The following is a 142,736-nucleotide window of genomic DNA, read 5'->3' as shown; positions in this document are numbered from 1 at the left end:
GAGATGCTCCTGAATCACCTCCTTGCTGGCTGCTTCAGAGCACAGTGCATCCAGATCCTAGGATGGCAGTGTCCCTGTCAGCCACTGTGGGATACATCCAGTGTGGCTTGCTGTTTTGTGATAGCCAGCTCTATTTAAGCCAATTTGTGATTTGCATACTGGACATAGTGCTAGTTCCTGAAACGTCTCATGTCAAGTAATCTGGTGTTTGTTCCCCTGTACATGAGTGCGTTTCCTTTCTACACAGATTTATTTCCTGTCCTTCAAGAACTGCCAGCTCTGTCCAGCTCCTTTGTCCCTGAGGGCTATTTCCCATCCATTAATTCCTTAAACAAATGGAAGTTTGCTCTCCTAAAATTCAAAGTCCTGACTCTACTCTTCATTTGGCCCATAACCATCAAGATTGTGAATTTTACCATGGTGTGAACACCTCAGCCAGGCTGCCACCCATCTTGTAATCTTTAATCAGTTAATCTGTGTTGGTAAGAAGTAGGTCTAGTAGTGTTTCTGATGTTCCTCCTCTGGTCAGGCTGTCTATTACCTGGGCCTGGTTTTATCCATGTCCGCTTGAGAAGGGATTTTGTGTCAAAGTAGTTGTGCAGTTTATTGGTGAATGGAGTTCAGCCACCAGCTGCTGGCAAAAAGAAAAAGGTGGTGGTGGATTTCTCATCCCCTGACATTGCAAAGGAGATGCACATTGGCCACCTGAAGTCCACTATCATTGGAGAAAGCATGTGCTGGATGTTCGAATTTGCAGGATATGGTGTTTTGTGGTTAAACCATTTAGGAGACTGGGGCACACAGTTTGGAATGTTCATTGCTCACCTCCAAGACAAATTTCCGGATTGCTTAACAAATTCTGGATTAATTACTTCTCCTCAACATACTACAAGAGTCTCCTGGGTCACTTGCAGCTTGCTGTGCTGCTCTTCCAGGAGACACCAGGGTGACTGGAGTGCCCCAGCAGGATCAGAGCATGTGAGTGCAATGTTTCCGGTAGTTGAAGTAGGAATGCTTTGTCAGCAGGCTCCCCTGCTCAGGGGCTCACAGTGAACACCAACCACAAGGTTTCCTCTGTCATCTTGGCCCCTAGGTTTTACTCATAAGCTCTCAACCTATGTTTCAAAGACAGTTCTGTGCAATCAAGCCATTTTTTTACATGGAGGGCAACCCCCTTGCCCCTTCGTCCTTGCCTGTCCTTTCTGAACAGCTTATAGCCATTGACTGCAGAGCTCTAGTTGTGTGACTGGTCCCACCACGTTCCATGGCAGCAGTTGACAGCAATTAGATCATAGCTTTCTAGCTGCACAGTGGGTTCCAACTCCTCCTGTTTGTTGCCCAACAAAATGTTTTATATCTTTGCACTGCCCCTTTAAAGCTATTGCATGTAGCATGTAACAAGTTAAAAAGGGTTGAGAAGGGTTCAACAGAAGCTCTTAAATAAAGTTAAAAATACAGAACAGCCTACCTCAAATAAAAATTCTGATATGGTTACAGTTTCTATTACTCATTCAGATGCCCCATTTCCCAGGTTAGAAACCCACCAAAAAGAGCTTTGTTTTATCTAGTGATCAATTCATGTGTGATTAGTGATATACTTCTGTACAACCAGGAGGTGATTATAGCTGGAGAGTTACAACATGCACAAAAAAAAAAAAAAAAAAGTGGTGAAGGCTAGTCCTGGGAAACATCAAGGGATTATTTGTAGGGAAAGAACATGACACAATTAAATAGTTAGATTACAAAACAGCATATAGGTAGGGCAAATGCTTTAATGTTGATTTTCATCTAGTTGAGCATCTGGCAGAAAAACTATACTCATGATAGAATCATAGAATGTTTTGGGTTGGAAAGGACCTTAAGATCATCTAGTTCCACCCCCCCGCCATGGGCAGGGACACCTCACACTAGACCACATCACCCAAGGCTCTTTGAGGAAAAAGAGGGAGAGGATCCTAGCCCAGCCCAACACTAAGTGCCAGTTGCTGGTGGATAATACCAACTTTTGGTAGCATTTCAGGTTTTGGTGGGCTTACACCCATCATGAATACATGGTGTCACACGGGATGAGGGCCAGCCAGAAGCTGGGAGGGGAGCAAGGAAGTGGCCTGGAAAAGGTTCATGGTGGTCATTAGATGCATAGTAACCTGATGTTGTTCGTCTTAGGTTTTCAAAGGTGACTGGTGGGTTTCAGTGGATGGTCTAGCCACCTGAAGTACCTATTTTTTATAGAGCATTTTCAGAAGTTCTGCTTTGTTATACAGTATTTTCCAGTGGCCCTCTAAAAATTGCAGTATCCAAACTCAGTTGTGACTTCAAAGCCTTGCCTGTGGGCAACAGGTATTTTCTGAACTACCCTAAAATCACTCTGAGTCACTAATGAGTTCTGATAAATTTTTTTACCGCAATGTTTATTTAAAGCCAATCACTGTTACATTTCCCAAAGGAAAACACTGCCAGCACTGTCAGCAAACGATGCATTGATTTTAAATCAGCAAGACTGCCATTGATCTTAGCAGCTATTTATTGCACTTGTTCCCAGCAGCCACTTTCTAATGGAATTTTAACAGTTCAGTAGGGCCGCTTGAAGGTCTCAAAGAAGCAAGGGAAAAATGCATCTCTTTCAGGGGAAAAAAAAAAAAGACAGTAAGAGTGGTGCACTTCTTGAGGTTTTTTTAATCCTAACAATTCATTTTCAAGACATACATAGTTCTTACCTTATTCAGCTTGTCCTGGCAATATATACATAGTTTCCCCTCTGTCTCATTAAATCCCTGCATTGCTGTTTGCTGGAGCCTGGGAATATACAAAGCAAGTATATGTAGCCTCTTGTCCTCTTCTGGGTTCCACAGGAGTTAGCTGCTGTTGGCTTCAGCATAGCCAAACCCTTAGACTGGCACAGTACATCTGCCCTTGCATTAGAAATAATGTTGTTGTAAGAACTGGTCTGAATATGGCTCTCTGTTTCTTTCCTGTAGAACATGGCCTTTTTCATCTGAGTTAAAATCTTGCACCAGAAGGACAACTTTTTGTTTGGGTATTCCATTTCCAGTGGCTTAACAAGAAACAACATGACAAGCATTCTTCTATGACAAATACTATGACTGTTACCAATCTGACCCTGTTTTCTTGTGTGTGAACTCAGCTCTGAAACTGTTGCACAGGTATGCAGGCAATAAAGAAAAGAAGTGGAAAGGGAATAATGAATGTAAAATATTTAGAAAAATGTAGTTTATGGTAAAACTTACAGGGATAACGCTTGGGCTGGGCTGGAGGAGGTGGCCAGTGTACACTCTGAGTTGGGCTGGTGGCCTGCCTTCGGTGTCAGAAGAGCAATGGCCAGCTTCATGCCATGGCTCCTTTCTGTTTTGAAACCACTACATGCACAGCAGTAGCACTGGGGCCATTAACATCCCTGTGCCCCTCAGGCACTTGTCCTTACTCCCATCTGGTTGGCCGGGTCTGCTGAAAAGCAGTATGCACACCAAACAGCACCACAGGACACAGAGACCCTCCTTGATGCACATGGCCTCAGGTATTCCTGAGGAACAATGTGATTGCCAAACTTATGGAAGGGGTTCATGAGGTCTGTACAAATAGCACAACCACACTTCCCTTCTTACACATGCATAATGTACATTACATGCAAACTACAAGTAACATAAACACTTGACGAGTACCTGTAATTTTAGCTGAGATGGCTTGTAAGTGTGCTGTATTGTATTTCTTTGCATACTATAGACTGTAACATAATCTAAAAGATCATGAAGGATGAGGGCAAACTCACACTTTGACTAAGTGGTGGTGTCCATCACTTGCAAACCTCCACCACCTGGTATTGAGCAGAACCCAGTCGATGTTCTGAGCCACTCTGGCACTCTTCTTGTGAGTTATGGCAAGGATCAGAAAAATAATATGATTTTGTGAGATTTCCAAGCTCCTTTTGGGAGGTCTGGTTTATACGCACGGGTGGAAGTATGCCATATGACAGATAGCAAGAGGGAAGGTGGGAGGCAGCATGTTCTGGTAAATAAGAATTAAACGGAACCTGAGTTTTCAGTCAGGCTCCTTTACTGACTCGCCAGATGATCATGAGCACACTTTATATTTTTCACACCAGTCTACATCATGAAACAATGGTTGAAAGCTGTCTTCAAATCTGTCTTTTCCCTTTATAGCAAACTAAGCTTTAATACAGCTAAACCCAGATAAAGCATATTCCTTTTTTTGGAACTACTTGTTTCACCTGTGATTAAGCAAAGCTGTAGTGCTCAGGGGTACAGCCCACAGGCAGCTAAAAGCGTGGATGGTGTGCAGGGGAGGTGTTTGAAGCAGAGGCCTGCAGTGAACACAGCGGGGGCTGCGGGCAGCTGCTCTGGAGCTGGCCGCACTGCTCAGTTTCTGGCTAATACCCGGCCGTGGCTTTTTGGACCTTCACAATGGTGCCACAGTTCCCTGTCACTATGGAAACTGTTTCTTGAAAAGGGACTAGTTTTAAAAAAGTGAATTGAAACCAAAATTTGTCCTTTGGCTCTGTCTTTGGCTCTGGGGTTCCCCTAGGAACAGGAGAAGGCTCCTGGAGGCTGGCCTGCCTTCTCAAAACCCAGACACAGGTTCCCCTTCGTGAGAGAGCCACAGATGAATCAGCAGCTCATTTTTCCACAGATATGGGCAAAAACCATGAGAGCTGTTAAGTCAGCAGGAAAGAAAGACCCCCAAAATAGCTTGAAAGAAACCAACGCCACTGTCAAAGCAACATAGTGCCTGTCCCTCCTGCCATGACACAGCCCACCAGGGACAGCCCCAGGACATGAAATAAAATAGCATACAGCTCACACAGGTTCACCTGAGAGTGTTAAACAACTTCAGATGTTTCTTTAAATTCCTCTGTTCTCTACGGTCTTTGCAAAGCTGAGATATGAGAGCAAGCAGTACTGTGCAGTTATTGAAGGAACAGGATAACAGCAGGGGGGGCTTTCCCCTGGGTATGTGCTCAGCATACCTGACTGCCTGGCCTTTTACAGTCTAATTCAAGCCCATCAGAAATGCAAGGTAACCAAAAGGGTTTTCCTTTCCATGTGTGGGCTATAAAAAGGTCCTTATTGAAAATGACTTTGTCTCGGAGCCTACAGTTCAGACTTAGCTGCGTGCATAACGCTCTGGGTAGGTCATGCTTGGCTCCAGTGAGCCAGCCATGAGAAAAGAAACCCAGCATTTTTGGCCTCACTGCAAAAATCACACAAGCAACCTGCATGTGGATGCTGGTCCCACATGGTGGCACAGCCCTCGTTTTTGTGGTCAGTACGGTCACTGCCTAGCATTAGAGAATCACACCTGAATCTTAACTCTAACACTGTCTCCTGGGAATCATAAAGCACTTGCAGCCTGTATTTTCAGCCCTTGAAGTATTGCTGGAACATAGAAGCCCTTTGCAGAGGCTCAGTGACAACAGACAAGCACATCAGTCCATGCCATTCCTGCTCCTTTCCTTCATTTTGTAACTGTGCATGTAGCTCTCTGTGGGGCTCTGCTGAATTCAAAACTAAAACCTTAGGCCTGGAGAAGCCCAGGAGAGGGCAATGAGCAGCCTGAGGTGGAGAAAGGAGAGAGAGGTTTTCGAGTGAACTTTGGCACTAGAGGAAATCCTCACATAACTGTCTTTCTGGGATGAGTTCAGGAAGCCCTTCACAGGGCCATACCCCACTTGCAACCCTTACAGACACCTAATCAGCAGGTGCCAGGGGCCAGGATGTGAATCAGAGTGATTCATTTCCATATACAATTGTGAGACAGAAGTGAAGACTCCCCTAGGGAAGACCCAGAAAACAAGCCAAGTAATTACAAAGAGCTGGAAGGACAAGGGACAGTATTTCCTTCTCCCTCTGAAATTTCAGCACCCAAACCCCGCTCCCTTATCACGTCCTGAAACAATAAATTCATGTTTAGGACAAAGAAGTGAGGGAATAGAAATGTCACAGCCCCATACAGTACTGGCCCAGTAAAACCAGTAGAAGTAGAAGCCAGTCTTGTTTTTTCCAACAAACTTAATGCTGCTCAACTCTCATGTGGCCATGCTGGATTGCTTGGACTTCTCAAGCCTTTCCACCATCCCTTCCCACTTGCTGTGTCAGCATCTTGCCATGGAGCCCACAGCTCTGCAAAGAACCTGCAAGAAGCCTGGAGAGAATCATGAGTACATGTGGGAAGATGCCATTGCAATGAGGCTCCTGCTCCTACAGAACTATGGTGCAGAGCTTGCTCCAGAGCACAGAGTTGATTCCCAGCCCAAATGTTGGAGGCTGACCCTTGTCGAAGGCCAACGCACCATCTCCAGGGCAGGTGGGAACCTGTGTGATGCAGTCAGGAACTGCTGGAAAGGACAAAGTCAGTGGTGGAAAGGGCTTTCTGAGCCCCAGGTACCCCCAGGAACCCATGGACCTAAGGCATGAGCCAGCAGCTGCCAACCTATGTAAGGGAGCCTTTGCAGGCCCCTTCTGCTCATATTTATTTTTGGTCTGTTTTGCTTTCTGTCCCTTAGGGCTTTGTCTGTTCCTGGGCATGTGGTCAGGCCCTGGGCACTTTGCCAGCAGTGCAGTTCAGCCTTGCTGGTCACACCATGCTCCAGCCTGGGAACTTCTGCTCCCAGCATGGTTGCTCCAGTCTCTTCCAGCCAGAAATACATGGTGGCAGTTTTCAACAAGCAAATGCAGATTGACATGCACCCATGCAGCCTTTGTGGTGATGCTCATTGCTCATCCTATTCAGAAGCATGTTTGGAAAAGAGAAGCAAGGCAGGATCCACAGCTCTTCTCAGAAACTACCAGTCTGCCAACATATCAGGAAAGGAGAGACTAGAGAATAGCTTAGGATAGCTATTAGCATTGCCCTTCTACCTGGGACAGCAATTTTTTGTGTATGAATGTCCTAGATGCAGCAATACACAAACCTGGGAGGAGCTCCTTTTCCATCAACACTGCTCCTGTACTTCACCTGTTTTGAATTGCTAAGCTGGAGGGCATAGCCTTGAATTCAGGCCAGCATTTCTTTACCATAAATATCTGTGATAGCAACCTCAAAGACAATGATTTCCCCTGCCACCCTTAGTGGGGTTTGTTTTAAATGCTTCAGTATGTTACTGAGCCATTAGACTTCAAAGTACTCTAGCACGTGTGGTTCCCATATCTGCACAGGAAGGACAAATGCTGCAAATAGAGGGCATGAATCTCCTGATGGGAAGGAGAGACACTGACTCTGGTATCAGTCCTTTCCACCTGGTGCACCAAGGCTTTACCATAGCTGTCAAGAGCAGAGTGAAGCCAGTCAGAGATTTTAGGTTAAGCAGCAATGCAGTAGCACCAGGCTGGCACAACAAGGCTGCTAGGCTGCCTCACCACCCCACCGCCTGGGGCATCAGCTAGAGGAAGGAGAGCAAGCTCATGTTTGCGCCATATAGGCTCTATCCCAGGACATCAGAATGCGAGGTAATTCAATCTTTATTTTTTGTTTATGCAAGTATGGAAGTATTTTAAGCTCATTTGGGACTTTTTCAGCTCCTTCAGGGTATGCCTTAAAAATGTCCAAGCTTCAGACATTTGCAGGGCAAAATGCAGAGGAACATTAGAAATAAGATCAGAAGTAGGCAAAGCTGACATACCTGATGTATTTGGAAAACAGTTTCAGGCCCTGAAAAAGATAAAAATGTGGTTTTCAGTGGCTGCCTCTGACTGTCTTACCAGAAGACTGCTTTTTAACAAGCACTTTTCATTTTAGGAAAGAGTAAAACAGTTGCACCTTGCTTACTGGACCATCGGCAATCTGTGTGATCATTGCCCTTTTGCTTGTCCTGTGCCTCCCTTTTGCAAGACTGAAGTGGTTAAATGAGAATTTTTATTTAGACTATTGAAGATTTTTAGCTAAAGAATAAAAAGTATTTTACAGAGGAGGATCTGGATGGTGCCTACAAATTCCTGTCCCTATTACTAACCAGCTACATGAGGCAAGTAATTTAGAAATCCTTATTTTGGCAGTTGAAAATTAGTCAGCTTTTAGGAACTGAAGTCTAAGACAATTATTCAGAAAGCACGAAGTCACTGTTATTGATCAGGTAAATAACATGTCTTTGCAATTACCATCTTCTGTATGTCTGCTAAGCACACAGCTTGGTTGGCTTTCTCCTAATCTTTCCTCCTTAGTGCAAAAAGAAATGCAAATAGAAGATAATGAAGATTATCTTCTTTGGGAGAAGTCCAAATGAGACTTTAGAAGTCCAAAGTGCTTCTCTGCACTAGTATCAGTATTTTATATGAGATAAATAGTATTTACAAGTTTTGGAGGGTTAACAGTCATTTGTTTTCCTGAGGTGGAAACAGTCAGAAGACAACAATGTGGTTTTGCTGTGAAGTGAATGTGCTGAGAGCAGCTCATGTGTCTGTCCAGAACTGCTGACTTTAGGGTGCACTGATAAGTGCCTGGTTTTAATCTCATGATAATTCATGTGTGTTCATGCTGCTGCTGTAAAAAAATACAGTTCTTTTAGCAGTTAAGGATAATGTTGTATTTATGTGAGAGCATGGTATACTTTCCAGCAGGTACAGTGCACTAGCACTAATGTTTTAGTTTGAGTAATTAATGGGAATAAGGATTTGCCTCAACTTGAGCTGGGATTTTTATGTTTTTACTACACTCAGTTACAGATGGCTGCTTTCGAGCAGAACTTCTGGGCAGCAGAAGTCCCTTCAGCTCAAGCTTCTCCAAGGCCGGATATTGCAGTGCATGTAATAATGCTGAAAAGTGGAATGGCAAAAAGATTAGGAGACTTTGAGCCCTGTGAGACATAGACGCATGATCTCTTGCAAACTCTTTTTATCAGGGTAACACTGGAAAGACTTGTTCATTGCTGTCAGTTGCTGAGTCCGTAATGGCTGTGGTGCAAGCACGGGATTGACAGAAACACCTAAGAGTGAGCCCTTCCTTTTGGATTAATGTTCTGCCTGCTGTAATCCTTGTATAAGTCAAGAAAATGATTAGAGAATCTTGTAGTGGTACACATGCTGTTGTATCTCAGCAGAACTAGGCATAGGTGGGAGAGGGGAGGGGGGCAAACACTAAACCTGCACTTATGTTATCTGTGTTTACATCTCAGTTCTGCCACAAACCACCCATTTGTCTCTCACTGTCTCTCTCTTGCTGGGTATGTGAGTGAGGCACAGTGCAACCTGTGCTGTGGCTGGAATTTCTAAGTACTCTTGTGATAAATGTAGCATAGACATTTACATTCCAGTGTTGTGCCTATGAGGGTTTGCATTTCTGTATCAGTATCATCAGTTCAATGAAGCCAGCTGAAGTAACAGTAGAAACACACAGTAAAACAGGTGTTCTCCATTTAAACTCCTTGACCCGTGCCTATTAAAGCATTTAGTGGAGGTCTGATCTGTAGCCTACTCAATTTAATGCAAGTCTGTGCATTCACCTCCATGGGCCTCAGATCAAGACCAATGAAATTAATTACAGAAACCATTTTCAGGAAAGAAACAATAAAAAGAAAAGCATTGTATTGGAGGATGCAGAAGAGAATGGCAGCAACAAAGCTTAATCACTCAGAACTGCTTAGTCTTTTTTTCAGTTAACCATCAAAAATGTTAGTGAAAATGTGAATATGATGGCAGGAAAATTAGATTTTTTTGTATAAAGATTATTAGATTAGATTAGACACTACACGCTGACTTCTGAATAACTGCATATAATTGACTTTAAAGCAATAAACTGACCAAGACAATGACCAACCTGTTGTTAAGAATAAGGCTGTAAGCAAAGATATAAAGATGGAACAGCCTTGCTAAGGTACAGGACAAAGGCACTAATTCCACTGCTCTCATCTAAGGCAGTGGCTTCAGAAGATACAGTATTTGGCAGCAGGATCAGTTACTGATATTTTCTTTCTCAGCTCCTGGGGTTCCTTCATTTCACCCCTTGCTCCTGCCTGCCCTTGTGCCAGCACAGACCTCAGTACAGCCTTTGCTTGAATCACATGGAGAAACTGATTCCACTTTCAAACTTGCATACACAGAGACAAGCAAACGTGTTTTGCTGGGTTATTTTTTAAACCAGATTGCACCCCAGTCTAGCTCAGAGCATGGGCTTCCAAGAGCTGGTGTTGACACCAGCACCAGGACAGCACAAGCTGAGGACAGGCAGGGTGGCTGGGATGAGCATGGGGCAGGGGGTGGCAGGGCAACCCTGAGGCATCAGCATTTCAAATCAGCCTCTCCTTCACTAACAGGTCCGAAAAGCTTTCACATGATCCAAAGATCACCAGAAAATTCTTGGTTTTCCATTTGTTTGTTTGTTTTAAGGCAGTCAAATGGTGTTTTTACAGTAACCATTTACTTTAAAAATTGTTTAACCTTGTAGGAAATGATGGAGTGTTGATTACTCATTCACTGAAATTCAGGAGTCTGAATATAAATTCTCCTCACACTCCCATTCCTAGCATGTCATTATTCCAATTAGGAGAGTGTTTAAGGTATTTAAATAATCTCCCATTCAGCTACATTATGAGAAAATGCATTCACTCAGTGCAATAATGGATTTGTGCCTTTACTCTTAGATGGCAAAAGAGGATTCTTGGAGCCATTTTGAGAAGCAGTAACTGAAAAGCAAAGGCAGTTGAACAGATTGGGCATGAGAAAACATAAAATCAAATAGCAAATGTGAAAAAGCCCCTTTGCATGTGCAGACAGCAGAGAACAAAGCAACTGTGTGAGATGAGAAACCACATCACTTCACCAGCTAAGGAAATACGTCAGTTTGAGTTTACTCTTTCAAACTGGCCAAGAGAACAGAGCATGAGTGGACTGATGCACTTCTGACCTTCACTGATCAAAGCAACTATGCTCAAGCCACTCATTTCAGTACAGGTACACTAACATAAAAATTATCTACGTGAAAAAAGGCTCAGGCCCAAAAGAACAGGTGCAAAACCTGGCAGTCAGCCCGTGTACTTTGTAACAGCCATAACACTTTTGTGGTGATGACCTAAAAAATTATGAAGTCCCAGTGACAATTATTCACAGCACAGGCACTGGGACATTTACTGTACAGCCAAAAGAGCAGCAGCAGCATAGGAGGTCTGTATTTTAAGCAAAGGGAACAAAACAACATTTTTGCAGTTGTTTGTGTTTGTTTGCTCTATAAGTACTGAGTCAAGATTCCTTTTGGGCCACTCTGTGGATCCAATTAACTTGCTTTTCAGTTTCATTTTTGTGACTATAAGTTCGGAGGTGACTTAAGGTTGCCATACACAGCAGCCACAGCTGCTAAAAATAGACCGCAATAACGTAATAGATACAACAGTGTTTAACCACCTCATTTCCCTATACCTCAGCTCTCTGAAGTCCCTATACTTAGGAGATCTGTGTATTTGAAGGCATGTAAACCTGCTGTGGCTGTGAATTATCATGTCCAGAGTAACATGGGGAAGGAGATGAAAACATGTCCAAGAGGCATTCTGAACTGCTGAACAGACGCATGGCTGAACATTATCCTGTCCCATAGCAATTGGTGGGGAAAAGTTTTCTTTTGGGAAAGCTGGGATTTCAGCCTTTACAGTGTTCCATGGCATTGATTTCAATTGAAAAGTTATTAAAATAGCAGTCTCTAAAATTAAGACAGAAAAGAAAGAAAAGGTTGTGGTGGGAATCAACACAATGTGATTTTGATGGAACTTTTCTTGCAAAGTCACAAACCTAGAAATAGGTCTTACAAAGCAAACTAAAAATTCTGCCCCTTCCAATAGTGGGCCATGGCCATTTTTATCCTTAAAATTTTCAGGCCATCAGATATAAAACAGCTCTGAAGAAGAGCTAGTAACTCCCTGCTGGGCCAGGGGACTCCAAGCAAGGTCTGGAGTGGGTGCCCTGAGCAGAGAACAGTGCATCAGTGCCCTTGGAGCAGCTCAGTAAGTAGCCTGAGATCTTTCCAGCTGCTTTGCAGTGGCAGAATCAATGTTTTACTCACTCCCTGCTGCTCTTCTCTGGGTAACTGAGATCCAGAAGTGGCCTGGATGGGGCAGAAGACCAGCTACTAAGCCAGGATGTTGGGCCAAGAGGGACAGGACAGCTACAGGAGGTGGGGATAATGCTGGAGGAAGTCAGGAAAGGTCTAAAATAGTGGGAGTAGAGGTGTTTAATTATGCACATGTGTCAAAGTAGATACAGGAGAGGCCAAAGTAGGGCCAGTTAATGGGACCTCCTGCCCCAGAAGCTACTTTCTGATATTGCAACTAGGAGCAGTTCGTGACTGGTTGTCGTGGTTTAAACCCAGCCAGACAGCTTGTTCACTCACTTCCCCCACTTCTTGCCCTCCCCCTACTCCTGGAGGGACGGAGAGGAGAGTCAAAAAGAATGCAACTCCCACAGGTTGAGATAAGAACAGTTTAGTAACTAAGGTATAACACAAATCACTGCTGCTACCACCAATAATAACAATGATAAAGGAAATAACAAGGGAAGAGAATACATCACCTCGCCATCAGCTGACCGATAACTTGTCCCCCCAAGCCCGACCAAGCACTGACCGATGCCTCCTCCAACCCCGCAGTCCCAGCCCTTCCGGCTAACTCCCAGTTAGATCCTGGCCATGACGTGCTGTGGTATGGAATACCTCTTTAGCTAGCTTGGGTCAGGTGTCCTGTCTCTGCTTCCTCCCGGCTTCCCCTCCTCCCTGGCAGAGCATGAGGCTCACAAAGTCCTTGGCCAAACCAAAACATCATTGTTATCAGCTCTGTTCCCGAGCCGAAAGTCAAAACACTGCACTGCACCAGCTACCAAGAAGGAGAAAAATGACTGCTACTGCTGAACCCAGGACACTGGCAAGCAAAGGTCTGGGTGATATTATCCCATCTAATGACATTATTTATACTGTTCTGCTTGGCATGTTCTCCTTCTCAGACCAAGAAAAGAAGATGCTTTCATAGGAAAAGCATACAAGGTTTGGTTTTGTGCAAGAAGAGGCAACATTTATAAGTTGGAAGGATGCCAGTCGGTAGGGTAGGGATGCAGCAGCGATCTCTGCCATTAATGGTCTATCTATTTTTTCAAGTGGTGCCTACCTAAAGTTACTTGTCCAACTTCATCAGTAAAATCAACAGCAGTGCAGGAGGTAGCTTGTGTTTCCTTGCTCTCTGACAGTTGTCATCTTCTTCTTTATGGAGGGAGAGGTAGAAATTTCTTGGTTGATGGAGGGGAGGCAGACAGGGCAACACTGTCTGACAGCCGAAGAGCATGGCAGGACAAATATTACCAGGAAGCCAAGGGTATGCAACTCCAGAAGTGAGCAATGCAGAACCTGTGATGGTCCACCACAGCAGGGCTTTAGGTTTTTAGCTGCCTCTATTTAGGGTTTTAATTTTGTATTTAAGGCCTTTAATTTTGTGGTTATGGCACAAACTTGGCATTCATGCAATACTCCTGGTGACCAGCTGAAGTCCTCTTTTCTGCCCCTCTTTCCTGGCACTTTTCTCATCTCTCTTTCTCCATCCCAGCTCCATCTCTGGCTCTGCCAGCCCTCCCATGATCCCACAGGATCTCAGAGCAGCTGCTGACAGATGGATGGAGATCCCTCACATTTGGTAAAATTGTAGCCTTGCCTAGATGTGACATATCTGACAAAATATCCCATTCCTCCCAGACAGCCCTTTGCTCCTGTCCATGTCTCCAGCCACTGTCACCTAATCCATTCCTGCCAAATCACTTCCTGCATGCAGGGGTATTTGCGTGAGAAGTGTTTGTAAGACCACATTGTGCGATGTGTTTGTGCTCTGGATTAGCTTAATGGAATCTGCAAGACAGTATCCCATCTGGTAGACCATGTTTAAACAGTGAAAAACAAATACACTTTCTTATTGCTCCAGTCTGTTTACATCTGGTTGCTTAGCATTGTTCCTATCTGGTGTCCACTTTGCAGTGCTTCAGCAAGATTGCCAAACAAACTGGCCAAAAATCAATTTAACAGAGACCAGAAAAAAAGAAAAAAAAAAAAGAGATAACAGTGACTGATGGGCTGCACACATGGATCAATTTGGCACCTACTCAAACTTCTCAGAGCCATCGATTGTGCTCATTACATGCCAGAGTTGTGAATTTGCCCCAGAACTCATCAGCAAAGGTTTGAACGTGTCCCAGCTTGGTTGAAAGAGATTTTCTCCCCCAAATTTCAGGTACGCAGATGAATGAGATATCAATAGCAATGCCATACCCCAGTTTTAGCTCCAGAATCAGATTTCTCTGCCACAAAGCCAGGCGGTAAATTTCCCTTTTATTCCAAATAAAGATAAATCTTTTCCCTAAGTATTCACAGGTACTTCTCAAGCAGAGGATCCCAAATCATAGAGATTTGAATTTAATGCCAGTAAAACTTTATTTTATAATGCTCATTTATACAGCAATGTAAGCATTTATATAGACACATTTTCCTCAAATCTTTTACGCTACTTTGCGGAAGTGATAGAGCTTAGAAAGTGGGTTTTGGTTGTTTTGTTTTCTTTTGTTTTTTTTGATGTGGAAGATTCACGAAGCAGCAAACTTTCTGTAAGCACTCAAACTTGGAAAGAAAGATGCTGCCATTACTGGGGTTTGTTTTCTTTACTATCACAGCAGTTCATGTATTACATGACAACTGCTAGGAGGTGACATAAAATTGAAGACAACTAGAGTGAGGTAGAGAAAATTGCATTCTTCTAGAGGTCAGCAAAGAAAGAGAAACAGCTCCCATCCCCACTACCACTGCTGAGCAGTGGGGGAGAGGGCATAGCCAGCACAAGAGAGCTCCCAGGCCCTGTTTAGTTGTTCTACTCTGCACATCAGGAGGTTCTCACTGCTTTAGGTTCAAAAAGCATAAATTAGAAGACCCAGTGGTTTGCTCATTGTATAGGCTTTGGAAAAATCTGAGGAGTTTATACTGAGCAGATATCAGGAAGGTCGTCTTTTTTTGCACCTGACAGGGTCTTGACAATGATAGGATTTAAGCAAGGTATTACTCAGGTTACAGAAATCAGTGACAAACTGGTTACCCAATGTGGCCTAGCTTGCGAAACACACACTTGGCTAAGAGCTTTACCTCACTAAGGACCTTGAGATTTGACCTTTAATTTTGAACGTGTGAGTGTATAAACAAGCCATCACATTTGTCTGCACTGCGCTTGTCACAAAAACTATTTACACAGAAAGGACCTACAGCTAAGTAGCAGACAGAGGCCATTCTTGTAACACCCTACCCTGGTGATTTCTCTGAGGGTAAGATACCTCCTTACCTTACCACACAGGTGGAGAGGTGCCCAGCTTTATAGCTGGGGCCCTAAGCACTCTGCAGGTCCCTCCACCGGACAGCCTTTGACTTGGATCTTCATGTATCTGGGCATCTGGGACAACGCTCAGAAGTCAAGCATTCCCCTGTTTAAGAGGTACTGTTGCTTCTGAAGTGCAGCATTACTGTTGCATTAGGCAAGAGTCACCATCAGTGTCCTGAGTAATGCTGCCTGCTTATATCATGTTTCAAAACATGCAAACAAATCTGTGGCCTTTGCTCCCAGCAGAAGCGTTGTGTGGATTTGAATGGAGGTGGAAAGACTGGCTGGTAGGAGGGGACCTGCAGACCAGCTAAACCATGCACTACTGAGCAAGTAAGCCAGGGAGCTTCTTAAGAATGAAATGCCTGTGTCAGACACTGCATTTCTCTAGCCCTGGACCCAACAGGAATCAGTATCCTTTGTTCCATTGCTCAAATGTGGTAGCACCTTCAGGAGGAAGTGGCATTTATTAAGTGAATGCTGAGTAGCATCTGCAACATACATGATACTGGTGTCTGGGGTATTATTATTAATATAATAAATTTATTATATAAAAATATTAATTATATTATTTACCAGAAAGGAGGGTATCAATTCTCCACCTCTAGTTTGCTAATTATCAGGGAAGAGTTAAAACTGTAACTGCAACCCCAAAATCTGCAGCTACTTGTACCCTGTTGTTGGGTCAGCAGTTTGCCTTATAAGGAGCCCTCACCTCCTCACCTGTAGAGGAAAGTCCAAATGCATATTCAGAAGGTTCTGGGGTAGTTCACCAAAAGGCAGAAGTGCAGAAACCCACGTAGAAGGACAGCCTGGGAATACAGGCCAAAACTGCAACATGCTGGAGATCTCTGACTCCCAAGAAGACAGTACAAGTCTTTACTCGGAACTTTGTAATGCCCCTCAACCATCTGAAACCCCCAACTCGTCCTGTGAGTGATATGAACTGAATCTTGCTGAATCTATGATTCAGTGCCATGACTGTGCTGTTTCCTGCAATCCCTCTGATGCTGAAGAAAATTACTTGCCTATTATCTTTACTGCTAAAGCCTGGATTTCCTATGCAGGGGAAGTCTTCATGTAAAAAAGCAGCAAAAATGCTTTAAAGAAGGAGGAGAATGTGCTCAGTTTGTGAAGCAGCCAATCTAAAGGCAACAAGACCCTTAGGGAACCCTGAGCCACAATAGTTGACATTTGGAGCAGGAAATGATGGTTTATTTAACTGAACTGAAAACTACCAGGGAATTTATACAAGGAAACAGAATTAACAAGAGCATTTAGCTAAGACAGACATGAAGGCTAAAACCCCTGTGATTGTGGGAAAGACTGAGATTTTTGCCATCTGTAAAGTGAAAGTGGCCTCTGCTTTGTGATTAATCTATACGACAGATCAGGTGGGCAAGAGATCCCCCCAGGCGTGTTCCTTTTGCTCATCAACACTGCTTCTTGCAGTGTCTGCTGCTTCTCTGCAGTTTCCCTTCCAGCCACAGACCTGCCTTGAAGCTTCTAATAGCACAATTCTGCTCCTAAATATGCATTTTTTTTTCAAATGCTTCAGTAAAAATACCTTTGAACACACTTGCTAGTTAAAAGGGAGCTTTCTGTTCAAATAATGGTCTTTTTTCAGAGATTTTCTTCACTCTTCTTACCAATATGCAGTAACTGTGATCTTTCACCTTCTGTGGTAGTGAATGATATCTAGGAGTTTAACTTTGCTAGAGGATCTGCCTACAGACAGCAGGGCAAGAGAAGAAAACCTAAGTCAGGTAACTTTAGTAACAGGAAAGGAAATGGAGGGAATGGCACAGCATAAAAGCATTAATTATTCATTACTAAATACCGGGGGGTGAGGGGAGGGGGGAAGAAGAAGTATCTGTGGGCAGCTTTGGGGTTTGCCAGAACGTGGATGTCTCAAGACAGAGGTCCCTTAGATGATGGGCTTTATCTATGATCTCCTCCATCATTGCCCAACAGGGACATTCCCATGGCCTAGCTTTCTTTTCTGTGTGTCTCTTCCCTTCTCCCTCCACCCCTGCTGAGGGCCAAGGAGTCTGTGTTTTGGAACTGGCATCCATTGTCTCAGCTGCACTTGAGCCCATCCAACAGGGAGAATGCAAGTAGCTGGCCTTCTGCAGAGCTGTCCTGGTTTGGGCTGTAACAGCTATTTTTTTCTCCCTCCTAGCAAGTGATCCCAGCTGCTTGGCTTCCTTACCCTCAGATCCCCGTTCTGACTTACTGGCTGGGTTTAAACCACAGCAAGAACAGTGACCTTAACCTCCTTCTCCAGCCCGCTGGGAGAGCAGAGTTCAATGAACAACAGTCTGGCTGTGCTGCTGAAAGCCGTGGCCTTAGGGGAACTAACTTTTTGTTGTTGTTAGGTTTGCTTCCAGCTGAATGGTTCCCAGTCGGCTTCATTGTGCAATCCTACAAATCCTGATGCCAGCACAAATAAGGGGTGATGAAAAAGCTAGCAATGCAGGGAGCAGAGGTTTCTTCTGTTAGCAGCTGCGCTGGCTTAGGCCATCCACAAACACTTATGGGATGTCTGCTCCAAGAAAAGCTTGATGAACCATTTTGAATGTGAAACCCTGTGAGATGATTATTCAGACTTTCCTGCAATTCTCACAGATCCTAGCATGGGCTTGCTTCTCCCTGTACTGCACTCTGTGTGCTGCGTACTTTTTAGGTATTCACACGGCACTACCTGGAGGAGAGTGCTTCAAAAGGGAATGAGTTTGTTACACCAAATCATCTTCTGATGAGCGCCACCAAATCATCGCAACCTTGGACAACCAATCAACTGACTTTGTGTTATCTATGTTGTTCTAAAGGCTACATTTCAAAACCTGAAATGTATGGATTGGAGAAGCTGACAACAATTTGTTCTGCTCAAGCTGTTTAATAACACCACACAGACCTTGTTTGAAAAGCTTGCTTTCAAGGGAGGGAATTTAACCAACTTCCAGATTAACTTCCTCCTCAGTTATAGTGAACAAGAAGTCTTCAAATATTTAGCATCTAATTTACTCTAACAAGTCGAGGAAATAAGTGTTAAAAACTCAAACTCCTGCTTGACAGTCTATTTGTAGCTCCTCCTGTGGTAATGAGCCAGATTCTTGTCTAGTATAAATGGACAAAAATCCACTTAAGACATGCAAAAATGTTGATTTATGCTAGCTACAAATCTGACCTTTATTTTGGTATTTCATGGTAAGCTCCAATCCTCTTTGCACTGTTCATTTATTGAAATTGAATTAGATTTACCAAAGTATGCTCTGACAAAATGGATGGCTTTTCCCTTAACTTTTTGTGCCAGGGATAAAATGGTGATCTATTTCAATGTAGAATTGTTAATAAGACAGTTTTGTTAAAGGAAAGTTGGAAATCATATTAACATTCATTACAATGCCACACATTTTTTATTTCTCAAAGTTACACCACATGTGTACAATTTGATCCACAAGTTACAGCATCCTTCCATGAAATCTGAAATAAACCTGCAGAATAGAGGTTGAAATAAATTTAGCTAACAAGCAATTCCATTAAACTTTAAATATATGAAGCCAAAGGATTTGCTGAGAGTGTATTGGAATGAATATATCCTTATGTTTGCTTAACTGAAACTACATTGCTCCAAATGACCTTATGTTCTTTATTTCTAAGTCCACAATCTCTGCACTGAGGCACAGACTTACCAAAGACAATAATCAAGAATTTATCTTATTAGTTTTAAATATCACACTATTTTTGACTATGCCAACTGCACAGTAAATACAGCTTAGCACTGCAGAGAACCATGCTGAGAAAATTGCATGTGAGATTACACTACTGTGACTTGCTCAATATGGGGGCTACACTCAAAAGACAGAGCTCTTGTAGGAGGCAGCAGCCTGTTTGCTAAATTCTGTTTCACATAGGTAACATCTGACGATGCTGTTTCCAGTCTGCAGTACTGGCTTTTTATTAGCTTCCTGATGAAGTAGTTTGCATTGAATTGTTTACAACCCAGCCACTAGGTAAAGACTTCTCCTCTAACATGACAGTACACCCATAGGGATTTGACAAAGAAACATGAAGTGTGACATGAATGAGGTATGAATGGCAATCTGCTAGTGTGAAATCATCAAGAAACAGTAAGAATGGGCAAAGTAATGGCATGTGCAGCTTCTAAAGACACTGGAGTGTGGAAAACCAAGCGCTGCCTCCTGGATGGACCTCAGACATATGCTGGAGGCAGGTTTTTCTCCAGCCCTGACTCCTAGACATATACCAGAGCTGGCTTGTCTCCAGCCATGTTTCCTAGAAGGACCTTGGACTTATGCTGCAGCTTTGTCTTCAGCTCCATCTCCTGGGTGGACCGTGGGCCTGTGTTGCAGCCTTGTTTCAAGCTGTCTCTTTGTCCTATCTCCTGCTACTCCTGGATAACCCCTGGACCTGATTCATTAACTTCACCTTGTTTGAGTCCATTGATGGACCCTTTAATCAATATCTGGATCTGCATGCCACATTAAGGGAATGCACCCAGTCAATGAAGGCACTGCTTGTACTGGGTTACCCTCGGTTCCTGGCTTGCACCTCAGAGTCCTGTCCAGGCTAAGAGGTCACATGCAACTCCACCCTCATGCACATGAAAGGAGAAAGTCTGTGAGAGAAAGTATGTGTGAAATCAGTTTAAGTATTGTGTCCAGCTCTAGGGCCCCCAAGATAAGGACTTGTACCTATCAAAGGGAGTCCAGGGGAGGGCCACAAAGGTGATCAGGGGCCTGGAGCACCTCTCCTGTGCAGACAGGCTGAGAGAGCTGGGCTTGTTCAGCCTGGAGAAGAGAAGGCTCTGGGGAGACTTCAGAGCCGCTTCCAGTAGCCAAAGAGGGCCTACAGGAAAGCTGGAGAAGCCCTTTTTACAAGGGCAAGTAGTGATAGAACAAGGGGGAATGGCTTTAAGCTGAAATAGGGGGGTTGAAACTAGGCAATCTTTAAGGTCCTTTCCAAAACAAACCATTCCATGATTCTATGAAAATAAAACCATCTTTCCTTCTGTGTGGTTTTGCATTGAACTTTGCTATGTTAGGCAAACATAAGGAAACAAAACACTCAGGACAACACTGATCTAATAGACAGGTGCAGAGTTTTTTGTACCCTTCATTCTGAAACTTGTTCCCTCATTATATAGAAAGGAGACTGATTTATTAATCTTGGAGGGTGAGGGGTACCTAATAATCTGGGCATGATTTTCTTCAAGACAGGGAGCAGATGAGATGAAAAGGTGCAACAGGTAAAGGAGCAGAGTTTCAAAAACAGTTCATCTTCTGTTGCTTCCATTTGCAGCTTATTATATTGTTTTTATTCTCATGTGTAATATAGTAGAGATCTGTAGAAACAGCTAGGAGCCTAAGATGCAGAAATGCCATAGCCCCAGAAAATTACGCAGATCTTCAAATGAGGCTCTCAGCACTGTTTGGGAAATAAATCCAAATATTTCTCTAAGTGTTTGAAGAGAAGATGCTTTGGCTCCAGAGCAATATGAGAAAATGTACAATCCAATTGATCTGCTTCAGATGCCACAACCATCTGCAACTGCATGTGGCATACACATACTTCTCAGCTTTGCAGACATGTATAATTATGAAAAGCCTTGAATACTTTCAGTAAAATAGATAAACCTTTGATGCGTTCTTTTGGTTGTTTACTTATGTCTCAGCAGCACTCTGTGGAAAGATCTCCTCCTGGAAAGCTCAGGGCGAGGGGCTCTGCGAAGACACTGTACAGAAGTGCCTGAGAAGCAGCCAATATGAACAACAACGGCTGGCACCAGCGGGGGTCACAGGTGCTTGTCTGAACACAGTATTGTGCAACATCTCCAGGCAGTGTAGGCGACCGCCGCGGCTCTACCAGAGACACGACCGCCATCTGCTGCCACAAACCCAGCCCGAGCCATGTAACGCAAACGAGGACCAGAAATCCCGCAAGAAGCCCCATGTCCGCGACCCACCAGCGGCTCCCGTGGGCTTGCGCCTTAGCGTCTCATCTTCATTATTTCTAGCGCTGCTGTCACTTCTTACCTCTTATTTATTTCTGTCAGGTAGAAAGAGCAAACTCCTGTTACCGGTCGTATGAGCTGGCGTGCGGATGGGCAGCTGACCGCAACACTGCACTACATCCTCTGGGGATGCCACACACCATGTGCGATGGGGATGGAGAGGCGCACATAGTCAAAGTAACTATACAGCCAGCACACACGCATATACCTGCATATGCACATGTCTGTGCTCACTGCAGCTCAATTGCTTTCTATGCACCTGAAACACTCAAAGTTTATATTCCATACAAACACTTGGTCCCTTAGTTGGAAGCTTGGACGGAATGCAGACAGGGGTTTTGGTTGTGGGTATTTTCTATGGCAGAGAGCTTGCCAGCACTGAATGATTGATCTGATGGAATCAGCTCACTAAACTGGGGCAGTCGGCTCTCAGTCCAGGTTTTCTTATCTGGATGCTCTCCCCAAAGGCTGTTTCCCCTGTGATCTAAATCCACCTAATCACTAAGGAAAACCCTTATTGCTTTGCAGACTGTCTTACATACGTTGTTTGCTTTCCTATTAACTCTATAATATCTGAGCGCTGTGCCCGCTGTTCAATATTTAAATACTGTTTTTTCCACATTTACTATGATGGTGATTTTTTTCATTGCCTAATTTTTAGTAACTTTGGAAGGAAGTTTATTCTTATAAAATAATCCTTTATTTGCCTCATATTTTCAGAATTCTTATGAATATATTGCTTGCTTAAATAGCTCAACCTACTGTCCATGTATCCTGATACCACATATCAGAGAAGGGTTTTTGTCTATTTCCTGCAATAGCAGAAAATGTACACATGCCAGATATCTCTGTTTTAGAAAGACTTCTAACACTGTCTCACATGGCCATGCATCTCACAAGCAAGTCCAGAAAAACACAAATGGATGAACACACAACTGGGTGGAAACTGGACCCACAGAATATTTAGCAAGAGTACACTGTTGACTTGGCTGGATGCATCAAGCAGAATTCTGCAGGAGTATCTCCATTAAACAACTTGGATGGCAGAACAGACAACTTGCTTACCAAATCCACTGTCTTGGAGGGGCAGGAAGTTTTGCAGGATAAAGTTAGGATCACAATGAACCTGGCAAATTACAGTAGCGGGGAAGAAAATACAAAGGAGGTGCTTTCATTATCTGCAGAATCACCAACATCGGGAATGGAGGTTGTGGAATTACTGGTCTGATAGCATCACTGAATAAACAGACTTGGTGGTTAGCACAGATGGCAAACCAAACAGGAGTCAGCCATACCACTACAAGAAATGTAAATAGCACCTGGAGTTATATAAAAAAGAATATTTTTTGCCAGGCAAATGAAGCTATTCTTCTGTTATGCTTGGGGCGATTAAACCTTCAGTTGGAGTACTGTCTTCTGCTTTGGGTAGAATAAGGAATTAGAGGTTTTATGAGGAAACACTGGAAGAATTGGAGTGGTTTGGCCTAGAGAAAAAGGAGACCCAGTAGGGGGGCCCTAAATATGTGCTCTGTATTTCTAAGGGAGAGGCCAATAAATTCACATGCTGAAAAGGCTCAGTGGCCAACAAAGAGCTGGGTTTGATGTTTGAAACAGATTGCTCATGGTGCAGATAAAAAAACAGTAAGAAAGATTATTGCAGGGCACAACAGCATTGGGTTTTGAGTTTTCAGGCACAGGCTGGACAACGTACGTGTCAGAAATTACCTGAATACAATTGATCTTGCTTTTTGGGTGGGAGGAAGTGGGCAATTCCCATCCTTGTTTCTCTGATACTCCTGTTTGGAGGCAAAGGTCATAATTTAGACATCAAGGTTAGATGTCAAAATTACGTATTGTCAGTACCAGCTAATTACCATCCCAAGACTCTTGCTTTCCATTTCTGTTTAATATATCATTAGGGAAAAAAAAAAAATCCTGTAGTTAATAATTCACATGAAAAGCAGTAATAAAGTAGGCTGGCACCACGCCATGAAAGCTTGATTTGTTCAAACCTGTGTTTTCCAAGTTGTAGGCTTCTTTTGAGCACATCCTGCCAATTTTGCTGATGTCTAAATGGCTGATGATCTAGAGACCTGTCTGTTGGCCATTAGGATGATTCAGTTCATTTAATAAAGGCCATATTAGAACACCCATTTAAGTTACTGCAGAAAGGATCCTGGGTGAACAGGGGAAAGGAAAACTAACACAAATATTACTCACCCAGAAAATGCTAAAACTTGGGCTCTGAACAGCCTTTGATATTTGACCTCTGCAGATGGCCTGTAATTAAGATTCTAATCCTTTTAACACTTAAGCACACTTCACTCAAAATTAATAAGATTAGTCACATGCCTGAAGTGTGCATGGCTGGGGTGAAAAACTTGTTGAGTACAGCTGGTTAAAAACTTGCAGTGAAGACACTTTCTGGTGGAATATTGTCTTACATTTTCTAAGTCTTTGATAAAAAGTTCTAGTCTGAAGTAATTTCCTAATGTGAAGATATTTCATAAAAAATAAACTTAACCAGGTTCCTGCTTAAAAAGTTACACACAAGAAGAATAAATCAATCTGAACTTTTTCAAAAGCGGAAATTACCGGTTCTTGGGAGATTTGAGGGGAGTTATTTTGGTTTTATGTAAGATGTAGTTTTAAATTCACTAACTTCCATGAGTCTTTCAAAGTATATTTGGGGTTAAACATGCACAGAATCAGACAAGTCAGAGAGTTATGAAATGAGTAAGAAACATTTTCTATGTTGGTGCTTATTTAACAGGAGTATCAGTTTGGCTTAAGAGCACAGAATTTGTTTCTTCTCCTGCTGCTGAAAAACCAGCTGTACTTGGGAATCCTGACAAGTCTGGTCTGGATCAATTCATCACATTTGAAACATATGCAAAGATTATGAAGAGTGAACACAATTTGGGAAGTGATTTAAGACACAGGGACGATAGATCTGTAGGCATACATGGCATGGAGGTTCCCATTTGTTGTTGCACATCTGCCAGAAAAGAGACTGGACCACATCAAGGCATTGTGCTGGTGTGTAACATGTGCTAGAACTGGATTTAACTGCCACAGGTGCAATCTGAGAATCCTGACACAGCTCAGCGTCTCTTGCTGCTGCCCTATAAAATGCCTGCAGCATACATTTACACAGCACTATTATTTCTCCCATTGGCCCTAACACAGATATAAATCCCGTCTGATGAAGGACATGTGATATCACACTATTGTCATAAACAGGAAAAGGTAAGGACTGTGGTTAAAAGTTTCCCAAAAGTGGCATGCAACAAACAGCTGCCATGCCATCCCCTGATCTCTTTTAGATGCAGGGAGAGATTTTCCTCACTCATCTTCAAGATTGCAGTCAGCAGAATAAAGACTGCATTTAGCCAAGTATTTTTGCCAGCTCTCACAGGGACCAAAGTAAGCAAACATAAAAGCCACAGAGAGCAACAACCATCGCTCTGTCAATACTGCTGTTGTTATACAGGAATCTGAGTCATACTAAAAGCCCTCTCAAGGAAGCAGTGCAGTGGAGATACAAGAAATTCAAGACAGACCAGGGAAATTCTGATTCAAGAAGCACCACAGCAGTGATGGGGTGGCAGATAAGACTCCCAGAAAATGGCATCATATCTTTGACAGCACCACCATGGGTAACAGAATGCCAAAACTGAGAGAAAGTTGGTGAACCACTCACTGCCTGTGAAGACAGACTGGAAAGTCTTACAATTAAAAAAATACTTAAGCTGAAAATTTAAAGAAAGTAAAAATACAAAAAGGGCGGTAACCAGAAGAGATGATCTAGGTCTGAGTCAGAAGTAAAAAGTCAGTGCAGTGTCTTATGGAGGTAAGAATTAAAAGGGGAAGAGAGAGAAAGATTAAGTTCTTAAAGGACAAGGGTTTAAACTGGGACCGTGGCCCAGGTGAAAGCAAAGAGAGATCAGTGGAAGCATCACCCTGCTTGCAATGCAAGCATCACAGAAACAACTTCAGGTCTCCCTTAGCTCAAGAACTACAAAAGCCCTGTGAGTTAACTGGTGTGATGCCTCACTCTAAATATTGTCCTGTTCCTCATCTCAGTTAGGGCCACACTGGACACCTTTATCCCAGGCTGCAACATGGCTTATAGCTACATCCAGGAAAGGCATTTCAGATACAGAAAAAATAAGGTGAAGGCAGTGAAGAGGCAAAGGGAGATTGGAAAAGGCAGGAACCTGGAGGAACAGAAAGTGAAAAGTGGTCAAGGAATAGCAATGTTAAAGAAGAATTTATGTTAAAGAAGAATGAAATAAAGACGGGAGGGAAGGGAGAGTTTCCTTTCAGTGCCTGTGTTTCTCTAGAAGCAGTGTGTAGTAGAGGAATTTTTCAGATGGATCTCAGATAACAGCTCCTGAAAAGAGCTGACAACTGGTACAAGGGAAGAGTCTTTATTCAGCTACATTCTTGCAGTTTTCCGGGTTGTGAGAGACTTGGAAGAGTATTTAAACACACACAGAGGGTTTTGTTTGGCCCCTTCGAAGGTCAGCACTGCTCTGGGGAGCCCTGTTTATCAGGAGGCATTCATGGGACCCAGGGCGTGCTGATAGTGCAACCATGACGTGCCTAGAAGCCAAGAACCGTTTTTCAAGGCCCCCATCAACCAAGGAGGGTCGTTGCGGAAACTTAGTACATACTTTTGGTACAGGGTTTCTGCTCGGCTGTGGTCACCTTAGCAGCTGACCTCCCTCCCCGGGAATGCGAGAGGCACTGGGGCAGGTGTTGGGGAGCACCTCAGCCCTCACCCCAAACAACTTTCCCCCTTCAAGACCCAACAAACCTCACCGCCAGCGGAGGAGCAAGAGCTGTTATTAAATAAACTAGCCATCTGCTTCGTCTGTTGACCTGTCCGCACGCCGAGGCCGCGGAGCTGGCGCTCTGTTAGTCTAGGTGACACCAAGGCGCACGAGGGGCCGCAGAGGCAGAACTCTGCGGAGGGCAGCGAGGGGCGGGGCAGGGGCGGCCCCGGAGGCCGTTATTAGGCCGCGCCCGGTTCGGCTCTGGACCTCGCTGCTCCGCGGGGCTCCTGGAGAGGCGCCGCTGAGAGGAACAGCACGGGAAACCGCTCCCCCCTCTGCAGCGGAGACGTTTCCTGAGGCGTGGCGTCCGTCACAGTGGAAGTGACGTACAGGCAGGGTGACGCCGGCGCGAGGCGAGGTGATATAAAGGGTAGGCGGTGGCGGCCGGAAGCGAGCGGAGCGGAGCTGAGCCGAGCGGCGGTGGCGGAGGGGTGGGCTGCGGGTGGGGGGCGCTTCCGTCGGGCGCGGAGGGGAGCGGGGAGGAGGAGGGCCGGTGCCCCAGCCCCTCTCGAGCTGGCCATGGATTTCCACAATATTCTCTTGAAGGCCTCGGAGCAACAGGGACTGAACTCGGTGCCGGTGAGCTCGGGGGTTGTCAGGGCTGTTGACGGGGAGGGCGGGCTACGTGAGAGCCAGGGCACGGTGACCGCTGCAGCCGCTGGGGCGGCGGAGCCCCCGGCTGCCCGATCTCTCGTGGCCCCGGGGGGAGCGGTTACTGGGGCCGTGCAGGGAGGAGCTGGTGGGCCCGGCAGCCCGGCGCTCCCCTCACCGGGGGCTGAGGGTCCCGCTTGGGCCGCTGCCCCTCTCCTCGGCTCCTGCCCCGGGTGCCGCCCGAGGAGGCCGGTGTACGGGCCTGGCTGGCCTTCGCGGAGCCGGCCTGGGGCCGCGCCTTCCGCCTCGCCAGCTGAGGTACTCGCTTTAGGGGACCGGAGAGGAGCCGGCGTGGGGGAGGCGAAGCGGGGCCCTTCCTGTCAGCAGGTCTCGGCAGTCTTGGGGCTGGGAAGGGGCTGCCGGAGTTTGCGCTTTCTGGTCGCCGAAAACGCCGAGATCCCGAGAGAGAAAACGGTGGTGCAGGGGTTGTTGTTAAAAGTTGGCTAAGCCCTTTTGTTTGCTCTGAAAACAGAAGTCTGCCACGTCTCAAATGCAGGTCGGAGACAAAGCATATCAAGCTTGGGATGAATATGCTGTATTTTCCAATACCTTTGTATCCATTGCTAAGGGATAACAACTACATGGGGATGACTGGTGAAAGGCATTTGATTTGTTATGAATATTGCTCAGAAGTTTGTATTTCAGCAGTTTGTGCTTTAACTCAAGCTAAAAGTTTTATGTTGATTCAGTATGAAATAACCCACTTACTTGGCTGAATGAAGTCTGCTGCTAGGAAGGGCCTGTGGCCTGTCGGTACATTCATATACTGGGTTTCATTCCTTTGACAGGACCCAAATTGTAAGTCGTGTGCTTATTTGGATAAAAGAAAATATTTTCTTTTTTAGTAGCCACGAGCTAGAGAAATGCTTTTCCTGTCCTTTAACTGAGTGCCAGAGTCCCATGTTTCTATGATTAGCTTGCTTGTACCAGTATAAATGGGAGGGGTAGTTGTTTTTCTACAGTTTATCCTAAAAAGCAGAAAAAAGTATACTCTTCAGTTCTGACATTGCTGAAGTGGAGACACTGTGGAATTGAGAGTATCTCGGTTTCTGTATCACTCGTAAAACTTTGGTAATGTTCACCAATACTGTGACTAGTTGACAATATGGACCAGCTGTATGGTAGATAACTTGTCAAATATTACTGTGTTTTAAAAATCTGATAAAATGTATTCAATATCTAGCTTGATTTAGTTTGCCTCTTGACTCTACATAGAGGTCTAATTTGTAACATAAATATGAAAATATCAAATGTATAAATACTTTAAGATAACTAAATATCTATTTATGACTCTTAAAACAACTTGTTCCATTAAATTGTCATTGGGATGTTGTAGTTCTTACTCCAGATGTTTAAAACTTATTTTTATCTATTTAGTTTGCTCTTGCAGCTTTAGTGTAGTGTACTGCTATTTTTTGTCACAGATAGTTACAAGCCATGATGATGAATTGATGAAATCTGCTATGTTCTCTATTGCCGATGTGATGGTAGAGAGAGGCAATCCTACTTGCTGTGCAATGGATGACAGTTTTGTTACTCTTTTTAGTAAAGGCAAGATTAGGATTTGCCTATGTGATTAATTCAATCCATAGCTGGAGCAGTTCAGTTCTAGACAATGTAGCTTTCAACTGTAAAGCTGGCCTTAGTTTTTGAGCAAAAGTGGAGCTGCACTTGGCACTGCCTGAGGTTATCTTCAGCTGTTAAGCTTCAAAAGGGGGTCTGATCAATGGACATCAAAGTAACTCCAGATTAAAGCTTGTACATAAAATGTGCATATAGGAATATAATTAATTTTAAATATTTTTTATTAAAAATGCCATATAGGCTAATAACAACTTACTGGTGTGTCAAGTTAGCAGGTTTCCAGCAATGTCCATTCCTGGGTTAATCACCATATTGCCAGAGTTTTTCTTTGGGAAGTTTAAAGTTTACAGTGCACTAAACTGAATATTCCGTGCCTCTTTTAATGAAAAATAGTAACATGCACTACAGTATATATCTCAAAAGTAGAAACTATAGAAAAACTCTATTTAAGACATAATATAGTCTTGTATTGTGGAAGAGGGACCTGCATAAAACAGGTCCTGTAAAAATGGATCTATTTGTTCATCTCCCTGTGGAAATCCAGATTCAACAGGAATATTGTTGAAATAAGCCTTTCAATACCCTATTAATTGCATCGGGTTTTTTTCCTAAATAAAACAGAAGGTATATGAACTAGTGTAAAGCTATTAATGATGTGTTGCTAATAATCTTCATAGCAGTTGCTGGTAAGAGCCCCAGTTTTTCCTCACATAGTGTTCCATAGGGACTCCTGTATCATGTGTGTATATCTTGTTACATGTGTTCATGTTAGCAGCTTATTAGATTTCCAATATGGTCTTGCTTTGATTAGACATGATGTCAATTAGGAGGTCTAATGTTTATTTTAGTAAAATTTTAATACTGTCTATGTTGCTCTTCTCTGTGAAACTGGTATATTCTATTATGCTGCAGCAAGTTTTATGTGACTTGATAGATGTGGGGAAGCACTTTGAGATGTTTGAATGGAAGATATTCTTAAAGCATAAAATTGTATTGCAGTTCAAAGAAAAAACAAAACACACACACTGAGCATAGTTGGAACTGTCATTCTTTTATTTCACCTTCTTTCTACTGTCATTAATAATTTATTAGAAATGATCTCGCGTACCTCGCTGTTCCTTTTAACTGAGGCTGGATCTTTGGTGCAAAACATCTGGTACAGAATATCATTCAACCAAGAACAGGTGACCCAAAACTGAAACAGCTGGGCAGCCACGAAGTCTCATTTTAAGTTGGACTGATACATAGTGAGTATTCAAAGTTGCAAAATACCCTCTGGTAAAGTTGACGGATACACCTAGTGACAGGGAGTTAAGTATTTGCAAAGTAAAAGAGTAGCAAAGTCCCAGAGTTTGTTGAGAGGACCCTGTGTCTTTCAGAGCCTGCCCATGAAAATTGTGACCTGCAAGCTGTTTTCCCATAGGGAAGAGAAGCCCTGCAAGAGTAGCTGCTGAGAAGCCCTACTGTGAAGTACCGATTGCTATTGTAGAATCAGACTCCTGTTTGATTGGTGTGCATGTGTTTATTTATTGTTAAAACGTGTCCCAAACCAGGGCCTACAAATGCTTTGTGTTCTATCAACTTCCACACCAGGAGAACTGCTAGATACGTAGTATAAGAAGTTGGCAAGGGTTAGAAGGGCATTTACTCTATTTGACAGAACTTGGTAGTTAAGTTACAGGCACTTGCAGACATTTACTAAAATGCATAGAACTTTAAGTTTTTCCTATTCCTAGTGTCTCTGAGTAAGTGGATGAGATGGGGAACACAATACCACTACAGAAAGGGAAGCATGAAGTGTTCTGCTTAATTTTCTTTTTATTATGTGAAGCAACATTTAAGGGAAGAAATTTCTACATTATTTTCAGCTAGTGGTTCAGCTCCTGTGTGGTGACAGCAGTTGCAAAATCTTAAAACTATTTTTGCATGTTTAGGAGTAAGAGGTGTGACCCTTTTGAATTGGTTTTGGGAGGTAACAGTACGAGCTGATAGTTAAAATTCTTGTCAGTAAAGCCTTTCTCTTGGTATGGGTTAGAACCTGCAAGGAATTGAACAATTTTAAGTAAATGCTTGATAACTACCATCTAGATAACTACCATAACTAGATACTGAAAATAATAGTTGAGAGAAGATTATGTGCACATATTCTGAGAAAGCCTAACTGCAGAGCTGTTGATTTAAAAAAAAAAAAAAACAAAACCCAGCAGGGTGTCTGCAGGAACAGACTGTAATAAGGCTGCAGCAGAGGCCCCTGGGCTGTTAACACAAATGACCACTTACAGTTTGGAAAACTGCCTTTTGAGGAACTAGTGTTAGGGCATTGTGAGAGATGAGACACAAACAAGGTTATATGTGTGGCTTAACTGGGTGAATGAACTGTTAGTGATGTTCTTAGCAAGTTATACCCTGAAGAGTATTTCAGGGGAAACGGCAACTTCCCATTGGAGAAGGCTGCATGTGTTGATGGATGGTAAGGCAAAACAGTTAAAGTGTTGTAACATCACACAGGGGCCACAACTGGCCAGTGAAAAACAAGCAAACAGAAACCCCCACCCTCTGGGAGCCTCTGCAACTTGCCCATACTGGCTAGCACAAGTAGAATATTCTTTATGTTGTATATGCAAGCACATGGCAGAAATTATTAGCTGCAGAGGTGCTCTATCTGAGAATCAGGTTTGGAAGAACTGATCACTCATATCTTGTGCTGTTACCTTTGTAAATATTGATTTAATGTGAAAAGCAACACTACTTCACTTGCTTGTGTCTGGGTCTAGGCCTTTTAGGGCTTCATTTGGATACCATGAAGTTTATAGTTATTTTATGGAATCCGTTTTACAGTCCAATATCTGATAATTGAATGCTGACCTCAAAACAGCTGCAACTGTATCAGGATCATGTGCCATCTTTTAAAGAAAGTCAGTGATTTAAGTGCAAAAGCTTGGTTGCAGGTTGCACAGTTAAACTTGGCACCTGGAGCTTACCTGTGGCTGACAGCTAGACGCTGGCATCTGCATTTAAGGGATGGATGTCTTGTGTATATGTACATAAACTATATCTGATATATCTCACAAGACGGTATGCATGTGTGTGAATGTGTAGGCACATACAGTCTCGTGAGATTTTTAACTACTTTACCATATTAATACCAGGGTTTTTTGGTGATTGTTTTTTAATTCATTTCTTTGTTTTGAGGAATACTTTTCTGCTTCTTTGTTACTCATGTAACTTTTTATGCTATGTATCCCATGGAGGACAAAAAATATTCAGGTTTTAGGGGGAAAACAAATAAGATTTTGCACTGTAATGGACTACACCATACTTTTATTATAAAAGTACCATTAGTCGAATTTAGGGAGAGCCAGGTATTGGGTAGATAGTTATGGCAAGATTTGCAGAGGTGAAGGTAAAAAAAAAAAAAAAACCTCAGGAGAAATACTACTCACAGGTAGGAAAAGACTTGTTATTTCAGGAGGGTACACAGTTGAAGAAAAGCACTGCCATGGCCTTTACTTTTTCCTTTGGGTAAAGCAGAACCCACTTTGTGTATCTCAGCAGTATAGAGTTAGAGGTGTCATCAAGTGCTGCCCAGGGAAATAATCAGTGTTCTGGGAACAGTCTGAGCTGCTCTCTCCTACAGGCTAAACTTTTCTGTTTCTCTTTTGATTTAACCAACTTGGCAATAGCTTTAAAAAGCCAGAATAGTGCAGCTGCTGCTTGGATGATAGTGATAAAGGTTTACAAAATCAACTCTCACATTGTGGTGAGCTCACTTGTGCAGAGATGAAACTCAATAAACGAGCTTGACAGTAGTAGCTCTTTAATGTGATGAGGCAACATGTCAGGTTTTATGACTGTAGTGTACACTGCAGTCATATCTCTGTAATTTGGTTTTAGTAGTTCTGGAAATTACTTCAGGTGACTACAACTAGGTGGGATTGCAGCTGCTGTTCCTGGAACTAGTTTTGGCAGCAGCTTAGAAATGAGTCTCCGAACCTTGCTTCTTAGTGCATGTATGTACAAGATAATGTATGGGTTTGCATGTTGGTAATTGAAGTAATCCGAGGATCTCTTCATGTACTGCTGATTCAGTAAATCGAATTAGAATGAAGGCTTCCATTGTGTGATACTGAAATCTAGGAAGTTATGATACTAGCTTGCCTGATTATTATTGCTTCTAAAACATTTGGAGGTAGGTGTTTTAACTACCAGATATTTTAATTTAATTTTTTAGTTACGTTTCATAAGGCTACATGAGGATAGGAAGATATTTATGAAATCCTGACTTGTGTGGCTTTATTAAGGATGTTGGTTTTATTTGGGACCATATTTTACAGCTCTTACTTGGTGAGGCTCCGAACTTGCCATGCAGAAGATCTTGGTTTATGTTGTAATTTGTCTTACTACTGAAATAAAGAAAACAAACAAACCCCTAAGCCCTAGGGTTGTGTTGGTTTTGTTGTGTTTTAACATACTCTTCTGCTTTCCATCTGCTTCAGGGTTTAACTGGCTTCTGTTGTATTTACCTCTGCAAATGTCTCTTTCTCATTGATTTTTCTTCTCCAGTCTGTTTCTTTCCATGTTATTCCAATAATCGGGACATTTAGGAAAGGTAATGTCTGAACAGGTATAGCACACTAGTGCAGGTGTTTGTTACAGATTTCCATAAGAAAGGTGCTTGCACTCTTTAACATTGATTAAAATAATATTTATTGGATATAAGCAGGAGAAGCAAAAAAGGGGGACAGTATAGAGTAACTTTACATCTGCATTGGACAGGCATCTAGGCGTGGCAGGCTGTACAGATCCTGTGTGTGGTGAGGATTGCTAGCATCTTCAGAGCTGTTACAGGATGTTCTTGGAAGTAAGCAGCTCTGTTTCCTCTGCCAAGCAAAAGGGTGTTAGACGAAAACATCCTGCTTCGCTTTAAAATACAGACATAGAAACATACAATAGTTTGGGTTGAAAGAGACCTTTAAAAATAATCTAGTCCAACCTGCCTGCAATGAGCAGGGACATCTTCAACTAGAGCAGGTGGCTCAGAGCCACATCTAGCCTGACCGTAAATGTTTCCAGGGATGGCACATCTGCCGCCTCTCTAGGCAGTCTGTTGTGGTGTTGCTCCAGAGAGCACTCTTATAAAAGGTTTTTCTTATATCTAGTCTGAATCTACCCTTTTTTAGTTTAAAGCCATTAGCCTTGTCCTATTGCTACAGATCCTACTAAAAAGCAAGGTCTTCCACTGGAGCCTTCTCTTTTCCAGGCAAATTGCACCACATGCAGTTGGTACGATTACCAGGTGCCATGTGGGAGCTGCAAATTCTGTTGCCATTCGTCTGCTGAGTTCATCCAGTTGTCTTGAGTGATAAGTATAGTAGTGTGCATGCCTGCACCAGTTCAGGTCAGCTGGTATGTGGATCACTTTACTCCTTAATGTACAATAGTCTAAGATCACTGCAGCAACAACTAAAATCAGTATCACTGGGTTTAGATCCATCTACTAGTTATGTTGGTGAAGTCAGTTCCAATTTACTTTTGGAGTAATTAAATTTTTGGGGTTGATGTATTTATTCATTGAATAAGGCAAGCTGAAACTGAGTGTCCACAAACAAAGCTGAAAAGCCCTAATGGACCTGGAAACCTGTAGCCTGGGATTGCACAGACTCTGGAAGCTTGGGCTTTAGTCTGCTTTTGTTTCCTGCTTGATTTAGAGACTAAGGCTGGACTGAAATATTTGTATTTCATTACTGATACAGTTGTTTCATTCCTTCTCAGTCCAGTGCATTTCATTCATTTCTCTTGGTTTCCCTACCTGTCTTCTGGTTTCCTGTTCATTCCTTCAAAAGCTGAGTGTGCTCTTGTTGCAGATGACTGGAAAGCACCTCACTAGAGAGAAGCAGCAATATATTTTAGTTAGGCAAAGTAATAACTTTACAGAGCTCAATAAGTTCCATGGAATTTAACAGAGTTTAACAGTAGTTTGACAAGGTTCAGTAAGCTTGATGGCAAGGTTCACCTTATTAATTACTGCATGGAAAAAACATTTGAAGGAAAATTGGGTTCAGGTTGGGTTAGAATGTTTCACACAGGGACCAGAGACACACCGAGTAAGGAGGTCTCTCCCATTGAATCATTAGGTTCAGAGTGGATCCTCTTGCTTTCTGAACCACTTCTGGAGCCCAGCTGTGGCTGGTTCCAGTCTTAGTCTCAGATTTGGTCAATGGTTTAGGTGTAACGGAATTATCCATGTAATGCTTATAATAACATTGAATAGCTATGTGGATTAGTAATGTTTCATAATACTAATTCAGCATGCTGTCAGTCACTGAGGATCTGTTGTGGGTAAGGGGTCGCTCCATCTTGGGGTCGCTCCATCCTCTAATGAGAGATGTCCATGCTCAAGGGAGCCACCAGACATGCAGTCCAGCTGCAGTTCAGGGAGAGCTCAGACTGGGCCCATCCTGATAATAACGTTTTTAGGGTGAAGTAAGTAGTTGGCTGCTCGTCAATAGCATAAACAAGATGGGGGGGTTTCTAGGTCGCAAGTTCACCCCAAAGATACGAGGCCTGTTGCTCCTTAGCATGAACCAAAATACAGCTGTGAGTTAAGTGTATCCATCACAGCTCTGCTTCAGTGGGAATTCATGTGTGTTTATCTTGTACCATCCCTGCCTAAAGTCAAGTACATGACTGTTATGCAACTTGTCAGTTTTAAAAACTTCTAAGATTTTTACATTTCTTAATTTTTCTGACATATTTCTTTTTTCTTTACAGAAAAGGTACAGTTTGGCTGTTGGTCCTCCCAAAAAGGTTCCGAAAGTCAAGGGTGTAGAGTCTGCAGCAGTGCAGGCATTCCTCAGACGGCAAGAAGAAGAGAAAAGAAAGAAAGGTAGCAGCTCAAAATATTTCCTGTGGGAGACTTCCATTGACCTTGAGACTCTGTCACCTTACTAAAAGCTCTAGCAAATACAGCTACACATCTGTTTCTGGAATTTATGTACCTAACATGCTGAGGGAAAGCCAGGGCTAAGTAAAGACTAGGGATTTTTTGCATGACTGAAGTATCAGCTATACTAGTATTTGCTGTTGGAGATGAGTAGGTAAGGAGAAAGAGGTATTGCAAGAAATCATCTGGACTTTTGGTAACTTAACTTTGAAAAGCTTTGTGCATGGAAAAATGGTAAAAGTTCTTGTTGTGTCTTAATCTAATGTATTGGTGCAGTCTGAATTTCACTTTTGTAAAGCAGCAGCTTTGTTTGAGCCACAGTTTTTCCACTGTATTGTATTTCCTTTAAATAGTCTGTAAAATAAGCTAATACTGTGTTGCTTCTGATATTAATGCTTTGATAGAGGTAACCAAATCTGATGGACTGGATGACCCAGGTGTTATTCTTCCTCTTCTGGTCCTGTAATGAGCCTGCTCCTTATTCCCTGTATTGTGGTCCAGCCAGAAGCAAGACTGAACATGAATTCCACATAGGCATGCATGCACACACACTCTGTACAGTCATGGCCCTTGACAACACAATAACATAGGTAGCGGGTGTTACCTTTACAGGTAACACCCAAAGCATGAGTAGGTCGATCCATTTTCTAGGAATTGATGCTTTTTCTGAGTGTTTTCTGGTATTTGGCACCTACTCCCTTGGTCTCCCCAGTACCTGACATTCAAACATCTCATCCTATTCACCAGCTAGTTCAGACTGAATTTTACATCAGCAGATCACATGCAGGCTTGAGCTAGAGAGCATAGCTGTGAAGAAATTGGCTAAAAACAGTTTAGTAAAAATATAGGACAGACTGTAGAGATAGGGCACAGTTCTCTGTCAGACAAATGTAGCCACCACCAGTTTGCTTATGTGTGGCTGGCTCCTCTCTCCCCTACACCCTTCTAAACACACTCAGTGTGTTTTCTGGTTCTTATCCCCCCAGTGCTCTCTGATTTCCTCCATTTCCTTATTTCCTGTAAACATCTGACAGTAAATTCTGTACTGTCTCATGGTTCTCTTGCTCAGTCTCAGAACTCCTTCCATTACCCAGAAATTCCCTAAGTCGTGTACCTCCTCACACAGTAGTTCTCCTTAGTTTGCATAGCTTTCTGGAGAGCTGCTTTGGTTGAATAACCTTAATGGATTTTGCAGTAGCAGTATTTGACTTAATTGTTCACCTTTGTTTGTAAGAGTAGCTTGTTCAGGTGGGTTAGCTATAGTCTATTTTGAATAGCTGTTAGCCAGATATCTAAATTACTGTCCTAAATGTCTTATCTCCAAGAAATTTAAATAAAGGAGTGCTTTTGCATACTTTTCTCCTGGTTTTCTTTTACAGCACTGGAAGAAAGAAGAAAGAAAGAACAGCTCTTGGCTAGACGCATTGAACTTAAACATGACAGAAAGGCAAGAGCTATGGCCTCAAGGACAAAGGATAATTTTTATGGTTATAATGGCATTCCTGTTGAAGAGAAGCCTAAAAAGAGGAGGACTTGTGAAAATGTTGCTCAAGCCCCAGAGGCTGAGTATGCAACAGAAGAGGAAACTGAGCAACCTGAATATAGTCACACTGAATCTGAGCATGAGCAAGAATATGAAGAGAAACCATCCAAAGCTGCAATGAAACCAAAGGCACCTCCCAAAAGTGCACCAGCACCTCTGAACTTTGCAGAGCTCTTAAGACTTGCTGAAAAAAAGCAGTATGAACCGGTGGAAATAAAACCAGTGAAAAAAGTAGAAGAGAGACCCAGAACAGCAGAAGAATTGAGAGAGAGGGAGTACTTAGGGCGCAAAAGCAAAAGAGTAGAAATGCACGGGAAAACCGAGAAGGAGGTTAAGAATACAGGGATATCCAGTTCTTCCAAAAAAGTGACCTCTCAGAAAGAATCTGTGAATGCAAAGCTTAACAAAAGCTCAGTAGATAAACATTCCATACCAAAAAGCAGTCTAACATCTTCTATCAGTGGTACTGATAAGAAATCCAAAACACCAGCATTGGCTGAAAAATATTCACGATCATCATCTTCCTCCAGATTTGATCAAATGGGAAAAAACTCACAAAATGGCTCCTTAAAAAGCTCTCCTGGTAGCAGTCATGGTAAATTGCCTGTTAATGGTATTGGAAGGTCTGGCTCAAGTTCTCATGTGCCACCCTCAAAAGCAACAGCCAATGGGGCTCAGAGGCCTCTGTCTGCTAAAGAATCCAGCCTAAAAAAGTCTGCCCATATGAAATCGGGAAATACTGCATTCCTTCAGCATGGAATTAACTCCAGTGCAAAGCGATCAGGCAGCAGCTTAGGGAAAGGAGGACCTGGGCATCCAGGTGGTGGTTCAAGTACAGGACCTGGGCGATCAAGCAGCAATTCTGGTGTGGGACCTGGAAGGCCGGGAAGTGGTTTAAGCCCAGGACCTGGGCGACTGGGCAGTGGTTCAAGCATGAAACCTGGAAAGACAGCAGGCAGCTCAAGCACAGGACCTGGGCGACCAGGCAGCAGCTTGGGCACTGGGCCAGGAAGGCCAGCCATCAGCATGAGTACGGGACCTGGTCGACCAGGCGGCAGCAGTATGAGTACGGGACCTGGTCGACCAGGCGGCAGCAGCACGAGTGCGGGACCTGGTCGACCAGGCGGCAGCAGCACGAGTACGGGACCTGGTCGACCAGGCGGCAGCAGCACGAGTACGGGACCTGGTCGACCAGGCGGCAGCAGCACGAGTACGGGACCAGGAAGGCCAGGCATCAGACCAAGTACTGGACCTGGTCGACCAGGCAGCAGCATGGATACGGGACCAGGAAGGCCAGGAGTCAGTTCAGGCATGGGAGCCAAGCGACCAGGCAGCAGTTTGGGAACAGGACCAGGAAGACCAGGCATCAGCCCAAGTGCAGGACCTGGGCGACCAGGCAGTGGTTTGGGTACTACTGTAAAACCGAAGTGTACTGTTGTATCAGAAACTATTTCTTCTAAAAACTTAGTAACAAGACCCAGCAATGGACAGATAAATGGCATGAGATCTTTTCAAGGTCGTAGACCTGTGTTTCATCCACAAGGTATGAAATTCCAGAGCAAATATTTTTTCAGTTATTTGGTTTATATTTTTAAAGTATGTATGTGTTTATGTCACAGAGGGCCTTTGACAATTATGGGTACAATTAGGAAGTCTTGGACAAAATACCATATTTCACAGTAGAACGTTTGTTTTTTGCTTTGCAATTTCTAGTTTATTTTTTACCTGTGCTCATGTTTCTTGAAATCCAGACTGGGATGTGAAGTATTACAGGAAAGAAAACTAAGCAGCCTATGATAGATGTTGATATATGAATGCTGTTAGAAGGAAAAGAATTAAAGGATTCACTTCCTGTATTGTTTAATTATGCTTAGTCTTTAAAATTCTAATGTCTTAAATAATGGATGTTTAAAGTGGTACATAAAAACTAAAACCACACAGCAAACCTGTGACTGAAATGTACATATTTTGGAAAATTCACTTTAACAGTAAGCAAGCTGTTCTGAAAAGTTGTTTCTGAACAGGAACAAGCAGCATGAACCCTATCTAACAAATAAGTGCCTAGAAAGCCTTGAACAAGAGCATAGACTTCTGCCTGACAGTTTCCTCAGGTTGGCATCATTGGTGATACTAAGATGTAATCTTCTAAAGCACGACTTAGGGAAAGTATTTCCTGTTATTGAGTTTCTGAGAATTGTTAGTTAACTTGAGGCAGATGTTTTCCACCTTGAAGCCTGGAGCTGTAAAACTGCTGTGTCCAAAGCATACCAAGGAGAAGTACTGTCAAATCAATGTTATATTAATGCTATTAATTAATGATTTTTTTTTACTCTCCTGTCAATTAGGGCTTGGGAGACCACCTATTAGTTACAAGAGACAAATAGATGATGGTGATGATGATGATGATGATGAATATGACTCTGAAATGGATGACTTCATTGAAGATGAAGGGGAACCCCAGGAAGAAATATCAAAACATATTCGGGAAATATTTGGCTATGACCGGAAAAGGTAAGCAAATGTTAATTTTAAGGTATTGCAGAGCAATCAACAGAAATCAGTATAGTTCAAATATAAATGTTTTTGAATTAGAGGAAGTGCTGGTATCCAAAACTGGGTTTGCATTGCAGAAATTTAACAATCATTAGAACTGCTTCTGTGCTAAAGGGACCTTGAATTTTCACACTGCTACCACGTTCAATAAAATTTGATGCAGTAGAACATAGCTGGAAAACAATACAGCTTCTTCAATGTCTCACCTGTATAAATCATAGTAACTTCTTTCCATTACTGGATTTTAAATGGTTTCCATAGCAGTCTGCAGTATTTCAGAATTCATCAAATGTTGCTGCCTGAATATGAACTGCTAAATGTAATAGTGCTAGCTACTCTGTAAGAGGATCTAACTTGATATGATTAGGAACTGCTGGGAAGTGAAGGCTGCTCTTTGGCTATTTAAGTACTTCCCTCTTGTCTGACAAAGTATAAGAAAGCAAGCATTTTAAAGGCTTGTAATATAGATTCTTTCAAAACTTTAAAATCTGTGTGGGGCAAGGTAATTATTTCTAAGAAGTGATGTGAATTCATAACTGAATTGTACATGATTGTAGTTTTTAGTGTGCTGAAAACTAATATTTAATTTCCAGATACAAAGATGAAAGTGATTATGCCTTACGCTATATGGAGAGCAGCTGGAGAGAGCAACAGAAAGAAGAAGCTAGGAGGTATGCACGAATTTAAAACTGATAGAAAGAGGGAAGACCCCATTGCCAAGTCATGGGGCTGAATTAGAGTGGATATTTGCCACTTTTTATTGCAGAGATAAATATGCCTTAGTGTTACTTGTAAGAGAGCTTTGGTAAAGATGAAAGCCAGCCTGTGGTGGGTACAGTAAATATATCTTGTATGTTCATTCTCATGCATCACAAACTCTGCTTATTAAAAACAAAAAAAAGCCCCCACACAAAAAGGCAAACTTATGCCCAAAAATCTATTTAAAAATACTTCTGCTGAAATATGAAACCCATCAATTTGTCCCAAACTTTACGATATTCTGCTAGTTTGAGGACTGGAAGGAGGTGGGTTTTTTTTGGGTGGTGGGTGTGTGTGTGTTATTTATAGACATGTGTTTGTGTGCATATTTTGTTGTTTGAAGTACTCTGAACTTTTGCAATCAGTGATTTAGAATACAAATATTGTATTTTCACTGGTTTTGCCCTCTAGACCTATACAGCTCCTGTTACTATAAAACCTGTTGATCATAAACTGATTTACTTTGGATTTTAATGGCTGATGGGACAAGCTTTGTGTAAGTTATAAAAGGTTTTTGTAGATAGTGGAAAATACTGGAATATACTGACCTAACAAATGGTTTTTGTTCAACTGAAACTTTATTATTCAGAAGGTGCCTTGAGCATTGGAAACTTGCATCTTTTTGAAGTTACAGTCAGTGTCCTTATTTGTCCTTGTCCCTGGTGAATAGTTGCAGCTCATGCAGAGCTATAGTCTGTTAAATGGAGTAAGAGGAAATAACTGTAATATTACAATGATATTGCTATTAACTGTAGTCTGTGAAGATCAAGAGTGAGGTTTTGCAGAATTGGAAATCTATGTGTGCAGCATAAAGGAAGGGGAGATAAGGAACTTGAGTAAAATTGGGTTTAATTATTTTTCCATGGTTAGGTTAAAAGTTTGGTTAAAAGCAACCTTGAAAAGAGGAACTACTTCTAAGAAAACAATCCCACCAAAATTGTAATTGTTAAGTTCTAAGTTGAAATGAAAAAATGTCTCAAGCCAGTTTCATCACAAAGATCCCTGATGTGTTTGTTTCTATTCTTAATTGAAAAGATTGCAGTTTTCTGAATTCAGGATGACTTTGCTGTGCTTGTTTAGGCATAAAATCCATTTTATAGCCTGTATTGGAGCAGTTTAGCCCAAAAGAGTTGAATCCTCGTTGTCATGTGGCTCAGCCTTCTGCATTGAGGTGCATGCTATGCTGCCTTATGTTGCTCCATAATGAACTGAGTGTGCAAATGCACTTGGCTGGGCTGCAAAAGAAGCAAAAGCTGATAAGGAAGTTGCCAATAGCTGGTAACTTTGCCGCACCCATTCCTAGTATCAAACCAACAAGACTATCCTGCCCTTATTTGTTGAAAAGGAGAACAGCTGTTGCAGATACTGTTCTCAGTATCACTTTCAACATACTGACCTCTAAGAAGCTGCAGAAATCATGCAGGGATGTAGCTAAACATGATGTATTAGAGTTTCTTCCATGGGCCTGTTCACAAGAGCTAGGTGGGGTGAGGATGGAGCAATGTTGTGCCTGTAGCTACCTCAATGTTGCCTCAAGCCAGGAAGCTGCAACAAGTCGTTTGCTTCATTACTGTTTGACTTTATCTATTGTCTCCCTTGCCAGTGTAAAAGGTCGATTTAGGTGGCTCTCAGAAGCTGATCAGAGTCAGTCCTGCTATGACTTGTATGTAAGAGCTACATTGGCAGGAATTGATGGATGTGTTTCAGCAGCTTCTTTTTGGGAAAAAAATACTTTTCATATTAAAAACACTTTTTTACCATTTTACTTTCTTAAAGTAACTTTTCCTTCCAAAGATTTTATTCTAATTTCATATCTTGATTTCTTAAAGCTGTATTCTTGGTATAATTAAAAAAAAACTTGATTGTTGAACTTCTGTAAAGTTTTTGCTCAAATCATGTAATTTTAGCATTGTTTTTGTTGGGGGATGGATAAAAGTCAAGCTTCATGTTTCTTGAGTAGTTGTGTAAAGAATTTAATCTTATTTGGCAGCTTAAGGCTCGGTGTTCAGGAGGACTTAGAAGAATTGAGACGGGAAGAAGAAGAATTAAAACGCAAGAGACAGTCTAAGAAGATGAGGACACATTAACTGACTGATGGTGTTGACTTTGTCATGTTTCTGTTACCCTCTGCTTCCATACATCTCTTATTCTACTTCAGTTTCTGTTTTCTTCTTAGAGGGCAAATAATATTTAAAGGGATAAAGTACTGAAAAGCAAGGCTTTAGTTTGACTTAAATAAGATATTTATTTTTAATACTTGCCAGGGTTGTTTTTTATTAAGAAATTAATGCACTAATGCATATTAAGTGGAATAAAATAAATAGATGTTTCCATTAATTAAACCTGTTCAAGATGCCAGCAGAAATATTGACTAGCTATGCACTGATTCAGAACTAATCAGCATATAGAGGTAAACCAATTTTATATTCACTTGAAAGACTAGAATATCATTCTTGTTCCTTAATATTTCTTGAGACTTGGAGAAATTGCTTTATATCCTATTCTCCGTCCCAGCTTGAGCCTCGAAGTATTAAGATGTCATCATCTCTTCAGAAGCGGCTTGGGTATAAATTCAGCGCTTGCCACAGATGTTCAAAGCAATAAAGTGCTGCATATTTTCTGATTTGAAGACCCATAAAACCAATTTGAGTCTCTTTTATTTCTAAACAGAAAAGTGCATATCATTTGCAAACTGTTACAGACATGGCCAAAAGATTACATTGGGTTTTGCTGTGTCTGGAATTCCAATACAAATCTAATTCAGGATGATAAATACATGCCCTGAAAACAGGAATTCCTAATGCTTGTATGTAACATGTGCTTTTGGGCTCAAGCATACGCTTGGAAGTTCTTTTCCTGCCCTGTAAATCTTCCCATTTGCTTAATAGCTTCTGCTGCTTTACAGACTGTGTTTGGTGCACGTTTTTTTTCCTTGCATTAAACATCCGATGTGTTAAATGATTTACAATGTGAAGCAGTCATTTATCTAATTAGGTTTTATTTAGAAAGCACATCAGAATTAAGTTTTGTTAGAAAGTATTTGCAGCTCTTCAATATTAACAACTTCTTTTTGACTGGTTAGTACTTGTGATTAATTTCATCAAACCAAGAAGCTAAAATATTATATACAGCAGGAAATCTAGTTCAGTTACTTACTTTAATGCCCATATTTGCACATTATTTCTAACTATGCACTTAAAGACTGTTTGTTTCAGTAACTGAATTTGTTTACAGTCAGCACAGGGCTTATGTAGGTCTACAGGAGTTGTACTGGAAGTCTGAAGCTCAAATCTGATGTTGCACCTGCTTTTGATTTCCCCAGGTCGCCCTTCAAAGTTCACCAGTACCACTACTCAGCTTTGCCTCAAGCTCCAGGACTCCATTGATAGTACCTCTGGCTTCAGCTGCTGAGGCTGTTATGTTTTAATGCTAGGTGTACTTGGAAAAGTACAAAAAGGGAGGAAGTAAAGCAATACAAATGAAAAATTATCCCATAGGAAAGGTTCCCCTGTTGTTTTTCTATCAGGGCTATTCTGAACAATGATGCTTTTAGGAAGCAGTTCAGATAGCAACATATAAGGGGCAATCTTAGAAGCTGCTGAAGTTTAAATGTCTGATTCTTAATGTAAGAAAAAACAGATTGGCCTTTTTAAGATGTTTTCTCTCAATGGTGTAGCATTTCACTGCCTCAGTAAAACACTGACATGAGTAAGCTATTGGCATAGATTCTATAAACTAATTCAGTATTATCTGACAGGGAGCCCAGGTAAAGATACCATCATCCTTGCTCTCTATGTATTTTTTTTCTATGTTAACTAACAAAAACCATTTATCAGTGTATGCACTTGAGACCACGCAAGATAGCATAACCTCTCTGCTTGTCTAAAGTGTGTTGTATTCACCCTGGTACATTGGGACTATCTGAAATTTTCTGTTGTAATTCCTAGAATTATTCATTCAAGACCATGAACGCTGGGACCATGATCAAGTTACTGGGTTTTTGCTTTTTAATTCTTTTTAGCTAGAGAAAGGCTCTAGGTCTGCCAAACCTGATAGCTAGATCAGCTGTGAGCAACTTCCTGCCTGGCTGGGAAAAGTCTCTTATGAAGCAAAAGAAATATATTCAGAATTGGTTCAATTGGAAATTGAATCTGCATTTCAGATAAATACAGGTTAAATAAACCCCAGTTATTTCACCTTCCTGATTTTTTTTTTTTTTTTTACCATGCAAGATCTGTTAACTTTCTTAATCTGTAAAGCACTTTGTCCTTTAGATGGTGACTGGAATGTACTCTGCTAGCCTCCCTAAGATACTGTTACAACTGTTTCTTCACACAATGATCATTGCTTAAATTTTGTTGATTTCATGTGAAAAACTGTTCAAGGACACATTTGTAATTTTACAGTCAATAAGTACTTTCTCATATTTGGCATGGGATGCTAATGGGTTTCAAATTTTGTACAAATGTTTGGGGTTTAATGTTTGCATTTGCTGCATATTTGTAAATTGGCTATGAAGAAACTAAGGTTTTAGGGTTTAATTCCTGACCTTGTATCCAAAAACATGTTTACTGTTTGCCGATTGGTAGTATTAATCTAATGAGAGTACTTCAGTGCTTGTCCAAAGTGCATCTGAATTTGAGGTTAAGAAAAACTGGAAGAATGCTTATATTGGTTTATGAGGATCTGATGTTAAACTAATGGTTTAATTGTATTTAATGAGATTCTGGTTTGGTTTGTAGATTCTTAATTCACTGTTTGACAATGTGCCTTTTTCACTAAATTGTGTCAAAAAAATAATGAATGTAGGAGTATAAAAAGGCTGGTTGGTTTCTGCTATCTCAGATTCTGTATCCTTAAACTTGACAGTATGAAATTACATACTTTTCATAAAACCCTTCCAGGTCTGGATTTGATTGCGCAATTACAGTAGCTACTTCTTTACTGTTAATGCTAAATCAAATGAAGGGCACTTTCTATTGATGACTACTTTTTGAAAATGTCTTGTATTTACACTTGAGCTGTATTTCACTTTACAGCGACATCTTTTGGAGGCCAGGGTTTTGCATATCACAGGAAGCCTTAGTGTGCAACTCTGTGCTGTGCTTTAAAATAAAAATCTTTCAAGAAGTATATGAGATCTCTATGGAAATCTGGATTTATTTTTATGTAAAGCCCAAAGTATTGTCCAGGGAAACAAATTTTCTATTATTTTTGCATTTTGTAACATAATCTAGTAACTGATGCGTATTTCTAGATAGAGCGTTATTTCTGGAGACCAAAACATGTCAGAAAGAAAATAAATATATGGAGAGACTGGTGTTTAAATTGTGATGAATGTACTATTTATTTTGGTGAGTGGGTTTGATGCAATGTTAAAGTGTTAGTGTGTAAATAAGGGTGCTTCTAGTTTTAGCCAATGATTATTTTTTTTTTCCTTTGGGGATATCATTTGTGCACAATGTCTTTTTGCACAATGTCTTTTTACACAATGTGACAAATCAGGTTAAAAACTCTTACATGGCTTAACTGTTTTCTGGTGCTGTCAAAGTGTACACTTTTGCACACACCAAATGCATATAAGTTTTGCAGAGTATGTATACAATAAATTACAGGCATTAAACATTTTACTGCTATTTCTCACTGGTTTACTTTATGGAAGAGTTTTCAGAATTCTTCTCTGCTGGTTTCTTCTGTCATGTACAACAGCCTTAGGCTGAATGTTCTCCGAGAATTGTTATCTTGTTCTCACGCAGCCAGCAAGAATGTATGAAAAATTAATGGAGTCACTTAAGCATTCAGAAAAGATCTGAAAATCATTGACATCTCCTGCAGTTCAGGCTTGTGACACAATATATATTTGGAGGTATATGTGTGTATTAGCATTCTAAAACACAAGTGTACCAATTGCCTGTAATCTTTTCCATTGGGGTGTGGTGTTTCATCCTGTAGCTTCACCAAGGAGTGTCCTCCTCAGATTCTCTTATTCCTGTGTAAAGATTCTGAACCTTCTATGGAACAGTTTACTGCTTCAGTGGGTGGAGGTAAATACCACTGACTGTTCTGATTAGTTAGTGCTGTGACCCACTTCCGAATAGATAAATGAATGCACATCAAAGAGAGCCCATCTGCGGTTCCTTTGAAACAGCAACACTTGCACTCTCTTGTGATATAAAAAAAAAAACAACAAAAAAAACCAAAACACTACTTTTAAGTTATGTTGCAAATCAGCATTTAGTCAGTGTCCTGTGACTACCTTGTTTTGAAGGCATGAAGTCTCGCCTTCTTTAGAAATGCCTGGTATGAAATTCCCTTCATTTTTAATGTATCTTAAATAGCTGTAGGCAGTCATTATCACTCATTATTTCAAAGCAAATATATTCTGTTCAGGTAAAGGGTGATTCTACACTGTTACTTGAATCCAGCCATTAAAGCTGTACTTCTCTAGGAATCAGTAAATTTTACGCAGGTTTGGGGGGAAGGTGAGGAGGTGAAATACAGGTTTCTGTTATTTGAGAGCAACTTCTTGTTGTAATTTATTTGAAATCACATTTTTAGTTCCACAGGGCAGAACTGCTGGTTAGCCATCCCATAGACTGCCTTTTCTTACCACTTGAAAAGAATATGGAAGCGTTTCATTTTTCCATGCACCTATGGATCCAAAAAGCCTGACATACTGTGCCCCACATACTTGTGGAGTGAAATCGGAGACGGAAGAGATTCCTGAAGTAATATAACATGTCAGTAGTTTAGTCCTGACTTCCCTGTCCGCAATGGATGAACAGTTTTGTTTTCACAAATCATGTTTAATTTGCTTTGGGGACCTTCATGGGAGTCTTGGGTTTTGCCTATATCCTTTTTCCTGGAAAAATTATAATTTTTTTTTTTTGCTTTGCTTTTTGCATGCTGAATGCAGATTCTCTCCAGTTTCTCAGTGTTCCTCAGCTGAGGAAAGGCAAGTATCCAATGTCGTCTCCTCTCATATTGTCTGTGTGAGAGCTGATGGCAATTGACAACTTAAAGAGAATTGAGAGCTTCCATAATTTTGTTTTGTTTTTCCCTTGTTAAAGGAATGGGCTTGATTCTGACTTAAAAAATGCTGTGTAGTGTTCAAGGTTTATATAGTGCACTCAATAACTATGAGTGCAAAAGGAGGTTTTTGAATGCCTGTTTATTTAATCTCTTTTGTGGGCTCCCTCATGAGAGGTAAGTAGCTTCCTTGAATGATACAGCTAAGGATATATTATGTTTGATGCAGATTTGTCCTCACCTGCCTATCACAATAACTTCTTCCTGTCGGCTTCTTCCAGCTGTTGTGTTGCACAAATGCTCTGTGGTTGCTCAACACATCCAGTATGCCATGAGATGTGTCCAGGCAAAGAAGTGGTGTACATGTTAGAGCATTGCATCTGTCAATTGGCCTGCTGCTCTGCAGTTGATAAAGTACTCTGCTTATCATTGGTTTTGCACAGGATAGGCACTAATGTGACACAATCCACTTTACCTGGGTCTTGATTTCTAAGGAATGTGCCAGAAGTCTATTTTTGAGACCTCTACAGTGGTGTCAAATGTGACCGTAACTGATGGGTGGGCAGGCAGCTCGGTCATATAAGGTGACTCTTCAGAGTTCATGCAGAGTGATGTGCTGCTGTTAACAACCCTCTTCCCCCACCCCAAATGAGTGAACCAGCAAAGCCTTTATTAACCTGGCTTGTTTGCTAGCTGCGCATACAAAAAGAATGTGGTGATGGCAGTGTTTAGTCTGTGATGGGGCCCAGGGCTAAGGGGAGCCTTGTTTGTGAGCGGTGTGTGAGTTAATTTTTCCTGCAGGTTTCAGCATCTGTTTTGTGGGAGAGTATTTGCTGCTGTATGCAGTTGGCAATGAGGTCTGATGTACATCAAAACTGCTGGTTTATATCCAGCTTTGACTGGTTGGTGCTTTTGAATTGATAGTTATAATGTATAAAATGGTCATGGTATAGTTCACACATGCAGGTGACTTAATGGTTGTTCAGAACAAAGGTAAACACTGACATTAATAATGTTTTTGTGATATTTCCAAACCTGAAGCCAGTTTGGGGTTTGTGAGGAAACTGGCTCCTGCCATTTGTTTTGCAGTTAGTCTTCATTTATTGCTCAAACGTCAGCATCTGTGACAATCACTCAAGCATATTTCAGAAGTGCAAATTTTGCCCATTGCATTTAATATTTGTATGTTCAAATTGTAATTTTCATTCCATTACTCACTACTTGATTTGGACAAATTATAATATTGTATTATTTTCTCCACTGGAAACAATTCTTTGAAATGCTTCCTAAATCATAGTTTCAGGTTATTTAGGACCTTTTTCCCTTGGCTTTGCTCTAAGCTCACCTACCTACAGATAGAGGGTGCCCACAGTAGGCAGAAGAATGAGACTAGTATTTAGAGTATGGAAGTTTAAGACAGTAAAAATGATGCTGTTTTATGTGGAACTGAATAAAACTTAAAAGCCACACTGTAGAACTTGCTCCATGTTCCATGAGATGGTCATTTTATTTTACCTTCTCCCTTAGCACCTGAGAAACTGCAGCCTATTTTCTGTATAATTAAGCCATCTTTTCTACCATGTCTCAAAGAAAACATCTGAGAGGACCAATACTCCTGGCATAATGCTATATTTTTCAATACATAGGGTGAGCTTTTATGGAGAGCAGAGTTATAATAAAATATGAGGTGAGTGTATTGCTTGACAAATTCCCACTTGGAGAATTTTCTCTAGCTTGTTTGGTAAGAACATACAAAATGCTATGACCTCGTTTGGAAGAACACAGCATTGCCAGTTGAACTGGCTTTACCAGTTTGTGTTGAAAGTGCTGATAGGCACGTGAAAGCTTTTCTAGAGCAAAGACAGTGTTTGATAATACATGACTTGATCCTTGTAAATGGATGGACTCTCAACACCCTTAAACAAACCAGCAGTAGTTTGGTGCAGGCTCTATTGGAGGTAAAGGCCTGAACCATAGCTGGGCCAAGAACTCCTCTAAGAAACCCACAACTGGGGCAGAGTGACCCAGTGAGCATCACTGTGATGTGTACAAGCTTGAAACACTGATTATACGATTAACACAAGAATAGTGGTTAGTATTTCCAAGGCTCATTTATCAAGGAAAAAAGAAAGCTGTGGCTACAGAGGGTCTCATGCATACCTTTCCCATTGTATGCAATTTGACTACAAGCCAACCGCTTTATCGCACGGCATGGCAGCCTTCTTGGAGCTCTCCCTGTGCTAGGCAGCTTGGCTGTATGGTAGTGATCTCTCCTTGAGCTCAAGGTTGCAAATTTCTTACTGAGACTGGAATATCTTTCCTACTCAAGGCAGAGACCCCTTACTAGCAGCAGGTCCTCAGTAAGTTGCTTGACAGCATGCTAAATTAATGCTGATTAAATCCATGTAGTCAATTCCTTTAGACATAAACTGTTGTCCAAGGCTGAGACTAAGATTAGACCTAGCTGCACCTAAGCTCCATGAGTTCAGAAAGCAGGGGGGTCTACTCTGAACCTCATGACTCAACGGAAGGGTCTCCCTTACACTTTTGTTTCTTTGGTCTCTGTGTAAATCATTCGAAATTGATTCTAATTTGACTCTGTTAAGTCTCACTTCTACACATTCGTATCAAAATCATTTTTGCTGATACATTCAACAGTGATTCTTTAAGTGACCTAAACCACTCATTCTGCAAGAAACTGGCATAGTCATCAGGATTCACAACATCCTGAAAGCTAAGCTAAGCTTCATATTTTTACGACTAGAAATTATAAAACCCAGAATTCACATTGAATCAAAGATATGTTAGTCAGAACTATGGCCAATAGACAAATAGAATAAAAGAATGAATCTTTTAATCACAGATTAAAATTTAGTATGTCCAGTAAAGGACATCTCATTACTGCCTTTCTTGGTGTAGATGGTGTAAGGCAAGGTGTGTTTAAGACTGTACTTACCAGAACATCCTCACTGCTCATAGAGCTATTGGTATCTCTCTATCTGGCCATGTTCAACTTCAGCACTATCCTGAGTGCTTCTGGCTTGCCTTGTCCTGCTTTGGCTGATTGAAGTGAGTAAACATACACAGGTGAAGTAAACAACCAGCAGAAAATAGCTTCAGAAATAACTGTTGTACTACTGGCTTCCTCCTTGGTTAATACCTGGGAGGTGCTGGGGGAGGGAATAAGAGATACAGCTTCAGAGATATTAAAGATAACTTTAGTAACAAAAGCTAGAGATCAAGTAATGTGGGGGAGAGGAACTACTGGAGGACCAGTACAGGGTGGTATGTGGCATGGGAAGGCAGCTGTGTAGCCAGAGTATTAGCCTGATAGCAATATATTTAATTCTCTAGAGATTAGTTGGCATTAAGATCTGTTAATTTAATATGGAATTATTTATTGCAAATGACATTCAGAGAAGATTTTGAGCCAGAGGGCACAGGTACAGAAGAGTTTGAACAATGAATACTAAGAAATGTGGCTCTGTAGTTTGGGTGTGGGCTTAGTTAAGGGTGACCTCTCAGCCTTGCACAGAAAAGGTATTAGCATTCTCATTCTTGAGATGATAGTGGTGTAAAACTACCAAGGGTATGTTGTTACTGTTCTGGTTTCTATGATTATTTTGGTTATGTATGCACATAAAGATTTTTAAAAGTGTTTTCAAGCACCTAACCTACCAATAACCTATTAATAAATATCTATCAGACTTTCCCAGTTATTTTTACTGTAAAATGGGGAGAAATTAAAATTCTAAATGCTTAAGATTAAAAAATATAAAAGAACTGATGTGTTGTCAAACATTAGTCTGTGCTAGGATCTCTGTGAAACAAAAATTATGTTAAAATTGTCTCTTAGAAGGGTTTAGATAAGTGTTTGTGTAGATCATTCTGTAACGAGTCATAGCATTCACTATGCTTCAGTCCTTGAAAATTCATTAGGCTGCAGAGTCTGTAGGAGGCATGGTGAAGGCTGCTGTCATGGCTTGTGTCTCAGACCAGAGTTCTTGGGGTCCAAGTAAAGCTTTAATTTCCTGTTCCTCCTACCACAAAACTGAAGTCGCTCAGAATACTTTCCCCTGTTTACAGATGGTCTCTACACAGCAACCACCACCCCAGAGAACACAGTGTGTGAGGTTGTACTGCTGACAGTCCCCAAGACAAACTCTCTCCCTCCCTTCTTCAGGTTAAGGGCTCCTCTGAGCTGGTGGAGTTAGGGACACAGGACTTCGGATGCTGCTGGCCTCACATATACAGTGCAGAGTAGGGCCAGGGTGCTGCTGGTGTTTCATGTATGCTGCCCCGCAAACACTCTCCTGGAGGTCAACAGCTCCTTCACAAAAAAGGTCTAGGAGTGATAGGACCAAGCAAAGTGAGACCACCAGGAAAGAGGAAAGGTGTTCTTCACTGTATTTCCTATTCAGTCAGTGGTAAGTCTGGCATTATACCCCATGTCTCACTCATTCAAGAGGTCTCATAACCCTTTCCCCCTTGCCCTGGGATTCACAAAGCCCCAGCTGTCATTTGCTAGGAGCTGAGTGTCACCAGGCTATTTCCAGCACTCCCACTGTTCCTGCAGCCAGCAGACACTGTCCTTCAAAATGCCAGGCTATGGTTTCTACTTCTGAATGAGCTTTCACAGCCCTGAATACAAGGCACTGTTGTGAATTCACCTAGCTGGGATTGTCAAGTGAAAGAAAACCCAATATGTAATAGTCCTAGCATCCTATAGCTGGAAAAGGTGAGGTCAGTGCTCCTTCTTTAAGCTAAGTTGGTTTTTAGTATCTCTTTCCTGCAACTTAGTTGCACTGAACGTGAGCAGCTGGAAACTAAAGTATCTCTCCGCATGATACATCAGCTTCTGATATTAAGAGCATCATGTCTGCTTGAGCAATATGTAAAAATAATCTGATGCTGATTCATTGGGAAAGCTCAAAGGGCCGGAAAGATCCTCACAGAGGATCTTGTGCAAATCATTGTAAGTCTGCTGAACGACAGCAACTTATTGTGGCAGAGGGGAGGTGCTCCAGTCCTCTGATCTTCATGGCTTTCCTCTGGACTTGCTCAAGCAGTCAGAGATCAACATTGATCGTTGATTGCAACTCTTTGATAACCCTGACCCACAAGGTCTCAGTCTGTTCTGTTATGTCAGTTTTCCGGTAGGCTGTGGGGCTAGGGCTGGCATTTATCTCCATTTACACAGCTGAACCCATTGTGTTTTCCGCTGAAGTGGTCATCGGACTTGCACAGCCCCCTGGCCAGAAGGCAATTTTTACTGTGTGTTAGGCTTAAAGGGGGGCTTAAAAAAAAAAACCACGAGGTAGATTAACGTAGGGAAAGAAGTTAATTCCAGATTTTTATTTACTTATTTTCTTTATTTATTTATTTTCCTTGAAGAATGTGTATGAGTTCCTAAGGAAGGACTTTCCGCGTCTTTCCCCCGCTGCTCACCTAGAGCAGGCAGGGGAGGGCCGCGGGCGCGAGCGTCCCGCGCAAGGGCTGCTGGGAGCCGGGCTCGGGCAGCCGCCGCCGCCGCCGCCGCCATGGCGTTCTCGGAGGAGGCGCTGCGGAAGCAGCTGGCCAAGGTGCGCGTGCCCGGGCGGGGAGGGGGCGCGCGAGCCCCGGCGGCCGCTGAGGCGGCGCGGCAAGGGGGAGGAGGGGGTGTGCGGAAGATGGCGTCTCGCCTGAAGCAGGAGAGGCCGGGGTGTGCGACGCGGGCGTGGGAAATGCTATGCTTGGCGGCACGCCGTCAGTGACACTTCCCGCGAGTCGGAAAATGAGGCGCTGGGAGGGACGGGCAGAGCGGAGGGGGGTCATCAGCAGCCGTGTCGTCTTTAGTTTCGTGGTCATCGCATGTAGAAGGCTTCAGTCCCGCTCAGGGTACAAGGAGAGATGGAGCTGTTCAGCCTGAAGAAGGGAAGGCTCCGGGGAGACCTTGGAGCAGTTGCCAGTGCACCCCCCTAAAGGGCGCCTACAAGAAATCTGGAGAGGATCTTTTTACAAGGGCGCATAGGACAAGGGGTAATGACTTAAAATTGAAGGAGGATATATTTAGATTAGATTTTAGGAAGAAGTTCTTCCCTGTGAGGGTGGTGAGGCGAAGTGGTGAGGCCATGGCACAGGTTGCCCAGACAAGCTGTGGCTTCGCAATCCCTGGCAGTGCTCAAGGCAGGGCTTGGAGCAGCCTGGTCTAGTGGAAGGTGTCCGTGGCCATGGCAGGGGGTTGGAACTGGATGAGCTTTCAGATCCCTTCCGACCCAAATCATTCATTGGTTCTGTGATTTACATTCACTTACTGCAGCTGTTTAAATTTCTACTGTGTATAATTTTATTCCTGTGGTTCAGGACACAGTAACATGTGTGATGTGCTGCATGCGACTGAAACTTCACTCTATAGGAAGTTATTAATTTACTGGGGGGGGGGGGGGGGAGGGTGACAATCCCTGTGTTAATATCTTCACGATTTATAAATACAGATTAATTTTCACAGCATCCATCTGAGGTAAAGATGTTTTAATTTCAATGTGAGAAACTGAGGTATGTGTATTTAAAAAATTTTAGATGCAAAGTGAGAAAGGTCAGTATCTGACTCACCTTAGAAGTCTTCTCATCCTTAGAAAAGAACTAAATATTTAATAGGAATGTCTCATTTTACATTACAAATAAAAAAGGGGGTCAGCTGGGGGAAAGATGGCTTTGATTTCACAACCAGCTGTATTGACCTAAATGTATTAAATTTAAATTGCATAGACTTTCCTAACTTAGGCACTTTTGGTTATTTCTTTTTACTGCTTGACTTCGCAGTACCCCGTAAGACTGAACAGGGAGAAGCTAACTAAAAGGTGCTTCTTTTCAGCAGCTTTGTGTTTTCTTCCAAGAAGCAGAAAATAATCATGCCATCCACCTAGCTGTGGTATTGCTGTGGCTTCTGGTGGGGTGCCTTACTGCAGAGGTTAAAGATTTTAGCTGCTACTTTGTGACAAGCATTGCAGTGCAGTGGACAGATCTTTAAGCCACTCTCAGGCTGCAGTTGTGTTTGCTTAGGCAAGGGCTACAGGGCATCTCCGGACTTCCTTAATCGAGAAGTAAATGCCCTAACCTAGAAAACATTCTTCATACCTTTCAGATGTGGGAGGATGCAAAATCTCTTGGAAGTTCAGGTATTGGACTGGCTGGGGACAGGCTAAATAAAGTAGGAGTGATTCATGAGTGCTGATAATTACTTTTAAGATCACATTTCAAGCACTGGTACTTCAGTTAATCTGTAGGCAGGTTTTCTGCAGGCAGGAAAGAGAGATGTGTTATTTTGTTGGAATTTTCTCAGCTCTCAAGGACAGTTTAAACATGTAAAAAAATTCCCATAGGCTAATGACTTACACTTAATATGTCTGTGGAAATAGACCTTATGAAACTAGTAACTGTGTCAGTAATAAGGTGGCGTCTTTTTTCTAACAGGTTTATATTTTTATATTGTTTTTAATTATTGACTGCAGAGGAGACTGAATTTATTAGGCTTCTGCTCATACATCTGTAAAGGGGAAGAAATGCTATATAAGGAGTGATGCTCAGAATTTGAGCTCTATTGTAGCACCGGCAGACTTGTGCTACCTTTAAATCTATTTCTTTTTTTTTTATATATATATTTTTTTAAATTTATTTCACACCAAAACTATTTATAATCTGCAAGTAATTGTTACCTGCCCTTCTTGTGTTTCTACCTTCTCTTGGTTCCTTTCCCGTATCTCTGGTAATGAAAGAAGCTTTTGAAGTTCAGCATTTTTTTCTCTCCCTTCCCAGTACAAGTTCAGAGACCTGACCATAGAAGAACTGAAGAATGTTAATAAGGCGTACCCAAACTTCACGTTCTCCATGAACGCATACAGTAAGAAGTGATACGGTTACTTTGAACTAATTATGGAGATTCTTAGTTGCCATAAATTTAGGCCGTGTATAATAGAATCTAAATAGTGTTAATACCTTTCATTGTGTTCCAGTCTTTATTTTGACTTGCAGTAAAATTTCTTACACCATGTGACCCTTTTTGAAAGTTCTCCCAAGAATGCATACAAGTAAAAAAATGAAGCAACTCATTCACTAAATTTAATTTTATTTTAACTTGTCAGTAATTATAGAAGATTGATATTCTTTCAAATTCTTTCTATGTAACAGCATTTTTCCCTTATCTCATGATTGTACTGAAAGCATTTTGATGTCTTTAGCTTATCAGGCATAACTTTCAGAATCCCTCAGCCTGAGTGAAAGTCACCAGAATTACCCAGGACAAGGATGTTCAGACATCAAACTGATGATGTGCTTAGTTGTACCATTATTACTATTTTTTAAAATAGCATTTTTATTTTCAGCCTTCAAGGATGGATCACAGAAGGACCTTTTGAATTTTAGTGGTACTGTTCCAGTGAAATATGGTAAGATAAATCAAATATAATCTCTTTACAAGTTATGAACCTAAATATAAAGTATGTTGGGTACTGCCTCTTAACAATACACTGTGCAGCTTCATTAAAAATGGCTGTAAAGGATTTTGGATGAATTGGCAGAAGCCACTTCTACTGCAAGTGCCTTCATGCACACACAGATGCTGAAATAAGGCACTATTAATTAAATGAGTCAACTAACTATTAAAAAAAATCATGTCCTTTGAGACTGTTTAGGCAAACTTTTTGGTTCTAATGAAGATTGCATGAACTCTACAAACCCTATGCTTGTACAGGCAGTGTCCAAAAATAGCTAGTAGGTAATTCTTTATTTTTTAACTTAAAGCCTTTGAAGTCTGAGATAAAGTTCTTGGTAGATGCCTCTTTGCACCAGTTGTTGAGTCCTAAAATAAGTACAAAATGAGTAGCTGTAAGAGATTTCTTTGCCCAGAAAAGGAGACACGTTAGATAGATAGAATAGGCTGATACAATACTCTGGGAAGCAAAACAACTATGAAGCCTTATATTAAGAAACACACAATAGTAGCACATTAAGTTGATCCAGACAAGTCTGTTCCTATTAACTAGCCAGAGTAACAAACACTTTCCAGTGTGAATCTGGAAAGTGATCCATCAGGCTTTTTCATTTTATTACGAACTGTGAATCACATGCACACATGCCTGGTTTTTAGTGCCTCTTCTCAATGCAGAAGCTAGTAATGGCTTTTATTTTGTGTTTAACAGGTAATTCTTATAACATACCTATTTGTCTGTGGATTCTGGATTCTCATCCCTTTGCTCCCCCCATTTGCTTCTTGAAGCCAACTGTGAACATGGGCATTTCAGTAGGAAAGCATGTTGATGCTCATGGCAGGATTTATTTGCCCTACCTGCAAAACTGGAGCCATGTAAGAGGTGGAGTGGCTGACAGGGGAGGGGGAAGTACTTGGAAATAATGAACAGTATCTTATGGAGATCAATGGGGAAGAGTAGGTAGGGTTCAGGGCTTTTTGTTTTCTGTATTTTTTTTGATAACCTTAATTATGTAATGATTCTGCAAAGAGAAGCAGAATATTATGCTCTCTTTCAGACAGTCTAAAGCAATTGTAAAGAAATTTAAAGTGATTGTAAGGAAAATTATTTTAAGCTGAGGAAAAGAGGACTGACTTTATTACAAAGCAATGTAAGCCTCTGTTTCTATGAATAGTAAGTAATAATATTACGTCAGTTGAGTGACCCTCAAGAAAGTTCAGTGGAAGTTTCTGTCTTTTGTGTATGTCTCAGCAGAACTCTGAAATGTTAGCATAGAGATTCAAAAGCCAGTGCCGTTCCTAAATGATTTTATGCTCTGTATTAAATAACTTACATAAATGTGACTGCCATGCCAGGCCAGTAAAAATTGTTTAATGAATGCTAGTTTTCTGAAATGGATGTGACATATTTCACATTATTGTTATAGAATGGAAACTTTTACTGATTTCTACTGTGTGATTTGCCCAAAAGAGGATTGAATTGTCAAAGCTCCAGACAGCTAAGCTTGTCTGAGAAGACTGAACGATCCTGCCTGGAGCTATGATTTGTCCCATTTATAATATTGGATGTGGCTATATCAAGGGCTTCCATATGTTCGTGGGTGCTTTCAAAAACTAGTTGCACTAATAATTTAAATTTTATAATTCCTTTTTGTTAAATTCCTTTTAATCTATACTCCTGTTTGGAAATTACCTTCTTGTAGAGTAGTGCTTTTTTTCCCTTAAGTGTTTATGTGTTAAGGGTGTCAAGATTTATAATTTGAATAAATTTTGTATAGTTAGGATCTTTATGAACTCCTGCTGGTTACAGCTGCTACCACTCCACGGAATAGCTACTCAACTGTTTTGTCTTCTGTATTGCTATATTTCAGCCTAAATCAACTGTCATTGGATTAATCAGGGAAATGATTGCAAAATTTGAGGAAGAGCTCCCTTTGTATTCACTGTCATCTTCTGATGCAGCTAGGCAATCGGAACTTCTCTCCTACATTGCAAAGATTACTGAAGGTGCGGATGTTTTCATATATTTGTTAGTAATGTTCTTACACAGTGTATGCTTTGTGTATTGTTATTAGTTGATATCACCAAGATTCCTACGCAATTTTAATATCTGAGGTTTTAGTGTTTGCATGTCCATAGTGCTTGGTATTTTCTTTGTATAATCAAAAGTGCTTATTTTTGAACAGAGAGCTCAGATTCTCTTCATTTGAGTAAGCAGCTCATTTTGCATTTAAGCTTACTGAAAAATTCTGTAGACTTGGTACTACTCATTTCCTGGAAATTACTGCAGCAAAACTCAATATGAGATGTTGTGTAAGAGAAACGTGATTTTATTATAAACAAGTTGATTTTACCAAATCATAATCATTCATTCTCTCAGATCTCATTCACTCATACTCTCACATCCACAGTCATAAGCCCTGAGACCCGTCTGACCACAGTCACTGGTGTGCAACACTAAGGACAAGGAGTGCTGGCTGTTGAGTCCATATCATGTCTCTTGGGTTCTTCTTGTTCAGTGGTGACAAGTTGATTTTGGACTTGACTTTTATACCCTTCAGGAGTGGATGCCATTTGGCATTTTTGCCTCATTACTTTATCTCACCCATTGTAAGTCTTGGGCAAAATTCCAGATTTTCACAGTTCTCGTGTTTTCTTTATATGGGTATTTTATGGGTCTAGTCCTGTTGTTTTTCATCCTGACACATTTTCTTTAGTTCAGTGTTTTCTTCTTCCTTCTTTTAGTGAAATCATGATGGTGATCTGTGGCACCTAGTGCAAACTTTCCCCTTAAACCCTTTCCTGCTATTTCTTCTGATAATTGTATACACACACATGCTTGTGAGCACACATGCATGTCCACACAATTCACATTGCTAGGCAATCAATGTTTCTGTTACAAATCTCTCTGCCTTATACTCAGAATTGTTGTGTTACCAGTAACATTGGCTAAAGAATCTCAGATCATTGTATTTTAATCAAATTCCATTTTCCATCAAATTCCAGTCTCTCTCACTCCCCCCCTTCCCCCCTGCTCCTGCTTCCGGAGGGATGGGGAGGAGTAAGAGAGAGACTGCATGGTTCTGATTTACAGCTGGGCTTAAACGACGACACATGTCTTTTCAAAATATGAGATTTTTTACAAATGTTATGACTGTGGTATATATTCACACCTGTAACAGTAGCAAAGGGAGTATTGTTTGTATGGTCTTAGTGCCTAGCTTCTTGGTGTTGTTATGCTCGTATTTTCTACTTGGTGAAAAAAAACATTCTTATCCAGAGAGGAATATTTGTGTTTTACACCTTGCAAGTTGTGATTAATTTTCTGTGGTCACACTTGACCACTATTTTGAAAAAGTTTATGTAATTTGGTTTAACTCTGGCACAACTATGATCCTTTAAGAAGCAGCAATGCTTGTATTGATACAGTGTAGACCAGTACTAAAGTCTGTGGTTTTCTTTTAATTGTAGGAGAAACTGACTTGAAATCAAAGAGTAAAATTGGTGGAGGCAAAAATGAAGGATGTATTAACAAAATTACTATTGTTGGAGCTGGAGAACTTGGCATTGCATGTGTGCTAGCAGTTGCAGCAAAGGTATGTAATTATTATAAATAGCAACAGCCCTAATTAATAGACAGGTTTCAGTTTAGTTCTTAGTGTCTGACTCATAGAAATAACTCAGCAGTTTCAATAACTTGTAAGCCATGTGACTGCTTCTCTCATTTGCCTCATCAGTTAACTCAGGGACACACAGAAGTGTTGGTTTCTGCCCCGTTTTCTCAGTCACCTTTTAAATACAAAAGGTTGAATATTGAATTCACATATTTTGAAAATTTTTACTTAAAGTAAAAATTACTTGCCTAAGTAGTAGCCTCTTACCATCAGGATCTTCCAGTCCCCTGGAAAAGGATAGTCTCTAGATGGTCTGCACTTCATTGTGGCTGTATGCTCAGAGACATCAGTAACACCAACATTTAGAACTTCCCATAGATGGTTTTGTGAGGTTTTTGTTTGTTTCATAATAAGTTATTTTGCAATTAAACTCACTAAACTGAATTGTTTCTTTTGTGATTTGGCAGTAATTTTGATCAGCAGTTTTGTTTATTATATACACAGTACAACAAACACTGGAATTGGAGCAACACAGGGTTATGTTCCTTACCCCTATAAGAACAAAATTTTGTTTATTGTTCATCTGCATTACTTTTATTAATACAGGGTAGTGCAAACAAGGTGGTTCTTTTGGATCTTTCTGAAGGTGCAGCAAAAGGAGGAACCATGGACTTGGACATCTTTGCTTTGCCAAACGTGGAGATCAGCAAAGGTATTAGATGTTGTTTCTGTAATGGGAACAAATATGTACTGTGTGTGGTTGTGCTCATTTTAATGAGAGCAGGACACCTGGGGAGATACAGAGATTCTGGCGTATAGGCCATCTTTTTAAACTTAGGATGTGCTTTTTCCATAGCTTCTTACTTTTCTTCTTCTTTTCAGGGTAGAATTGTTAAGAGAAGGCTCAGCAAAGCTTGCATCACTTTTATTTCAGGCTTTTTTCATTCTGTTTATAGAGGTAGAGGTATGTGAGTCTGTACTTCCAAGGTAAGAGGCTAATACTGAAATTGGACTCGTGCAGACAAATAGAGAAGCCAAGCTATTACTTAGAATCATAGAATCATAGAATAGTTAGGGTTGGAAAGGACCTTAAGGTCATCTAGTTCCAACCCCCCTTCCATGGGCAGGGACACCTCACACTAAACCATATCACCCAAGGCCTCGTCCAACCTGGTCTTGAACACTGCCAGGGATGGAGCATTCACAACCTCCCTGGGCAACCTATTCCAGTGCCTCACCACCCTAACAGGAAAGAATTTCCTCCTTATATCCAATCTAAACTTCCCCTGGTTCAGTTTTAACCCGTTACCCCTTGTGCTGTCACTACAGTCCCTAATGAAGAGTCCCTCCCCAGCATCCCTATAGGCCCCCTTCAGATACTGGAAGGCTGCTATGAGGTCTCCACGCAGCCTTCTCTTCTCCAGGCTGAACAGCCCCAACTTCCTCAGCCTGTCTTCATACGGGAGGTGCTCCAGTCCCCTGATCATCCTCATGGCCCTCCTCTGGACTTGTTCCAACAGTTCCATGTCTTTTTTATGTTGAGGACACCAGAACTGCACACAATACTCCACCTGAGGTTTCACAAGAGCAGAGTAAAGGGGCAGGGTCACCCCCTTCGACCTGCTGGTCACACTCCTTTTGATGCAGCCCAGGATATGGTTGGCTTTCTGGGCTGCAAGTGCACACTGCTGGCTCATCTTCATTTTCTCATCAACCAACACCCCCAAGTCTTTCTCCGCAGGGCTGCTCTGAATCTCTTCCCTGCCCAACCTGTAGCTGTGCCTGGGATTGCTCCAACCCAGGTGTAGGACCTTGCACTTGTTATGGTTAAACTTCATAAGGTTGGCATCAGCCCACCTCACAAGTGTGTCGAGGTCCCTCTGGATGGCATTTCTTCAGAGCCATAAGTAGAGAGAGGGAAGGAAGGGGTATGCAAGTATGTGTGTGCTGAGCAATCAGAGGTAGCTGTGAGAGCAGTGTTTTTAAGGCTAGTAAGTAAAGGTAAATTTCAAAGTGCTACTTTGCTAGATTGATGGTCATTAAGCATGTACATGGCCAATAGTTCTTAATCACCATCATTGCATATTCAAACAATTAGTTCTTAACAATCTTGTCCTCAGCTGTGAGTGTACAACTCAAGTCAATACCATGTCTCCATAACTAGTGGTGGTGGCTAGTCTTAGATGGTCTTAGTAACAGAGGTTGAGGTGCTGTGGCTCAAAAGCTCTTCCACAGGGAAAGCTGGAACTGAATTGAGCAACTTCACCATTCTTCCTCACTTGTGTGTTGTGGTTTTATGTCCTTGTGCCCTCTGCAAGATGAATTTATTTTTTTTTTCCCCTGTGCTTCTGATGTGCTTTTTCTTATTTTGGAGACAGGGACTTGTTCTGGTTTCACCAAGCATCTTAGCTGCTTATTCCACACCTGTCATTGCCTGCTCTACATTCTTTCATCTGTTTTGCAGGTTTTACTGCTAGCACATTTTTTTCCTGAACCCTGCTTGTGTAACTGTTCCACAAATCTCTGCGCCTTTGTAATTACCTATTATATATTTACATTTGGGTAGAAAAAGCTTGTTGCTAGCTGTGCTGTTAGTAGTGTTAAAATACTACAAAATGCTTAAACAGTCACCTGTTATTTTAGTATGCTTACATCTAGTCTTGGGGCAAAGTGATATTAATTATATCCTGCTTAGTATGCTTCCAATATGTTTCCAGTGCAGTAGGCCTCTGCTTTAGCTTCAGGTGGTTTCAGAAGTGGTGTGACAGTCAAATTACATTGTTACTGTGCCCAAGCTGATCACCTATGTGGTACTTAGATATTCAGTTACCCCCTCAAGGTGTTGCTGAAAGTTGGGAGACTAAAACTCCTTAATTACCAATGTAGCATTAAGAAGCAGGCACTTCTTTATTGCAGCGCTTGGTGGGATTTCCACAAATCAAGCACACCCAATGCCGATTTCACCATTACAATTATAATAATCTGCTGTGTCATTCTCTTCTGTTACTATGCTTGCATGGAGGAAGGGTCTTCACCTGGGCAAGGGTGTTCTTAATCTGTGGGTGTGTTTTTTAGTATTATAATAAAGGCAGTTTACTTCAGGACACCTTAAAAGTAAGTTTTGTTGCCAAGTTTCAGATAACTCATCCTGTATACAATAGACCCTAGGTGCTCTGGTTATGGTCTAGAGAGTATAAGGACTAAGCCTAACATGTTAGAGAGAATAGGGATTTCAAGCAATGCAGCATCCGATTTCAAGCAGAACAGCAACCCATGCTAACATAAGGCTAACCTAAATCAAGATGTTCCTATAGCTAACTGTTTCACAAACAAACACAAAATATAAAAAGATTCAGTAAAAGTTAAGATAATCTGTAACAAAGACAGTTTTGACTTAAGAATTTCTTCAACAAATATGGTTGTGTCTTTTCTTGAGCTAATAAATACATGCATTTTACTTAAATAGACTTTTGGAACAGTTTTTATGATTGTCTACATGTCCTTGCTTAAGCTATAAAATTAAAAAAAAATAAATATAGAAACCTCAGATACACTAAGGCTTTCCCCTTATTTAAAAATTGGTATAAAAATGGAGACTTTTCATGGATGATTTTTCATGGGTAATTTTGTTGTTGGGTTGGTTTTTTTTTCTTTTCTTGCCAATACTTGGAAAACCATATCTGTCAACCCTGTATAGATGTTTTCTGGTCTCTGTTCTGTAGCCCTCGACAAATTGCAGTCTGCTATCTTTGTTTGCCAGCTATGACATGGGAAAGTAGTTCTGCAGGAAATCTGTGTTTTACAGGTGCTGTGGAAGCACCCAAAATTCCACATTGAAGGATATGGGGGCAAACAGGACATGAAGAAGACCTAACTAAGCTGGATGCTGCAGTTTAGCCTTCAGGACACCTCTCTCTTTTGCCTCCAAAACTTGGTAGAATTACATAAATTTTAAAAACCTATTTTCTTTATATTTTCAGATTTTTCTGCTTCGGCTGATTCAAAAGTTGTGGTACTTACAGTTAATTCTCTGGGTAATGCTCAAACTTATCTTGATGTCATACAAAGCAATGTGGATTTGTTCAGAGGAATTATTCCAGCAATATCACACTACAGTCAGAACACTGTTCTCCTTGTTGCTTCTCATCCAGGTATATTGGTACTTCACCTAATGTTCTATCCCTCAGCTGGCTTTTTCTTTTGGCCATTTAAAAATGTTGCTGCTGAATACACCCAGCAGTCAAAAATTCTTGCTACTCTGAAAGATGTTTTCATTTTCACCTTTGAGCAGGACTCTGAGGGTTTTTTTCTTTACTGTTACCAAGATAAAAGAAAATAGTGTACTTTGAGTAAAAGGTATGTATTTCTGTGTGTTTCTGTGCCTAGTTTCAACATGAGTGTATCTACAAAATTAGCATCCATTGGGTGTTTTCTTGTCAGTTGTGAGTTTTACGTATATGTTTCTCCTGTGTAGTAAGGATAAATGCATGTATGTTACATGCCATACATGATCACACACACAGAATACTGATGTCCATAATACAGTGTTGATAGTAAATATCACATCTATGTTTTCGTGGAAAGTTTAAATCTGTTGCACCAGTGACACTGTGAACTAAGGCAAAGCAAAAATGCTACCTAAAATAAATGTGAGCATCTCTGTCCTGTAAACACACTGAAGACAGCCCTTCTCTATATCTCAAGTGCTTCTTGCCCTTCCTATCATTTAAATCTGTGAAGATGGAAAAGAGATGCCAAATGTAAAGAAATTAAATACTGTCTGAATTAAATTTAGAAGCATGTGAGATTTTTGGTAAAGGAAGTGTGATGACTCATTCTGAAGTTCCATTGGACTGTTCTTTAAGCTTTATTTAGGCTGTGAATTTTGTTCACCTCTTCCCCACCTGACTTGGTGGTTTAGGTTGAAATAAACTACTGATATGTCCTTACATGCTCACACCTTTTCTAAAGTAAATTTGGTCCTGAGTTTTGGGGAATTGTGAGTCATAGTTCACAGTTGTGTTGAATTTTGAGTGGTCTTTCATTGTCAACCTATTTTTCTTTTTCACATACAGTTGAAGTAATGACATATGTATCATGGAAGCTGAGTGGGTTTCCCAAAAACAGAGTTATTGGAGTAGGTGCTAACCTAGATACTGAGAGATTTCAGAATATACTGGCAAACCTTTTGAAAGCGCAGGTATTGGCAAAAGATGCTTGGATCATTGGTGAACAAGGGGAAGACAAAGGTAAAGTGATACTTTATATAATGTCCTGGCAGTGCTTAAGTAATTGAGTAATAAATGAATAACTGAGAAAAGCAATGCAGGTGGTCATAAGCAGGGTGGTAGATATTCATAATAATGGTTCCAAATAATGCAGTTTTGGTGTGTGCCCAAGACTGTGCACCTGGAGTGGTAGCAAAAGTATTTGACACTCGTCATAGTTAAAAAAAAGAAGATAATACAACCTCAAATGCTTTTTATTTGGTAAAACAATACAGGTTAGAGGTACTGAGAAAAGAAGGACATGTAGTATAATACATGGTAGGTTGCTGCTCATGTAGGAATTATTACATATTACTTCATCTTTTAAGCAAGTCTCTGGCCAGGTGCTGCTATGGAGTTTATTTCAGCAGCCCTGGGAGCCTTAGAAGGTTGTTAGCTATATTTGGGTTGTTGTGCAAGAAGGACAGTGTGGAAAGCTTGAATTTATTACTAGTATGATTATTTTTTTTTTATTCTCACCTTACCTGGTACCTATTTTAGTCACCGCTTAGATGTGCATTTAAATATTGTTTCTATTTAGTACCAGCGTGGACCAGTTGTAATTTAGCTGCAGCTCAAGCAGAAGGAATGGCTGCTCATAGCTCAAGGGAAACAGTGGCTAACAGGTAACACCATTACAATCTCAATTCTTCGCATTTAGGCACTTGGTGTTTGCAGAGGCTTTTTCCTCAGCTCTTTATGAAGAGGAGGAAGTTTCCCCTAAAATGTTCACATATTGAGTCTACAGGAATTTGTAGGTCTGGGTGTTACTCACTTTCAGATATGTGTATAAGGCCACTCTTTTTCTGAAATTCTTAATAATGTTGTACCTGTGATGATCTAAGGACAAGACAAGCTTTGTAGAATATACACTAAAAATATGAGAGCTGCCAGATCAATCATGTGTGGGGTTTTAAAGTAATTCTTCATTCTCTTCTGTTGTTTTCCAAACCAGAAATCATGTTTTTATAGTACACTTTACTTGATATGGTGCCTTAATCTGTCTATTGAATTTTACACATAAACCAGATAGGAACAATTAAAATCTAAGCATCATGTTTTTCTCCTTTTCCTGATTTATATAGAGCTATGGAAGTTCTAAAGGGAAAAGGTCAGAGATCTTGGTCTGTTGGGCTCTCGGTTGCTGATTTGACTGACAGTATACTGAAAGATAAAAGAAAGGTTCATTCTGTATCAACTCTGGCAAAGGTAAATGTGTTATATCTTTTGGTTGGCACTAAAATTTTATTATTTATACTGGATATGACTATTAATTTTAGCAGCACAGACATCTCACTTAAAGAGGTGTTCTGAAGTAGCACTACTGCTGTTACTTTCTTCCAACAACAGTTTTCAAATTCCAGTCCAAAAATGAACAAAAGTCAATTATTGTGTTAATCTGAAACCAATATAAAAAGTGGATTATTCTCCAAAAGATACAAGACTCCAGTGGGGAAATATTCAAAGTTGCTGACCAGCTCTCCCAGAATAGCTGGATTAGGTAAATGAAGAGAAATGTGTGTGTTGCAGTCTCCCAGTGCGCTCAGTATTGAATGTAGACTTGTCCAGGGGCCAGAAGAGCTCAGTATCTTTTATGAAAGTATAAAATGCATTTTCTGCCAATATTTTATTTGACCAGCTTTGAAGTGGCTGGTTTTTTACTCACTGATACTTTATATTGAGAAGATCATGAAGCTACATTTATCTTCAAACAAAGTTCTGTCTATAATTTTAAGTTTATCCTGAGAGGCTTCATTAAAGCATGAAGTCATTTCATGTAAGGAAAGTAAATCCCATGTAGAAACATGTACTTGTCACTTCTATTTACAGGCTTCACAAGGGTGATTTGCAGGTCCCGGTGCAGGGAAATTGAGCAGGCTGCTTATTGCATTGAGTACAGAGATATACCTAATTTCATCATTATGCTTTCAAGTAGTGTTTTTAATAATTTATGAATTATTAATTTACGAATTATAAATGCAAATACAGAGGAGTAACAAGTCTCTTAAACTGCAGAGTAAGTACAGAATGTAAAATTTCCCACACAGATCCTAAGAAGAAACAAAATTTGCAGTGTAAACTTGAATTACAGGGATATAAGTTCAGTGAAGGTTCTCACAGAATGCATATGGGATCAATAACTGAAAAACGTTCCCTGGACAGCGTTCTCTGGCTGCATTTTTAAATTTCATCTGTGAAGTCCTGAAAGAACTAGTGATACTGTCCTAGCAAGCATCCCTGCTTCTTCTACCTAACAAACTGGTTAAACAGGTTTTTGTAGGATAAACTTTGCCTGCAATATAGAGGTCTGCTTTACCTGTATTATGAAACTCCTCCAAATGTAGCATGGTTCAAGATTTTTTTTTTATCTGTACAATAATATTTTACAGTTTCTATTCAGTAGCCTATTGCACAGGATTTAAAATAACTCACGTGACCTATATAAAAACATGCCACATGATGGAATATCCTTGCATAAGTAAAATCAATTTATTCGATGTAGTTCCATGCTTCAGGCAAAGCTGAAACTAAGTAACTGTTTGACAGTGTACTTTGCATGTTGTTTCAGGGATGCTGCAATATAAACAGTGAAGTATTCTTAAGTCTGCCATGTGTTCTTGGAACCAATGGGATGATTGAAATGGTCAAACTAGAAGAAGATCCACTAGTGCAAGAGAAACTGCAGAGCACTGCAGGATCAATTAATGACCTTCAGCAGCAACTGAAACTGTAAGCAAGTGCAAGGGAAGCCACAGTGTCTGCTTGCAGAAGTCAAAGATTAGCTAGATGGAAAGAGTTGCTTGGTATATATGGATTTCTATGTAGAACAAGGTGTTTTTTTACTGTCAAAAAATGCTTTCTCACTTTTGATTTAAATTATTTAATACTGCGCAGTAATTGCTTATTTGAAAAGTGCACTTTTGGTAGCCAAAATGAGGAGGGTAATGTGGAAAAATGTTTTACCTAAATTCAGGTGACTTCTGCCTGTGGTTTTTTGTTGCTGATTATAGCCTGGTTCTTAGGTTATTCTTAGCTGTTTGCACCTCATTAGGAGACATCCTAGGAGTGGGGCTTACCCAGCTCTGCAGAAACTCCAGAGAGCAGATCCCACCAGAACTCTTCCTCCTGGTATTTAAGTGCTTCACTACGGGCACATTTAGAACATGGTCATACTCCAGGTCTTCAGGACACTCAGAGATGCAGTTTGATAGCTCAATCTTCCATGCCTATTGCTCTTATGTGGACTCCTGCTTGCTACTAAGGGATAAAAAGGTAAAAGCATGACATTAACAATACCCTTCAAACCTGAAATATTGGATATGAATTTCTGTTTAATGATGTCTGAGATTTTGTGATCATGATTTGTTTGCTGTTATTTTGGGAGGAAGTTCAGAGCACTAAAGTGTCTGCAGTTCTTGGTACGTACAACACACCCTGTGTAGCACTGGAACAGGTGCTCTTCCTGAGCAGGAGGAACAGGGGGTGGACTTCAAATAAAGATTAAAATTCTGGCAGTTAAGTAATGCAGAAGTATCTGTGAGCTCAGGCCTTCATCCCAAGCCAGCTGATGTCAGTAGGCTTTACATCAGCCCAAGGAGAATACAACTGCTTGAGATGGGAAGAGAACCTGCAACTCAGGGGAAACCAAGTATGAAGTGAAAAAGCAGGATGTGGATTTTTAGGTATATCAAAGAGCACATGTTTTTCAGATGAAAGGTTTATTGGGCTCTAACCTCTTGATTTGCTGCACTGGTAAAATACTATATTCATCCTAACCATACCTCAGCACTACACTGCAGGCAGAGGAGGCATGTGAGCTCCGCTTCTGCTGTGGGCAGTGTAGAAACTTCATTCCACATCTGTGTCTTGAGGGCTGACTGGTTAAATACTGATGAAGCTTTCTAAGCTCACGCAGTATCTGTGTCAGTGCAAAATCTATTCCTTAGTGCCTTCCAGTTGTGTCTCACAGAAAGCCAGCCTTACACAGAATTCTGAGTTACACTGATTTCTGAATTAAGATAAAAATATAAAAAGAACCCTTAAATAATTCAGATTTCTTTTTTTCATTGAATACTCAAATTTCCTCTTTGTGGTGGGCACTGATATGACAAAATTAGTGATGGATACAGCTGGCCAACTTTGCTGCTATATTATATATTCCAATACAACAGCTGGACTTTGGGGGCTGTTTTTTAATCTCTTCAGAAAAAAAAACAGCACAAAATAATGTGCTTATGTTGTTCTTTGAGATGTTTTTAATATGCTGACCATTTATTCTCATGTGAATAGTCAGGGTGTTTTGTTTATTTGGGGGCGTTTTATTACTACTTTTCATCATAAAAAGCTCTAAACTGTTTCAGGTATGTTTTTTAGCTCGATGCTTCTGTCCTGGCTTGTTAGTCGTGTTTATATTGAAAAGCAACCGAAGGGCCCCAGCACTTTCCCTTCTCGCATGGAATGAATTCCCAGAAACACTTTTTTACAATAAACCGCCCTTCAGACCCCTGTTCCGTGCACTGTTTTCGGTACCCCGACTGACCCTCAGGTGCCGGTACCTCCCGCCGCTGGCGCCCGCCACCCTCTGACCCGTCGCAGAACTGTCGTCACGGCCGGGCGGAAGTGGGGTCGCTGCCGGAAGCAGGTTCTTGGGCGCTTCCTGTTTTTATGTAGAGGGCGGCTAGGCTGGGCCGGGCCGGGACGGTGGGGTGTGTGGCGGCGGCGGCGGCACCACCACCGGGAGCGGAGGCTGGGTGGAGGAGGGACCGGCCGCCATGGCGGTCTCCGAGAGCCAGCTCAAGAAAATGCTCGCCAAGGTAATGGCGCTTCCGCGGGCACGGAGAGCCCCCTACCAGCCCCACATGCTCGGTTCGGTGGCTGCAGGCGTCTCCTCCCCCCCCCCCCCCCCGCCCGGGTCCGTCGGGCGGGGTGGCCGCTGGGTCGAGCCGGCGGCAGCCTCAGCCCGGGGGCTGGGCGGAGGGGAGAAGGGTCTTGTCCGCGGCCTGATGCGGACCGTCCGCGGTGTTCGGTGATGGCCTCGTGTCTCCTGCGGCCTCTGCGCTGGCCTCGGGAGCGGTCGGGTCTCTTTAACCATTCTCCTCAGCACGGGTAGTTACGGACACTCGCGAGACTGCGAGGAGCTCCGGGGTAGTCGCATCGGCGGCCGGACCGAGCAGTGTAAAATGGTTGTGTGCAGCCGCCTGGAAACTGTAAATTGAGTTAGTTTGTAAAGGGAAGTATGGTGCACCGAAATCTCGGATATACTGTTACTTGTAGTCCTGTGAAACTTTAGTTCTGGGTTAGGATGTTACCAGTAAAAGCTAAGTAGAAACCGTTTGCCTAGCTGGGGCTGTCATACAGTGAAGTGGATCAGAACTACAGTGTGGTTGTAGGGCTATAGGGCACCATGTGTGTTCACTGCTCAAATGTAGGTGGAAGGCAAGTTCAACTTCACTGACAAGGATGAAGATGGGCTTTTTTGTCGTCCTTGTTTAAAGAACCAAGAAAATTTCTTGAAAGGTAAATCATTAGTCACTGATTCATACAGAGCCAAGCAGTGATGTGTCAAGCTTCAGGTGAAAACAGGGCTATGGCCAGCAGCCTGAAATGAAAATCCCTATGGCTGAATATCTATGGGGAGTTATGGTTTTGGTTGGAGGAATTCTTTTAACAACAGTTAATTATCACATTTGCACAACTTTAAAATGAAATACATAGATGAGGATCTGATGAAATCTGAAGAAGCTGTATTAAGTGGTCTTTCACCTCCATGGAATCATAAACAGATTTTTTCATCAGTTTGAAAATGAGTGCTAAATACTAACTTGGTATCAGCAAATGACATTGTCAGTATAGTTGTATATACCTGACTTCCCTAAATGAATTACTGCCATGCGCAGAAGAAACAGGATTGAAGATAGTCCCGTGTCCTCTTTTCCCAATGCTTGCCCGTTTTATACCTCCATCTGACTTTCTCTAGGCACGTCCAAAATACAGTGTATGTAATAGCTGAAGAAAAATGAAATTACTGTTTCTCTGTTTTTCAGTAATAGTTACATTTTCTGTTCTATAGCAGCTTACTGATATTTCCAATATTAAATATTGCAGTGTGTGAGATAACAAAAGACTTAAGCCCTAGTTTGGGTGAACATTAGCGTTTAAATTCAACTTCAGGTATTTATTTGCTGTTTGGTCCTGATAAGCTTCATCACTCTGTGATCTGTTCCTGACATGTAAAATGAGGAGGATACTTTGCCATCTGAGAATGGAGGAGGATAAAAAATTTAGAAATTAAGAATTTAAATTAATTGGGTTTAGTTACCTTTGTAGAGATCACTGAGATCTTTTATTTTCCAAAGAGATTTTGACACGTCTTGGAAATGCACGACTACTTACTATATGAACACATGAAAAAGATTGTCTTATTATATACTGTAGTACTCTTTAGAATGGAAAAGAGAAATAAGCACAAAATAGTATCCTTTGTGCTTTAAATAATAAAAACAAAATTAGAAAAGCCATCATTCTTATTAGGAAAAATGTCTTCATATGTCATTTTAATATACAGAACTTCAGTCTTCTATGGTTATTTGGATCAAAGTACTGAAATTAATAGCTGATGTAGCACTTGATTTTGCTTGTGGCGGTAGCTGGGATCTTACAAGCTTATCTCTACTTTCATAGTTTTAAGAATATTAAGCTTTTAATTTTGAGGTGTTTGACCTAATTTTTAAAAGCACCTCAGATAATTAAATCTGTGTTGTATCAGCCCTAACAGCCACCACTCACCAGACTCTCAGTATGTTGGCTGAGCAGGGAGACACTGTTTTGTCTATTCCTTGAATACAGTGACTTGAGACTCTTGTGCAGATGTTAACATCTGTGTGCTTTGGGCATGGGATGTATCACCATGTGGACTCTTTGTCTTCCTACCATGGTTGAATGAAAGGATGCTGTCAGTGTTCCTTAAGACATCTAAAGATTGTAAATTTTTTATTTTTTTTTAACTTCATCACAATAAAACCACTGTCAAGAGACTATATTTCTGCTTTTCTTTTTAGTGGTGGTTACCAGGAAGAATGGCCATAAGGTTAAAGAGCTGCACTGCTTGGTGAACCAGCTCTCTGCTGGCCAGGAGCATGCCCTTTATTGTCTGTGGATTATAGTTCTGAGGTTGTTAAATTCTGTAGTAGTGTGTCTGGTTTACTGAACTTCTGTGCTATGAGTTACTCCCTGCTCCTGATTAAAGGGAAGGAGTGAAACCAGTATTATGACAGATAATATCGTGCCTTGAAATGTCTGCTCTCTAGTTGATAAAATACTGATCAATGACTGATAAACACTGTGATGCTCTGCAAAGTTCTATGGAAGATACCTATGCAGTTCAGATCCTAGACATCTGCGTATCAGGAATATTGGAAACACCACTGTATTTGTTTGGAGGTGCAGGGATTTATTTTATTTTTTTTTTAGATCCACATACATCTCTTAATACTGCTGGTTGCGGTAGAATGTGAATGAAAATGCTTTCCCCCAATCGCTTGATGTATGAATCATCATTTAAGACTAAAAGCACCTTGACACCTTGTTAAAGTTCAGTAAGTTACATAGGCAGTGTTCAGTTAAGTAATGTAGAAAAATAAATTCGTATTCCAAAAGAAGAGGGGAAAGGTATGTCCATATGTCAATGTAAACTCTCATAAGTCCAGTCTGTTGGGTAAAATAAATTTTCAGTGTAATTTATTTTCTTTTAATCTAAAGTGATTCTGTGTTTTGTTTTCCAGTACAAGTATAGAGACCTAACTATACAGGAGACAACCAGTGTTATTACTCAGTACAAGGACCTCAAACCTGTCATGGATTCATATGGTTAGTCTGTGCAATGAGAAAATTTTTATTATTGAATTGTTGATGGTTTAGATATGTTTGGTAGGTTTTGTGGGGAAAAAGCAGATTAAAACTAGAAAGCATAATTTGTTTCTCTTCTTGATTATCAATATTTCCTTAAAAACACAGTTATTTTCCAATATATTTTCTAAGATAACCTTTTTATATTACTGAGTCAGTGTAACATGCTAAGAAGTGTTGCATTTTTCACAGCTTAACTTTAGCTTGATTGCTCAGTGATGTAATAGCGGTAGGTGTCCTGAGACTGCTGGGATCTTACAAATTCAGCTATGCTGTCATATAAAGATATTTTTAGAGTTCTATTTAGACAGAACTACAAAACGATGAACAAATAATTCATTAAATGGAATTGTGGCAGTCCTTAAGACTATGAAGAAAACAATGTCAAATACATAGAAAATTGGCACAAAGCGGTTTTTAATGTACATTAACGATGACAGTCACTATTTGATGGCTACTTTAAAGGCTTTGGGTAAATTTGAGTGCGTTGAATTAAGATGATATCTAGGGTCAGCTCCAGAGGCTGAGAGCATTGTTTCATAAGATACAGTGAGCCAGCATAGCTGCTGAGGTCATCCTCCTGATCACCTTTTTTAAGCTACCATCTGTGGGATTCCTCTGGGAGCTCATTTATATTACTAATATGTCATCAGAGATTTTATTGTCTTCTGCTTTCAAAATTCTAAATCTGGATTGAGAAGTACTGAAAAGGGACATGGACAGGTGAATAGTTTTAACTTGAGTAATTTGAATAGCTGCAAGCCAGCAGTTGTCACGCTGACTGGAGAATCAGAAATAATAGTGAAAGTACTGTGGTTGGAACAGTGTGCGGTACACAAGTTTGTGTGTACAATACGGATCAGAATTCCATGTCCCTTTGACCTGTAGCAAGAAGCCCATTTGTGTTACCTCACTCTTTCAAAGCTGCCTGGGAAAGGCTGAGCACAGACCATTTACAAATAGTCGGTATTATTTGAAGCAATGAAATGAGCAACAAGAAATTGGGTACATTGCTGTTGAGATAGTTTTCAAGTTTATATTAATAATTAAATATAGAGCCTTATTTAAGTAATCTAAGACTAGAAACTTTCAGGTGAAATTAGGAAATTTAAAACTGTATTGCCAGAAGTTGATTTATTCAGGCAAGAATAATGTATTGGATTGAAATTATGGGAAAACTGAATACAGCAGTTCAGTAAACTGAGGTCAGGGTTCCTGTGCAGTTTGTCAACTAAGATTAAAGCTTTGGCAGCAAGTCAAGTGCTACACATTTCTGTTTCTTCAGTGTATTATTGTTAGGTTAAATTACCTTTACTGATTATATAATAGATGCCTATAGCCCAGAGACTGTCAGTATTCTTGCTGAGTTGTTTGTTTGGAGAAAGCATAAGGAATTCTTTGTAACCTAAAATCTCAGGTATTTTCTAAATTAAATTTGAGTTGAGGTTATCTTTGCAGCAGTTTGTATGGTTCCAACATGTTTTACTTCTCTGAATGAGGAAACAGTTTTATTTGCAGTGAAGGAAGTTTAACAATAATGAGTCACTCATTTCTCAGAAATATGTTATTCATAAGAAGTTATCAGACTACAGACAGTCATTTCCTTGTCTATAAATGTGCAAGAGCAGAGCCTTTCAAGCTGAGTTCGGCATATGTGAAACTTCTGAAAACTTCTGCTAACAGATGGAGTATAAACTGAACAGACATAAAAGTTGTTTGTTTTAAAAATATTTTGTTCCCTTTCAGTTTTTAATGATGGTTCATCTAGGGAGTTGATGAGCCTCAGTGGAACCATTCCTGTGCCTTACAGAGGTATGCATTAATAATTATCATCACTATCATTATTTTTCCAGATTACATGAAAAACTATTTAGATTTGTCATGATTCAACTTCACTACTTCAGTGATCATTGTTTTCTCACAATCCTTTACTTGTCCAAAGTATAATGTTTTAAAGAAATTGTTCCCTATTTTTGCTGCAGAATAAAATTTTAATGTTGAGCATTGCTTTGTCAATCTTGTGCAGCTCTGCAACATTTCTTTCAGTACTGCACGTTTTTTGAACTTCCTAGTTGAATGAGGGTTGCAAACCATTTATTGCTGCAATTAGCAGTTCACGTTAGGGTCTAGTGATGTTGCATTGTAGAACAAATGAGATGGTTTATTAGTGGTAAATGATTATTGTAAATCAAAGATAAATTGTTTTGAAAAATGTTGACTTCATAGCCATATTGTGAGCTCTTTATTGAATGTTACTGGTAGATTTAAGCTTCAGCTTCTGACTCTGTGCAGTTGAAATTACTGGGTTTAGGAGTTTTTCATAAATCTGATACAAGAGGACAGTTGAAGTGTTGGAGTAACTTAAAATCTTTCAAAATATCTTTTCTAGGTAACACATACAATATCCCAGTTTGCCTGTGGCTGCTTGACACCTACCCTTTCAACCCCCCAATTTGTTTTGTTAAACCCACTAGCTCTATGACAATAAAAACTGGGAAGCATGTTGATGCAAATGGAAAGATATACCTTCCTTATCTGCATGAGTGGAAATATGTAAGTATAGGGAACTTGAAATTCTCAAATTGCTCAGTTCTGAGTGCCTTTAGATTGTTGTGTCATTTTTAGCAAAACCTGTAATCCTCATTTAAGGTCTTAAAACTGTTTGGTTTTTTTCTTAATGAAAACAGCTGCTTATTATTTGTAATGTCCTAAAGTTCAGGACGTTGCATTCTGTAGTTCAGCACTTGCGTGGTAATAGTGGAAAATGAGTGCCTAGATCAGGATGCAGGATGCAGGTCTTGCACAAGCAAGAGGAACATCTAAGATACACGTGATACAGAATTCATTCAGTTTGAGAGGTTGCTAAAAATAAGTAAGTGGATTGTAGAGCTAAGAAAATTTGGAAATAGGATATTTAATGCGGTGATGCCTTCATGATGCTTGTCCTTATTTTGTTGAAATGAAATCGTGTCTGTATTAAATATAAACTGAGAAGCCCAGCTTAGCTATATTTAAAGGAGATTTGTGCCACTCCATAGTGGGTTAGAATATTTTTTCTGTTGAGTCATTCTGAACCTAAGCAAAAGCTATATGCTGTATGAAATCAAAATGTCTGAAAACTTAGTGATCTGTACTCTTTCATGTTGGAGAGTGGATTTAAGTTTTTAAAAAATAATTTTAATCCATCATTGCACAGTCGTCTTCAGTCCTTTATTGCAATGTATTCCCCAGTTTATTCTGAATGCAAACAATATTGTAGCTGTACTTTGCTATGCAGTTTTGAATACCAGCTGGCTAGGTTTGGTATCAGTAAAGGAATCCAGAAAAGAAGTTATAAATGCACATATACACACACACTCATACTCATAGACATACATATGTATAAAAAAAAATGAACAAACACCAAACCACACAAACGGATGGTTTTGAGAGCTGATAGAATGATAACATTTTGTTATTAAACTCCTTGTCAGCGAAATCAACACTTTGTGATTTGCTTACTTTCACAGCCCCAGTCAGACTTGCTAGAACTGATTCAGGTCATGATTGTTGTGTTTGGTGAGGAACCTCCAGTCTTTTCTCGGCCTACGGCTTCATCAAGCTACCCACCATACCAGGCAACAGGCCCACCAAATAGTAAGTGGTTGTGACTACTAATTTCTACAAATACTCGTATTCCAAAGTGACATTTGCTCTGCAAAGTTTGTCAACAAATTATGTATTCTACTCTAGAATGACCTTCTGTATTACTGGCTAATGAAGTCACCTGTGCTGTACTTGCCCTGTTTGAACCATGTTGGAAGAATGTGTGTAGTTTTTTGGCTTTTGAAAGAGAAAAAAATTTTGTTTTTAAAACAAAAAAAATAACAAACCAGCCAAAATCCCCACAAACGCCCCCCCCCCCCCCCCCCCCCCCCCCCGACCCTTAAAATAGCCAGTAAGCATTACCATTGCGGTATAATTAAAAAAATTATTCAGATAACCATCTCTATGTTTTGTTTTGGGTTTTTTTATTCTCTTAATGCTAAGTTTCCTTCAACCCTTGATTTCGTAAGTAGAATCACACTGCTTCTGTTTCTCATGCTCACACTCCTGGTTTTTGTTTGGTGTTTGTTTTTTTAATAATTGCTGGCTGAATATAGAAATAAAAACTGCATCATGGTTTTTATATTGTTTTCTGTCGATGTGATACTCTGACACAGTACCCAGTCTCACTTTCTTGCAAAAATTCTCAAGACTTTTAAAATCCTATACTTATTTAAATTTCTGGAGACATCTTATTTTAAAGACTGAGGGTAGGTGGGTAGGGGAAAAGAGGAAGTGAGAAACAGAAAATCCTTGAAAATCTTCTGAGACTCTGCCTTGGTGGAAAAACGTACCAGTAGAGTAGACCTACTCAAGCCAAAGACTGAGGCAGGAGGGAAGGGGGAGCAGATTAACTGCAGATTGTTTAATGATATTATGACAGTTCTACCAGAATTTAATACTAGAGTAGCTGTATTTAAGATTATATATTTTTGCTGTATTGTTAAGTCTGTGTCTGTTTTCTGTTGAAATATGGCTTTTATCACATCATAGTGTTACATGTGAAAAGCTCAAGTCTTTTTCCAGCAGAAAGCATTTTTAACAAAGTCTTAGGTTCTTAACATGTGAACAAAAGGGCAATAAACATAAACGGGACCATTAGGCATAGTTGGCTGAAGGTGTTTAGGACTATTTAGTTTGTCCAGAACTAGCTTAAGTATAGGAGCACTAGATGGTTCTGCTGTTGTGATTTTCCAAGACGAGAGGGTGTCAGTACAAGTATGGATTTAGTAGAGACAGTGACCTGTTGTGCTTCAAGGAAGGACCATCAGTGGAAACAGGCTTGATTATTCTTGTAAGCACTCTGTGGTAGCATAGCTGTAGTAATTCTAGTGGAAATGTTTCAGGATTTTCAAATTGTTAATGGCTACTTTGATTTACTAGTGCAGTCAGTTTTTCCTTATTTTACAGACATTTAGGTTTGTTTGTTTGTGTTTTAAAGTTCTAGATGCAGTGTTTAAGAAGAAATGAAGCTCAGGTTAAAAAATTGAATCATTTGAGGTATTCAAGGATAAAAAAATAGCTTGGCTCTTAAGAAAAGCTATTTGATACAATATTCCTAAAATTACTAGAAATATGAAATAAATATATTCAAGACATAATTTTTATAATAGAATTAGTAAGATTTCCAAGAAGAAACTTAAAATTGCTAAGGTCTTAGATATGTGTATGTTCTGTTAATTGTTTTAGAAGCATTACTTCTAAATAGCAGAAATGACTGGGTAAGCTCATGGTTGGATTGTTAAACAGCTGGTCAACTGTCGCGAAGTCTAACTACTCTGAAGGTACAGAAATGACACACGTCATTGAATGAGTAGAGAACAATGGCTACATTTGAAAGGTTACTTTGTTTTTCAGCTGTACATGTTAGAAATGGAGACAGCTGTTCAGGTGTGTCATCTTTAATAACATGCTTTCTTTTTTTTCTGAATTCCCCAGCTGCAGATACTCTTTCTTGTATATCCACATTTTACTTTACTGGTTCAACTATTTGTTACGTATTTTTAAATCAATATCCATTTTCATCCATGCAGTGGTTAGTATAAAGTAACAATTAGGAAAAAAAATACACAGTGAAAGGTGTTCTAGCTAGTTGATCTAAGGAATGTGTAAATTACTTAAATTACAGTTCTCATATTCTCTCTTGAATCAAAATACTTTTGAAAATATTTTAACCACAGTTGATAGGTGGAGGTAGAATCTTTAGACATGCAAAATTTGTCTGCATTTTGTGAAAATGTGCTTGGCTACAGAAAGGAAATTCTAACTGGTCAATACGTGGAGGCTAGGTCCTCTGCAGTTTAGCTGTTATGTGGGGGGAAACAGCCACTTGGGCAGTTGGCACAGAGGTAGCAAACAGCAAACATCTGCATGTATCCTTCTTGCCAAGCTGCATGACAGCAGCATGGGAAATGTCTGGGAGTGTTGGGAGAAGTGATGGTGTTAGAGGATGCAGGGTAAGCATTCTTGAGGGGATTTGGCCATAGCATGACTTCTCTCTGAAACTTCTTGTTTCATTGTGTTATACTGTATTTACTGTTCAGTAACATTTTGAGAAGGATCTTACTGCGGATTAATATATATGTGGCCTTATATTACTAAACTCCTGAAAAGTAAAAATATGAAAAATCATTATTTTATTTAGCTTCGTATGTACCAGGCATTCCAGGTGGAATATCTCCCTATCCAGCAGGAAGCACTCCAAACCCAAGGTGAGAGCCCGTGATACCATCATCATTTACATGATACACAGTTTCACTGGATAGTATCTAGTATTAGTTTCATTTTGGTTATGGTGTATTTCTTGTATAATTATTGCATTAGCAGGTGGGTTTTTTTTTAAGTGAGGACTGAATTCTTGTTAATAGCCAGAAGAAAGCTTGAGAAAGATTTAGCTTTCTTAGTGCTGCTTGCTCAGATACAATATACTTGATAAGATCATTTTGAATATATATATAAATAATATATAAAGTATGTATTATACTTGAGAATATATTTTGAAAGTTATTACCTAATTCCCACATGTTATCTTGTTTCCCTGCTGTATCAGATTAGGTTTTGTAAGGTTGATATGTTTACATGATATAGAAAGAAATGTGCTCCTACAGTTTGGGTGACTTATTAGCATTGTTAGTGTCGTTTGGCGTAATCAGCAAGTCCAAACATTGAACAAAACAATTGCTGGATTAACACAAACCTTCACTCCAGCATAAATGTGGATTTAACTCAGAGCACTCCAAGAGAATTTGCAGGGAACAAAACTATTTTAAAAGCTTTTTATTAATACAAAGCAAGACTTTTTTAATTAAATAAATTTTATAGGAGTTTGGAATAAAGCTTTTCCAGAAGACTAGCAGTTCTGTGTTAAGAAGCACTAAGATGCTGATTACTGCCTCCTAGTGTGTACCTACATTTTTTTTACACCATAAATAATTATTCTTGTTATTAATGTCCTAATGTCCTGATTTTATGTTAGGAGCATATGAGGGGTTGCTGTAATAAATAACATTTTGATTAAAAAAGAAAATAAACCCCTGTAAGTATTAGGAAAGTGGGGTGTTATGTTTTAAAGAAATTAAAATGGGGTTTTGATAACTTTTTATGGTAAGCTACTTCCTCCTAAATACATTTGTTTAAAGTGATCTTAATGTTTGAACAAAAATGAGTACTAGACCTATTTCAAAAATTAGATAATTTAGTAATAAACAGAAAAAGTCTTAAGAACTATAAAATTTGCAGTTATCTGGAGAGGCACAGAATATACTTATTTTGTATTTCACATGTTTTCTTGGACCATTTGGTTTACTTACAGCTGTGGTTAATACTTTGCTGTATACAGATGTTTGTTAGTCTGTTACTGGTTAAATTGAGTCCTTGTTTCAGCTGATAATAAATGTGTTTTAGAAAGGTAACGTAGCCTGTCTCATTATATGTTATCTCACAATTGTTTTAGTGAACCGTTGAATACTTCTGTTTCCTTCATCCTTCAGAGCAGGGCTGAGAATTTCTGGAGGATTTTCATCTTGCAACTGCTCAACAGTTTTAGGTTTACATAAAGCAGTTCAGCAATCATCTTGTTAACTGTTCTCATATTAAAGGTATTAAATGGCAATTGCTGTTTGTGAGTTTTTAACTAGAATAATTTCTTTTGGATACATTTGTGTTTTCATATGGAAAGTTATAAATTGCATGGCAAGACCAGACAGTAACTAGATAGGATTTCAGATAAAGTGATTTATCTTCTGAAATCATGCCGCAAATATAAATTGTGGAAGATGTTAATATGAACAGGAAAAGAGAAGTAGTATAACTTGGCCTGCAATTTAAACTTTCTGGTGATATTTTACAAATAATTACATAACACTAGCATATCTGTCTTTGTCAAAACAGCTACCCAAACTATCCTTTTGCTGGTGGTGTTCCATTTCCAGCAACTACTAGTGTTCCGTACTACCCTTCTCAGCCTCCTGTGACTACTGTTGGTGAGTAGCTTTAAAAGAATTTCTCTGAAGTGAAGCATCTCTCTATAACTGATATGTAAAGAAAATGGGGAAAAGAATGTATTGTTCTTAATCTGGCCTTCCAAAATATTTATATTCAATTCTAGAAGTTACTCAAAAGAAGAATAAAATACAATTTATGTTCTTCACCTTATATTTTATTAATTTAGGAAAATGATAAGCTCCTGGGTTTGTACAATGCATTGTGTGTGCTCTATGAATATTTTGAAGAATACTGCATGTAACTACCTTAAGTATTTTATTCTCCCCTTTAACTGTAGGTGACTTCTGATTGTCCGCATTGCTCTGTTCATGGTCATGGTTTATAAAAATGCTTTTGTCCTCATTTAATCATCTACTGGACTCACTTTTTTTACTCTTTATTTATACTTTCCTTACTCCAGAAGTCATAGCTGTCTAAAGCAGAGGTTTCCAGTGCCTTTGGAATGAGCTTCATTTTTACTGAGTTTCCTCTCCAGCCTCTTCAGTGTTGCTTCTTAATGATCTTTTCTTGTCACTTCTTTCTTTCTTCCCTTCATCAGCAAGATCTAGAGTATTAACATGTGTCTTTTCCTAGTCTGCTGCCCTATGGCCCTTTGCTGGCAAAATATATTAGCTTGGTTTCCACTCAGCACCTAAATTTTAGTGTATGTGTAGCATATTGGGAACCAGTGATAAAGGTCTAAATGATATAGTTAAGTAGAAAGTGCAATAACTTTCCAATCGGATGATAGTCCTTTTGGAGCAGTTACAGTAAGGACGTAGACTCTTTTGTGACCTTGTTCGGAGTATCTATCATTTGCAGTCTCTTGCACCATAATTTAAAAATGCATCCATAGGTTCTTCATTCATACTCATTCAGAGTAGCGAAGGTTTTAGTAATAGCTGTTTTTTTCAAAAAGTCCTTCAAGATTTTGTTCAGCCATCTGCCATTAATTACCTTTCTGGTGCAGGTAGCAGTTTGATGATTCTGTAAGGTCACTTCTGAAACTGGACTCCACCTGGTAAATGCTAAGGATTTCAGTGCTCTGTGGGTTTAATGGCTGTGCCATAAAATTTTCCCCAAGCTGGGCTAATTATAGAAGTGACAGGAAATGCTAAGGGTTCATGCTCTTTAAGAAGATACATAAAATCTAATTGAGCTGTATTAAAATGATCCTTTATATGTTCAAAGACCTCTTTCCTATCTGTTATTTCTGTGTGAACTTTCAATGTATTAGGTGCATTGTGATTTTATTTTTTCTTTGTTCTGTGTCCTGCTTTACTGTTAAAGTGAGCCTTGTATAAAATCTCCCAGCATGAGGGATATCAGGAAGAGGGGAAAAAAGTAGAACTGGTGGCTGGTTCTGACTTTGTGTTAGAAAATAATTAATTACATAAAGTAAATAGTAACTGAAATTATGCTGATTTTGGAGGGGAAAAAGTAGAACTGATGGGTGGTTCTGACTTTGTATTAGAGAGTAATTCATTGTGTAAAGTAAATAATAACTGAAATTGTGCTAATTTTAGAGTGAAACTGGACCTTTTTGTTTTGCTTTGGTACCTCTGTATTTACATTTGTCTGCCTTAAAGAATGAATAAACAGTGAATAATTCCTAAACAGTGAATAAACTCTTTGTCCCAGGTAGTTTGACTGACCTGGTTCAAATTTTAATTCTCAGTATGGAAAGTACTGTTCTTTTCCCCTTTCCATATGAAGCAGAAGTGATGAATTCCTGGGTTTGTGTGTGTGGTGCCATTTGACAACTTATGTTGCTGATTCTGCTGGTTAGGTAACCAAATATTGAAAATGATTTTATTGGCTGGTAACAGGGTGAATTGCTTAAGACAGAGCTGTAAATCAGATTAGATGTTGGGATATTTATATTTTCATAAGGCAATATTTGCAGCAGTTGATTAATAATCGAATCTCTTTTTTCCAATAGTAATTAGCTTTGTAATCTAAAAAAAAAAAAAGAAAAAAATTCGGGTGCAGTCTGTATGTAAGGAAAGTGCTCATATATTAGTAATTATCAAACTGTGATGCTTTCTTAATTTTAGAAGAATTTGCCAGATTAGTAGTGTGATGTGCATCTTCCCATAGTTTCTTTCATGTCGTTTGCATAGCTTTATTTTTCCACATATCTGGTTTGCTGTAGGTTTTGTGGTCAGGAATAGAATAAAAGTCATAGGGAAGAAAGGTGAATTTGTGCTGTCTTGTTCTGTTAGCAGCAGAAGTATAAAAAAAAAAATCCACTGGGTCTTTTAAGAATTCTCAGGTGTGCAGTCCTCTCAACAGCAGTTTGCATTTGTTAGTGTAAGGATAACAACAGACACCCCAAGTAGTTATTTATTTATTTATTTTTATAATTATGATGTTACCCTAACAGAAAAGTGTTAATTTTCCATTGAGATGCTAGTTTCTAAAGGCAGTGTTTAGATTTTTAAACTTTGTCCTGAATTGTTGCTAATTATCAGGAAGATACTACACCAGTAACACTGTAATGCTGAAATTTCACTGAATAGCCCTCTTCCTGCACAATTGTAGTAAAATTATTGAATCTTATTCTTAGTTAATCAAATTTTAGTTACTGAGCACTGCCAATAACATATTGAAAATTATATTTAGCACTATTCATGTTAGTTTAATTTACTCTAAAAAATGCACTTTTAATTTACTCTAAAAATACAGTCTCTGAACTATTGTATTTAATGACAAAATTTATGTATTGTTTGAATTACTTGTTTGCTTTTGCTTCTTCTGGGGGCCTGTGATTACTAAGAACAGTGAAGAGGTTGATTGGATTTCAGTTGACTTGAGACATTTTTCTGATCCTTTAGGAAGAAACCCAAAAGATATGCTAATGGTTTTGTCTTTAGCCAGGTAACAATCATGGGAGGCTTGATGATGTGTTTTTAGTTTGTAATTTTTTGAGATCTAGGCTAGTAGGTATTGTAGTGTATGTTATACTGTAACAGCTTCAGGGTTTTGATAACTGTCTCAGGATAAAAAGATACTCTGGTGTATTTCAGCAAATTTTTGCAAATTTTCTTTTCAGTTACAGAGCTTGAGATCTCCTTGTTTCATCCAAAAAAGGTGGAATGCTTAGGCACAAAACTTGATACAATTCTTCCTTTCTTAGTAGTTGTTACAATTGAAATTTCACTGGTCTAAAAGGCATGAGGCACAAGCATGAGGAAACTCTGACATTCCAGTTTTTCCTGTGGAAAAGTGGTTTAAGTGGTTTGTGATAAATTCAGATAGAGTTCTGCAACCAGTAGCCACTTCACATTCTCTGAAGCAATCAGAGTTTCCTGGTAATCTCATTGAAAAGCTGATTTGCAAAAGCAATAGTAATATTCAGGCGTAAATGTGAAAGTCTCTAGTGCTTCAGAGGGAAAGGGACTATTATATTTTCTAGTATTGCTGCATCAAAATGTGATTTAATAAACTGAAATTACAAGTTGTACTTAGCACTCAATCAAAAAAGGTTGTAGCCTCAGTTGTAACTGTTAGATCTATTTTTGGTCTGCTAGAACATGTCTATAAACCATGTGCCAATGCAGTTGATTATAATTTCTCTCTGCTTTATAATCTTTTAATAAATGTTACTTTTTAAAGTAAGATTGCCTCAATAACAGATGTGCTGTATTAATGCTGATTGTTTTACTGGCCTCCCATACCTGCGCTAGGATGACTGATAGATAATAATTGTAAAAACAACCACAGCAAAGTAGTCACTTGAAAAGCCTCAAGATAGAGTGCCTATAGGCAAATTGACTGTCTCAAGCCAGTCATTACATTAATTGTGGTTGAATATATTCCTGCAGAGTTTACCAGAACTTAGTCATTTTTAAAAGGACTTGGACTAACATTTGTAGACTTTGGGGGAAATGGCCAGCCCATGTTTAAATTAAAAGATTGTGGATATGGGAATAGTAAAGTGAATGAATACTGTATATTTTCTGTATTCATAAAGTGAATGAATACACTAAAATTTACTTGTGAACATCATAATGTGTTTTATCTTGCTGTGGTCTCTTCACTGCTTCTGGAAATTAGTATGGAAAATAGTTTATTTTACTGTTATTTTGCTGTCTTGTATTGCCAAAGTACATGCAGCTTCTGAAAAGTATTGCTGAAATAGATACGGAAGAACAGAGATAATTTTCTGCTTGTGGATTTTCTTGTGCAGGACCCAGTAGAGACGGAACTATCAGTGAGGATACCATCCGCGCTTCCCTTATTTCAGCAGTCAGTGATAAACTGAGATGGCGGATGAAAGAAGAAATGGATCGTGCACAAGCTGAACTCAATGCCTTGAAACGGACAGAGGAAGACCTGAAGAAAGGACACCAGAAACTGGAAGAGATGGTAACTCGCCTGGATCAAGAGGTGGTAAGCTGAGATGAAACACCGGTCTCTCTGTACCTTGAGCATTCGTAGTAGTGAGCAGAGGCTCACTAATGAATTTAATAATTCATTATTAAACATGATAGAAATATCAAAACTTCCAGTGTATTGCTTTTGAAATATATATTCTCTTTCCCAATTGAGGTGCATGCCAGAAATAGCAGTGACTGTAAGATGCATTTTCCTGCATGTATCTTACAAACATCATTGTTCAGTGGTAAAGGAGCAGTATTATTTTTTTCCCCACTCTCTGTGTGAAAGATGTCAGTGGTGTGAGATTATTTCATAATTTCTGGATAATAGTGTGTAACAGCAGCACTGCAGAACATTTCAGTGTCTTAATGCAGAGATGCTGATTTTAGCCACAGCCTCCTTGTATAACTTGCAGCCTTTTTCAGACAAAAGCCTCTCCTACTCTGCATGCCCAGAAATTCCTGCAGTTTTTCCTTAAGGCCTGACATCTGCTTAGTCCATCTGCTCCTTGCATGACTGCCCAGGAGTAAGATTTTTGGGATTGGTGATCAGTTTCTGAAACCAGCTCAGTGCTTGGGTAAGATTTAAAAAAAAATAAGAAATTATTAATCAGAACTAGAGAGCAGGGGTTACCATTATTACCATCATATAAATCTGTAATGTGCCACTTTAAATATAGTGTGTAATTCTAGTCTTTCCTATCTTGGAAAGAAAGGACATAATAGAACTGCAGATGTTTGATGCAAAGGCAAGAAGCATGATCCAGCATATCAGACAGCTTCCATATAAGTTGTCTGGTAAATAAGCTAGGATTTCAGTCTGGAAAAAAGACGGTGAGGACAGAGAGTGGAATATGATAATAGTCTGAATGTCATGAGAAAAAAACAGTGCTGTACAGTTTCTTCCAGTGTGTTAACTGTTGGGACCTCAAAAATACTGAGAGGCAAATTCAAAAGTAGCAAAAGGAAGTACATCTCATACAGATGCAGTTACATTATAGTTACCATTAGTGTGTAAGGCCAGCATATTTTGTTTCCTGTCTGCACAGTTTGCTTGGTCCATAGTCAAACAACTTGTATATGAAGTTACTCCAAAAGGCATATTTCCAGAGGAAATGCTTTTTTTTGCTTTTATTACTGTTAGCTAGTTTGAATGGTTATTTTTCCTTATATATGGCATATTCAGAATACATAAAAACTGTTAGCCAGCCTTCTTTACAGTGACAAATTGATAGTGGTTTGACATTAACTAAAACAGCCTTTTAAAAAACGAATCCAAAATCTGTAGATTGGTAGCTCTTTCTTTTGCAAAAGGTCATAATAGAGATGAGTAAAAAAGTAAAGAATCAACCAGCATGTCTAAAAATCTTTCATCTTGACAGCTCTATCACAAGAAGACATTCAGCTCTTAAGACCTAAGAAATAAACAAATGTCTTAATTATTTTTAGGCTGAAGTTGACAAGAACATTGAACTTCTCAAGAAGAAGGATGAGGAGCTCAGTTCTGCCTTAGAGAAGATGGAAAATCAATCAGAAAATAATGATATAGATGAAGTTATTATTCCTACAGCACCACTTTACAAGCAGATCCTGAACTTATATGCAGAAGAAAATGCAATTGAAGATACCATCTTCTATCTTGGTGAAGCATTGAGACGTGGAGTGATAGATCTAGATGTCTTTTTAAAGGTACGCTTTCTTGGGGTGTTTTTTAAGATGTGCTGTTTAAATGCCTTTAAATACTTTGAACTCTTTTGTTCAGCTTATTAATGTTAGTAATTTCTTCACGAAAGAGTAAAAACAAACACTTTTCTGTTGAAAAAGTTTTAAAGAGGTATTTCAGAATTATGATAAAGGACCAATTGTAGAAGCATTATAGATACAAAGTGATTTCTCATTAGACAGGTGCAAGTGTCAACATAAGCTTTCTATTTGGTGGGCATGCTAATTCTGGAGAAAACAACTTTAAGAGTGATGGGAGCATTCAGACAGCTTTTCACTTGAAGTCTGTGGTTGCCTCTGCTGAGGAAGCCAGTGGAGTGTTAGAATCATAGTGGGGGGAAAAGCCAGCTAGTTTTGTGTCTCTAGTAGGGACCTTCTTAGACATTTTGTTCCCTTTCTTTGCTGTCCTTAATGCTGAAAGTTTTCATACCATGTCTGATCTAATAACCTTCGTTTATTTTGAACTTATGTACATCATGATAGCTCATGAAATAATAACAGATCTGTAATTTTGAAAATATTAAACCCACTTTTTAATGTGGAATAAAACTACAGAAAACATGTATCTCAGTAATTAATGTTGCCATTGGATCTGGAAAGATGAGTGTGCAGCAGTGTTAATGATCCGTACTGGGGCCATTGGATAACAAGAGTTACCAGTCCTTCCTTCTTCTAGCAGCTGAGGTTCTCCCAAGTTAACACTTAAGCTTTGCTTTTAACATCCAGTGTACAATGGACTGCATAGAGAAATGTTATTTCCTTCTGTAGTTCTGTTTATCTACTGTTAAAAGAACTGTGCTCTGCACTGTGAGGTGTGCATTACTCTGTTTTCACCTCGAGAACGTATTTCTACTCTTTGATAAGATTATGTGCAGAGTTAATAATAAAAATCACAAAAAAATATACTGTAGTGATTGTATTTGGTAGCCCTCTGCAAGTCATTTTAAGCCAAGAAGATGCCATTTAGTAGACTAATACATTTAATGTTTCCAAAAAAAAACCAAACATCCTGTTTGGGTCATGGAACGTGTCAAAAAAATAATAAATTGTATTGCAATGTAATTAAGATTTTATCAAAACTTTCACAATAGCCACCTGTTCTTTCTTTCTGCAGCATGTACGTCTTCTGTCTCGCAAGCAGTTCCAGCTGAGGGCATTGATGCAGAAAGCAAGGAAGACTGCTGGACTCAGTGATCTCTACTAAATTCTCAGACTTTCCCTGGGAAGTTAAATTTCCTTATGAAGCAGCCATTCTCTTGGTATTTCTCTTAATCAGTAGGTGCCCAGAATAAGTTATTACATCATTCAAGTGTAAGATATTTTGAATCAATAATATATTTTCTTTTTGGTAAAGACTAGCTTTTATTAATGCACTTTCTATCTCCTGTAATCTTTGTGCTGGTGGACTTAATGCTGAATAAAACTCATTGCATATTTTCTTCCTCTACAGAACTGTGTACAGTGCACTTTCTTTACAAACAAGGCCTGGCTTATGCAGTGTCAGCTTAACCATACTTTCACTTCTGAGATTTGGAAGACATTTCTGTCCTGAACTGGAAGAATTCGGGTTTCAGTGTAACTCACTGTTATGACCAGTGAAAGCAGAAAACTTGAAATTTCAAGGCCCTCTTGTTTGACCTAGCTGTTGACATCCAGGGATTGTTTGAAGTGAGTTTAGTAACTGTTGTATTGACTTGCCTATTCTACCATCATATCATGGTCATTGTGGAGTATACCTTACGGTGTGTTAAGAAGCCTCGACATATGTTGCATTTTTCCACTAGAAAATGCTAGGCAAAAGAAAGGCTGCCACAGTATTTGCAAGACAGAAAACACAACACACCAGGATGCCACAGGAAGCATGTGTTTGGGCTGTTTGCTGAGACAGACCTTGTAGTGACAAGCCTGGTGGTTAAACACTGCACTGTCTTCAAAGAAGGTATGTTGTACAGAGCATCTCCCAGCGTGGAGTGCTGTAGGGATGCGTGGTGCTGCTCTTGTCACCTCAAGAGCATGCTGTTGTCTTTTTCTGTTTGCCTTTGTAGGCTGCCACAGCAAAGCTAGCTTGAAAACTGAAGTGCAGTAACTGCTGGGGCTCAAAACTGAGTGGTTGTCATGTTACCACTGGATCTGAAAAGGTTGGAGTTCTTATTAGAAAGATAGGTGACACCTCATGTAGTAAACAATTTAAGTCCTGTGGATCTTCTGAAAGCTTTGAAAATGGCTTCCTGACATGTTTCTGTCACCTGCATAAAACATGACTCTTCATAGTCACTTGCTATGTACTCTCTTTCCAGGTGCTATCATTTTGGTCACATAAGATACAAGACAAAGCAGAATAGTAGCTACAGCTTTTCATTACTGCATTTTGAGCTTGCTCTGAAATACTTTGTTCTGAGAAGTACAAAACCCAAATCTGCCCTGGACTTAATCAGGTGATCTGTTTCCATTCTTAAGCTACATGCTGTGGCCTAATGTTAGAAAAAAAACTAAGAATAAGGCCTTTCCCTCTTCATTGTAATGAAGTATGTTTTAATATATTATTGATGAGGAAGAATTAATCACCTTCTCTAACTTACTGTGGGCTTTGAGGAGTAACTCTGGTTACTGTTTCTGTGCCTGGCTGCAACTGCAGCTGAGATGCAGCAAGCTGACAGTCTGTGGATGTGAAGTACTTGACTGTGAGAGATTTCTTTCTATATGCATTTTTGTGCACACACGTAAGGCAGACACTTGCTTTAGTTGCATTATTTCTTCACTCCCCTAACAATGTCAGTAGAGCCTCTTTCCTTTGTATTAAGATGGAAATCAAGTATAAGTTCCAAGTATTTAAATACTTCTGTTACTGTTTTCTTCATTCCTACTTTGAGCCTGTTAAGAAAGTTCACTGCATAAATACATGAGCTGGAGCCTGCAACCGAGTACCTGTACACAAAACATTATTACACAGGTGAGGTTTGAGTTACTGTGACTGAAGAAATAGAATTGTTTGTTTGATTTAGATATGTGCATTTTGGAGACAAAGGGCCACAAAGGAAGACAAGGAGACAGAAAAAAAGTTTGTGGTTTATTCGGTGTTGGACAGTCACTGTCTTGTTGTGCACAGAAACCTTAATGTTTTTTTAAACGTGCTTAGGAGACAGACTTACAACTAGGCTGATATAGTACACAAAAATAAGATCCACTAAAAAAATTATACATAAATTCCAAAGCAGTGTTAGGAAAATACATTTGGACCTACCAACAGTGAAATATTTAAGCTATTTAGCTGGCAGGGAAGGTTGGTCAATTGGCTTAACAATCCTTTAACTGCAAGAAAATAGTCTTTGGTTTCACATTGTGTAATAATTAAGTTACTTACTGTTCTGAAGCAACGTTAAGCGACATGAGGAAAAGGAAAGGGCTTTTCCAGACAGTGCTGCTTTGAATGCTGGATTTCTGTCATACTATATCACTGTACAAGACTAAGTTACCTAGCTCTGGCTAAGAACATGGGTGTCTGTGAACAGGGAAAACCCTAGAATAGTTTCCTAATGCTATATTCAGGAAACTCATTTGTTCAGATTTCAGCTTTTCGTGTGTTCTAGTTGAGATACATACATTGAAAGATTTGACCTACTTGGGAAGTGCAACATAAGACAAACCACTAAACCCATTAAACTGCAGAGAGTGAACTACATAGAGAGATTTAAAACTGTAGTTCCTTTTGGATCCCCCAGAGTGTATCTGCACTCTTCCTTAATTTGTCCTCTTCCTCAGGTTTTAGGATCATCTTCACTACATCAGTGATGCCAGTGTTGCCTAGTACACAAGGAACGCTTAGGAAGACATCTTCTTTTATTCCATGCATGCCCTGAAAAGGAAGTAAGGACAGTTAGGCTAGGCTGTGTATGTGTAATTTACAGAATATCCTATCAGGAAAACTCAAACTTATTTGAAGTTAAACTGGAAAGTGATCACTGTTCTTCAGAATTCCCAAGGTTTAGTTCTCAGTAAGACAAAAGTCAGCATAAGGGGGGCTGCTCACCTTAACAACTGTAGAGATCGGGTGCACTCTTCTCAAATTCTTCATAATAGTTTCGGCTAGATCTGCCACAGACAGGCCAATAGCCCATGATGTGTACCCCTTAAGTTTGATGACCTCATAGGCACTGTGGAGACAAAGTTACTCATTAAACAAGTACCATCAACTACAATAGTGCAAAGTTTGTAAGAAGGGCTTTTGGAGAGGCCTTAATCGAACTGAATACATCAGAAACTTGGCTGATTTGCTGACAGAACTAAAATGAAGACTGAAGGATACCGTTTTAATTTTATACTACCTGCAGTTACATAGAAAACTTGGAAGTTAAATCACTTGCCTAAAGTTCATTAACAGTGAAAAATTTAACTCTGCCAAATTTGCATTATTACTTAAAATATTAGTTCAAGTTCTATTATGTCTACATCTTCAGATTTGTTTTGGGTTACTACAGTGTTTATGAATCCAGATATGGACACTGCAGTTCAGAGATGCTGTAGATCATTAGCACTTGCTTCTTGTTTTAAAAGAAAAACAAGCATTTACCTGTCCACCACCTGCTTGTGGACCTCCTTCCAGTGTTCCTTGTCTGCATCAGTTCCCAGGTCTGGATGAAGAGCCTTCAGGGACACACCAGCAACATTTACGCCACTCCAGACAGGTACTGAGAATTGCATATAGATTAATTATCTCAGAAGAAAACTTAGTTTTGTTGTCCTCAAATCAACAGTTAACACAAGATCTAGTTGGATTAATCTGCAGTGCACATCACTATGATTTAGACTTCAAATATAGTGACCTATGAGGCCAACTGCAGGCTGAGAACCTAGGAGCATATGAACATCTTTATATATGATGTCATAAGGTTTGAATGCACCTTTTTTAAAGCAAAATGCCCAGGCAACATGAACTAAAATGACAATAAAGGACTTCTTATTTTGAGAAACCTCTGCAAAATACAGAGTCGATTCCAAGTGAGTCCTGAGTGTCAGGAAGCAGACAGTACTGCTCTGGTGCTGCTAAGGGTTAAGCAAGGATAAAGTTGCGCATCCTGCCATCCTCTAGACTTGCCTCTGCCCTTCATTTCCTATATATAGTTTTGAAGTAATCAAGAGATGCCAGTAGAGACAACTGAGTGACTACCAGTAGGTCCAGTGGAGATTTCTGGAAGTCCCTTGCAGAGACCTTTACACTCTTGCATTTTTATTTTTTTTCGAGAGAGTTATGGGAACAACTTAGCCTAGAACTTTTAAGCCTCCTCACATTACAGTTACGACCTTTTCTAAGTAGAGAAACCTGGGTCAAATGTAGATCATCTAGGGTTACTCTATGAAGCAGAAGACTTAAAGCAGGACTTGCAGTTGTAAGGTGCTGCAGTGCAAAGGTTTAAGCAATATTTTGCCGTAGCTTGTAGAGATCTTTCTTGCAAAGAAAGTATCAGGGGAAAAAAATTACATGAAACAGCCAGACAGATTTCACCCTTACCACTGGAATCTCCATGTTCTCCAACAATCCATCCATGACAGCTCAGAGGATGGATACCCAGTCTTTCTCCCATGAGGTGGCGGAAACGGGCAGAGTCCAGATTGCAGCCACTACCAATAACACGGTGTTTAGGAAAGCCACTGATCTTCCAGGCCACATAGGTCAAAATATCCACTGTAAGTAGAACAGAAAGGCTAACAAATGCCACTCAGTTTGATAACTAGGCTGCTATCTTCCATTCATCTGTAGCGATTTTATCTGCATGCTAGTTATGCTGAACAGAGCATAAAGCAATGCATATGGTGAGGCCCTACAGTGAGCTAACATAATGACTGTTTTCGAGGCAGAATTGAGGGGCTGTTAATGCTATGCATGCAATTATCAGTGCCCCTTACTGTGTTCTGTGCTAACACTTAAAAGCAAATGAAGACCCAAGCAGGAGGGAACTTCACTTCTCAGAGGACCAGCTTGCTGAGTGTAGAGAAGGAAGATGACGCTTCCCACTACGTAGCACAAGTATTTTCTAAAAGCCTATGCTTGGTCATATTAGTATACTAATGCCACCTTACTGAATAAAACACTTTGTGTAAACCAAATCCTTTTATTAAGGCAATACAGGACAAACCTGGGTTTGAGACAATAAGCAGCTTGCAGTCAGGACTGTATTTAACAACATTGGGAATGATGAATTTGAAGATATTCACGTTGCGCTGGACCAAATTAAGGCGGCTCTCTCCTTCTTGCTGACGGGCACCAGCAGTGACGATGACCAGCTTGGAGTGTGCAGTCACACTGTAATCTGCAGACAACAGGCTACATCAAACATGACCTCTTTCTGCATATGGTTCAGAACAGGAGTTTGTGGTTCCTTTTAGTATCGATGCCCATCTAAAATTCTCAAGTTTGAGAGTGTGAAACTTCTCTTGATAACTGTTACTCTAGACTTTGCTTCTACTGGAAGTTTTCCTGTAGAAGACTGTGGCTCATTGGCACAAGTGGCAACCTTAAGGGCACTTAATCTTAACATGCAGAATGTGGCAGTGGCATTCCACTACTTCTCAGGCATAGATGGGTATAGGGCTAGCCATCAGGACAGCATCCAGTGCAAGTTGCTGGGTAGAAGAGGAAGTCAGCACTGCCCTTGTAACCTACTACCTGTGGACACTGTAGCTGCACATTAATTTGGGTATGAGGTGGTTAGCATTTGCCCTAGTCAGTTTTTCAGTGAACTTAAAGCTATCAGAAATAAGAAGCAAGCATTAATGCATTTAGAGGTTAACTGGCTGTGAAATAAAATTCTCAAAGGTGCAGGAGTACTTAACAAATTCATCCTTCTGTACTGACTGGTGAACTCTGGAACAGGATTCCTAGTTGGACTGGCCTTAAAGTACAAGAAACAATGTCAGCTGAGTAATACTTCTGTAGGAGAACAAAATAAATGCCCTTTCCTCCTAACAATCAGGAGGACAGGCTAAGTGTTGGACTTGGATGACCAGTTTGAGATCTGAAGTGGCTATCTCCATTTGGATGGAAATAATGAGCACATTGGAGCCAACTACTTGCCTTTCCCAGAGACGATCTTTGGCGTCCTAAGGAAGAGGCTGCCATGCTGGAGATCCAGCATCTCTCCTCTGAGCTTGTCCTCCACAACATCAACAAGGGCAAGTTCATCAGCTAAGTCCTATGAGAGATCAAGATTAAATAGTAAGCTTATTGCCTCTGAGCAAAAGTACCCAATTCGTAAACTGTGAAGCTACAATTGCTTTAAAAGCAGTGATCTCTAAGCAGTTTTGCTCATCTGTAACATCTTACTTCTTCCCAGAGTACTTTAATCTATTTTGTTGAGTTAGTTTTGTACTTTTCACACCTGCATTTTTTGTGGAATACTTCTCCAATTTAGCAGGACAATAATGAAGAATAATTTAATAGCTGTTCATAAGCAACCTATTTTGCAGTTAAGAAAATCAAGTCTGGTGTTAACCACAGCATTTTCAACATAATGAAATGCAGAGGGCAAGTCATTCAGAGTGTCTAGGACAATTTTTTCCAGTCTACATGGCAAAGAATTATTCCACTGCACACTCTGCTTTAGACAAAATGACTCATCAGTTGTTTATGTTTAGAGTGCTAGAGGACTCCAACTTAGAGCATGGAAGTCATTCAAAGGCAAATGCAGCTCTTAAGTCAAAATGATACATAAAGCATGTTCTGTCTTATATTGGAGTAGACTTGGTTTACAAGGTTTGTTCTCTGTCAGTTGCTTAATGGCTGCTGCTTCATTTCAGGCTCAAACAAAGGAATGTACAACTGGAAGTTCACCTGGTGTGCTAGCCCAATTTGTCTAACAAGGGAGATTACTTTTTGCCTCTCTTTTAGGCCTCAGTCACAACTGTGCTGCTAAGCTTGATGCTTACCTTCATCAGGATGCTGATAGCACAGGCCATTCCAACTGCCCCCACGCCAACCACACTAATCTTATTGTGGGCATGACTCTGCTCCTGTTTGTGGACATTGTGGATGAGCTGATCCTTGAGAGACATGGTGCACTGCTGACAGGAAAGCAACAGATTATTTCTCAAGTTCTGGAGCTTTTACTGATGTCAGAGTATCAAGCAAAGATGGATTCTGTTCCAGGATAATAAGGAAATGGATATACATCACACACCTAAATAGTCTGGCAGTACTGAAAAATGATTGAAAAAAAATTATTAATGACAATGCACTGTTTAAGCTCATTGTAGCTTTCCCTTTCACAGCCTGAGAACCGCTGATTATATAGCTGGGTGACACTCCAGACGCATTAGTGGAATGTTCTAAATGATCATCCATATTACATTTAGGTACAGGAAGCCATTTTAGTACTTCTAAGCACAGCATGGTCTGGCAGTCTGCACTCTCCTGCCCTGAAAAACCAGTACTCTCTGCCCTGAAGCCTTTCCTGAGGTGAAGCTGTTCAACACTTAGGCAAACCCTTCTTAAGTACAGTGTGATCCTCAAAGTCAACATTTATGAATTTGTTTTAAAGCAACTGCAGTCTCATGTTACCATCTCTCCCATCCTCAATTATTTTTTAGCGACCAGCTGCACAGCAGTTATATGGGCTCTGATCCTACAGCTACATGTGTGCTGAAATGGCACAATGGAGATGGAGTATTGAGCTTTCACACCAGGCTCTCTGCAGGAGACTACACGGTGCTTTCCCGGATGGTGCTGGCAGCAGCACAGCTTCTGCCCTGCCAGGAAGAGCTAGAGGCAGCGGCAGCCTCACAGATTGATGCAAGTACAGCCACAACGTGATTCTCAAGTTAGTGTGAACAAGCAGCAGCTCGGTCTGAGCACAAAAGGCCAGGCAGCGTTGGCAGAGCAGTTAAGGGCTGTGAGCTGCGGCAGGGGGACAGGTTGGAGCATGGGGTTGGAAACCACCAGTACCCGTATTTAGGAAAATCTAACCAACATGCAACACCAACATCACTGTTCGGTTGCAGAAGTCTCCATAAACATGGCCCCCTATAGTGCACACTCTCTCCACGTGCCGAGTTCTCCCCTTGCACTGTAAGTACTTTAGTCTGCAGAGCTGGCAAAGAAGCACACTCAGGCATCTCTTAGTTACACTTGGCACTACAAATTCTGGGCATTTAGAACACTCCTGAAAGAAGCAGGTTAGAGGACAGCTAGGAGCAGGGGTGCGTATTTCAAACGCAAGCAGCGCTTCCTTTGCAGAAGCACTCTCGATTAGGGGTAGCAACGGAGGCTGAAAGGGGATTGGGGAGCAATGCTATCTTAAGGACGTGGGGGGAAGAGATGCGTGGCAATCACGCATGTTGCACAAGGCCGCTGAACAGGGCGTGGTACCTCCCTACGCCGCACCCAACAAGGCGCCGGGATTAATTCCAAAGCCCGGTAGCGCCGCAGCAGGGGTAAACTTGGTCGAGCAGGAGGGGCCGAGAGGACCACGGTCCTCCCGGCGCCTCCTGCTCGTCTGAGTCCCTTACCGGAGAGTCTGGGACAGCAGCTCCCACATTCCTCCTTCCTCCCGCGCCTCAAGCACTCTCCCTCCCCCGCATTAACCCGCGAAACACGATCGCACCTACCGGGCAGCCTCTACCGACCGTGGCGACGGCTGTAACGGCGGGGGGGGGAAGCCGGCCGCTGCCTTAAATAGGGGCCGGGCAGCTGACGTTACAGCGGGCGGAGTGCGGCGGTGGAGACGTGCACGCTGACACGTCGGGATGGAGAGGAGAGCAGAGGGCGGGAGGGGGAAGCTGTGCCGGGCTGGCATGGGAGCAGCGAAAGGGGTGGGGGGATGCATGAGGTGAGGGGGGTGGTAGCGTTCGGCCCTTTAAGGACCGCTCTGGAATGTTCTGCCCGTAACAGTCGGCACCGTGAGGGAAGCTAAGGCGGGCTTCTTCAGGGCCTTTTAGGCGGGCTCATACCAAGCTTGAGGTAGAGGGTGGCAAACTTTGTGCTCCTTCCTCCTCAGCACCGCCACAAGCCTTTTGGGTTCTGGGTAGAGCCTCTTGTGTGTTGGTTAGAAAACTGCTTCTGATTTCCATTCAAATCTATAGATGTTTGGTGTTTTGTTATAGGAAAACCTTCTCTGGCATTTACTTGCCCTTTCCATTTATTTACATATCCTATTCCCACTGATTGTTAAGTTACATAAGCTAAACATTTTCAGCCTTCATGAGGCAGGTATTGGGATGTCCTTTCTATGGGACTCTTTCTGTTTGAATGGTTTTATCTTGAGAGTTGGCTGCATGCAGTGTTTTAGACAGTCTTGTCAGTGATGCCTCAGACAGGAATATGATCCCACTGTCTTTTATTTTTATTTATTTACTTATTGTTTAGTGTAGCTGTGGTACCTTTGTGATGTTTGTCTTAGTTTCCTTCAGGGATTCTAACTCTAACTGATTTTTGTCAATATCTATTTGCAGTTTCTAGGATGTACTTGACTTTTGAGGTTCTTATCTTGCTATGACAGGCCTTCCTTTAATTCCTTTGTCTTCCTCTTCCCATATCAGCCTTTCCATTTGTGTTTTGTTTGGGATGTCTTTTCTGTCTTCTAAAGTCATTTTAGATAGTGTACTTCTCAATCACTAGACTCAGCTAATTTACCCCTGAGGAGTTTGCCATGCAGGTCCTGATCTCCCCAGACCTCATCAAACTCACAATGCATGCAAGTGTAAAACAAGGCCCTTGGTCATGCTAGACCAGAGCAGATGGTGTGAGGATAGATACATTTCATCACACCAAAGGCTTGTACTTATCTACCAAACTCTGCTTTACAACTGAAGGAAGTTTATGCTTCTATTTAGGGCAGCTAACACCTTGTCACAGCCTATCCCAGTGACAGTTCCCTTCTGCTGTGGTGATCTGACAGGAATGGTAGCCCAAAGCCTCATCGTTTCTTTGACAGTCCTTTGGCAAAACAAAAGAAACTAAAACAAAGGTGAGAAAACATCTAAAAAATCTTCAAACATAGAATAAGGAGGTTTGTATGAAACATGTCAGAAAAATAAAGAATTCTGATTCTTATTATAACAATCAGCACTTCCACCAAAGGAAATTAAATATAATGACCCATCAGTTGAAAAACTAGAAGTGTCTTGTGTCTTGCTGCAGCTTGGGGAATGAGTGATGCTTGTGAGATATGTCATGAAATAGAAGACCAGTAGCTAAGGAAGGGAAAGTGCAGGTGGATGCTGAGTAAGCCTAACACCGCATGATTGCAGAATAAAAGGAAACCATATAACATAGTTCTGTCATTCTCTGTTATGCTGGGTTCACTGAGCATCTTGTATCAGAATTCTCAAGGATGGATTAGGAAGTTTAATTTTGCATCCCAGGAATCTGTATTTACAGTGGCTTTGTATGAATGGGACTAAACATTTTATCCAAAGTTTGGGTTCCAGGCATCTGGCAGGACAGAAAATTAACATTTGACAGGAATGATGATTAAGAAGAAATATTTTCTCCCTCTAAAATATTTTACTTCTGAAGAGTTTAAATGTAAAATAAGAGGCTTCTAAGGCAAGACTGGCTGGATAGATCAATGAGCATTTTAAAAATATTTAACTAATGTAGAGTAAGTGGTATTTTCACAGAATCACACAGAATCACAGAATGGTTGGGGTTGGAAGGGACCTCTGGAGATCACCTAGTCCAGCCTCCCCTGCCAAAGCAGATTCATCTACACCAGGTTGCACGGGATTGTGTCCAGACAGGTTTTGAATATCTCCAGAGAAGGAGACTCCACAACCTTTCTGGGCAGCCTGTTGCAGTGCTCTGCCACCCTCAAAGACCTCGCGTTCAGATGGAATGTCCTGTGTTTCAGTTTGTGCCCCTTGCCCCTTATTTTGTCACTGGGCACCACTGAAAAGAGGCTGGCTCCATCTTTTTGATGCCTGCCCTTAAAATATTTGTATGCGTTGGTGAGATCTCTGTTGTTTCTTCTCCATGCTAAATAAGCTCAGCTCTTTCAGCTTTTTCTTATAAGAGGGATGCTCTAATCCCCTAATCATATTTGTAGCCCTCTGCTGGACCCTCTCTGGTAGTTCCTTGTCTTTCTTGTACTGAAGAGCCCAGAACTGGACACAGTACTCCAGATGCTGCCTCACCCAAGCAGAGCAAAGGAGAAGGATCACTTCCCTCAACCTGCTAGCAGCAATCTTCCTTCCTAATGCAGCCCATGATACTGTTGGCCTCCTAGGCACATGGCTCGCTCATGGTTACCTTAGCCACCAGGACTCCGAGGTCCTTCTCTGCAGAGTTGCTTTCCAGCAGGTTAACGCCTAACCTGTACTGGTGTATGAGGTTACTCCTACTCAGGTTCAGGGCCCTACACTTGCCTTTGTTAAACTCCATCAGGATGCTCTCTGCCCAGCTCTCTGCTCAACAATTCAGCCTGTTCAGGTCTTTCCGTATGGTAGCACAGCCTTCTGGTGTATCATCCACTCCTCCCAGTTTTGTGTTTTGAAGAAGGCTGCAACTGCCAAATTTTTCCTTTTGTGTGTTCTTTGTGATCTTAGTAGCAGTGGTAGATGCTCAGGAGGAGAGCAGTCATGTGGCATGATTGACATTGATTTTCTGCCTGAGAAAGCTTCAATCAGAGAAGGCTCAGAACAACACAAACAGAACTCAGTGGGTAAATTAAGGGCATTTTTCTTGCACTTAGAAGATGGAGGCCAGGTCTGTATGTATTCTTTTAAGTGATTTTGATTGTAGGGATGGGGCCGACTTTCCTCACTTGTATGGATAAGGTTCCTCACTTGTATGCATAAGGAGTTTTATTCTTCCTCTTCTTTTTTCATGCTGCCTTTCATCACAGGTAGGAGGTGGTGTTGATAGAGTGATGGGAATGTTTGAAATGTGATAGGGCCTCTCTGGAGAAACTTGGTCCTTCTTCAGCCTGCGTGCCCTCTTTTCCATATGAGCTTTCACAGATCCATAGAATCATAGAATGGTTAGGGTTAGAAAGGACCTTAAGATCACCTGCTTCCAACCCCCCTGCCATGGGCAGGGGCAACTCACACTAGACCATGTTGCCCAAGGCTCTGTCCAGCCTGGTCTTGAACACTGCCAGGGATGGAGCATTTACCACTTCTTTAGTCAACCTGTTCCGGTGCCTCACGACCCTCAGAGTAAAGAACATCTTCCTTATATCTAATCTAAGCTTCCCCTGTTTAAGTTTGAACCCATTACCCCCTGTCCTATCACTACAGTCCCTAATGAAGAGTCCCTCTCCAGCCCCCTTCAGATATTGAAGGCTGGTATGTGGTCTCCACACAGCCTTCTCTTCTCCAGGCTGAGCAGCCCCAACTTTCTCAGCTTATCTTCATATGGGAGGTGCTCCAGTCCCCTGATCATCCTCTGGACTTGCTCCAACAGTTCCATGTCCTTCTTACATTGAGGAAACCAGAACTGCATACAGTACTCCAAGTGGGGTCTCATAAGAGCAGAGTAAAGGGGCAGGATCACCTCCTTTGACCTGCTGGTCATGCTCCTTTTGATGCAGCCCAGGCTATGGTTGGCTTTCTGGGCTGCGAGCACACACTGCTGGCTCATGTTAAGTTTCTCGTTGAGCAACACCCCAAGTCCTTCTCTGCAGGGCTGCTCTGAATCTCTTCTCCTCCCAACCTGTAGCTGTGCCTGGGATTGCCACGACCCAGGTATAGGACCTTGTACTTGGCTTGGCTGAACTTCATGAGGTTGGCATTGGCCCCCCTCTCAAGCATATCATGGTCCCTCTGGATGGCATCCCCTTCCCTCCAGCGTATCAACTGATCAACCGTGTCATCGGCAAACTTGCTGGGAGCACATCAATCCCACTGTCCATGTCACCGAGAAAGATGTTGAACACGGTTGGTCCCAACACCAGCCCCTGAGGGACACCACTTGTTAATGGTCTCCATTTGGACACTGAGCATATGACTGCTACTCTGTGTGTGTGGCCATCCAAGATTAAACATGAAAAATAAAGAAGTTGCTGGATATGGAAACATTTGTATTTTTATTCCAGGAGTTACAAATGGCCTTTTCACTGGCCAGTGAAAAGGTGGCATTTGATCAGGCATTGTTTGATAACAGAGGGAAACGATGTACATTCTCATTAAACACTATGTTTGTTTTTAAACTATAAGATACTGATTAAACCTTTAGCACAAAAATAAAGTCCAAAGACAGCTATATAAGGTGAGTTCAATGTGTGTGGTATTTTCAATAAAAGTGCTAGTAAATTTCTCTCAATATTGCTAGTATACAAAAGGTTTTATATGATGATATTTAATTTCTACATTTGCTATTTACTCAGGTCCTGACTCATGACAGACTAAGCCAAATCTCATGGTGCTGCTGGGGTGAATAACGACACCAAACCATGACCTGCGCATACTTGCTGTATGAGCCACAGCTCAGCTAGGAGATTAGCAGTAACCCAAAGCCACCGTTAATGCTGAATGGCCCTTGAAAGGTTAGTGGAATCTCTCTGCTCCACCTGAGATTTGAGGTCTAACCTGCCCCTAAAAATCGTGTTATTCCCAGCATGATCAGTCCTGCTTTTGCTCTGACATCATCAAGAGCTTTGCTTTCATATGTCAGTGTGTGAGGGAAAGACCTGGCACTAGACATAGCTATATCATGTTTCAAACCTGTCTTTCCTTTTTTTTTATTCTGAGACCTAAACAACTTCCTTTAGCTTTAACAGCTTAATTTCTCCTTTGTAAAATTGGAAGGGTCTTTATCTACCAACCTGATGGTGGTACTGTAGGTATTAGGTAATTGTGAAACACTTCAGTTTCATAAAGCAAAATGAAAACGATGGAGGATTTTTACCTAAACCAGAAAGATGTGGACTCCAAAATGGAGGTTGGCATCAAAAGTTTGGTATATTCTGCTAAATTGCCCACATCATAAAAGCTCCCAGAGCCAGAATTCTTGCTATTTTGAAACACTTATCAGCATAAGATATAGGAAGTTGGTTCCTACTCCGTAAGAATCCGTATTTTGTGTTCTTCAGATTTGGACAGCATAGCCACATCAATCCATTTGAGCTGACCTCCTAAGAAAACTAAAAGCTAAAAGATGAGTTTCACCTTGGCTTGCACTAACAGGTATCTCTGCACATAACTGGTTAGCCATGGTACATATACCTCTGGGTCCCTCTCCTTGGCTGCTTCCATGCATGCATGTTATGGTAAGGATGCTGGTACTGCAAAGATCCAGTGCTTTTGCTGTTTCACACCCTCTTTTTCTTTGCACTGTCATTGTTGAGAGGGGGCTAGTTGATGCAATTCTCATTTCTGGGTATTTATACATATGTGTTTCTGCAACCTACTTTTAGATGTGCACCAGTAATATATGTGGAGACCTATGTAAATAATTGTCAATTTCAGAAGATCCCAGATTTCCACAATGCCCTTTTGTCAGATGTATGGTTTTGATTGCAGACTGTTTTCTAGCAGACATGTTTCAATACTTGGACCTTACAAGTTAACACTGGTTTTTCTTTTTCCCCTTAAAAGGTTGGTTATGTTTGCGAGTACAACAATGTACAATGTTGTTGTAAGTACAACATAAGTACAATGGGTTATGCATTCAGTTAGATAAACTAGATAAAGATAGATAAAGACTGTATTTCTTGCAATGATTTTCTCAATACAAAGCTGAAGAAATCTATTTCTTGCAATAGCTTCCTAAATCATTGCTCTAGATAGCTGGACTAAGCAGAATATGTGATTTTGCTTTACTTCTCTGAGGAAGCTTAGAGAAGCAAGCTAGCTTGCTTATTTGCCTAGCTTACTCATGGAAGTATGAGTCACTGTGCAGAATTCTCCAAGCCAAACCCTTTTCCCTGATGCAACTCTGACGACTTACCCAGTTACTTAGGAACTGAAGGAAATGGGATGCTCAAATTAATCACATGGTCAGAGAGATGGAAAGACTCCTGTGGACAAGGGCTGCTGTTCAGTCTTCACCTAACAAAATCACAAAAATATCCAGTTCAGCGCCTGTTGAACGTCAAGAGGAGTGTAACCATTAATTCATCCTTGCTGCTGCCTTCTAAACTGGCTGTAGCAGAACTGTAACTGTTACCTAACTTGTACTTGAGTGCCTAGCAGGGTGCAGTAAGTGGAGACTTTCTATAAATTACAGTAAGGAGCTGGAGAGATATAGGAGGAGGGCTGCAGGCTGCTGCCTGGCTACTTGCCAGTCAAGAGGGCAGGCAGGTTTAGCACCAAAAGGTCAGAGGCATGTCCCTGCACTCCATCTGGAGCAGAGATCCCCTTGCCCTTATTTTAATATGCACATTAATTCTGCAGCTGTCAGGTTTGATTTCTCCAGGATCCCCATTCAGCACATCTCATGCCAACAAGCCAGTTAGCTTAGGGTAAGGAGCTAAAGAGTCCTGCAAAGACAAGCTTTCAATGACGCAGTATTGCCTTCCCTACAGAGGGAGATACTCTTCTAGCATTGCAGTTCTTTACCTATGTGTTTGACCCTCTTTGTATTCAAAATTATAGCAGGTTATATATTCTCTCCCATCCAAAAATCACTGTGACCAAACTTTCATTTCTGTGAATCAAAATACCAAGTTATATTGCTGGAAACTCAGCATCCTATGGCTGAGAAGTTACTGGGCCATGTAACCACTATTGAAAACTATGAGTACATCTCAACATTACAGACACACAGACTGAATGCCCTGCCTGCTCTATAGAGACAGTGTGCAACAAAGATGTGAATTTGTCCCTTTATCTCTTTCATCCATTTAGGAGATGGGAGTGTCACAGTTGGAACTCTACAAAAGGAGGCTTTTGCTTTAGCAGTATAAACTTACAGGGTCAAGGAAGTCCTAGACATTGAAAACAGTTCAGTCTGTGTTTTCATGGAAGACACACTTCAGCATTCAGGATACCTCTCTTCAAAGCTTTAATTGAAGATATCAGTGCTATAATGCATAACTTTTACAGCTCCTGACATTTTCTGGAACTTGTAACGTATGTATTAGTGTCTGTAGCTCTTTGTGGGTCCTTGTGAATAAAACCCAGTTCTGTGCCTGGACTGAAGTGAGAAGGCCAGAGATCAAGAGAGAATTACATTCTAGTTTTGTAGTCTCCTTTTGAAGCCTGGATGCCACAACAGCTCATAGTTTATCTCATGTTGGTGTTCTCAGATAATGCCCAGTAAATATGGAAAATGTGTGTGCCTGCAGATGATTATATCATAAATGACTATCTGGTCCTTGGAGAAGGAAGATGAAGTTTAATTTGCAGTTCCACAAACTTAGCAATAGGATGGAGGTAGGCAACCAGCTGCTTTCATTTCGGTGCCCACACTTGGTTCACACCTGAAGCTCTTCAAAAGAGCTGCAGCTGTGCTGGTGCAACCTTAAGATAGCAGTCCCAAGGGGTGACTTTGGCTTGTGTTACAGGGTTGAGCTTTTCCGCTGTTCTCAGGTGGGAAAAGTAGATTGGCTGTTTCTGCACAAGGTACTCTTTTAGGTCTTTGTTTTTGTGGTGGTTGTTGGCAGTTCTCTGTGGGTGAGCACAGAGCCTTTGCAAGTGGGAAGTGGGCACACATGACTGTGAAAGGCAGGTGCTGTACTGAGAGGTTACCAGGCAGAGATTTTTAATACTGTTTATATCATATGTACTGCTGGGGTGGACATGGAGCTATCCCCCAGGGGAAAGTTGTTGTTGTCTTATTTCTTAGAAACTTCTACACCCTAGGCTTTTTAATTTTGTTCTGTTTAGTTTTATTTTATAAGCAGAAGGTAGCTAAAGGAAACAAGAGAAAAAAAAAAAAGATAGCTGTCATTTCCCTAAGGACTATATTCTCTGTAAGAGTTTTTAGGTATATAAGAGCAGACAAAAATAGCTCCTTGGAAGGTCATGCATCTTTTCTGCATGCAGATAGCTTTGCATTTCTAACCTGAAACATCTGTGTCTTGTGGTAAGCAAGCAAGAATGGATGGAAAGAAAATAGAATAACAAAAATGGACTTGGAGGGCAGCCAGAGCCTGTGTAACATGTTCCTCATTCATGTGAGCCTGTATGAACTGCTGCCAGCCAGAGATTTTTCTGTACATGCAATGGAGAAAGCTTGCATTAACTCCTAAACCATGCTTCAAAGTCAGCTTAGCCAAATAAAGACTGAATTCAAACTGTCAATAGATGAACAATGGCAGGAGGCACCCTTATGTTTTAAAATGGAGCCACAGGCTCACATTCAAATGATTTTAAGCTACTGGCTGGCTCTGGAGCCTAAAAGACATTTCAGCTTGTCAGACTGAATGTTCTCTTTCTCTTGATATCTGCATGCTGAGACGGAGTTTATGAGAAGCTTTTATAGCAAATGCCAAAGTCAGAGTCACTGCAGAACACTTCTAGTATTGAATAGTGAAGAGCTAATGTGAGAGGAAAAGGCTCTGTGTTTCTCTGCCTATTAAACTTGCCCCTCCCCCCTGCCCCTTCCTGCCCAAATCCCCTTGGTTAATCAGGTTATATTTGCCCTATTTCTCTCAGGGAGTACACAGAATGCAGTGCTGCTAGAAGTGGAGGAAGGGAAGGAAGAGAAGGGCATGCTGAAAGGAAGAGTGGTTTGAGGATGCTCCAGAAATTAAAGCTTTGATTTGGCAGGGTTCCTGAGATCAGAGCAGGATGCCTTTGGGCTGTGAGATGTCTCTGTGACCTGTCAAACTTGCTGACATGCAAGATCTTGAATCCCAGGCCATGTGTTGGAGGACAGTGAGGGAAGCTTGCCTGTGTGCACTCAAACTGGAGGCACTGCTGGTCTGAGTGGCCAGCAGCTCCCTCCCTGAACACCCACTCAATGCCCTGTTTCAGCCAAGAGACCCCAGGAGGGAGAAACTGATGTCCCTTGGGGAGCACTGTCTGCCTGACATTGACTGAAGTGCAGTGCTTAATTGGGGGGGGGGTGTGGGGGGTGTGCTAGGTATGCGTGCACATACAGAGCTGTTACATGCTGCATGCTTCTGTGCAGTCATACAGCTTTTAATTCTCACTGCACTATTCCTCTTGAACATATGGCCATAAGCCACAGAAAAATAACACAGACCTGCCGAAGTAAAATGCAATTGTGAGAAGCAGTTAGCCAGCACACACACAGACAGCACTGCTGACTTGGGCGCTGGTGAGTGTAAAGTTTCCTTTAAGTGTGGTGATCCTGGAATTTAGCTCTGAGTGTACTGAGATTTGGGGGCAGGTCACATGCGTGCATGTCTTGGAAATGCTCTTATCTCCAATTGTAATGGGCAATACCAGACAAGGAGACTGAGGTCCAGAGCTCTTTTGTGACCAGTTTCTAAACCCAAAGCTTGCAGCTGAAACTATTCCTGAAATGTGAAAAATTCCTTGTTCTGAGGTCTGTGTGTGGGAGAGCTTAGAAGAATAGGTGAGTCTTGATGGGAGAATTAAGGGCAGTGATTTGGGCGATTTTTGGAAATGTGGCCAGTAATTCAGCAGGATGTAGACCTGCAGGTCTGCATCTGCGTTCTGGCTTTTGGGGTTGAATTTATCCAAAAGCTCCAAACCAAACTTTTCTAGACCAAATCATGAAGCTGCAGGGAGTTTATATGTAACCCTGCTTCTTTAATATTCTAATTCTGGCCCAGGATCAATTGCATGTCAGCCTCTGCTTGCACTTCCATTTTGCCAGGAAGTGCCAAGCCACGCAAGCATTGTCTAGTTGTGCCAGCTTCTTTGCTTGAATCATGGTCCTTTGACACAAATGTATGCGAAGAGATTTTTAGCAGCCCTCTTTAACAGCATGGATCAGAAACATTCATGTCGGTCAAAGCCAGGTGAATGCTAAGACATTCTTCAAATAGTGTAAGCATCGGCAAATGCAGACCTGAGCTAGCAAATCCCACAGGATGACATGATTTTACATGTTCTCCAGCACAAAGCAGGGCTAACTGGGTGGCCACAGACTCCTGTTCCCACAAGAATGAAGGCAGGCAGGAAATAAACCACCAGGAACCGTTCCTTGGCAGGAGAGAGCTGTGTAACAAGCCCTGGGCTGCTGCAGAGCCGGGCCTTGCAGGTGCCTACAAGTCAAGTGAGAACAAGGCATTGGGATCTCACTGTGCAGTGCTGGCTGGCAAGCATGTGTTTTAGAACATGTCCAGAATTTACTGATGCCCCAAGACAGTGTGCTGCCATGGCCTGGTGGATATTTGCTGTAAGGTGCTGGCTGGTGCCGTATGATACGGCAGCTTTGCTGTGCTCGGGCCTCTTCTGTACAATCCTTTGTAGCAGTAAAGAGCAGGAAGGCTGCTGTTTGGTTTAACTGCAGTATGGGGCGTGGGGGGGGGGGGATGGCTACAGCATCCCCCTGCCCTGCAAGAGTGACAGCTGACTGTGTGTGTGAGGAAGGGGAGAGAGCTGAGCTGCATGATGAGTGGCTTTGGTTAAAATCTGTACTTAGGTAGGAGTCTGCTGTGCCAGCCTGTGCGTGGGAGTGCTGTTGGAGCAGGTGGTTAGCAGCCTTGTTGCTGCAGGGTTAGCTGGCTTGTGGGCAGCTGCCAGCTCTGTGCAGGAAGGAGGGCATCCTGCTTTGGAGGAGGAGAACTGTGCACGATGAGGAAGCTTGGAGGCTTATACAAACACATAGGAGTCTGTCTGACTTTAAGGTTGAGCAACACCATGATCCAAAGAGCAGATCTCATAAAATGTTTGCAGGTTAACAGGAGGCTTTTACTATGCCTCTCTGACACTGCCAGTAAAAAGCTGTCAGTTGTACAAATATATACAAAAATATCTTCTCCCCAACCTCCCCCAAACTATGCTTAGGTGCCCAGAGTTATGTGGCTGGCTTAAAAATTCTGACTCATAGGATCATAGAATAGTTTGGGTTAGAATTTACCATCTGTTGCGCTTCTGGTTGTCTTCCTGTCTTCCAAAACCTCAAGTCTGAAAACAGGAATTCTTTTTTTTATATGTTTGTTAACAGTCTATGACTCCAGAAAGTGGAGCTTTAAGGAGAACTGCAGTGATTGCTCAGATCTAGTAGCACTGACAGGAAGCTGAGAGGCAAAGACCTGAGCTGAGAAGGTGGGCCAGGAGGCAAGGCTGAAACAGTGGCTCCATTGTTTGGCTTTTGCTGTGGCTGGTGGATATGGCTGCATGTCCCAGGGTGTTGCATATTACAAATACATGGCTCATGGTGTGCACAGCAATCGAATCACGAGGTAGTTACTGGGCCAGTGGGAGAGGCATGCAGGCAGTGGAGGGTGTTAAAAAAAAAAAAAATCAACACTCCAGATTTTCAAGTTCAGACCTCTGCTCCTATCATCTGTTTTTAGGTGGGAAAGAAATCAGAAGTTTAGAGATGAAGAATCTTGAGAATATCTGTCTCAGCTTTAATTGCTGATAATGATTTGGATAGGGCCAGTAGCTGTACTGACCTCTCCCAGACAGTTAAGTTTTAACTAGTGAAGACATTAGCATCTGATGCATTGAAGGTCTGATTCTGCAGAAAGTAGTGGTACAAAACACCCATTAAAGTCAGCGACTAAAAAGAAAAAAATCTTTAAAAACACTGATATGACAGCATGGGATCTGCACAAGATCCATAGGGCCTTGACTGATAGAAATTGAACAGTTCTAATCTAAAATCTCTCATCCTTTCCCATGCTGTTCTGCTGAACATATGATATGGAATTTGGGGAGTGAGGCATGAAATATTAGAATTTTAAAACGTAATGTATTAATGTCTCAGTTCTTATGTGCAGTTTGAGGTATCCTACACAGATCAGGTTCTTGGAAGTTGGATACTTCATGGCTAGAGAGCTTGTACTTCCTCTAAATACAACCTTTTTAAGCTGTTGCATAGTGTTTCTTTGAAGTTTATTGTCCCTGGGTTGACTTAATCTGTCTGGAAACCTTGAGCAAAGGAATAAACTGTTTATTTCATATGTAATTTTTAACGTACGGGTGTGATAAAGTTGATAGATGCCTAATACTAGCTTATACATTTAACAGTTTGTTGCATTTCTAGTACTTAAGGATGCAAGTGGCTTGCTTGTACTAAAGCAGCTGTGAGAAATTATTCATGTGCTAAGTAGAGACAAATTGCTTTTCATGTGATTTTTTTTTTTTATCCTTTTGAGGATCCAGCACCTTCTAGTTTCTCCGGAGCAAGCATAATCTTTGCAATCTCCTTTGATAAAGAAATCTGAAAAAGAAGACTCTTTTTCTAGAATGTATTGATGACCTGCCCAGGTTACCTGAAAATACCTGTAATCTCAGCCTTGTGTCGGGACTAAACAAGTCATTAAAGGTCTGCTGTAAAAACGGTTGTGCAAGACCTTTAATAGGGAAATTAGTTTGAACTTTGTCCTGACACCGTTTCCTGACTCTATATAACTTGCTAATTATTACATGCAAATAAATAGAGGAGAGGAAAAAAATGACATACCCCAAAGTAAGGTCAACCACTGGACCCTGGACTGCTTCTTGTAGTGGCTGCAAACATGCAAAAAATATTTCAGGGTTAAAGATTTGCCTTTGCAATTCTCCTGTGAACTGCATATGCCTAATGAGCCTGAGGAGAAGCTCAGAAAGGTTACTAGCCATGTAGCAGTGGCACTGCCATTAGAACTCCTTCCCTATCCAACGAAGAGAAGTCACTCTATGGACTCATCCTCTGGAAGAGCTGAATCTAATCTCTTCTTTTGGAGATGCATGCACCCCTAGAGGTGCATGAGGGGATCCATGCACTGCAAATAGAAGACAGCTTGCATTACCTGAGACTTCTTGCACATCTCTCACAATTATTCTGTAGACCTTCAGCGGTCACAGACAAGATTTCTCTGCACCTGAAGTTTATATCTTCTGCGAGAGTAAGACAGAGCCCAGCACTGATGAGCTGAAGTTGGCCTTTGTCAGTATCCTTCGTACTTCTCATCTCGCCCACTCCATCTGCTATTGGGTATCCTTAAGTATGATGTTGGAATTCAGCAACAAATTAAGAAAAAGTAGCCAATCTCTCTGGGACATCTTGCTGAAAAACAAACCTCTGCCAGTGACCTAGATCTGGTTAAGTTTTGAATTATTTAGTTGCCATCTTGTAGATAATGCAGAAAACTTGTGTTTGGGAGAAATCTCTCACCTTCAGGTTGAATTAGGCAATCTCTCGCTGCTTTAGAAATTTTGTTGCTGACTAGGGACAGCTGGAAGGACTGTCTTTGACCCTTGGTACTGCTTTTTGATTACATAAATGTTCTTAACAGTTGATAGTTATCTTGGGAAATGACACATTTGAAATGTTGAACCTACTTGTTTTTTTTCCTCATGTTGTTGTTTGGCAGATGCAGATTCCAAAAGAGCTGCAAGCTGCACAGGTTGGCTGTGCTGCTGGCAAGGCTTGGGCTCTATACTACCCAGTTAGGCTCTTGCCAGTAAAGTCAGTAGAAGCGACAGCCACAGGGCTGGATTTTTAAAGAGCCAGTAAGTATTTTAATCCTGCTGCATTCAGTGAGATTTAGATGCACAAATACTTGGTTATAAACCATAGTAGGTAGGTGGGGGAGCTGCACACAGATCTTGTCTCTCTGCTCTCTATGCTGCTCTTTGGGCATGCCATATGGCTCTTGCTGCCACCAGGATCTATAGGCCTCCTGAAAAGCACGCGCTGCTGCAGCACGGCATTTCTTTACCCCTAGTCCTTTATAAAGGATGGAGCTGTCATTTTGTTAGTGAGCTGAAAATGGGTAATATGAAATATTTGTAGAGTTTATTAATGTTAGTACAGCTTCCTGGTGCTGATGTAGGAGCAAATTCAGACAGGAGCTTGCCTTCTTGCTGCTGGAAAGAGAAAGCTGAGCAGTGAAGCCTTGGAGTTTGGAGCTGGGCTTTTGATTTGAGCTGATCCTTTAAATGAATTAAAGACATTTCTTGGTCAGGCAGTAGTGCTTGGCATTGGGATTTGCACAGGACTGTGACTACCTGTGTCTGCATTAACAAGCTGTGTGCAATAAATGGGGTCAAGCAATTGATACTAAGGACGAGGCATCCCTTTGGTATGTGTGCTGGAGGTTTTACTTCTGGTTAACTCTATTCTAGCCCTGTGGACTGGCACTCACTAGTGACTGGAGTTCATCTCTAGTTTATTGTCAGACCAGGGAACTCTGTTTGCATGCTCTGAGATGGCCTTGTGATCTGAACTACAGCTCATAACCAAGAACACTCGAGAGGCTTTGCTTTAAGAGTTTGTTTGTGATGTGAATAAAATGCTAATATGGCTTCACCCAGTGCCCAGGGCTCCAAGCTGTGTTGTGTAACCCAGCAATGTGTGCATGAGGGGTATCTAATTATAGCACCAGATTCTGGTTTCAGATAGCTTGATATTATTTAAAAGGGAGTATGTTTAGGGGAGAGTAATAATGAAATAATGTAAGTTGAACTTGGGCAGTAGCGTGAGTGCTGAAGCCACAGAGCTGCCTCACTGTCAGGCTGTCTGTGTAGCCTGTGTACTGATGTGGCAGAGCTTCTTGCTGCACTGAGCCATCATTGTCTGCGCAGGAAGTGGAGCAGTGTTGCATAAGGGGAAGAGACGGCTGTGAGCCAGGGCTAGGGAGAGAGGAGTTCCTGCACAGGTAGAACACAAAATGTCAACACTTGAATGTGGAGTGTCTGGGCATGGCCGTGCTGTAGGATTGAATAGGAGTCTGACTAGGACAGAAACAAAACTTATTTTTGTGAGCTTTCCCCTCCTCATTTCTGTGAGTTTTTCTGTGGTAGAAAAAGCATTGGGTAGTCCTCATGTAGGAGACAATGAAGCATGTTGTTTCTACCATCCCAGGAGCTGCAGTTTAACCATGGATTGAACCAAATTGACAGGAAATCAAGACTATATTGTAACATAGAGCTGCTCTGTCTGATGCTTCTTCTAGTGGAAGATTTCCTGATCACAGTCAGGTTTATTACCATTGAGAGTGCCACACTGAACACTTCTGTGGATAAAGACTTCTTTGCGCAAGAGGACAAGGCAGAGCCCTCACCCCTGCTGCCAGGGACCTGATGCCTGACACCAGCTGCAGCCTGTGTCTCGAGGAGAGCATCAGGGCTCCAAAGCCACCCTTGCTGGAGCCAAATCCAAAGTCAGTCTGCAAAGAGCACTGTTAAGTGCTGCTGTGCCTCACTGCTGCAGCTCCCCCAGGAGTAGAGGCTGTGGATGTGAGTGCCTGTTCCACAGAGCTCTGGCTGCACCCTGCGCAGATGCAGGCAGGGGATTGCATGTCAGGTCAGCGCTGCTTGCTCTTGCTGCTTGCTCTTGCTGCTTGAGTGCCAGTCTCCCTATGAATATGCTATTTCTGAATGTAGGACACTGCTTCATAAGCCTGTGTCATTCTTCGCTTGGGTACAGCAAACAGCTGCAGGGTGGAGGGGCCTCCTTTTGTACTCAGATGGCATGATGTGGTAACCTTCCCCAGAAGTAGCTCTGCACAGTGAGAGGGTTTTTTCCTGGCTGGTCTCAAATGTGATCAGTTACTGACCCCATGGAACCTGGACTGCATGTTTAGGTTAGCTCTGCTTCCATCACAGGCAGCAGAGAAACTAGGTGTCTCTTCTGTGGCTCCTTCTAGGTTCTGCATGTCAAGACAAAGAGCCCAGGACACGGAGTCTGGGGGCTGGTAATGCTTTGTCCCAGCTTGGGCACAACAGGGAGCTCTCAGGGTAGGGTCCTGTGCTGGGCAATGTTAGAAAGTGGCCTCAGAACCAGGCTGCCAACATTTAATGGGTGGAGTTAGGGGTCAAGGCCATGCTCTGCCAACCATGTTTACAAGGCACTGTCTGGCCTCATGGTTCTCCTTGGTAGCCCCGTGGCTGTGTTCCCATCACAGCCCCATGAAAGGCAGTTGTGATGGGGGAGCAGAGAGGAGACAGAGCAGCTGTTTCCCTTTGTCTGCTGGCAGAGCACAGTAAGAACTAGATGTCACTAACTAGGTGACTTTCATGGTCATGGCTTTCATCAGGAGAAAGAGATCAGAACCAAGGAAACTGCTGGCAATCTCTGACTGTTTTCCAGCCAAGAAGTACCTTGGGCTGCCTGTGATCTGGGGATCATTTCCCTTTCTAGAACTAAATGGGGTTTGTTTGTCTTCTATGGTATAAGGTCTAGAAATTGTGACATGAAGTGTTTGGTGTATGGGGGAGAATGATGAAGAGGAGGGTTTCCCACCCTCCTTTCCCCCAGGAAAAAAGTTACCCCTGGGAGAAATCTCCTTCCTTGGGAGAAATTAATCTTAAATCCATGGATACAGATCCCCATTACTGTAGCTTAACAGGGCCACATTTAAGGAGTGGATCAAAGCTTTGATAGCTGCTTCCTATTCTGGTTTATTGTCACCTGAGCATGTTTATCACAAAATCCAGTAGTAATTCCTGTGTTTGTCTTTGGACTTTGGTATGTTTGCTTCTGTAAGATAGGGTTGAGGAGCTGTGCCCAAGGGAGTGGCAACCCATGAAGAAAATCACTTCAATTTCTGTAGCTCCCAGGATTCCTTCCCATCCATGACTGAGGTTCCTAAAGCACTCTATCTGCTGTAGAACAGCACAAACCAGTTTGGGAGCTAGTGACAGCATTTTACATGGGAAAAAGTGGCATTTTGGTGAATTGGAGTATGCTAGAGTGCTGAAGAGAAGATCTGAGCTCTCCTGAGGTTTCAGTTGTTCCAAGAATGCTTTTGATCAATATAAATTCTAAATTATGGCAGAACCCCTACTTGAAGTGTATTTGGAGTCCAACCGAGATCTTTCCTTCCTGTCCCTTTTTTGAGGGACTGCTATCTTTCCCCATAACTGCCCCTTGCTGTCCACATCTGTCCCATGCAGAATGGTGCCATGATCAGCCCCTTAGCATGAAAAACCTAGAGACCCCCTTACCTCAAGTAGAAGAGGTGTTAGTGAGATAGACAAGGCTTGGGCATCTAAGCGAGTTCATTTCTTACGGGTGGGCTTTATCAGGCATTCTTAGTTTGGTAGCTGGCCTTTGCTGTGACTCCTTGAATTACCAATGACATCTCTGTCATCTTAATTCCACCATTTCCAACCAGTCATTTGGCACCTTGTCTTCCAGTTACAATAATTGGTGTGTTTGGTAGCATGCTCACCTTAACAACACCAACCACACTCCTCAAATTCTTGTTTGGAATTGTGGCAGGGTGTGCGTGAGCACAAGCCAGGTTTTATGGGGCGATTTGGTTACCTGAAGGTTAGGAAAGCAGAAAGCCTTTGAGGGTGTAATTTCCTGAGGTCAGCAGAGCTTCAGGGCAAGAGGAAGCATTCTGCTTTTGGTGCCATAATGTCTCCACACAGAACTTGTTGAGGTCTGTGCTGTACTGTTGCAAAGCATTGCTATTTTTCATAGCAATGTGCTTTGTGTGGCATGCTGCTGCAGAACAGGGTGCTTGGTGCTTACCTGCTCTGCTGTTCTGGCCGTGCAGTCTTTGCCCCTGCTTGGTGCACACCTGGCATAACCATGCAGCCTGATGCTAGCAGTGTCCTTTCTTGGCCCTTGCTGCCAAGATTTCACTTGATCAGCTCTTGGCTGGGAGGGGAGGGCAGCATGGTGCCTGGCAGGTAGCAGGTGGGGATGCTGTGTTAGACTCAGGGGTTGTCAGTTGGGAAGCACGTGGCTTTACATCTTAGTGCTTATTTCCTTAATGTGCTATCTGCAGAAGTAGGGCAAAGGTGGAAACTGGAGAGTGCTTGCAGGGAAGTGCTATTGTATCCAAGTTGTCAATTCTGATCATGGGACATGCCATATATCAAATAAAGCTATTATGAATCCTCTCTTACCTGGATCAGCCCGTCGGCTGCCAGTGTAGAGCCTGCAGGTTAGGTCAGGGAGGAAGTGAATATGCTGCTGTATATCATGTGGCAGGCTGGAAGTCCCACCTGAGGGCAATGCTCCTTGTGTAATACCTCAAATGAGGCAACTCCTGCCCCAGAAAGTCTCATCATCTCTGGTCAGTTCCCAAAGTGTTTGTGTCTTGTCTTTTTAGCAGAAGCTTAAGCTTGGGTATGCTCAAGTCCTTCCCTCTTTTCTCTGTATTTTGTAATCAGGATCTTGTTGGCATGACAGCAGACTGGTAGTTGTGGGGTAGAAAAGGGAGGATGAAAGTGTTGGCAAGAGCTGAACAACAGTTTCCCTTATAGTTTAGGGGATGAAATGCACAACTGTGGGTACATGTAGCTTGTGTTGGCAGACGAGTCCTGCGGAGGTTATACTGAAGGAATCCGGGATTCTCAGGCTACAAGATGCTTGGGCATGGTGTCAAAGTGTGGTGATGACAGTGTTGTGCCAGAGAGGTGATGGGCAGGCAGGTGGGTCAGCAAGCACAAAGGGCAGGCACTTGCTCAAGGAGGGTGGTTCATGCAAGTAGCAGTTGTCAGCAGTGCTTGAGGATGCTTCTTGTTAAGTGCAGTAATGGTAATAAAGGGCTGGTTTGCCATGTGCTTGTGAATGAATTTGGGTTGGAAGGGGATGGAGTGTGGCTGTGAGGATGCTGGATGCTGATGCTTTGGAGAACAAAATTGTGTCCAGGTTTAGCTGGTGTTTGAGGTGGGGGGATGCTGCCTTTCAAAGCTTCAGATATAATTTGTGAGTGCTGTGGGTGAGATCATAAAATAACCCCTTTGAGGGGATCCTACCAGGCCCAGAGGATAGTGTTTGTGTACATCCAGGACACTTTTTCCTCAAGGGTATGCTGGCAGATAGAGTAGATTGCCTTTACAGGGATGAAGGATGTGTGGACTTCTGTGGGGAAGGAAGACCAGAGGGCTGTCAGGTTTTGGATAGGACGGGGACATTCATTGCATGGGAAACACAGCAGCTGAGGGCGCGTGGGCTGGGAACATGCCAGCAAGGAGGCCCAGCCTCGGCTGTGAGGCTGTCTTCCATGTCACTGTTGTGGCACTCTGCCACCCGGCTGTCATCCTAAAGCTGCCTAGAAGGCAGAATAAAGGTGAGCTGGCATTGCATGGCCTGGCGGGAAGCAGGGTGCAAACGTCCTGACCTACCCCGGTGGGCGAGCTGGGGCTGCCTGTGGGGTGCTTGCCACCCCTGGCTGGGCAGACAGACGGCGGCGTCTGGGCTCTGACCCATGCCCTCTAGCGGCCACTGTGCTCCAGCCAGGCTGCTCATTGTCAGACCAACCTCTGCCGCTGCGTCTCACAGCTTTCGGTCTTGCCTCTTCCACGGCAGACGGCCCAGAAGAGCCCGGATATGTTATTCTCTAGGATGTTAGAGGAGAGTGGTGAATTCTCTTGCTCTCATTGTTACAGACAAGGACTTGCATATCTTCTGGGGAGATGTGATGTGTTCAGAGATAGCTGAGGGGAAATGCAATGTCCTGATAAAAGAACCAGGGGGTTAGGCTAGGTAATGTAAGAGCTCCCCAGGCTTTAAACTCTACCACAGGAGCACATCTGACACTGGTTATCAGGGCTTATGGAGGATCAGTGTTACATCACCGGTGATGTCTGACTGCTGTTCAAACTGAAGTTGCTGTGTGTTGTTTGGATTGATCTCCAGTTTCTGCTGCAAGGTAAAGGAGAGCTTGGAGACAGATTCAGAATATTGCAGCTCACACACACTGGAAGTGTGCTACAGTGCAGAGGTTTCAAAGCCACTTAGTACACTGCCTGCAGATAGCAGGGATGCTTGAACAGGTTTTTCCTTCTTAGGAAAGGGAAACAGGATGGACAGTGGAAAACTGAATGGTAAGCTTTCTTTTCACCTTTGCTTAAACAAGTGACTTTCTGGATAAAGCAGTTGTTCGATAGCAGTTTCAGTGAGGATAACGTAAGCTTCCTAGCTAATAACAATACCCCATCATAGAAGTTGTAAGGATTTAGTTACAGTATAAATAAGGGACAAAATACTTGTAGCCATAAAAAAGTATCTTAAAGGGGTAGTGGGGAAAGGCTACTCATCTGGGAAAGTGCAGGCTCTTGTAATGAGTGGAGTCCCTCAGGGATCGGTGTTGGGACTGGTCTTGTTCAATATCTTTCTCGGTGACATGGACAGTGGGATTGAGTGCACTCTCAGCAAGTTTGCCGATGACACCAAGCTGTGTGGTTCAGTTGATACGCTGGAGGGAAGGGGATGCCATCCAGAGGGACCACGATATGCTTGAGAGGGGGGCCAATGCCAACCTCATGAAGTTCAACCAAGCCAAGTGCAAGGTCCTGCACCTGGGTCGTGGCAATCCCAGGCACAGCTACAGGTTGGGCAGAGAAGAGATTCAGAGCAGCCCTGCAGAGAAGGACTTGGGGGTGTTGGTTGATGAGAAAATGAGCATGAGCTGGCAGTGTGCGCTTGCAGCCCAGAAAGCCAACCGTATCCTGGGCTGCATCAAAAGGAGCGTGACCAGCAGGTCGAAGGAGGTGATCCTGCCCCTTTGCTCTCGTGAGACCTCACTTGGAGTACTGTGTGCAGTTCTGTTGTCCTCAACATGAAAAGGACACGGAACTGTTGGAACACGTCCAGAGGAAGGCCATGAGGATGATCAGGGGACTGGAACACCTCCTGTATGCAGACAGGCTGAGAAAGTTGGGGCTGTTCAGCCTGGAGAAGTCTGCGTGGAGACCTCATAGCAGCCTTCCAGTATCTGAAGGGGGTCTATAGGGATGCTGGAGATGGAATACTCATTAAGGACTGTAGTGACAGGACAAGGGGTAATGGGTTAAAACTTAACCAGGGGAAGTTTAGATTGGATATAAGGAGGAAGTTCTTTACTGTGAGGGTGGTGAGGTACTGGAATAGGTTGCCCAGGGAAGTTGTGAATGCTCCATCCCTGGCAGTGTTCAAGGCCAGGCTGGACAGAGCCTTGGGTGACATGGTTTAGTGTGAGGTGCCCCTGCCCATGGCAGGGGGTTGGAACTAGATGATCTTAAGGTCCTTTCCAACCCTAACTATTCTATGATTCTATATAGTCTAGAGATCTACTCTGTGAGCATGGAAGAAACTACTGTCAGGAATGGCTCCAGTGAAAGATGTCACTTTCTGTCCTTGACTGGGATACAGCTCTTGTTGAGAGAGAAATAGCCCAGCCTTTTTTATGGTGCATCTAAGAATTTTAATCTGCTGAAATTTACAGGCTATGGGTAGGCTGAGCCAGACTGGTCTTAGTATCTGCTTTAAGTCATCCTTTCTCCATTACTAGCAAAGCTTGGATCTGAGTGGCTGACAAAGCAGCCTGTACAGCTCTCCTGAACCAACAGCTGCTCAATCAATATATGGAACAAGCAGGGTACTAATCCCTTGAGACTTAAACTGGTGTGGTCAGGAGCAGAAGGACAGTAGCACTCATAATGGTGTAGATTCCCTATGCAGCAGAAAAAAATGAAATAATTTGACAGTAACTGTATTGTAGCCCTCTTGCTCCTGACCTTTTCTACCAGCATGAAGGGATAGCTGAGCTAGTACTATACCCAGCACTCTCAATTTAGACCTGAATGCAGCCCGTTTGGGATTTAATTGAACATGAGAAAATACAGCCTAAGCATTAGAGAAGACTTCACTTTAGAATTCAGTAGGGTTTATTCTACAAATCTTAGATCAATGCCAATGATACAAATTTTATGAATTCTCATTAAAAATACAAGTCAGTATAAAGATTCCAATAGTAATATAATGCATGATGATTCAGTTTCAAAACTTAAGGAATGAATCTGGGTTTTGGACCACGCTACAGAAAAGGGGAACACAATGTAGAAGAATATTTAGTTTACCTCCTTTACTTTAGGAGGGGCCTGTGCCTTATTGCCACAATACCTGAAAAAGCAATATGAAGTGCATAGCAGCCTTGCCTGTGGAGTCTCCAGGCAAAACTGTTGAATTTAGTATCAGTCCTCTTCCTTCCCCCCAGTTCTGTTAAGGTCCTTTTTGATAGCTTGATATAGCTATAATAACTTAAAGCTATTCCCCCATAATGATTATAAACAGTCCTTTGAACTGTAAAACGCTCCTGTGATGCACTGAACCACTTCCACTGCGCTAACCATCTGGCCCAGTCTTTCCAGGAACACTAAATACTGATTCAAATCAAAGGTGAATATTCAAAACCCTCCTGTCCATGACTTTTCTTTTAAATGAAGTCTCAGTACAGTCTCATACTCAAAACACGTTGTTCATAGCTTCAGGCACAGTTACAACATAAATCAGATGTACTTTCTTGAACATAACCCTCTGATATCATGAAAGGTGTTAAAGCTTTCACTAAACAGTTGAAATTTGGCCAAGAATTGCTAGATCAAGTGCTTTGGAGTGGGGGAGAACAAAACTACCCTTTCTTTTTGGGAGCTGCCTGCACTTACAAGAGGATTAGGCTTGATGAAGGAATACCCTAAACCTAAATTTTAGAGAAACAGTTTAGCACAAGAGGTAACTCTTGACAAGATATACACCTCATCCCCCAATTGCTGTACATACATGTTTATTCCTAATGACACTTTCACCCTGTCAAAAATAACTCTTGTTGAGCCCAGTCATTTCTGGTAGCAGAACCACATTAACATCACAGAGCAGGTATCATGTATCTATCTGCAGAAGCAGACAGGAAAACTAGGCTTAACAATATGCATTACATTTCCAAACAGAATTTTGAGGCAGGCAGTGGCATTTACTGAAACTCAGCTTTTACCAAAATATTAGCATCATACAAAAATAATGATTAAAAAAAAAGGTAAAAAGCAGCTGCTGACTTCCATGCACCAGTTGAATAAAAAAAAAAAAAAACAAACCTCTTGCATAAATGGAGCAGCAGCACAGAACAAGCACAGACTTGGCTATACAAATACATCTTCTATAGGAATTTCCGAGTTATCCACCCAACATCACAATATCATATTTCAGCTTCATACCAATGATGGCAAAATCTAATATTAAAGCCATCATGCAGGCTAAGGGGAATTTCTTCTGCTGTGCTGAACACTGCTGTGCTTGCTTTGAATACATACTCTCACTCTGATTTGTCTTTGTAGTAAAAGCATCTTATACTCTACCAGTCACATTTAGTCAGAAGTAAAAAAAATTCTGTAGCCCATACTGGGCTTCAGTACAGTCAAGATGACAACAAAATACAAGGATGTCATTAAACTGCATATATTATAGATAATGGGTTCACTTTGCATTTAAGTCACATTTAATACAAGACATGTTGGTCTGAAATTGTGAACTGATTCTATTTGGAACAAAGTATGGCACAGATTCCCAGTATCTATGGACACTGGATAAATAACACATTTTTCTTTTTGCAATGATTATCAATACACCAAAAATAGTGTAACAGTCAAAAGGGAAGAGTGAAGGAAAACAGACATAGGAGAAGAAATAAAAAATGTCTAAGAATTGAAAATATATGCCTTCTTTTGTAAGAAACTTTATTTAACTTCATCTTTAAAAATTCATTCTCTCCTCAGAACAAATACCACCATAAAAAAAAAAACAAAACAAAACTGCAGTAGCACACACTTGCACTCAAAGGAAAACATGCAAAACCCATGGCTGGAAAAATTCTGCATAAAAATCCAAGACTTTAGGCAAATGTTTGCCCCCACGTGCCTTTAGGGACCCCAGACAACAAACAGCTTTCAGTGCAATGTCTTGTTTTCAATTGGTGGGGAAACATGGCAGAAGCTTGTCTTCCAACAGCTATACTCTCCCAGATGTTTGAAGCAAAACCAGTCTCAGCTGTACTTCAAAATATCATTCTTAAACTGTTGCAGAAAGTACAGAATTCAGTAAAATGTCAGAATCCAGTGAAGGAAATGTTTTGAGTTCTACCCTGTGCCATACACTTCTTAAAAAAAAAATTTAGACAGAAAAATGGATTTTTTATTAATACACCCTCTTTAAATTTTTTATTTATGAAAGCAGCTCTTCACGCAAATCAAAAGCAGTTCCTGAGTAACTGCAGTAAACAATGTCTTTTAAATATTTTTGCGCCTCAGCTCTTCTGTTTTGGTTCTTTCTTGGTTTTTCTCCCTAGTTTTCAAGTTTAATCTCAGTTCTTTTTCAAAAAATGTGCAAGTTCAGTTAGCATCGTTTCCAGAAGTCCGCAGCTTGCAGGTCTTCCTGCAACAACTACAAGATCTGCACATATGCTAGGTTGTACTCCTATACCTATTGCAGATTTTGCTCTCAAACCTGTACAGCATGCACTTTCACGTCTTCTTCAGCATACGCCGGGACTGCCATGTATGGAACTTATTGTAGGCCGTCTGCAGCATCTCTTCTATATGACTTACCAACTGAAACATTAAGAGGGAATTAAATGTCCCAGCTACTGGAAAATACATCCCCTCCCCTCCCTTTGATCAGATACTGTTGCCTTCTTCCTTTTATTCAGTCGAAGTAATCTTGCTAAAATCACAGAGGTATGCCAAACAAAGAGAAAAAAGATCTGAGGCTCTAATGTGAAGTATCTGTAGAGGGAGCAGTTCAGATAGCTACTAAGCTGGGATGGTCACAGGGAAGTAGTGATACTTGACTGTGCTGTCTGCTCCAGTATTTACTCTGTGGTCTGTGACCACTTCAAGTCTGACATGGTGTGAGACAGTTTTGAAGTTGTTATAGTTCTGCTTCATGGTGGAAGTGAGAAGTGAAACATGACTTCCGCTTCTTGCTGTCTCACTTGGGCAATTTTAAATTATATTTCTTGATAGTTTTTGGTATCATTCAGAAAGCTATACAGGGAGAGGAGGCATGCTTAACTCTGTACTCAATCTCCCTCTGCCCATTTCCTAGTTAACAAAAACCTTAACTGCCCTACGATAAGAAATAACAAAGCTACCATCCTCTTGATAATTATGATTCAAATTATTAATAAGCACCCACATAATTAAAGAGTATTTTCCCCTTACATTTGTGCTTAAATACTGTCTCCGAATCTTTTCTTGGAATGGGCAGAGCTTTGCAACCTGAAATCTTTCCAAGTTGCTCTTCATTTTCACAACCTGAAAGAGACAGAAACCAACATTATAGTCACTTTGCACAGTTCTCTTTCCTTTAACAAACTGTTCTCCAACCAAACACCTCATAACTAATCCTGGGGGCTACTTTAAATATGTGTAGTTTGAAGAAGTTACTAAAACATCAGTGTCTAACCATTCTGGAGTGCATACTTATTTTTGAGGTGAGTGCAATGTGCCACCGTGATCATTATTACTTTGTCAGTAAATACTACAGAGACGATAGTCACAAAAACATGTTTTTGCTTCAGGCAAAGACTGAACCATGAATTTTCAGGCCATGTTTTACAGCATGAAATCCAACACATCTGCGGATTTTTATCTTTGTGATCCACGTGAGGTCAAAAGAAAGAATAGCAACAGAAAAACAGTTACAATCATATACCTGGTTGCAGCAGACATCTCTCCTCAAAGGCAACTTTATTCTAAAAGGCAGTGTATGTTTTGAAGCTATGAATGAGTGTTTTTTGCAATGGATAGAAGAAAAAGGAAAATTTTCTTGTAACTGTCACTGTGGAGGTGTCTTAATGTGGGGGAAGGGGGGCTTTAGTTTGTGTTTTAAAGTTGCAATGAAAGATCTGCAGCTGGAATACAACTGACCATTCTGTTGAAATTAGCTTGCAGCAACTGCTCCTGAAGGGCAGCAACAGGCATAAGGTTGATTTTAATGGTGCCAAAAGAACTGCTGAAAAAAAAGGTAGTATTTTACATTGTTGATCTTCAGTTCTAGGGACGAGTAACTGCTGCCCTGATTTAAAGCTTACGTATTAGTTCTATACTTCAAGTTAACGACAGTCATCCTAAACCATGATCTGGCCACCCTGTAACAAGGGCCACACTAAGAAGTTCTTACCTTTTCTTCTAGGAATGGCGTGTTAACAGGAAAGCAGGACCAGAAGTGTCGTAGCAGTTCCCCTACTGCCACATACAAGTGTTTTAGTTCAGACTGAATGTCATTTGGCACCATCTCTGCAACAAGAAAAAGATTTTGTTGCGTGACTCAAAACCATCATATGAAAACAAGAGAATGTAAGGCTAATGAAGGAGACCAGCAAAATACGAGAATCCCAGAAAGGTTGGCTGGGAGGGAACACTGAGGTGCCTTACACCTGAAGTAGGACTATCAGCAGCATTAGATCAGGTCAGCTGCTATTTATGACTATATAGTTAGAAGCTTGTATGTTATGTATAGGGAGATCTATGTTAGCCAAAGAATGGATATAAAACTTAATCCAGGATTAGAAGCAGTACATTTGTACTGTTCTAATGGTGTGGCAGTACTGCTTCTGGAACTGGCATCTTGTTCTCTTCAGAGCACAGCACTAAATACTGTATGGTGGACACTGCAAGCTCTTCTCTCTTTTTACAATGGCAGTGAGAACACGGTCACAGCCTGTGGAAGATGAAAAATCCAGGCAGGAACAAGGAACTGACCCTACTCTTAAAGAAGAAAGGGCAATGGGGTTCAAGAGAAGGGGGGAACCACAATCATAAAAACCAAAGAAAAAAAGCACAGTCATTGAGGATGACAGGAGCATAGTTACCTGAGCAGTGAATAGCAAATTCTAGGATGAGGGAGGCTGGGTTTGGTTTCTGTTTGGTTGGGTTTTGTGGGTTTGGTTTTGTTTGTTTCTGTTCTGGTTTTTAAATTGAAAAAAGGTGGTCAAGCTCAAAATGGAGTGCAGCACCCAGTACGTCAACTGGGATGGGTAAGAATGCCTCACTACCGCTTGCTGACTCCTTTTCTTTCAGTACCATAAAGAACTTACACTTGCTTTTTCAGCTGTCTGCATTAGCTTCTGTGGCTCTTCACACCAAGTAACACAAGTTAACTGGAAACCTGTTATAAACACTGCCTTGTGAGAACCTGCTGCGATGCAAAGGAAATGGACTTGGGAATAGCTGAAGAGATGCAAGAAGGAGGAGTTGTCTGTTTTGCCCTTGAAGACTACAAGAAAGTTGTCCTTTTTCACAGCAAGCTCTGGATCTTAAACGCAGGCTGCAGAAAAACCTAGTTCCAGACAATTATCTTGACCTCACCTCCTTTAGAGCTCTCCCTGGGTATGCCTTTATTTTCTAAAATCCAGGGGAAAAAAAAAAATTGGAAAATAGAAATGCTGAACAAGCAAACCCCATTATCTATACGAGGACTTGAGATCAACTACAACCTTCATCACTTGCTTTGTACAATTTCCTCTCTTTCAGTTGCCTCAGCAGTGGTGTAGCCAGTACCACCCTCATGGTGTGGCTCAGTTGTTGCTTTTTGTTTGTTACTGTAGCCCAGTATTATTTCAGCTGCATGTTTCCATAATTTCCTTTATCACTGTAACATTCCAAGAGGCAGATGAAACAGCAAGCCAGGTACTGCTTTATAATGCAGTAAGATATGATTAAAGTATTTTATGTCCTAAATCCTTACGGTTTATGGCTTGCTGTGTTCCACCCTGCATAAGTGCTCCTCCAGGTGACAGGGCTGCAATAGTGCTAGCAGCATCAGCACTTGAAAGGACCTAAAGGGAGAGAGGGAACAATTATTTCATATCGCTTTCTCCAATAAAATCTTTTTAAAATGAATTGTATTTGAACTCCGATGGCAAAGATACAGTTGAGCAGATACAATGGAAGTTTTGATGAAGAGTCTGCTCAGTACTTTCAAGTGCTATAAGCTCACATTTTCAGCGAAAGCTCTCCAGTTAGTTACAGACAAACCAACCTTTTCTTTACCTAGTATGTGAACTGGCTATGCAGCCATTTTGAAATGAGACAGAGAATTACTGTACAAAAATGCAACACATTTGAATTTGTGGCTGCTTTACATCAGGCCAAATCTGGGTTTACTAACTGAGGAAGTTCACATACTGGCTGGGGAGACTGGCTGCCTGGGTGTGCTGCACTCTAGTTGCCAGAAGACAGCTTCTGTGTAGCCCACAGTGAGATCTACATCCTACGTAAGTGCATTTAGGAATGAAAGACCTGTTCAGTTATAAATTTGCTTACTATGGACCTCTTAAGACCATTACATACTAAACTTCAGGGGGTGGGATCAATAATATTGGCCTGTGTTTCATGTTGCAGAACTGTCCTGCTTTACTACTTTCTACCTTTTACCATTTCCTCAAAGAACCTGGTAACGGTAGAATATAACTCAGAGTATCAGGTCCCTATTGTTTAGATTTTAAAATCAGTAACTCAAAAGGTATTGCCTAAAGTTGTAAAATAAATTGAATAACATGAAACTATTGGAGATAAAGTCTGCCCTGAAAAATTAAAATTCCAGTAGACAGGAGGCACAAAATTACACAGAACGCAAGATGCTAACATCAAGAAGGGTATTTTTTTTAAGTATTCTCCCATACCTGAGTTAGTTTGGGTACATATGCTTCCATTTCTTGCCTAATACTATTAAAAGAATTAATTATATCCTGACTGGTTGCATATTGCTGTGATTGAATTGGAGTTGGACCATGATAATACCTGTGAGGCAAGAAAAGATAAAATGTATTAATAGGAGTGTTTGTAAAACAGAGGCCAAACTTGGTGGACAGGTCTTCAAATGTTTCCAATTTTAGATGCTTTGTAATTGTTGACATTACTATCTAAATCTTATTTACTGACAAAGTAAAATATATTGCCACATTGGAAGAAGTTGGGTCAGGGACGGTATGACAGCAAAATAAGAGTTTCTGTTGTTGAATCTCCGAGCATCTCTTTGCTAATAAGAAGCTATCTGTGCCACTGAGTTCTGGGAGTATTATTAGAGTAGAGGAATTCATGCCACTTTGGACTGAAACTGAGCACATCGAGTATCACTTCTTTTCTGAAGTTATATTTATGGTTTTCAAACTCAAAAAGTCTAGAAAACAACAGGACTGTTACTATAAAAACAGACCAACGAGCAGTCCAAACTATCCCAATTGCTTTTTTTTTTTTTTCCTGGGAGTGCATTTTCCTTGGAACTGAGTATATTTTCACATGCAACACATTTATCCACTGTAAGCTACAACAAAGTGCCGACCTGTGCTAACAGGTCTGTTAGCCTTTCACAGATATTACAGGTCAAAGCTCTTCAAGTACGCTTACAGAGACTTAGCTTGCTGGAAAGCAAGATGAAATAAAAATACAAATTGAAATGGGAATTACTTGGAAGCTGGTTTATGCAGAAGTTCATATTAGGTTTTTAGGCTTAGCCTAAACACACTTGACTGTGGCACAGTAGAGACTAAATCAGCTGATTCTGTGCAGGCTGTGATGAGACCTTCTGTACTGAATATGACATAATAACCATGTGTATTTTAACTTACCTATCAGACTTCAAGTTTAATGCAATAGTTTTAATGCTATTATTCTTTGATAAATCTTCATATTCAATGGCCTCCTGCAATTTCACCTAAAATAAGCCAAATAATTATACACATCACTAATGAGGATACAGTTTGATGCATCTAGTGCTTTTATCCAGTTCACTGAGTCTGAGCAGTAGAGTTACTAAAACCTTAAAGAAAACCAAAGTGTGGAATGATTCACGCTCCAGAGGGAGCAATGCCCAACATTGCTTAAAGGGTGCGCTTCGGAAGTCTTGGCACTACCGTTTTTCCTGCAGGTTCTGGCCAAAATGTGCAGTCCCTGGCACTTCAAAATATGTTCTACAATATATAGATCATTCTTTGTGCTCTCTATGTCCATCTAGCTCTAGCTTAGCAGAAACAGTAATGCTTTAATGGCTGTAAGGAGTGTAAGACTAAAACCCTAATAATTACACAAGCTATGTGTTGACTGTACAGCTAGAGCATTAGTGGTGAGAGATAACAGCACAGTGGTATTACACTTTGTACAATGAGAAAACTATTTCTGAAATCTCCTACTTTCTCCTCTTTTCATCACATTTATTTTAGTCCTGGTGTATCGTTTTCTCTCCAATGAAAACTGCAGTTTTCAGGAAAGTCAAAGCAGTTGACTAACCACATTTACTAACGTGTATTCTACCACCTTTTCTCACAACATATGCAGGTTTTAAGTCCCCTTCACATGTTCTATTTGGGCTGTCAACCCTAGCAAGAGTATTCAATTCAGTTTTGCAGCAGTTACAATACTCTCTTCCACTTTGTGAGCTGCTATAGTTAGTCTAAACCAAGCTGTTGCCCTGTATTTCAGGGTACCAGGCATCACTATGCTTTCAGTTTAACTTCATTTCAGCTTATGACCTTAGGATGAAGGCTGCAATGTGCCATTTTAATCATCCCCTTTACAAATGATACATTTGATAGGTTAATATTGGTGCCTGAACACCACTACCCCTTTCAGATAGATGTTCTCTAGAATGTTTCCAGCATTTGGCGGAAAGGCAAAGGGGGAGTTGGGGAAAACCAGAAATGCACTGTATGGAAAGAACCAGATTTCTGGGTCCAAGCAGAAGCATCTTGGAAATTTTTTACTTTCGCTAGGCACTACTGAAGAGATAAACAGCAGTACTTCAAGGTGTAATTTATTTGTGTTTACTAAAAGAGTATAAAACTTCTTACAGCCCCTCAGGTTCTTATTCTATATACTTCTAAGCAAAGCCAAATCACATTAGATGCATCATAAAACAAGTAAGGAACCTTTAGCAACTTTCTGACAGACAGCTTCCAGTTTCATTCAATTAGAATTGCATCAGCTAACTTTATACCTTTTTAATTGGTGGCTGAAAGAAATCTGAATCCCTGGAGTTTCCATCCGTACTGCTGGTCTCACTGTAATGGTCATTTTGTGCTTCTCTTAAAATAGAGAAACAGCATTAAGAATACCTCACAGGAAACTTAAGATACAAGCTAGAGGCAAAGTAAATACATCTGTTTCAAAAACTTTATATGCATGTTCACATACTGTATGTCAACTTTTTTCCCCTTACATCTTCATTTCTAGCAGCTGATCTAGATAGAAAGAACCAGCTCCTCAAATAACCCCTCAAGAGGGAAATTCAACAGCAAGGGAGGGTGATTCTCCCTCTCCTCAGAAATAGTAGCATGCCAGCAACGCAAGTGGGACACAGCAAAATCATGTGACTAAATTAGAAACGCTTTGCATACACGCTCATGTCAACCAGGTGTTAGCAGAGATATGGAGCCCTGAGATACTACTGTTGCAGAATGAGAGCTATTGTTTTGTCTTTCTGAACTGGAACACACATTACATGGAAGAGATCGTTAAAGGTCCAGTGTTCAGTTAGACAGAATAACAACATGACGGAGCACAGCTAGACAGAAGGTATTAGAATTTATCACAGATAAGGTCTGCAGGATTTGGGAAGAGTAGGAATCCTTTGATGTTTATCTATAAACCACTCATAAAGCAGACTTCACATCAAGCCCACTTCATTCTTCTTTGAAGAAGTTTCATTCATGAAGTTCACTGCAAATATACTAAACCACCTGGTTATTCTTTTCTTTTTAGTCTGGGCAAGGTACTGCACTAGAGGAATCTTTCACCTGATCCACCTATGCCACACTGTTCTTTTGCTTCCTCCTTTGCTTATGTCTATGCACCCCGCTATAGGAAGCCTCAGCAGACCTGCTCCTGGAAGGCAGGCAGTAGGGACTCCCTATGCCAGACCTACCCTCCACACAGCAAATGGAATACTACTTCTGCAGCCTTTACCAGGGGTGAAGAACTAAGGCAGAAACATCCTTTCCTTTTTTCATCTGCTTTGTATGGTAACTCAGCTAAAACTAGCATTTTTCATCTCAGAAAAACTGTTAAAGTAAAATGGAATGTAAAGGTATTTTCGTTTCTAAAGTGAAAATTATAAATCATAAAAATTACAAGAAAAGGTTGGATGTGCAATTGAAGACTTACTTTCATTTTGGAAATTCTTTAAAATTTGTTACAAACCAGCTTTTACACAAGAGTGAAACTTACTGTTTCCTGAGGCCAGCTGCAAGGACCATGGCACTATGATGATTAAAGCGTTTTATAATGGCAGTGGTGCTACTTTCTCTAGCAGATTTTGAGGCATTTGATGTAGAGGCCATAGAAGCAACATATTCCTACAAAGAAAACAACATTAGCTACCTCCTGCCCAAAACCCAGAAGGACTGAATCAGGAATTTTGCATGTCACCTCCTCTGAACTCTACTGAGTGATACTGCCTCATCATGGGAAGCAGTATTCTCCTGCCTAGCTCCACCATCACATTATGTAATTTGAAAAATCTCCATAGACTATTTTATTCTGCTAACACTGGGCAGTTTAGGTGTCTGAGAGAAGAAAAAAATTGTTTTGTAAGACTGTGGTCTAGTTATAAGTAAAACTAGAACTAGCTTAAAAATGTGAGGATCACCTGCATGAAACAGACAGGCACTGATGGCAATTAAGAGCTAGCAATTGTTTTATTGACCTCTTTTTACCAGCCTGTGGGACAACAGCAGCCCACAGGCTAAATGACACCTGTCAGGAGGATGCGGTATTGCTGGGAATTCAAAAAACTTCAAGCCTTAATCCTTGCAGTGTTCCTTGGTTACCAGGTGGTTAAAGGCAACTTGCTTTGCCCCATGCACAGTTTCATGCCTGCAGTTAACCGGCCTCAAAAAGAAAGTACGGCAGTTTGCACAGCAATTCAAACATACCTAGCCTAAACTCCTAGTCCAGTTCCAGACTGCTGGCTTTGTACAACTCTTAGAAAAAACAAAACCAACTTAGAAATGCAGCATCATTAGTTAAAACTCCAAAGTTTACGTTAGATCAACTGCAGAAAAGCACATTTTTAGGTAATTTCACATTATGGTACACCATTTATAAAAATTGTTTTAATTTGTACTTGGAGGCAGGTAACAGAACAGTTCAAGCTAGTCGTACATTTAGTAAAAGATGGTATTTAAAGCTAAACAAAGAAAACTATATAAAGTGTCCTTAAAATTAAGCGTAATCAAGCAAATAGCCATGTTTAAAATGAGAAAAAATGCAAAGACTTTTTAATTTTGTGCTACTTTCTGCATGTTGTCACAGCTTCTAAAAGGCAGGAAGAAAACAGAACATCCACTTCAGACAAGAAAAAAACAAAACCAAACCATCCAAGTGAAATAATAATTCTTTAAAAAAGGGAATTCCTGATTTTATAGCCAGCATACTAAGGCAGACAGGAGACATAAAGTACCATGGGCAGAGTTTTCATTTCTTTACACACAGACATGCAACCGTGTAAATGTCGACTATCCAACCATTGCAGAAGCCTAGTAAGTGATGTGGTTTAGAATTAGCATTTGTAGTTATTTTAAGAGGAGAGGGACCCTCTTTTTCCTTAAATGAAGCTAAGGTGGGAGTTGGGTGGGTTTTTTTGGCAACTACTTACTTCATCTAATGTGTAATCATCCAAAGCTGTTAAATCTATCAGGGGGTTTTTTACCCCTTGAGACACCATTGCTTTTAACCCTGTATATAACAAAGAAAAAAAAAATCATTAAAAACTGTATCTAATATAGGGATTATTAGATTATATTTAACCTTTAAAGGAAAAGACAAAGGTTCTGCAGATCCCCAAGTATCAGCATGACTAAAGCTTTCAACCCTTTTCAGAGTTCCATTTAAAATTGCCAATAAACTTGGAAAGGTATTGTTAAAGATCATCCTACTAATTAGCACAGCTTTCATGAACTTCTACACGTTGCTGTTGGGTAAAAAAAAAAAAAAAAAAAAAAAAATCAAAAAATCGAACACTGTATTAGTAATGTTAGTTGTATTAATATGGGAACTGGGAAGCCTTAGTTGTATGTTTCTTCTAATTTTGGCACTATTTTATTGTCTTGTCTTGGGCAGAATGGCAATTTACATCTGGCGATAGCTTTTACTTGTGTAGAGTTATGGATTTCATTAGTCAGAATACATATTAAGGAATGGTGTTAAGTGATCTCAACTCTGCACATCTCTGTATTGTTACAAACCTACCTCAAAAGTTCAACAAAAACTTATGTCAGTGGTATTTCAAGATTTCACATTAAAAAGGCTGACAGAGAACAGGGATGGTAACTCCTCTGGAAAATTTTAAACAAGATCCATATCTGTCTATTACTAAAAGCTGATCTATAACAAAAGCTATACATGTTCTAAATTGTGCACATACCACAGAATGAAGCCTTATATAAACAAAATTATTTCACAGCAACCAATGGCACAGAATAATCAATCTAGCATGATAGCACATAATAGAATTTATCACAGATTTTCTGTTGCAGGAGTTGTAATAAAGCTGGTTTCTAGTGCTACCACTCTCCAAAGGCTACTTTGTTTCAAGAAAGGCACTCTCCATGAAACATGTTGAGAATCCAAAGCTACAGCTAACTTTCAGTGGCCATCCGTACCTTTCACTTCACAGTTTGACAAACAACATGCCTAGTAACGTAAGTAATGTAAGAAAACTTTAACTTCAGCTTTGCTAGATTTCCTAGACAGACCTCTTGAGTGTTGGGGTCTATGAGGCAGCTAAGACTCTTGCAGCCTATTGCACAAAGTCAAAAAACTTACCTTTTTCATCCAGTTTGGCACACTCTGTAAAGAGGTCTTTTGAGCCTGTATTGAGCCTGTCCCGATGGAAATAATGAGACTGAAAAAATCGTGTCCAGAATTCCTTCTCCATCATGTTATGTGGAACATTTTCTGTGTATTTCATTTTGACTGTGAACAAAACCAGCAGTGATTACAAACTGTTCTGCAAACCTTAGTATGGTACTTCACGCTAAAATTTCCTTGCTTGCTTCCTTCCTTGTTTTTTGTCTAATGCTGCTTACATTCATTCCAACTAAACTAAGAGAACACAGTAGTTAAGCATAAGCAAACAGGTACTCTTTTTATGCCCTGCAATGCTAGCTAATATTTTGAAATAAATGCACATAACAGTGGTCTGAATACTCTTAATTTGAACTGCACACATACAAGAAGTTTGATTTGCCAGAATTCTAGTAATTCAATATAGTGCAGGGGGATGATGGAAATCAGATTATTTTCTTCCCAAGGGTGGTTTAATGAAAAATAACAATTAATTGAAATTCTGAGTAGGAGAGTACATGGGAACCAAACACCTATTCACAATCTAAAGAAAAAAAAAACAAACACCCCCCCCCCCCCCCCAACCAAAATCCCAAACAACCAAAAGTTCAATGCACAAGTTAAAATGTTTTCATTTAACAAAATCAAATTTTCATTTCAAATGCATGTTTTAACACATGCTTCTTCCCATCCCTCAAACAAGACAGGGAAAATCATCTAGAAGACTGAATATATGGTGCTTTGTATTTCCAGGCTCAGACTAACATTTCAGTCTTCTCACAGCAAGATGGTAAAAAACCCCAAACAAACCAAATCTTAAATGTATGTATTCATTTCATAAAGCACTGTTCTTACCTGCAGGATATGTTCGAAATATGGATTCAATGATATCTGAAGTCAAATTATACCGCAGACCATTGCAGCCATCTGCTTGAGGCCGTACATCAGCCTAAGAAAAAACATACAGGGAAGAAAATCAGTCACATCTGAATGCCTCTGTAACTGGAGAAGGAAAAAAACTAGCATTTTGCAGTCAAATTCTCCTGCAGATAAAATAATCTTCTTCCTCCAAAAATCCATATATTTGATTATAAATATTTTCAGAATGACTACATTTTCCACTTAAAGGCAAATTCTTTACAAAAGTAGATTGTAAATTTTAGAAGATGAAAAGCAAAGACCATTCTATCAATCAAAAGAATGTGTGCTTAGTTTAATATATTGTTTCACAGTAAAAATAGGCATATTTACTGCATATGCTTAATCCATTTTGTGCGTGCAACAATTCAGCTAGTGAATAATCAGGGATGATAATGAAGTGACAAAAAAGGATTTATGGTTCTCATACCTTATTTGCTTACACACTGAAAGCATCTCCATATAATTGACAAATAGCAATGAATTTAGAAATTGAGGGTAAGCCTCAGTCAGAACTTACAAGTTAGATCTCAATGATCTCTTCAGGAAGCTCTGGAGCAAGCAAGTGCTCAGACCAATTCTCAATAACAGGAAAAAGTACATGATTGCATAAGCTGCCTTCTTTTCTTCCTTTTCCTGTACATCTAAATTCTAGGTTTTGTCCCACCTTCTTCCTAGAGAAACACTCATTCTGAGCAGAGCCAGATAGTTATTTTAACTTGAACTAGCACACACAAATATATGAAATTCTTTTTCACAAATGCAGAGTACACAAACATAACCATTTATTTAAGAAAGTTTTGGTTTTGAAAGTCTCAGTGGGTGTGGTGCTTTGCTTTTTTATTGTCAAGGTGTAAGAATAATGAGAGAGAGGAAATCGGAGCCATCAAGTTCATTTGGTAAATGATTCAGCTACTTCTAGGTGGAAAAAAAACAAATATAGCAGCTAAGTCATAAAGCTGCTCCCACCTCCTGTTTCCCTCCCAAACTCTTGATGTGTGTGCAGTCATTACAAAGGTGGAAATGGGATTCCCACTAGAGAGTCACAGTATGTATTCATTCTGTTGCAGAAGTAGAAATACATCTGTGGGAGGAATCTAAAGATTGTACCTAGGTTACTTTTAGACTGCACTGAGATTACTGAGGCACGGTTTCTACAAATGGGTAACATAACAAAGATAGAAAAAGAGAGAGAAAACAAGTTTTCATACATACAAGTTGCTCTTCAAGTAGCTGAAAGCATGTACTGGTTTAAGAAAAAAATGGGGAGAGAATAAAACTGTGTGGAAAATCTCTGCAGCTTCATTTACGTATGTCAATGCTGCAGCAGAGATACTCTTGAACTTACGACGTTAATACAATGTAACCTAGTGACTGTAAGTTTACCGTTATTCCTGTTTAACAGGAGGCAGATATATAAAGAACAACAGCCTATTGTCAATTTAAAGTTCAAATTGAGTAGATTAAATAGTCAAAATGTTGAGGCTGCAGATATGCAACTCAAACCTTTACTTTTGTTCTTTTTTCTCCTTTATGTGATTGCAATAGTCTCGCCAATGTGTGGAAATATGTGAAGGAACCAGGAAAGAACACTATTAAAGTATATGGGAATAAAGTATCTGAACAGAACTCAGAACACTTTCCCCAATTTGTCTGCTCTAAAATCATTTAAGTTAGAGAGGTTCAACATACCAGAAATGCTGCAGAGATGCCCACATCCTGCTTACTAGGTCCTGCAGAATTATCCCCTGCATTCAGGCTTAAACGGTTGGCCCAGAATTCTTCAGCACTGATTACTTGGCTCACAACAAGGTCTTTATAAAGCTGAAACAAAACAGGATCTTCTTGCAGCATTCTGGTAAAAGAATGTATTGAACAGAATTGAAATACTGCAGAATAAGTCACTAGGATTTCCATAACTAACATGAGTTCACAAAACGAACAGAAACCAACTTTTTTCAAAATGCTGTGCATTTCTTAACAAGACTGTGTAAGCAAACAACCTCCATAGCTGTATTTGTCCTAAAAGACTTCAGGGCTAAAAAGAAATGTTTAAGGAATAGTATTAAATGCTAGAGAACAATAATGCCTAGGAAAAAGTTAATATGGGATTAACATCTTATCCTAATATTCTGTGCTGCTCTTGTCTCTTTGCACATGCAGGACTGGAGTCTCCTGAACTGTAAAAGCACAATGAAATTTCCTGAACTTCTGTAACAATGTTCTCGTGGGGCAGGAAGGGATTTCAGCACTGTCCAATTTCCATTTAATATCTTAAAATTCAGTAGTTACATGTCTCTCTTCTATTGCAAGAGCACACATAGCAAAATGTGAGGGATAAGGTACCTTAAAACATGTATTATCCCGAGTTGTTTGTTCATTTGTATTTCTGTTGGTAACAGTAGGATCTCCATCACTTAACTATGACATGCAGCACAATTGCTACAGAAACATTCAGTGTCACTACTTCCACCATGGAATAATGTTTGCAAAAGTTATCATCCAAATATAAAGTATCACCCTTACTATCCAAAATGCAAAGAATGTATGCACCTGAAACTTAATTCATGTTTAAGCAGCTTTTCAGATAGCTGTGTACTTGACTTGAGACCCACCAGGCGATTTTCAGGGAAACATGCATGTGTGTTCATAATCAGCCAAAGATTCATAATCAACCTCAACGATCTCTGACCTGTACCTAAGAGTCCTGATCATTTGCAAACAAACAAAAATAGGAATCTTATGAATACCTAGTAAATGGTCCAGGGAAGAACATGAATAAACTGCAACCTGGACTGAATGAAAGTCTGTAGCTGCTCTAAGGATGAAGTAGGATGAGGTGGAAAAGAAGACTTGGTGCAGGACATCCCTATTATATTTTAACCACCATGTTTTTTTCAGTTTTTCTTGTTGGTACAAATATGGATTAGTGGCCATTTTTACAAATTAGTGCAGCAGGAAGCAGTCTTATTTTAATTATTCCATTAAAACTTGGAGTATTGGTATGTACCTGACCCCTACATATCAATAAATGGAGGAAGAGCCATAGGGACTCTGGATGTAGTATCCTTTCTAGAACAGACTGTAACTTTTTTGCCTTTCAGTTGAAAATTAAGCTAGTGAAGCCCTGCCACTAGACTTGGACTTCTAATCAAAGTAACAGACTGGGACCGAGTACATGCAAAGATTCTGCTTTCCCTGTAACTAGAAAAGCTCTTACTGCCGCATGGCGTAATACTGTAAAATCTCATTTAAGGATACAAAGATCCAGAGCTAAGACTGCCCATACAATCAGCATTAAAAATCTTAGAAATAAGGCACATAGTATGATAGTGCCAAAGCAGTCTGCACTGCTGTAGACCCTTGTGGTCCCTGCAGTACTAGAAACCGTTAAACCTGCATGTGTCAGAGCTCCTGCACAAGACTCTTACTATTCTGCTGGGAAATCTCCTTGTAAAGACCCTACCTGACCAATGAGGCAATGTTCCTAGGTTTTTAAAAAATCTAGCTTTAACTTACCTAAGTTCAAAGCTAGAACAGTCTCTGGAAATGGAAGGGAGTAGATAGAGGATTCACAGCACATGCTAGAATAAAGTGAAACTCATCTGGGGAGATGCAGAGAACTGTAAGCATGCTCTATGGCCACAAGGACTGGTTTAACACAAGTATTTTAGAGGAACGGAAGTGTATCTTAAAAGCCCTTTTGGGAAAAGGACTTTGGCCCCAAATGTCTTCTCAAAACATTTTTACAATAAAATCCTGTATCCCAAGTCACACACTACTGCATCTCAAGTGATGCAGCATGAAAATACTGCAATTTAGTAAAGCATATAAAACACCAGGAAAAATTTGAGGGGAAAGAGGTTATACAGGGAGGAGGGAGGGAGGGGAGGAAATCACAAATCAAAGATGAGAACTTCTGGAACAGAAGGAAAAAAAAAATCTTTAAAGTAGACTTTCTAGCTAATACATATATACTTAAGAGACTAAAGAGACAGACTGCCAGTTGGGTGCTTTTGTCTCACAGCCATGGATAACAGACTGGGTGGCAGCCAGGTTGGCTGCCTTTACTCCTCAAGAACATGTCACTGAGAACACAGGTATAGTCTCAACATGTCACAGTTATGTAATTCTCAGTGAACAGCCTCTAAATTGGAAGTGGAGAGATTTATACTAGGAAAATGAATGCTGTATCACTTAGCAAAACCACACTACAGTTAGGTAACAGCTAAAAAAAAAAACCAAACACCAAAAAAAGTCCAAGCAAAACCAACATTAAGGCTCCCTTCCCTTTACCTGTTCTTCTCCTCAAGTTCTTTATTAGCTTTCCTTTTGAACTTGGGCAACAGTTGTTGAAGAAGATCCTTTACTGCATCTCGCTCCTTCACCGCTGTGCTTTCATTGGAGAAGTGAAAGTTGGTTGTGTCCCCTGCATGCAGCACTAGCTGAAGCTGAATTTTAGCTTTACCTTCTGGACTGATTTTCTGGCCTAGATTACACAGAGAGTATTAATTAGCCACAGACAGTAAGCTTATACAAGGAACACTCTTCCCTAGAGTATTTGCTTATAAGCAGTTATCCTCATCATCCAATTAAATACCATTATCCAGTGTGTGAATTCCAGCCATAAAAGTGGAACATAGTCTTCCCCTTAAATTAGTTTGAACCCAGCACCTTGTTCATTCTAAAACACAAGACATAGACACCAGCAGTCTACTGTTCAGTATCCTTCAGCTACTGCTCAGGAGCCCTCATTTATCTTTGCATTCCCCACGTCTTCCATTAGAAAACTGCAAATTATATTGTCATTACCTGGACACTTTAGCCTGGTACCAGTCCAGGCTGCTGCTGAAAGGCTACAACCTCATTCCTCCTTTCCACTTCTTCCTGCTCTCTTTCTTGTATGACTGTTAGTATTTGTGCAACAAGTTGAACCAAGGAACCAATCAACTGAAAAGTGACCCCCTTTTGTTTTTCCAGCTGGATTAGTTCCCACAGAAGAAAAGTAGTAAGAAGGCAGATGCAGGGTGCAGTAACAGCATGTCTATTGACAGTAAAGGTACGCTGGTCTGAAGTGGTGTGGTAAGCACATTCAGCTACTAGTACTCCCAGAGTCAATCACCAATGCCTCCAAGGTGCTATTACACCCTCATGACCCATAAAAAGAACCCTAACTCCTGCTTCCTTTCTCATAACCAGAAGGAGCAGTCTAGAACAACTGCTTTTATGTACTGCTGTGCTATACTGACTTCAGTGTAGCACTGCAAATGGCACTAACTTAACTTTGAAACTTACCCCTTTCTCCAGTGCAAGTGGAAGACAGGAACTAGATGTCATCACTGAATCATCATTGCTACCACAAATTTACAAATATCTCCCCCCCTTTTTTAATTTTAGATGACAAAAAAGAGCATCTTTCATCTAAGTTGACTTCAATGCCTATACATTTTTAAAATATAAGCTGCTGAAGTCTAAGTAAATAGCTAAATAGAACCTTTACAAAGTTGATTACCAGAGGTGAACAGAGCTTTTAAACTCCTTACTACATCTGTATTTAAGAAAACAGCATATTAGTTCTGATTCTTCACACACATTTTTGATCATGCTGCAGTACTTGTATGTAACTTTAAATAGCAATAATCATTAAACCTTTACCAAGTGACACATACAACCTTATTTTTATTCCTTCTTTGGCATTACAGCACATGGAATATGAGCACTAATTGGAAACAGAAAGGCAGCATGCTATAGACATTAACTGTTCAGTTTTGACTCGCAAGTACTCTGCTACTGCAACAGCAAGCGCTTCATCAGAATGTTACCAGTTAGGCCAAGCTACAGAAGCTAGTGCTTCTGAAGCTATGGTCTACTGGATGAAAGTAAAACAGCGAGGTTCATTTTATACGAAAATTGGAACAGCTTTAGATGCATAGTTTAACAGATGACATGTCAGATAGTTTCTGTGTTAGACCTCGAAAATCCTGTACTTTTCCTCAACCCTCCTCCCACCCTTCCCTCCACAAGTGGATGGCATGGATTATTTCTCTAATTTATTGCAGAAGTTTATCAAAATTTAATAGTAAATGCAGTATAGCTTAAACAGCTGGAGACTACAGAAGTCCTGTAGTAACATCCTTAATAAATTGAGTGATACTTCAGCATGGTCCTGACCTCTGCTGCTACACAGAATAACCTAGTCAAAGCTTCAGACCCTTTTAACCTTCCTAACTTATCTGCTAGTGTTTTATGGCAAATATGCTTTGGGTTGTATTTAAATGTTTATCAGAATACTGCTTACTGAAGCTGGAATAGGGAAAGTGCTCACTTACATTTTATGTCTGCATACATATGGCTGACTGTGAATCGGTCTTTGCCTTCAGGTGCCCATGCTATCCTTTCAGCCATAAGGTAGAGAGCTCCATCCTGCTTCTTCTGACGTACCTTCTTTACAATCAGTAACACTTCTTCAGATGATGTTGCCATTGTGTCTGTAAGGAGCTATTAAAAACATACAGTCGAGCTGGTTAGTATAATTATATTTGCTGATACACTTTCAGTACTCCTATCTATATCAAAGTATTACACCCACATTTACTTGTTAATGCCTACATCATTTTTTAAATATTCCAGATAAACATGCTTCCCTCTGTAAGTGCAATCAAGAAATTTATTTAAATACTGACAGCTACCTAAATAATTCACCTTAATTGCTGATACTGCTTTCGCTTCAGTAAAAAACATGCAAATCTTAAACCAATAACAAAATTTTCCTGTTTTAATGTTCCTTTACTGTTTTTTCAAGTTCAGAAGGATACTCAAGCTCAGAAATGGCACAAATTCCAAATCTCCTCTGGCATTTGGCAGCAGTTCTCTTCTTCAGTGTGAATGGCAGATGTTAAGTCATTTCAGAAAAGGGAATGATACAAGGTATGTGAAAAATAGCAGTTCTCTGTGCTAAAGTAGCCCAGCTACACTCCTGTTCTTACTGTGGTGGGCTAGAACAATGTTTTGCACACTTTATTGCAGCTGGGCAGTTTCCCATCCCTCTCCTCCGAAGTCCAGGGACTAATGTTACACCTATTTCATCACAGCGGTAATTCTGTTGCCAGTCTCACATAAACAAGACTTTTGCATTCTTCTCCCCCCAGCAGTCACTATTATTCATCTCTGCAGGTTGAGTCTACAGCCTTAAATTTCTCAAGAGATAAAGGATACCACAAGTATCACCACATTCTATGAACATACTGTTATATACCTATCAAAAGGTTCCATCTTTGGTACGTTCGCTGTAAATGTTTAGTCTGTCAAACTGCTGTATTTTGTACATCATAAACTTTACTATCAATATGTGAAACACTATTCAAATGCTGATATGCATGTTCTTTGGCAACACAGGCTAGTGTGGTGTGTCCCTGTCCACGGCAGGGGGATTGGAACTTATATGATCATAAGGTTCTTTCCAACCCAAACCATTATATCATTCTATGTTTCATATGCTTTAGAATACCTGTAATATTTGCTGGGGTCCACATCAAACTTCCATCAACAATCTGCATCAGCTATTGCACTACTAGTAGGTATCTTAAAAAAAAAAAAAAAAAAGCAGCAAGATAGGGTATTTACTGTGACAACCTGGACAGCAGCAGAGCATCCTCTTCAGCAAGTCTTACATACCCATCTCTGAAATTAGTTAAGTAAAATACTAAATTGAAAGACTTAATGGCAAAAGGGCTCTGCACTTAGGCTTCACTCCACCATTTCAGTCCTCCAAAGCTTTGCCAGAGACTTCAGTGATACTGAGCTGATACTGAATGTGGGGTTGCACATCAGCACTACTGCAGCAGTCACTGGAACAAGTTGTGCTACATTCAGAGCAGCCCTGCTAATACTTCTCTCTCAAAGAAAACTGTATGGCATGATTTCAGGATCGTTTCCTAGCATGATGCTTTACAGTCTCCCCAGCATCATTATTCTCTTCCAGGGCTATTCACTCGATCGTTTTATAATTTCCAGTTGCATGTCTTAGCCTCTCATCAGGTCCTTATCCTTACTGGGAAAAAGGCAGCTGGCCACAGACTAATAAACAGTATATGCAAGACTAAGTATTTTATATATATACATATATGTAATATACATATAATCAATATATATATTTTATATATACATATGTATATATGTAATATACATGTAATCAATATATGTATTTTTATATGTATATGTATATACACACAGAGAGCTCAATATATGCAAGAGTAAGGATTTTTGACTTTTTTCTCCCTTTATTACTTTACAGTCCTTTAAGGTCATTATTACCCAATGCAGTAGAGACAAAGCAACAGAATGCAAACAAATCAAACCTGTACTGAACAGATAGAAAAGGGAAAGTGTTTCCATAGCCTCATTTCTGATGCAAGTTGCTTTGCTTTTCTACCATGCTATTTCACCCACCTACAACCAGTCTTTCTACTACAGAAGACAACGATCGGCACCTAGCAACTTCTCCTTTACAAGCACAACCTTCTAGAACAGTACCCTGCAGTGTGCAGTCTGTGAACTCACAATTATCCCAGGAGAAGCTCATTCTACCTTCTGGGAGGATGAACACACTAGCTCACAGCTGTTCTTACTTGTGTCATTGCTCTGCATCCTTTTTCATGCAGTAATTTACAGTGGCAGTAGGATGATACAACTCACAAGCTCAGTAAGCATTACCCAAAATGGAGAAAACCCCAACTGTCTTTTGACGAGTACATCAGAAAGAATAAAAAATTGAGGAAAGTTACCATCTCTCACTAATGAAAACAAAATGGCTTCTTGTTACAACTAGTACAGGGAAACTTCTAAAATAGAAATCTCACCTAGCTGCTAAAAAAGCATGAGGATGGTCCCCTACGAACTGCACAGGGTAAGGCCACATCCTCACTAAGGACACACAGCACACAATTTTTTTCTCTTTGGATGCTTACGGCTTACTATGCAGTCGGTTGAGAGTCATCAATGGTCTATTTGTACCTGCCCAAACCTCCTAACCTCTATATTTAACAACTTGAGTTTCCAAGAATCAGTACTGAGGATGATGACACTGCTGCTCAAAGGGGCAAGAACTGAAACGTGCACGAACTGAAACGTGCACACAAGAGAAATTCTGTTATTTTACAGCGTTAACTATAATGTTAACCTGCTACTAAAACCAGAAGCATTAGAGTTCTTTAGCTGCAGACTTTAGAAGACAGCTATTTCTCAGGTTTCAGTATCTTCCAGAATAGGAAGGTCAGGAATGCTTGATTTTGAATTCTCCAGCAGCAGAGCTTTTGAAACGATGATAAGGAGTTCTAGAAAGCACTTGGCTCAATCCATAGCCCTAACCCATGGGGTATGACCTGTCATCAACCATGCCTTGAGGGTATTAATCTCAGGTGCAGTTTACAACTGGCAGGGTCTATCAGAAAGTCTCAGTATTGGTATAAAAAGTCAACACGAGGTCCTCCTGTTTGCTCACCCACCTACAACCTCCCAGATCTATGAGAGTGGACAGAACTTCTGGAAAGACTGTCCAATTCCAACAGCTGCCCTTCCTCTTAATGCACCAACTCTTTCTAACCACTTTTAAAATTGGATACCTCTCTTGTCTGTTACTTATACCACCTGGTCTGAATGCCCTCCATTACCAGCATTTCACTCCAGTCTCTTCCCATGTGGTTTTGTTGAGCTCTAATCAGAAATAAAGGAAACATTTACATATTGTAATAATCCTGATCCGGTCAGGGCAGATAGAGGCAGGCAGGCAAGCTCTGATAGAGCTGATGCAGGCCCTGCTGCTAGGTTTCCACTCCCTGCAGGGAACAGCAGAGTATCCACGCTAATAGTCCAGACTGAACCGCAGTGGCACAGGTACGCAGCGGAACTCTGACAGTTTGGGTGGGGCCGGGAGCCGGTAGAGCAGCACCCCGAGGGGCAACATCGGGCCTGCCAGTGGAATACAGCCTACGGTAACGCTGGGAGCTGCTAAGTGCCATTTGTCTTGGATACCGGCAAGCATCGCGATAAGCTGAGGGAATCCACATGAGGTTTGTGCCCCTGAGCCCATCTGAAGGGTCGATTCGGCCTTCCTCCGCGATCCGCATCACTTGTGCTTCATACAGCGTTTCTGCCTGCAGCGAAACGTGCCCGAGGACATCCTGCGCGGCCCCGGCCGGGCACTGCCGGGGCTCTGTCCGACTCCTGGCGGCCCTGGCAGGCGGTGGCCGCTGTCCGGGAAGGCGCTGCGAGGGCACCTCTTTGTCTATCGCCCGCACCCGGCGCCCAGCGCTCCGGCGAAGCCCACTGCCCACTGCCACCGTTAAACAGCCACAGCTGGGACGGGTACGGAGGATGCTAAGGACCGCCGCGCCCCTCAGCAGGCGGAAGGGACGGAAGGAACCGCCGGGCAGCGCGGCCGTGAGAAGGATCGGGCCCCACTGCCCCCCCCCCCCCCGAGATAATACCCGGCACCACCGCCTCCCCAACCCCGCGCCAGCTCGATCCTTACCGTGAGGGCGGTGCTGGGTGCCGGCTGCTGCCAGCGGGAGGGGCCCGGGGCGGGAGCGGGCGCTAC

The 142,736-nt window shown here is 41.0% G+C and overlaps 5 protein-coding genes and 1 long non-coding RNA gene across 12 annotated transcripts; 3 read left to right on the top strand and 3 right to left on the bottom strand.

The window, feature by feature from the left end:
* The first annotated feature begins 26,713 nt into the window (after positions 1-26,713).
* On the top strand, positions 26,714-43,755 carry SPTY2D1 (SPT2 chromatin protein domain containing 1). Its single transcript, XM_057412731.1, has 6 exons — positions 26,714-26,800; positions 35,228-35,342; positions 36,779-38,485; positions 39,288-39,453; positions 40,089-40,166; positions 42,245-43,755. Exons 1-6 carry the CDS (start codon positions 26,741-26,743, stop codon positions 42,339-42,341), a joined length of 2,223 nt encoding a protein of 740 aa, XP_057268714.1. The 5' UTR covers positions 26,714-26,740; the 3' UTR covers positions 42,342-43,755.
* Positions 43,756-45,726: 1,971 nt separating this feature from the next.
* Positions 45,727-72,490, top strand: UEVLD (UEV and lactate/malate dehyrogenase domains). Of its 4 annotated transcripts, none has more exons than XM_057412740.1 (13): positions 45,727-46,120; positions 55,078-55,162; positions 55,644-55,706; positions 56,460-56,623; positions 57,619-57,754; positions 59,219-59,343; positions 59,968-60,073; positions 63,342-63,512; positions 64,437-64,610; positions 65,170-65,254; positions 65,714-65,837; positions 67,198-67,358; positions 72,410-72,490. In XM_057412740.1, exons 2-13 carry the CDS (start codon positions 55,150-55,152, stop codon positions 72,426-72,428), a joined length of 1,341 nt encoding a protein of 446 aa, XP_057268723.1. In that variant the 5' UTR covers positions 45,727-46,120; positions 55,078-55,149; the 3' UTR covers positions 72,429-72,490. The 4 variants fall into 4 exon arrangements, with proteins under 4 accessions (XP_057268723.1, XP_057268721.1, XP_057268724.1 ...); XM_057412738.1 differs by lacking the exon at positions 45,727-46,120 and adding an exon at positions 52,811-52,865; XM_057412739.1 differs by lacking the exon at positions 45,727-46,120 and adding an exon at positions 53,724-53,782.
* On the top strand, positions 69,330-88,156 carry TSG101 (tumor susceptibility 101). Its single transcript, XM_057412742.1, has 10 exons — positions 69,330-69,442; positions 72,410-72,494; positions 74,280-74,345; positions 74,923-75,086; positions 76,043-76,169; positions 78,763-78,829; positions 80,508-80,599; positions 84,793-84,995; positions 86,432-86,671; positions 87,819-88,156. Exons 1-10 carry the CDS (start codon positions 69,401-69,403, stop codon positions 87,906-87,908), a joined length of 1,176 nt encoding a protein of 391 aa, XP_057268725.1. The 5' UTR covers positions 69,330-69,400; the 3' UTR covers positions 87,909-88,156.
* Positions 88,157-89,758: 1,602 nt separating this feature from the next.
* On the bottom strand, positions 89,759-94,821 carry LDHA (lactate dehydrogenase A). The gene is made up of 7 exons (XM_057412801.1): positions 94,625-94,821; positions 93,774-93,891; positions 92,836-93,009; positions 92,211-92,384; positions 91,272-91,389; positions 90,732-90,855; positions 89,759-90,557 (listed from the first exon to the last, which is right to left on the bottom strand). The coding sequence occupies exons 1-7, from the start codon at positions 94,748-94,750 to the stop codon at positions 90,393-90,395; spliced, it is 999 nt and encodes a 332-aa protein (XP_057268784.1). The 5' UTR covers positions 94,751-94,821; the 3' UTR covers positions 89,759-90,392.
* A 9,790-nt stretch (positions 94,822-104,611) lies between these two features.
* LOC130600985 (uncharacterized) lies at positions 104,612-109,609 on the bottom strand. Its single transcript, XR_008972562.1, has 3 exons — positions 109,477-109,609; positions 108,136-108,200; positions 104,612-104,788 (listed from the first exon to the last, which is right to left on the bottom strand). It is a non-coding gene; the product is annotated as an uncharacterized LOC130600985 (long non-coding RNA).
* Positions 109,610-120,104: 10,495 nt separating this feature from the next.
* Positions 120,105-142,691, bottom strand: GTF2H1 (general transcription factor IIH subunit 1). 4 transcript variants are annotated; one of them, XM_057412712.1, is made up of 16 exons: positions 142,671-142,687; positions 139,650-139,723; positions 138,472-138,640; positions 136,439-136,631; positions 133,835-133,997; positions 132,080-132,173; positions 131,204-131,353; positions 130,035-130,114; positions 128,606-128,733; positions 127,377-127,464; positions 126,013-126,098; positions 125,068-125,185; positions 124,131-124,221; positions 122,565-122,680; positions 121,604-121,696; positions 120,105-120,991 (listed from the first exon to the last, which is right to left on the bottom strand). In XM_057412712.1, the coding sequence occupies exons 3-16, from the start codon at positions 138,623-138,625 to the stop codon at positions 120,905-120,907; spliced, it is 1,641 nt and encodes a 546-aa protein (XP_057268695.1). In that variant the 5' UTR covers positions 138,626-138,640; positions 139,650-139,723; positions 142,671-142,687; the 3' UTR covers positions 120,105-120,904. The 4 variants fall into 4 exon arrangements, with proteins under 4 accessions (XP_057268695.1, XP_057268693.1, XP_057268696.1 ...); XM_057412710.1 differs by lacking the exon at positions 142,671-142,687 and adding an exon at positions 141,763-141,897; XM_057412713.1 differs by lacking the exon at positions 139,650-139,723 and having other exon boundaries at positions 142,671-142,691.
* Between the last annotated feature and the right edge of the window lie 45 nt (positions 142,692-142,736).

This window comes from Pezoporus wallicus, unplaced genomic scaffold (assembly GCF_028554395.1).
Source record: "Pezoporus wallicus isolate ANWC-B61680 ecotype Strahan unplaced genomic scaffold, APGP_CSIRO_Pwel_v1 scaffold_6885, whole genome shotgun sequence".
In the NCBI taxonomy this organism is placed as follows: domain Eukaryota; kingdom Metazoa; phylum Chordata; class Aves; order Psittaciformes; family Psittacidae; genus Pezoporus; species Pezoporus wallicus.
This window is presented reverse-complemented; position numbering and strand designations above follow the sequence as displayed.

Excerpts from the sequence above, each read along its gene's own strand:
- UEVLD (XM_057412738.1), top strand. The coding sequence starts at position 52,824 with ATGGCGTTCTCGGAGGAGGCGCTGCGGAAGCAGCTGGCCAAG. Across the intron at positions 57,755-59,218 it reads CATTGCAAAGATTACTGAAG|GAGAAACTGACTTGAAATCA; the intron begins GTGCGGATGTTT and ends TTTTAATTGTAG. Across the intron at positions 59,344-59,967 it reads TGCTAGCAGTTGCAGCAAAG|GGTAGTGCAAACAAGGTGGT; the intron begins GTATGTAATTAT and ends TTATTAATACAG.
- TSG101 (XM_057412742.1), top strand. The coding sequence starts at position 69,401 with ATGGCGGTCTCCGAGAGCCAGCTCAAGAAAATGCTCGCCAAG. Across the intron at positions 76,170-78,762 it reads GGCAACAGGCCCACCAAATA|CTTCGTATGTACCAGGCATT; the intron begins GTAAGTGGTTGT and ends TATTTTATTTAG. Across the intron at positions 80,600-84,792 it reads GCCTCCTGTGACTACTGTTG|GACCCAGTAGAGACGGAACT; the intron begins GTGAGTAGCTTT and ends TTTCTTGTGCAG.
- LDHA (XM_057412801.1), bottom strand. The coding sequence starts at position 94,750 with ATGTCTCTCAAGGATCAGCTCATCCACAATGTCCACAAACAGGAGCAG. Across the intron at positions 93,010-93,773 it reads AAAGATCGTCTCTGGGAAAG|ATTACAGTGTGACTGCACAC; the intron begins GCAAGTAGTTGG and ends TGTTGTCTGCAG. Across the intron at positions 91,390-92,210 it reads AGAACATGGAGATTCCAGTG|TACCTGTCTGGAGTGGCGTA; the intron begins GTAAGGGTGAAA and ends TGCAATTCTCAG.
- SPTY2D1 (XM_057412731.1), top strand. The coding sequence starts at position 26,741 with ATGGATTTCCACAATATTCTCTTGAAGGCCTCGGAGCAACAGGGACTG. Across the intron at positions 35,343-36,778 it reads AGAAGAGAAAAGAAAGAAAG|CACTGGAAGAAAGAAGAAAG; the intron begins GTAGCAGCTCAA and ends TTTCTTTTACAG. Across the intron at positions 39,454-40,088 it reads TTTGGCTATGACCGGAAAAG|ATACAAAGATGAAAGTGATT; the intron begins GTAAGCAAATGT and ends TTTAATTTCCAG.
- GTF2H1 (XM_057412713.1), bottom strand. The coding sequence starts at position 138,625 with ATGGCAACATCATCTGAAGAAGTGTTACTGATTGTAAAGAAGGTACGT. Across the intron at positions 133,998-136,438 it reads GAACTTGAGGAGAAGAACAG|AATGCTGCAAGAAGATCCTG; the intron begins GTAAAGGGAAGG and ends TTCTTTTACCAG. Across the intron at positions 126,099-127,376 it reads TTCAGCCACCAATTAAAAAG|GTGAAATTGCAGGAGGCCAT; the intron begins GTATAAAGTTAG and ends GGCTTATTTTAG.